The following is a 144,179-nucleotide window of genomic DNA, read 5'->3' as shown; positions in this document are numbered from 1 at the left end:
GATCATGATCTTCAAATAAAGCAAAGACCTGAGGAGAATTCCATACCTAAATCAGTAGTCAAGCTTGAGGATCTTTATGACATCAAGGATAGGTTTAAACAAGTTACTAATTCAAAACTTCAAAGTTCTACTTTGAGGTTTGAATTAATAAATCTTGGCAGTGAGGCCAAACCGCAAAATATTAATCTAGGATTAGGACTCACCTCAAAAGAAATATTTGTCTTTATCATACTATTGAATAGATACAAAAATGTTTTCGCTTGGAATTATGATGACTTAAAAACATATGATACTTCTATCATACATCACACAATTCCAATGATTTCTGAAGAGAAACCAATGCAGCAAAAATTGAGGAAAATTCATCCAAACCTAGAAAGTCAGATCAAAGCAGAGTTAAACAAACTCTTGAAAGCTAAGATAATTTTCCCTATTAGACATTCGAAATGGGTTTCTAACTTAGTACCTGTTAGAAAGAAGAACAGTGACATTAGAATTTGCATTGATTTCAGAAATCTTAATAAGGCTAGCCAAAAGGATAACTTCCCGCTACCAACAATGGAACAAACTCTTCATTCAGTAGTTGGTTCCAAATTAATGTCTTTTCTGGATGGTTTTTCTGGATATAATCAAATATTGGTGCATCCAGATGATAGATTGAAGACTACTTTCAGAACTAAGTGGGGAACATATGCCTACCAGAAAATGCCTTTCGGTTTGATTAATGTTGGAGCTACCTTCCAGAGAGCAATGGATATAGCATTCAAGGGTTTGATTAATAAGTCAGTTGTTGTCTATTTGGATGACATTATTGTCTTCTCCAAGAAAAGAGCAAATCATTTACATGATTTGAAGCAAATCTTTGAACGTTGTACGAGGTATGGGATTTCATTAAATCCCAAGAAATCATTTTTTGCTCTTGATCAAGGTAAACTCTTGGGGTTTATTGTGTCAAAAGATGGCATTTATATCGATCTAGAAAGGATCAAGGAGATTTCTGATATTCCTCTCCCACACAATAAAAAATCAATGCAATCATTCTTAGGTCAAATAAATTTTGTAAAAATATTTGTTCCATATTTTTCACAGATTGTTTTACCATTACAGACCATGATTAAGAAAAATTCAGTGTTCAAATGGGGGCATAAAGAAAAGGAAGCTTTTGATTCAATCAAACAGGAAATCATTAGTGCTCCTGCATTAAACACTCCAAATTTTTCCAATCATTTTATTTTATATACCTTAGCATCCGATACTTCCTATGCAGCTGTGTTGACACAAATCAATGATCAGCAAGTTGAAGCACCCATATCCTTTTTCAGTTCAAATCTGCAAGGTGCTGAACTTAATTATTCTGAAGTAGAAAAGCAAGCCTTCGCTGTGTTCAAATCTATTAAACACTTTAGGCCATTTCTCCTAAAGACTCATACAAAAGTAATAGTCCCATTCTCAGCAGTGAGACAATTACTAGTCCAAAGGGAAATGGGAGAGAAGAGGGCCAACTGGGTTACAACGTTACAAGAATATGATTTAGATATTAAACCAGCGAAAATTGTGAAAGGCCAAGGTTTTTGCAGGTTGTTAGCAGGAGCTTCTAACATTCAGGAACATGAAGGTTCGAACAGTATTGAGGAAATCAATGAGATAAGTATCATCAACCCTGAATCTCAATATGCGGATTTGTTATATTATTTGAAAAATGGATATGCTCCTTCTAATCTCTCTTACAAAAATAAATGTGCCTTAAGATTGAAAGAAAAACACTTCGAGATTATTGATGATGTGTTGTTTAGAAGGAATTATGATTCAGTTTTGTTAAGATGCCTTGAAAAAACTGAAGCACAAAAGGTCTTGCAAGAATTACATGATGGTCCAGCAGGTGGACATTTTGGAGGTGATACAACAACTCACAAAATTATACATGTTGGTTATTATTGGCCCACGTTATTCAAAGATGCCCATGAATATGTAAGGAAATGCAGAACATGTCAAACTTCCAGTGGAAGACAAAGAAAGCCAGCCTTTCCTTTGCAACCAGTCAACATTGAACAACCATTTGAACAATGGGGACTGGATATCATAGGAGAGATTATTCCACATTCCTCCAAGCAGCACAGATATATCCTTACAACCACGGATTACTTTACGAAGTGGGTAGAAGCAATTCCTTTGAAGGTAGCCAACTCTGAGGCAATTATTGAATTCATAGATCAATTCATCATTACCAGGTTTGGCGTACCTAATGCTCTCATTTTTTATAATGCATCTTATTTTTCTAGAAATACCATACTTGAATTTTCTATTAAGAGAGGATTTAAATTGAAATATTCTGCAAACTACTATCCTCAGGGTAATGGTTTAGCAGAATCAACCAACAAAAATCTTATCAAGATCATTAAGAGAACCGTTGATCAGAATCAAAAGAATTGGCACAAGTCTTTGATATTTGCATTATGGGCTGACCGCATAACACAGAAGGCCTCAATAGGTACTTCTCCATTCAATTTAGTATATGGGAAAGAAGTTGTGATACCAACAAACTTAGCACTCCCATCTCTGGCCCTAGTGCAATTTATTGAAGAAAATCCCTCCTCTTCCATTCAATTAAGATATGATCAAATCCTTAAATTAGAAGAGGAAAGGGAAAAAGCCAGAATTACACATGCAAAACATCAACAGATTATTAAATCTTCTTTTGATACAAATTCTACTGGCCCAAAACTTTTACAAATTGGTGATCTTGTTTTGAAATGGGACAAAGCGCACGAAGATAAAGGCAAACACACTAAATTTCAGAAGATGTGGCTAGGACCATTTCAAATCATCGAGAAGATAGGCCTATCAACGTTCATATTGCAGGATCTAGAGAGATTCTCTTCCTGTCAATGGGCTTATCTTGAAAAAATTCTTTACTTAAGAAGGTAACCCCTTCTTACTTGTAAATATTCAATTTGCAGTTTTGTTTGTTTGAATTTTTATATCTAGGAAATAAGGTTGTAAATAGTCTTCCATTGACCGTTTACTATTTTGAAAGTTATTCAAGAAAATAGTGTAAATACTTACTTTCGATAGATGGAAGCCTTTAAGAAGAAGATTACAGTTCTAGGAAGTTAGATAAAAATAAAACTCTGAAAACCTCTTTTAAATTTGTAAAACCTTTTACAAGCCCTGAAAATACTGTAAATCATTTCAAGTTTTAAAAGCCCAAATGAGGTTATCTGTAAAAATCAAACACTTATCCAAACCTAGCATCTACAACTCTTAAATTGTCGTTCATACACTCTTAAGCAGTAAATCATTCACCCCATCCACAAAGTTTATGATTTTTTCAGAGTGTAATTCTAAAATATATTTGATATAAAACATAAGAGGTCTCATTACGAGCCTGCTTACCATGATCATAGGGAACTAATTAAACTGACATTACCAATATTGCATATCAAAACAGGGTAATGGCTTATAATTATAAGACAAGGGGTCTCATCACGAGCCAGCTTGTTCAGTTCAATTATAACCAGTGAATGGCATTGTCAATAGCTGGCCACCAAACCAGGACAATGGCTTTTTATCTTTTGAAAGAAATAAAGAGGATAAAAATACAAAAAGGAAAAAATATGTGTAAACATATCTTTTTGGATTATCTCTCAAAAGTTATACTCTTAGATGGATGGGACAATGAATGATTAAATGGTTAAAAGGTAACCCTGTCGAGACTATAAACGTTTGCTGGCAGCAGAGGCACTACCTATGACAACAGAGTCATCATAAAAGCTAAGTTGGAGAAGTCCCCCTGTTTTATCTTTATCAACCAATCAAGGCTTAAATAAACTTAGAATGTTTTTATTTTTAAGATTGGAAAGAAATTGCAAAAATATTTTTTCATTATATTCAGAGTTAATGTTTATCTAATTATTCTTAGATTGACTTCTTTTTCCTCAAAGGTTTCCAAATTAAGAAAGTCATAAATATTGCATTACTTTCTCAGAGATAACTGTTTCTTCCAGTGAATCACCAATTGTTGTGCTGTACAACAACCCCCCATTTCAAAAATTTTATCAAAAACTTTAAATAGAAATGGGTCCCTTTTTTAAGACTTAGTTAAATTCAATAATTCAACAATAAATCGCATGCTTGGATTTAGTCACATAGCACATGGAAATCCTTATCAAAAGGTCTGATCCGATAGAAATAATATCCAAAACCTTTTGTTAAAACAAATGTAATATAATATGTCATATATTTTTTAGAAACTCTCATAAGAAAATATCTGATGCAATAATGCAATTGGAGATCGCAAATCGCAAGCTCAATAAACGAAGCATCCTAAAGGTCTATGCCAAACCTCCGATGCGATAATACAATCACAATCGGCCATCACAGATACCACGAGACACATAACGAAGCCCTTTGGAAATCGTCAATGCGATCTTATAAAGGAAAGTGTGTTATGCGATAAAATACTGTTAAACGTATATTGGTGGGTTTTAAACTTTAAATCAATAATAAACGAAAAAGCAATAGATTTGTTGATTATCCTTCTGCCTTATTATACTACTTACCTTTATCGCAATCGAGGCTACCAATGGAAAACGTTAAGCTTGACCGGTGAACCTCCTGATCTGCGATATGCGATTTATCGTTGATCGCTGATCGGGAAAACCAAAAGATTCATTTTAAAGGACCATCACACATATGTGCGATGCGACATATAATTATTACATTTATTTATCACGATCGGAAGTTATGGAGGTCATTAATTTAGCAGTTAAGGTTGAGTCCTTCGAGGATTTCATCCATGGTAATACTTGATTACATTTTGATTATCATGCTTGAATTACCATAACTCTTTTCATTTCACATTGGCTTTGAACAGGTTTATTTCTCTGTTACGTTCTTTCATTGTTTGTGCAGAGAAACTCTGAGTTGATGAATCCAGAGAAAATGACGAAGAAGGTGAAGAAACCAAAGGCTCCTGTCATAGCCAAAGAAGAACCAACAAAGAAGGTTTTGATATCTGATACTACCTGCCTCGGTCTAGGCCAAGCTTCATGGGAGAGTATATACAATTTGCTGGAAGCAGAGGATCCTGAAGAACTCGAGGTGGAAGCAACAGCAGATGGCACGAGTAAATCAAAGAATACTCTTAAGGAATTGGCCTGCTCATATCTTCATAGAATAGCAGCTCGCGCCAAAGTTTTACCCTATAATGACGTGGTCAGGTGGGTTATTGAGAGCATCACAACCACAGATAGAACTTTCTTCACAATTGATGGAAGAATGTTTGGGTCATTCAGAGCAGAAGATATTAGACAAATGTACCATTTGCCTCAACCAGAGAAGCATTATAACAAAGCATTTTTGGAGGCTTTCGCCAAGGAGAATGCCATCGAATCCGACCCTATCAGACAATGGAGGCATTTTCCAACCAAGCACAAGCATGAAACATCGGGTATGTACTCTGTAGATTCGTTGGCCTCTCCTTATTGTTATGCTGGTGCAATGATGTGCACACTCTTCAGAGTCCATGATTCTGCTAAATTTTCTATAGAGATGGTACCATTAATGGAGGCTGCAATTAATGGCTTTATCATGGATTGGGCAACCATCTTGTCTGATAAATTGGCCAACCAGATACTTGACTATAGAAAAAGCAGGGTTGTGTCTACCTGGGTGATACCCCCGTTTTACATGAGTGCCTATATTATGGAAACTATTTGTTTCAATTCCGAATATCCCATTCTAGGATGGAAATGGACTCCTCGGACCCCAACCCCATTCACCTCTATCATAAGGAACTGTGGAAAGCCCATTACAAAAACCACCTGTATAGAATTTGTCATGGTTTTATCCTTCCCGTGTATTATGCCATATTCAATAAGCCTGCTCCTAGGTTATCCGAGGAAGCGTCAGTCGACCTAACTACAATTGGTAGTTGGTTTGGAGAAGAAATATTCACCCACATAAGACTTTTCGACAACCTTGCCAACCCACATGTCCTTCCCCTGTATATCCCTGATAAACTGTTGGCTAGAGAATTAGCACATCAAATAATAGTTGAAGGGATGTCAAGGACTCTTAGGGATTCTAAAAAGCACATGTGGCCGACATTTCCCCTTTGATTTGATGCTTTTACCCTGCCTGATTTCAAACATAGAGAGAAGGAAGCCGAGAAAATAAAGTTGTTAAACCTTGCAACTATCCCGAAAAGGCAGTACGATCCTAGATCGGCTGCCTACAATGTTACTGCTCATGCCAAAATAGCCAAATTTGATCATAAGAAGGATAGCTACGATGATTAATTTATTTCAGCAGAAGTATTTTCTCAAGTCAAACATTTGGCCAAAATCAAATTGGGAGCTGAAAGACTAGAGGAATTCTATAAGCTCAGGGCACAGAGATTGGAAACCCTACCTCTAGACTTATTAAATACAACCTCTACTACAAATTGAAGAAATACCACCACTTGATGTCTTCTACAGTCCAAAGCATAGGGCAGTAGTCAAAAGACAGAGGAAGAAAAGGAAAATTAATCAAAGTCCTCTTTTGACTCCTTAGGCAGAGATGATGAACGTGGTATGGAAAACAGAGTTCAATCATTCCGAAGATTTAACAAAACTATCACAGTATGCGGGAGCTTATAAAGCAGCGACAATGGATAAGGCCTCAGAGGTTAGCCACCTGATGAAGGCAAAAGACCAAGCAATCATCCAACTAGAGGCATAATCGGCAGGACAACAACAAAAAATAGATCAACTTGAGAGGCAGTTGATAGAATAGAGGTAGCTAAATTAACAATTAAAAGAACAATTAAAACTGGAAAACCAAAGGATTGATGAACAAACCCTCCATAAACAACAAGATTTGTCTCAGGAGTTGAGAAGACTACAGCTGTTGAGTGAGCAGGAGAAGAAATCAAATGAAGAACAAATTGCACAAATGAAAGACCAGATAGAACGGTTCAAAGGATATCCACAGGTAAATGAATTCAGAATAGAAGCCCTGGAAATGACCAAGGCTTTGTCTCGACAATTGGATATTCTATGTCATAATATATCATTGGTCACCCCCTTATGTGATATCTCTGCATCTATGATTGAAAAATCAGTGGATGCTAGGCTTGAATTAGATAAGGCAGATGAAAAATTAAACAATTTTCTATCATGGCAAGATTCAAAAGAAGGAAAAGCTACCAATCTGCCAAGGATACAAGAATCACATAAGGAAATCTTGTTTTCCGAATGGGAGTCTCAATTAATGAAAGTTGAAAGAGCCACGTCCAGATGCAGAGCCGCAACAAATAATCTGGTTGAATTGATAAACAACAGTTTGCATATGTCTAATCTGATTACAGATTGCTCTCCAGGTAAACTCCCAAAGGTAAAATTATTGGAACAACATTGGAAACAAGAACTGACACAAAGGGAAACATTCTGGTTTTTCCTTGTCAAACCACACAGTCAGCAGATGGCAATGAAGTGTCTCTCGGATGCAATCAACTACATGGTCTCCGAACTCTCCGATGCCACCTATACAGCTCAGCTACACTCCAGGATGAGTCAGCCACCAGAAATTCAGCCTATGCTTGCCATCTGTCAACTGCAATCACAGGAGAAGAAGCCAATACAGTGAATCCATTTGATCGCCACAGTACTGCTATTTTCAGGATAAATCCCAGATTTATGTGTCTTTAGTTATACCAGCGCATAGCAATTTTCATTCATAGTTTGTTGTCATTATTAGTATTTAAAGACCCTTTCATGTTTTTAGAAAGGGTTCACAATTTTGTATTAAAACTTAACTCGGAAGTTGCACTACTGTACTTCTGATATATATTTTTTTATAAAAGACTGGACCAGAGTTTTGCATTTTGACAAAGAGGCTCTTATGAGATTTGCACTATTGTGTCTTTTGAAGGCATTCCCAAATTAGAAGGTAGAATTTGAATGTTGTTTACATCGGGAGAATCCAAATGCATATGGTACTATTATCTCTGCTTTTGTATTATTTCTTTATGTGAATGAGCATTTATCAACTTTGCTATTATTGATATGTATATATGTTTTTAAAAACAATTCTTTAACTTATCACTTTTGAATGTTTCAGAATTGTTATCTTTTGAATATATATATGTCAGTGATATATTATGATCAATGCGATAATGCTTTTATTATTAGTTTGTTTAATTAATTAAACAAAGTAATCATCATATGAATGCATATTTCTATTTTATGAATAAGTCATCTTTATGGTTATTTGTTAATAGAAACAATCAAGAATCGCGTTGTTAGAAGAACACCCGGGATAGATTAGTTATCTTTGTATATTTTTGCACTATAGAGTAATGCACTTATCACCCTCGTTATATATTACAAACCAATCACCCATCAACTCATATATCACTGGGAAACTGGTCCCATTACATCCAATCGGAGCCACCACACCAAACGGAAAAGGAGCTGCACTAAGGTCCGGACAGGGTGGTTTTCCCCGATGTTGATGCAGCGATCTTAGAGGCATCAACGGACCCCTATAATATAGGGAGAAAATATACATGACTTCAGAAAGACTTCCAACTCGAAATTCCTAAGTTAACTAAGTCAATTCACTCTAGTTAACTATTACAAGTTGCTATGGGAATAGAATTCAATTTTAATTCTTGGTTTAATTCAAGGACAAGTTAAACTAGAATTTCTGGTTTCTATTTTAACATTTCTTGTTGCTTTTTTCAACACTCCCTCTCAACAAGAAAGGAATTCAACTCGATCCTCATCCTACACCTTTGGAATGTTCTGCATGAAACACTTATCTCTAGTGTTGTTGCTCGAGCAACTCCAGAAACAAAAAAACATCAAACCTGAATCGGAATGATGCCTTTGTCATCAAAGTCTCTGACTATTATTGCCTCTGTCAACTGAAAACTCTATGCTTCTGTTGACTCTGCCTTTATGCATTGTTGTCAAGCCTTCTCTACACTTCTTTAGTATCTGACTGATCTAGCCTCTATCACTTTGATCTCTGACTGCATCAATCCCAGTGATTCCTCCCGCTACTATTTACTTTGGGCTCCCGTAGCAAGGTATGATCCATGAGATAAAACCTCTCAAAGGACCCTGCCCAATTGCAGCCCTCTTGGGACTATCACTTCACATCGCCCCATTCACACCTGGAGGTACGGTTGCATGTGATGCCTCTACCCACTTGGCTCGAAATTTCCCCCTACTGGAGGTCTCTGCATGAGTGGATGCCTCCACTCGGTCTCCTCTCAGTTTCTCCAATTTTGGTTGCTTCACAATTATTTGAGACTTCTTCTTCTCTACTTGAGTGGATCTCTCCACTCAGTCTCCTCTCAACTTCTCCAATTGTGGTTGCTCCACAATTTTCTAAAATTTCTTTTTCTAGGACTGCATGTTAAGATGTAAATTACTCTCCCTCTCAACCACGAAGTCTTTAACCTTTTCCTTGCTCCTCAAGGCTTTGTATGCATCTTGTACCTCAAGTGCATATAGGTTCTTGGCTAGCACACCAATCAGTTTCATCTATCCCGTCGTCACAAAATTTTATGGAAAAAGAGTTGATTTTAAATCAGCGATATTTCCCTCATCTAACTCTGTTAGGCCCCTATACTACTAGTGTAACTCCGATTCGGCGGATCTTATTTTTTGAATTTCGGTATTTTTTTGCAAGAATCCAGTTCTGCTAATTTTTTTTTTTTAATTTGCACAAAAAAATTCAGATCTGCTCTGCAAACTCGTGGCCCAAAAATATCTGGCTCTTATACCATGTAGAAAAATTTTAGAAATCTGGCTCTGATACCATGTAGAAATTTCTTGTAGATTGACAAGCTCATGCAATTTACTAAAGCACAGGAAAAGAATCTACTTCTACTTTTAACCAGTGGAAGTCAATAGATCGATGAAAGCAATAATAGCAAGAAAAAGATAAATCAATGGCACATAACACATTAAGTTTATATGGGGAAATCCACTGCTCAAAACCCTACTACCTGTATTGCATTTAATCAGAAATCCAAGATGATAATACAATGCTTGTTCTCACAAGAACAATCCCAGCACTCAGTATGATCAAACTCCCTAATCACAAGCAAGCTCAAGCCTCGTCTGCTGCTCTCCAAACCCCTATTTCCTTGTGCAATTCCTACGGTTGAATAGCCCATATTAATGGGAGTTCAATGCATCCAAAACTGTGCAATCCCTTCAAGGTTCAATTCCTGATTGCATGCACCATCTGTACAACTCAGAAAATTATGCAATTGATAGTACGTTGTCCCTGCACTCTAGTTTCAATTGGGTCTTTCTCAGAATCGACATGCATGAGATTCTGATGAGGGAATCTTCAGTTAACTGGAGTAGCACTAGTTAATGCATTAGTGCACCAACTAACTGTTAACTCACTATTAGTTCCTCAAACAGTTTGGAACTAATTTAACTTAACTTGACTCAGTAAGCTGAGTTATCTAATTACAACTCACAATTAACTCATCCTAGACCCCTATAATATAGGGAGAACATATAAATGACTTCATAAAGACTTCCAACTCGAAATTCCTAAGTTAACTAAGTCAACTCACTCTAGTTAACTATTACAAGTTGCTATGAGAATAGAATTTGATTTTAATTCTCAGTTTAATTCAAGGACAAATTAAACTGCAATTTTTGGATTCTATTTTTAACATTTCTTGTTGTTATTTTCAACATTTATTTCACATAGTTCTCCTTTACTTATTCAAATCCTCTTTGGCATGTAGAGGGCAATCAAGAAAAGTTATTGAGCCATTTTAGAGCATGATTGCATGGTTTACATTTTTCTTTTTTTCCCAAGGAAAAAATCGTAATTTTCATTATATTAATATTGAAAATTACATGTTGTATCAACTGTATAAAGTATTATGCATGTATCAAAGATGGACTGAGCCATCTATCCCAGTATATCAGTTGAAATTCATTCATAATTTACAAAATTAAGAAAAAAAATATATACATGTATGAGCAGTGTATAGATATGTCTAATCCATGAAATAAACTATGAAAAATATATTTGCCAATGATCAGAATGATTGATCAGTCGGAGTTGCTACCCCTATTTGCTCGATAAATGACCTGTGGTAATACTGGTAGTTGTCCTGGTCTCTGTGTTCCAATATTAACCATTGGTCGTTGGGCTGCTGCGCAACTTCTTTGGAAAGACCGTTAGAAATCTAGTCCCTTTCCCTGTAGATGTGGGAGCAAACAATTAGATCAAAATGTGATTTTAAAGAAATAATCTCTTCCAACAAGCCTCTGAGTGTGGGCACGTCACAATGAGTATGTGTGTTGAACCAATCGATCACAATTTTTGAGTCTCCAAAGATCTGTATCCGGGAGTATTTCTTCTCAAGTGCAAAAATGAGTAATATGAGGCTATTTAGTTCAGAATAATTGTTGGTGCCATGACCAAATCCCATCTTAAGTTTGAAATAATGGTTGTCTGTGAGGTATAATATAGCTCCACTGCCACAGCCAATTTCTTGTGCGTATCCATCAAAGTATGCCCATGGAAAGGATTTATCAATGTTTTCAGGTGTAATGATTCGGGTCCGGGACATTGGTTCCTCATCCAGGATTAGTTGGTACAAGGCCTCTATATTGGAGCGAATGTTGTTCCAATGGATGATAGAGTCCTGAAATATGATTTTGTTCCTAGTTAGCCATATGCTCCAACAGACTAGAAGAAGAAGGTTTCATATTTTCGATGATCGTGAGGAGCTCCACCACGATTGTCCTATGATTATGATATTTTCCCCTTGCCATCTATTATTAATATCAAGGGATATATACAACTTATTCCATACCTTTAGGGTTCATCTAGGTGGATATTTGGGGCCACCCACCAATTCCACTTGGACCCCCACCATTGTTTCTTTCAGTATTTCAGTTTCCTTAATTGTAGCACAGTTTACTATTTTTAGCAGTTTTTCGGGTCCTGAACTTCCGAAGCCGTTTTGAGGCCCTAAACGACGTTTTTGGGGAAAAATTGGATCAAAATAGGTCTCTAGATCAATGTTGGTCACTCAACAGTTGTAGTCCTCGAATAGATCTTTCTAATGAGGTATTGTGCGCGTCAAACGGAGATTGTATGCCAAAGTTACGACCCCGGGAAGTTCATGTACCAATTTTACCCAAACGGGGTCCATAATTTGGTGCTTCATCTCCTAGGGTTAGGTTTTTGGATGTTTAGGGTTTTCCATTGCTTCTCAACAATAAATAGGCCTTCAAGCCCCATTCTAAGACATTTCAAAGGCATGTAGCTGCCACATCTCTCCTCAGAGATAAGATACCATCGCCCGAGCTAGTTTATTTCCATTTTTGTTTGTAAGCATATTTTAGTATTTTACATTAATGAAATGAAGTATTATTTTTGCTACATCTCTGTATTTATGGTTATCTCTGTAATTTGTTGCATTCTTGTTTAAATTTAGATCAGTGGTATCAGAGCGGTCTGCTCTTTCTCTATTTTTCTTTGCATGTCCCCAACGAGGTCTGGATATAAACAGTTAGGGATTGAACTAGTTGAACCTTTGCAATACCAACCTCATAAATCCCGACGGCCCTCAAGTGATAAAGGAACACAATGATGGACAACTTTTCCCAGATCCTTCAGCAGCTACCCAGGGGCGACATATCTACTTCCAGCAGCTACTCTGGAAGTGCCACACCCTTTAAGGTACAAGTTAACTTTGACATTCCCATATTTGAGGGTCAGATAGATGCAGACGTTGTAGATAAATGGTTAAATCTGCTAGAAGGGTATTTTTTTGTTCATGATTTTTCCAGCAGGGAAAAGATTACTTTCGCTCTTCTCAAAGCCGCCCCCACGTCAAGGACTGGTGGGAAACCTACTACATGCAGAAGGTGAAAGTACGGCCTAATTGTTTTCAGTCGCACCCACTTGGAATTCATTCGAGAATGCCATCAAGGAGCATTACTACCCTGTCAGAAGCTATGAGGATAAATACATAAAGTGGACCACGTTGCGGCAGGGCAGGGACCAAGACGTGCCGAAGTTTACCAATATTTTTCATAGCCCTCACACAAAGTTGGGTATCAAGGATTCTGAGCTGCATTTGGTACTCAAATACCGCGGCTACCTACGGTAAATCCAGGACAAGATGGAGTTCCTGGACATCTCCTCGCTTGGGACAGTGTACCGATACGCTATCAAGATCGAGCAGAAGTTTAAACAGAAGAAGCGAGACTTTGGATCTGCAAATCCGAAGCAAGGGAAAGGCGCCCCCAAACCGCTGAACAAAGGACAAAGCCAAGGTGGGGTGGCCCAGGACAACCCACCAAAGCCGCAAGCAAAGAACAACACTGCGAAGTCGAAGAAGGACACGGGAAAGTGGTGTGAGTTCCATAAGAGCTCCACTCACAACACAAGTTAGTGTCGAGCAAAGCAGTCACTGGTGGCCGAGCTAAAGTCCTCGAAATCAGATGCATGTTCTGACTCTGAGTCAGAACCCGATAAGGGGAATGACAAAGGGGAGCAGATTATTGATGCGAAGCCCAACACCAACGTTGCCACCACGAAGATCCAAAAGGAGGAACCTGAAGATCCAGAGGAGGAGGAGCGCCTCTTCCACTCCCAAATGTGGGTAAAGGGATCCCTGCTATAGTTCATTGTCGACAGTGGGAGCCAAAAGAACCTCATTTCGGCAGAGGTCATGAAGCGGTTGGGATTAACGGCCACAGCACATCCACAACCATACACCATCAGGTGGCTTCACCAAGGACGAGATCTTCAAGTGAGCCAGCAGTGTCGCCTTCAATACAATATCAAGCCCTTCACGGATAAGGTATTGTGTGACGTTGCTCCCCTTGATGTTTGTGATGTACTATTAGGCAAACCATACTTGTGGAAGCCACATGTTCTGTATGAGTCAAGGCCTCGTGTTGTTATTGTTACTTTGGGAAATAAGTTGTACAAGATATTGGAGGTAGCACCACTTACTGCCATCTCTTTGGTTACTGTAGAACAATGTAGTAATCTCATTTCCAAAACCGGGAAATTTGTTTTCCTGGTGATACACCCTCAAGGAAAGAAGAAGAAAGTGGCCATAACCTCCAGACAAGGCCTCTCCGCACGACAACTACAGATGGACAAGGTCGTGGAGGAGTACGAGGACATATTCACCTCCCCCAAGGTTCCGCTGCACTGTCAAGTCAAGCACTCCATCGATCTGACCCTAGGTACGTTGCTTCCCAATGGACCAATCTATCAGCACTCCATTCTGGAGAATGATGAAATCAAGAGGCAGATTCAGGAGTTGCTGCAGAAAGGTCACATCTAACCAAGTTCATCACCCTGTGGGAGCTCGATCGTGTTGGTACATAAGAAGGATGGGATTTGGAAACTCTGTATTGACTATCGGGCGTTGAACAAGATCATTGTTCGTAATAAGTGCCTGATCCCACAGATTGATGACCTTTTGGACCAACTGAAGGGGGGAAAATATTTCAGCAAGATCAATTTGAAGTCAGGATATCACCAAGTACCAATCGAACCCTCCGATGTGTGGAAGACTACCTTCAAAGCCAAGGAGGGCTGTTTCGAATGGTTGGTTATGCCTTTCAAGTTGACGAATGCTCCTGCAACCTTCATGAGGCTAATGTATGACATCTTGCAGCCATTCACCAACTCACTTGTAGTGGTGTACTTGGATGACATCCTGATCTTCAGCCAAAGTTGGGAAGAGCACCTCCACAACATCCGACAAGTTCTCCAAACACTACGGCAACACATGTTATGTGCCAATTTGGAGAAATGCACTTTTTCCATGACCCAAGTTCAGTATTTGGGATACATTATTGATGAACGGGGGGGGCATGTGGATCCAGCCAAGATCCAATTCATTCAAGATTGACCATCTCCAACCACTCTGACAGAGCTCTGCAGCTTTCTGGGTCTTGCCAACTTCTACCGCAGGTTCGTGTTGGGATTTTCTCATATCACTTGGCCCTTGAGTCAAGTCACCAAGGGAGGAGTCAAAGCAAAATTCTTTTGGTCTGAATCTCAACAGAAGGCATCACAGAGTTGAAACATTGCCTATGCTCGGCACCAGTGCTCGCATTACCAAACTTGCAACCCATTTGAGATCGAGACAAATGCCTCTGACTATGTTATTGGGGAAGTCCTTACTCAACACGGGCATCCAGTGGCATATCACAGTGAGACACTTTTAGACACAGTCCGGAAGTATCCCACTTATGACAAAGAGATGTATTCCATTGTGTAGGCCTTCCAACAATGGAAGCATTACATTTCGGGGAAGGAAACTGTTAGTGTCAGTCTTTGCAGCCTTCCTCCAGTGATCAAACATGCTCTTACAAAGTGATTTTAAGGTGTCAAGGTCAAATTTTGTCATTTCAGTGAGTCTTCAAGTAAAATTTGGTCATTAGGTATTAGGTCTAGGGTTTGCTTTTACTCCTTTCAAAGTTGTCCAAATGTCGGTCCATGTCACGATTCAGCTGAGTGCACCATCATTCAGAGGGTTGTAATCATCATGTCAAGTTCCACTGGGTCATTTTACACCTTGTTCATGCTTCAGTTGCGCCTAGGTAAGGTTCATTTCCCTCTCCCAGGGTTTTGAAGGCAATTTCTCTTGGATGGTCAAATCATCAGCAAAACTTGTATCCTGATGTTCATACACCTTCCCCTATCCTTAATGTACCTTATTAAACACTTCCCATCACTGAGATCCCCCAAATTCCTCATTTTCGCACAAACCCTAGTTTCTTGCTACAACTTGGCAATTTTCTAGGCTAAACCTGTGTTTTGTCCTTTTGGACCCCTTCCCCTCACTCAATCTTTGAAATTCCACTTTCCTCTGCTTCCTAACATCCCTCCCAACTTCAAAAAAATTTCTCAATAATTTAGAAGCCCCTTATCCCCTTCATTTCGCTTCATTTCAACAAGTCCCCTGTTCCACACATCGGGGTAGGTTTTACTCAAACGATGTTTCTGAGCAAGAAAAGATGAATTTTGGAAAACTGAGAGACGTTTTTGTCCACAATAGGCCAAGGAAGAAAAACCTCCTTCACTTTTTGCACAAGTGTCATGGTTTTAGAGAAATGTCAAAAATACAGTTGCCTCAGGAGAATTGATGCACCTCTGTAGTGACCTTGGAAAAATCAAGATTTCTCCTAGCTTGGTTGGCCTAATGACTTGTTTGATGAGCCAAATCATAACTAGACACAAATATATTTCCAATGAGCTATCATGAGCTCAATTTGGAGTTGAGGAAGACCTTCAAAAGTTGACTGCAGCAGCACTCTGCCTTTAGGCAGTCTCATTTTGCACATTTTGACCAGTATTGGGAGATTTGATTTTTGATAGGGCAAATGAACTCCAAATTGAAAAATTCTAGTTGGGTTGGAAAGTAGACAGGTAGACCTTTCCAAAAAGAAAACCTAGAGATCATTTGGACACCGGGAAGGGCTCCAAAAGTGGGTCCAAACAGGCGCGATGCATAGAGAATCACGGGCAACGCATAGAGGAAAAATTGCCAGTTTGACCAAGTTTTGCTCTGTTTTTCACCCAGCTTTGCCTAGTTTGACTTTTTCACTTTCCTAATGGAAAATTTGTGATGTAATTTGATGAAAATTGATGGATCATGATGTAAATATGTTAAATTTTCACTTGTAGAGGTAGATTCATCAGTTTAAAGGTTGTTTAAAACTTAATGAATCAGTTCCCTTGTTTCTAGAGCCATGTTGTTCCATTGCCTGATTTCTAGTTCTCAGTTTAGAATTTGTTGGAACAGCTCCTAAACTTATGAGCTCGACCCCTAGAGGCAAGGATGAGCTATGTTTTTCTATATTATGTTGTTTTTAGTCATTAGCATGGTTGGACTCTTGAGAAAGAAAAGAACTTCATTGTACACTCATATTTTCATTTTGGCTAAGGAATTGAGACCAGGATTTGCAGCACTCTTTGGGATTCATGTGGAAATTTGTCTTGGTACAGTGATTTCTTTTGTAATTGTGAATTTTCTTATGTGTTATGTATGCCATTCTCTATCTTGTTTCTTCTTAACTAAACAAGCAGGAGTGTAAGTAGAATCCATTGAAATTGCAGTGCTCTACTTGAAGTTTGCTTTAGTTTCTTGATGTTTTCAGCTGTTTGGGGAGGATCCATGATTGCTCTTGCCCTCTTCAACACCCCACCTATCTATTCCTTCCATCTCATTCAATTTTAAGTGCCAAAAACCATTGCCTACCTTGCCCCATTGAGATCTCTGCAGGACTGAGCCTCAATCCCCGCACCCAAAAGCCATCTTTCCATATGAGCCAAAAAAACACCATTTTATTAAATCAAACTCTCTTGCACTTATACCTAGCCTAAGATCAGTATTTCTATCAGTCATCTCAAGCCCTCATCGATCATAATTTGCTGAGATTGACCCGGAGAGAGCCCTCTCCTAACCTGGTAGGGCTAGCTAACAGGCTGAGCGTGGTTTGATGTTGGCCCTGGATCCTACCTTTTCAGCCTGAGGTAGATTTAGGCACTAACAGAAATGGTCATCCACACAGACCACCGGCACTTGCAGTTCATACAGATGCAAGTGAAGTTGCAGAATGATCGCCATCAGAAGTGGTCCACATACCTACAACAATTCCATTTGAATATCAAGTATAAGAAGGGTAGCATCAATAATGTTGCATATTACTCCGATCATGGCATTAACCACCGTGCTCAACTCTTGTGGGCATGAGACTTCTGATTGGCCACTTCTCTACAAAAGCGACCCAGAATTCGGCCACACATACCAAACACTCTTGGAGGGTCAGCATCTTCCAGATTTTCACCTCCAGGATGCCCTGTTATGCCACCTGGGTCACCTTTGTGTTCCTTCAAGTGAGCATGTCAAGATGATTTGGGAAGCACACTATAGTCAGGCTACTAGGCATTTCGGGGTCGAGAAAATGGTGGTAGTACTGTAGAAGTATTTATATTGGCCAAATCTTCGACAGGATGTCAGGAAATACATCAGATCCTGCACTGCCTGTGCCATTGCCAAACCGACCATCAAGAAGCAAGGCCTCTATACTCCGTTGCCTACCTCTAGTCGACCTTGGGAATCCATCTCCATGGATTACATGTCAGGCCTTCCTTCTACTAAGCATGGAAACGACTTTGTTTTTGTGGTCGTCGACAGGTTCTCGAAGATGGCCATTATGGCGGCCTACAAGAAGAATATCACAGCAGAAGCCACTACTAAACTCTTCTTTGAATGAGTGTGGGTACACTTTGGCATCCCATAGTCTGTCATCTCAGATCAGGACAACAGTTTCCTCAGTACATTTTGGTTCAGTCTCTGGTCGATGCTGGACACCAAACTCATTAAGTCCACAGCCTTCCATCCCCAAACTGATTGCCAAACAGAGGTTGTCAACAAGATGATTGTACACATTCTGCGCATGTACAACTCATAGCATCCACACACATGGGATGAGAGCCTCCCCTATGTTCAGCACAGCTATAATCGATCTCTCCACAGCTCGATTGGCCACAGCCCTTTTCAGGTAGGCTTGGGATTCCAGCCACTATGTCCCATTGATGTGGCCATGCCATTTGCAGCTACTCAGGCAGATTTGGCTCATGTCGAGTCTGAAACAGATAAGGAAAACGACTTCATTGAGCACATCCAACATATCCACCAGTAGGTCCATGACATTCTGGAGAAATCAAATGCCAAGTACAAGTAACGATATGATCAACATCGGGTGCCACACAAGTTTCAGGTGGGCGACAAAGTTTGGTTTCATTTGCAAAAGGAACGCCTTACTGGAGCCTGTCGGAAACTCAAACCACTTTGATATGATCCTTACACCATTACCAAGGCTGTGGGAGATAATGCATTTGAGCTTAGCATTCCCCCATTCCTTGGCCTGCACCCAGTGTTCAATGTGGACCGCCTTCGGTCATACTTTCCACCATTACTAGACACATCCGACATTGCAGAACAGCTCACACCAACAGAGTTAAATCCGAAATGCATGGAACAAGCTGCAACTGATCGGATCATGGACATGCATATCAAGCACACTCACCAGCAGAAGATCCAACTGTATCGAGTTGTCAAAGCAAGCCAACTCCTTCACCAAGGCAAGTGGCTCACGAGGGACCAAGTTAAGCAAAAGTTTCCTCATCTTATGGAGTAACTCAATGCAATGGGTACCATTGCTTCCTAACGGGGGAGGAATGATCTAGGTGGATATTGGGGGCCACCCACCAATTCCACTTGGACCCCCACCATTGTTTCTTTCAGTTTTTCAGTTTCCTTAATTTTAGCACAGTTTACTATTTTTAGCAGTTTTTCGGGTCCTGAACTTCTGGAGCCGTTTTGAGGCCCTAAATGACATTTTTTGGGAAAACTAGGAGTAACATGGGTCCATGGATGCATGTTTTTCTCTTAAAAGTTGTAGTCCTCGGATAGATCTTTCTAACGAGGTATTTTGTGCGTCAAACGGAGATCGTATGCCAAAGTTACGACCCCGAGAAGTTGATGTACTAATTTACCCAAACGGGGTCCATAGTTTGGTGCTCCATCTCCTAGGGTTAGGTTTTTGGATGTTTAGGGTTTTCCATTGTTTCTCAACAATAAATAGGCCTTAGAGCCTCATTGTGAGACAGTTCAGAGGCATGTAACCGCCACATCTCTCCTCAGAGATAAGCTACCATCGCCCGAGCTAGTTTATTTCCATTTATGTTTGTAAGCATATTTTAGTATTTTACATTAATGAAATGAAGTATTATTTCTGTTGCATCTTTGTATTTATGGTTATCTCTATAATTTGTTGCGTTCCTATTTAAATTCAAATCAAGGGTCATAGGACACCATAGGAAGAGGTGATTAATTGATTCGGATTGTTCCTTGCAAAGGTAGCAGCGAGAGGGGCCATGAAAAGATCTATTGTGTAAGTCATCATCCGTAGGGGCTTTGTTGGTTAAAAGGCACCACATGAATAGTCGAGTTTTGGGTTGTGCCTTTAACTTCTAGATGGGTCGCCACCACTACTCGGCCACCTCTGGTTCATGCTCAGATACAATGAAGGAGTATCCTTGCTTGGCGGTGTATCATCCGTAAGGAGAAGCAACCCCTATTAATTCATCCTCACGATCTAAAATTTTGACATGGGATTCTTCCAGTGTTCTAATATATCCATTCCAATCATTTATCTAATTTTTAGGGATCGTGAGATCATGTGTCAATTTCCAAGCCTGTGAAAGCCAAGTTGTGTTTTCTTCATCATCAACCTGGGATAGATATTTTATGCTTGTTGATTCTAGGAATTGCCTAAGTTCGATCGGTAGCAGATGGGCATTCCCGCTACCCAACCAAGCATCTTGGCCGATACAAACTTGTTCGCCAAAGCTAATGCGCCATGCCAACCCATTTTTAATGACTGGTATGGAATGTGTGATTTCTCTCTAGATAGTGGAGACCCCTGGTCTGTTCCTGATTAGGCTTCAGATCTATTCAATAGTCGATTGTGGATGGATGTGCTTATGATATACCACCTCTTTCCATAAACTGGTGGTGGTGAGTATTTTCCAACCCATTTTAGCCGCGAGTTATTTTGAGAAACAATTTAAGTCCTTTAATCCCCAACCACCCCACTTTTTGGGTTTTGCAATACGGTCCCATTTGACCCAAGCAAAAGTCTTGCCATCGTGATTTCCTCTCCATAAGAATCTACGACAAATTTGTTGTATTATGCCAGTGATACCTTTAGGGATCCAAGCCAGTGCCATCCAGTAAACTGGTATGGCTTATAATACAGATTTTATGAGCACTAATCTGCCTGCTCGAGATAGCCATCTCTGCTGCCATATATTGATGCGGCGTTCAATTTTGGCTATGAGCCAAGTCCAATCAGCTATACGATAATTATTCGGCTTCAAATGGTATCCCAGATACTTGATTCCATCCTCCAGGTCCAAATGTCTGTATTGTAATTGTTGTATAGCATATCTTCTTTCATTGAGGGAGCAATTGACTGTCATAATGGAGGATTTGTTTTGATTCGCAGTCATCCCGGTGGCTTTACATAATAGGGTTAGTATTTGCAGGAATTTGGTGGTTTCTCTGATCGATCCATCAAGAAATATGAGTACATCATCAACAAATAATAGATGCGATATATAGATAGCATCAATCAATTTTACTCCATGTATATCCCCGACAGATCTAGCAGAGGAAATAAGCCTACTTAATCCTTCCATGATCAAAAGAAAAAGCAGGGGAGATAAAGGGCATCCTTGTCTTAGTCCCCTCTCAGCATGAAAGAAATTTGAAGCAGCTCCATTGATGAGAATGTTGTAGGAAGCAGATGTGATACAACACATGATCCAGTTTATGAATGAGTGGGGAAGCCAATGTGAGTGAGGATAATTTGTAAGTGGGTCCAGTTGGTACGGTCAAAGGCTTTTGATAGGTCAATATTGAGGATGATGCTTTTGAAGTTTTTGAGTGTGATGGAGTGGAGCCCTTCTTAAGCAGTACCTATGGCTTCATGAATCTGTTTGTGGTTGAGGAAAGCAGATTTCTCTTTTGAGATATGATGGGATAAAATAGGTTTTATGCGATTAGCAATGATTTTAGAGATGATTTTGTATATGCAATTTCATAGGGAGATAGGTCAATAATCGTCAAAAGTTTGAGGGTTGTCTGATTTGGGAATAAGAGCAATAAAATTGGAGTTAAAACCTTCATGCATCCTTCCAGTTAGTTTGCAATATTCAATCATCAAGAGAAGGTCCTTGCCAATTAACTCAAATAAAGTAAGAAAGAATTCGATGGGCCAACCATCCAGGCCTGGGCTTTTATCTTTTTTGAACCATTTTAGCACCGCTTCTATTTCTCCCATAGTGACCGGATTGTTCAAGATCTCCAAGTCCTCATCTTCCACAAATCGAGGCATTGTTCTGGCAATGCTAAGAATCTCATATATTGTTGCTTCTCTAGGGGCTCTGAATAGATAACTGAAGTGTCTGTTACCCATGTCTTCCAGTTGACTGAAGGATGAGGCCTCCCTTCCTGATTGATCTCTTAATTTCCATATTGTATTGGTTATCTTTCTCCCCCTCGCACATTGCTGAAAAACTTTGTATTTTCATCCCTTGCTTGGAGCCAAATGGCTCTGCTTTTTAGTCTCCACTCTTCCTCTCTTTGTCTTAATAGCCTGATCTTCTCAGTTTCCAGTCTTGTTAAATGTTCTTTTTGTTCCACAAATTGGAATCCAAAGTTGTCTGATTCCATTATTGCAGCGAGTTTAGCTTCAATCCTCAATAATGTGGCTTCATCCCTTTTCTTCTTGTCCTTGGCCCACTCCCTCGTTCTGTGTTTAAGGCGAGACAGGTTATTTGCAATGACAGTTGTAGGTGGGGAGTGGTTATCCTAACTGCAGTGAATCCATGTCTCCTTTAAAATTTTTTGGAAGGCCTCCTCTTTGAGCCAGGCAGAATTGAATTTAAATTGAGATTTGGGTTTGTCAAAAGAGGATAGAAGTTCCAAATAAATGGGGGAGTGGTCGGATATACCCTTAAAGCCAACCCACTGCCTAATTTTATCTAGAAAATCGACCAATTGTGCCTTTACGAGAAAGCAATCTAGTCTCCTGGCAAGAGAATCTTCCTTAATCTGCCTGTTGCGCCAGGTGGGTTGAATCTTGGACATGTTTATATTCAAGAAGTTATGATGATCCAGAAGATGTTAAAAAAAATCTTGAGGGGGTCAGTATGTGCATGGTTGCCCCAGGATTCAGCATGACCTAGGGAGAAGTTCAAATAACCACTAATGATAATGTGATCAATATTCATCAAGGAGGAAGACATCAAGTTTTCCCAAAAAGCTTTGTGATTATGGCAAGGGTCGTATATATTTATCATATGCAAGGGTAAACTGATATCTACAGATATGACATCTGCTCCCAGGACTCCTTCCCTCCCCCAATAATTTTCCAATTTTATAGTTCTGTTGTTAAAACCAATAGCACATCCTCTAAACCTCCCTCTCACATCCAGATATTGAAAGGTCCAGCCAGGGAAGATAGTTTTAAGGAAGTTGTTGATAGAATCACCATCTCTCAGAGTCTCTTGTAGAAATATAACATCCAATCTCTCAACTTCAAATAGCCTCCTAAGTGCCATTTTTTGGCAGGGATGGCCAGGCCCCTATAGTTGAAAGATAGGCACTTCATGAGGTAACCAGGTCAGGGTCGCCTTTTGCTCTAAGGACCCGGTCAATGGGGATTTGTTTCCTAGAAGCCACCTCAATTCCAGCCTGGTGAATGGCTTTTGATATGTTGGAGTGTCTGCCTCTAGAAGGTCTCAGGGGTTTTGGGGGAGAGTGTTCACCTATGCCAAAGGGAGGGAAATTTTTAGGGTGAACATGGGATTGAAGGTTGTATCTATGGCTAGAGCTAATGTTCGAGGAATCAGATCCTACAAGAGATTGCGGCATGGAAACCCCCTCCAGTGTAAATGGGACAGGGGCAGAGATGCAAGGGGGAGTCGAGGCCACAGGACAAGAGATCAGGTTCAAGTTGATAGAGGGTAATACAAAGCTGGATAAGGAGATATATGTATAGGTACATTCAGAAATATATGCAAATATGTTAAAGGGGGGAAGGTAGAGAGGGTCATACTCGGAGGCGGACCAAATGTAGAAGATTGTGATCAAGTAACCCTTGCTGATGGAGTCCGAGCAGCTGGTTGTTGAGAATCCTTGCCCATGTTCTTATGCCTCCTCGGTGGACTGGTGGTCGTGTATGTTTGAGCGACCTCATCTCCATCATCTAGAGTTTGTGTTCCAGTCGTCTCATGTCTTTTTGGTGATTCCCTGTTCATTATATTATTCAGCGGGTAATCCTTGTAGAGATGAACCACCTCATGGCATCGTTTGCATCCGAAGGGGACCCCTTCATAGTCTAGGATCTGCCATCTAATGTGTCTGCAGAATTGGAGATGAAGGCTTTCCACCAGACCTTCCCTGGTGTCCAAGTGAACTAGTATTCTAGCAATGGCAACATTCCCCGTTTCCACAAAGGAATTGTCATGGTCCAAACAAATTCCCAGATTGTCTCATATAAATTTGAACACATCCTTAGACCAGAAGTGGAGAGGTAATCCTGGTAGTCTGACCCATATAGGACCTGCCCCCAATTTTTCTTTGTCAAGGTCAAAAAGAGGCGTCCAACGCTTTAACAATACCAAGGTCATCTCTATATGCCATAATTTGGAAAGTATCAAGTTCGCCTGTTCAAGTCGAGCGAAAATGAAGGAAAACCACCATCTTATCATTATGAGAATAGTTGGTAACTAATCAAGGGTATTGCCCCAGATTTCCAACACCCATCTCTTAAGTCTAGTGGTGGAGTAGTTTCGACCTCTGACCCTCCCTACCATCAGCTGCATATGCCATGCTAATGCCTTCTCCAAATACTAGTATTTGACCGCGTTCCTTGACCTTTGTGCATTTAAATTCCCCCCCTCCTCCCGATTTTTTTATGTCGTCTAAATTTTCTTGCCCTAATTCCTCATTGTGGGCTTCATCAAAGTCGGAAACCCTAGTTGCTTATTATTCTAGCTACTATTGAGGGATGCCTTCAAAACACCCAGAGGTCTTTATGTTGTGCAATGAATGTGGAGTTTCGTTGTTAGGGCTTGCATCCACTGTAATATTGAGTCCCAATCGCTTAAGACCTAATGTGCCCGGTTCAGTTCTGGGAAAATCAATAAGTGTCGAAGATGTCTAACCTAGTCCGGAGGGCAAGTTGTATAGTTGTTCAAGCTCCCATATCTGAAGTTTTGATGGTGATGGGATCGATAGTGTCGGCAGGGGGTGATAGTCTAGAAGTATAAGGTCGATACCTGCTCCAATTGAAGTGATAGGGTGACAAAACCCTAGGGTATTAATGGAGGTCACGGTGTCTTCTATATTTGTAATATAGGGCTCGACCTCGTCAGTTGATATCTGGGAGATTGTTGGTGAATGCATAGAGAGTTGTTGAGGTGGATACTCGGACCAGATCGACGCGTGATCCATTGAGTCTGTGGAGTAGTCAACTAGTTCCTCATCCATCGCAACGGGGTTTCCACAAACGGTCTCGAGAGAATTTCGATATTGTGGAGCTATCACCTACCGTCAGAGTCACTGGCCCGAATATATGCCTCGTCCTTCTCCTTCCCCGATAAATCTTTGCTTTCCCCACCACATGTTGCCTCTGCCCGCCGCTATCGGGGGCCTAGACCCTAACAGTGTCCTAATTCATCGCAATCCCTCACTGAGTTCGGATGTTTTAGAGCCCTAATCGTCCTCCCAACCACAGACCTCGACTGCGTCCGTAGACCTTAGACCGCAAACCACCATCTTGGCCTATTCATATGTAGACCGCAGGCCCTATAACTCACATGGTTTAAAATTTTCATAAATGTGACAAAATGAGTAAACCATATCAAAAATTCAATTAAGGCCATAAAGGCAAGTATGCGTATGTATGTATGTATAAAATGTTAGTTAATTCTTCCCAAGGAATTAAAAACCAAATACCATTTTTAGGATGCATGGAATTTCCATAACTTTCTTTAGTGATTGGGATGTTGCCCAAAATTACTCGACTAAGCCCCCAAAAATCACCAATTTAGCATTCAAGAAGTTTATCCATCACATCTCATGTCAATCCACATTACTTTGCTCCAAATTGACATCTAATGGCATCCATGAGCATTGCCTTACTTTAGTTCATGATGTCACCAAAATTTCAAGCCAAATGCGAGTTTTAGTTCCAATTCTTTGATGGTACAATGAGACAAAAGAATGGGTGCACCCCTAATTGCAATCAGCTCTTTGGTACCCCAATGCAAGAGTGTACACTTAATTTTGAGGCTGCAAGGCCCTTCCCTCATTGTGTCCAAACCCACACAAGGTCCACTTGTGATCGATCATTGTCCTAGTTCATCATAACAAGGGTTATACATGATCCATGAATTATGGAGCAATTACCTACAAACCTCCCCCCCTCCCCCCCCACAAACACACATATACATGTGGATGTATGTGTGTATAAAACGTTCATATCATTTTTACATATATCATTAAACCCTCTTTAATCCACATTCGTCATTGGGTTAGTGACCACCATGATGTAATGAGTATATACATGTAGTTATAAAACGTTCATATAATTATGTACATATATCATTGAACCCCTCCCTAGCCCACACTCCACATTGGATTAGTGATCACCATGATGCTCCAAGGATACACATTCCCCATAAACTTATATAATGATGCATGCCCACATGTTATCATGCTATCATCCTTGCACATCACATGAGATTACATGATGATGATTTAATTGAGGTTGATCGAATATTTTGGGTATTGGGAATGGGCAGGAGATAATTCTTCTCAAGGCTTCAAAAATAAGATATCATTGTTGGGACGCGTGGCATTTCCATAGTTTTCTTGGTCTATTAGCATGTTCTCCAAAACCACTCAATTAAACCGCAAAAAATACCAAATTGGCATCCAAGTGGTTTATCTATCACATATCACATTGATCCACTTCCTAAGCTTCAATTTGACATCCAATTGGTGTATACAATCTTCACTTAAATTCAATATTTTACTAACATTCCAAGACAAACATGGGTTTAAGTGTTGATACTTTGATTGGCACAATGAGACAGAGTAATGGGTGCATCCTAAGTGTAATCAACCTTCTGATATGTTAATGCAGGAGTGTACGCTTATTTTTGAGGTTGCAAGGGCCTTTCCTCGATGTATACAAACTCACACAAGGTCCACATTCAATCTATCATTGGCTTAATTCATTATCACGAGGGGTTATATATAGTCCATGGATAATGGAGTGTTTCACTCCATGTACAAGTGCTTGATGGTTTGTGGGGAGCGATTGCTTGTATGTAACATATCATGGCATTGTCCAACAACCACTCCAACAAAGTTACCAACTTAACGACAACTACACCAAGTTCTCACTTTTTTAGAGCTTGCATCAAATCATGATTTTCATGTCGATTTTGAAAATGTTAATGCATCATCAACCTTTCTTTTGGAAAAGCATATTTTTGACTATTTAGATTTTCTTATGTATTAAGAACATTTTTTTTTAAATGTTGGTGATCATTATACCAACTTTGAAAAGTGTTGGTGTAGCATCGAGAGGCATAAGAAGCATAATTTTTACACTTTAAATTTTCTTTTGTATTAAGTATGGATCTTTTTTTTAAATGTTGGTGATTTTAATGCCAATTTTGAAAAATCTTGATGCAACATCGACCTTTTTTTGGGAGAAACATATTTCTGATAGTTTAAATTAGCGTAGTATAACTTATAGATGAAATAGCCTTTTTCATCATAATATGTCAATGCAATTTCAAGCAAGATTGTGAATTTTTTGTTGTTTAAAATAAAAAAAATTATTGCATAAATGGATTTAACACGTTGAAAAATCCCTAGGGCACTCGAATTCTATAAATTAAACCATTCAAACTCAAGTTTTTAAAAATATCTTCCAGATTTTGGTTAAAATTAATCAGAAATTGTCCACAGGGTCTTGGATAAACAGTGATTGGGTGCTCTATTAAGGCACTCCTTGATGTGAAGTCACTGGTTCAATTCCCTGGCCCGGTTGGGGTGATATATTGGACATAATGAAGATGTAGTCCTGTCAAGATTACAAAAAAACAATAATCAGAAAAAATGCACTGAAAAAAAGTTATTTCATAAGTTAGACGACGTCATTTAAATTTTCTTATGTATTAAGTATGGACATTTTTAAAATGTTAGTGATTTTAATGCTAATTGAAAAGTGTTGATGTAGCATCAATCATTTTTTTGGGGATGTTATTTTGACACTTCAAATTTTCTTAAGGCTTAAAAAAATGTTTTTAAAAAGTGTTGATTATTTAACCAATTTTAAAGTTGTTGTCGTCTTCTTATTTTTCTTCTTAAGATGTTTGTTTTTTAAGTGTTTTCAAGTTTGTGTTTTTTGTTTTCCTTTGTAGTGTCTTTTTGTAATGAAAAATTCATTTTTTTTGTAAAATAATAAAATTAATATTTTGAAGTTAGGATTTTTTACATATTTATGTATCGTTAATTAATATTTTAATGCACATAAAATAATTGACTAAAAACAATAATTTTAAACACAAAAAAAGACACATTTTGCATATAGATATAATTAAAAAAAATACACATTTAGAGATTTGTTTTGCTAAAAATGACATGTCAAATAAAGGAATTTTGTGGAAAATCTTGAAAAAATAACAATTTTTGTGAATTTTATGTCCAAAGCTTATCATATTTAAAGTTTCTTTACCAAAAGTAATGATTCACATAAAATTTTCACTTATATATGTGTAGTCTAATGTATAGACAAAATAAACTTTTTCACCAGAATCAGGTAAAATAATTTCAAGAAAGAATTTGATTTTTTGTTATTTAAAATGCAATTTTGAATGCCTAAATGGATTCAGCACCCCGAAAAACCCGTGGGGCACTCGAATTCTACAAATTAAACAACTTAAACTCAAGTTTTTAAAAATATTGGCCGAATTTTGATTAAAATTAACCAAAAAAATATCGTGAAAAAGGTCATTTCGTCTATAAATTAGACTATAGACGAAAAGGAAACCCTAACGCATGTCCTCTGGAGGTCGCAATCTCCCGACGAAAAATCTCACAGCGATTTCGCCTCCTGAAAATTTTGTTTTATATTTTATTTTAAAGTTTTTATTTTTTTTGGTTAATTTTGTTTATATATATATACATATTATTAACCAATAATAATAATAATATGTATATATATATATATGTATATATATATATATATATATATATATGTATATATATATATACATATATATATATATACATATATATATATATATATATACATATATATATATATACATATATATATATATATATATATATATATATATATATATATATATATATATATATATATATATATATGTATATATATATATGTATATATATATATATATATATACATATATATATATATATATATATATACATATATATATATAATATATGTATATATATATATATATATATACATATATACATATATATATATATACATATTATTATTATTATTGGTTAATAATATGTATATATATATAAACAAAATTAACCAAAAAAAATAAAAACTTTAAAATAAAATATAAAACAAAATTTCAGGAGGCGAAATCGCTGTGAGATTTTTCGTCGGGAGATTGCGACCTCCAGAGGACATGCATTAGGGTTTCTTTTTCGCCTGTCCCTCTCTTTATTTTTTTTGTCGTGACGGTTTCGAGCTTCAGCACTTTGGTTAGCCCGCCGCTTCTACCCCTTCTTCCCTGCCCGATAGGTCTTTGTTGACAGTTTCGCATTCTATAGAGGGTTTTAACCTACTTGTCTCCTTTGCATAGTGCAGCATGTGGTTGTACATTTCTCCTATTCACTGACAGAAAGCGATCTCCTGTCTATTGCCTCCATTATCCTGTTCCTTTATGTTTTATATGAGTCTGTCAGGGTGGAAAATCGTGATGGATGAAGAATTGGTGGACTTCTCAGTTGATTCTTCCCTAGAAAAATCTATATAGGCAAGCCCACCACATCAATTTCTCGGGATGGGGATGGATTCGACTCTTGGTAACCCATTGCCTGAAATATTTGATCTGCTATCTCCTTTATTGGATGGTAACCTCGATGCCTCCTCTATTTCTTCAGTTTTCTCCCCTCATCCTAGTTCTCTGTCGTTATTAGACTCTTTTGTCGGTTTTGCATCCTTTGGTTGGCCTACCCCACTTGCCCCTCTTGACCCCTTGACGTGCTCAACCCCTAATTCTTTTCAGTTTTATATATCCTGATTGAACCTCTGAAGCACCTCGCTTCCTGTAGATATCCCTTTACCAGAGGCATGTCAAACTATACAATTTGGTTCGCAACATGTTTCACTACCTCAGGCTTTATCTCATATTGATGCCCCTTTCAACCCTCTTGGAACATATGTCCCCTTTGAGGCTCCATTTGACCCTACTGCGGCTAGGGTTTCTCCATCTACACAACCCCCACTCGGCCATGACTCTGGATCTGGATCACGCTCCCCTCTAACAAAGGAGTCAGAGGTATCAGCTCGGGTTGACAAGTCCTCACTGCCTAAGGAGGTCATTATGCCAGATCAAGATGGCAACCATAAAAAAGGACCCAAGAAGACTAAATGCCCTAAAGTAAAGGATAAAAATTGGGCGCTGGTTGTTGGTGATGGCATCAGATTGGATGATATCATGGATACATCAGGTAGGGTTTTGGTTGGCAGGGTCCGAGGTCGAAACTACTCAGTCGCTCAGCCCCGCAAATGGGCTCAGGAAATCTAGGGGCATGCACTTGATGCCCTTCCCTCGGTAAACATTATACAGAAGGGATGGTTCGCACTCCATTTCACATGGGACAAACACACCAGTCGGGTCCTTACACACTTCTGGAACATTGAAATGGCCCCTATATTACTAAAGTGTTGGTCTCCATTGTTCGACCCATGAACAAATGGGTGTTGGCCCTATATGGGTTCATCTGTCGGGATTGTTGTAACACCCCCTCCTAGGTCTACCCAAAGTAACCATGCCAACCAAGGTAAACATGAGGAGATGCTACTACGATCAGATTCAACCTCCTTTCTCACCTTGAGGAAGTGGAATCGACGAAATATCACATATAGTCATCCAACATCAACAATAGAACCCTCATGAGACAAGACAGCCACTCAAATAGCATGTCCCTGGGTCCCATTGTTATTCTGCAGCTCTTAAGCCATAGCCACTCTCATACTATGGACCAAAATTGCTAGTTTTGTGCCAGCGACCCCAGGATCTAAGCCGCTTTTCTAGCCCAAAATCCTCACCTCTACCCAGAACTTCTTGTAAATTCCAAAATTCATTAAAATCATAATAAAAATGTTGAACAATAAAAAATCACCCTTAGGACTAGGCCTGAGCATCCTCAACCGGGATTGACATTCTATCAAACACTTGGCATCAATGCAACTTACAGGTCTAGGATACAAGACAGAGCATCAAGGACTGAAAGAACTTATGAAACATAACCAGAAGGATCACCTACTTCTCCATTGAACTACTACATCATCAATTAGGTCTTGCATCCATCCATTTAACAGTTATAAGTAAATACATGAAATAACCATGACATGAACTAGTCATTCAACCATTCTTATAACCAGCATCAAACCATATAAATATCATAGATATGAAAACTATTAAATTCACATATAAATCAGTGCAAAAGTAAGAGAACTTAGCTTTTATTAATAATAGGCAAATCAGACTAGGTTCGGGACTTCCACGTACCACCCGACCATAAACATGGTTGAACCAAATCTCTCTTTCAGCTAGTCACCCCCGTGCCATATTCCAAGCATGAATGTGGGATCTCATAGAAAAAAGAATCCAAGAACAACCAAGGGAATCCAAAGGTTAAACCACCTCCGACCTCATCAAATTGTGATCACACCAAAACCGGTGCTCCAATCACAACTGAAAAGATCTTGGAATGCCATCCAGAATCCATCACTATCCTTGAGGAATTTTATGTGTCCTTGTCTCTCAGGCTTTACCACAATCCCAACTCGGATCACTAGACCCTAAACTGAGACTGCTCCCTCATGCTTTACTATGTATCCCACCAAAACCAGTCAAGGGAATCTTAGGCCTTTGGGAATGAACCTTGAGACCACATCCGCCCCGGATTCCTAAATCCATTCGGCAATTCCAAAGCTCAAAAACCGAAATAACATCCCATCATACCATGGCATCCGGAAAAAGGCAAGGCTAGGCTAAAAACCATTGTCATAACCCGGCATGACCATGCCACCGACAACAAGAGAACCATACACCAACATGCAAAGCCATGCATGTCCAAACTAGCTAGGAAATCACACATGCAAAAGATGACCTACAAGTTTCCTGTTGAAGCTGCTTGAGTCCTACTTTCCTTTCCTTGAGCCTTGCTCGTTTTCCTTTTCTTTGCTTGCTTTTCTTTCCTTGCTCCAAAATAGAGTGCTCCAAGAATACTCTAAGTGACCAAGAGTGAGAGAGAGAGAATAATAAGAGAGCTCCAAAAGGTTGAACTGAAAAAGCCATGAACTGATTCTCATAAGCCTTTTTATGCATGAGGCCTATAATTTCTTCATTTTCCATTATTTTCCTTCATTTTCCTCCTCACATGCAACCTTTCACCTTTCACCCCCTTTTTCTCCTAATTTCCATTATTTTCACAAATAAATGTGCCAAAATGCCTTTTTTCCTTTTAATGTGTTTGCCTTAGCCTTTGCCAATTTTCCTTAGCCAAAACACACATCTAGTGATGCCCACTAGGATATCTTTGCCCAACATTCAACTTGGAATAAGTGTCCCTTAACCGTGGTCTTATTTTGCCTTTATTAATTTTTATTACATGAACTTTTCACCAGGGACTTCCATGTACCACTCGACCATAGACATGGTTGAACCAAATCTTTCTTTCATCCAATCACCCCCTATCCCATATTCCAATCATGAATGTGGGATCTCATAGAACAACCAAGGGAATCGAGAGGTTAAACCACCTACAACCTCATCAAACCGTGATCACACCAAAACCGGTGCTCCGATCACAACCAAATAGAACTTGGAATGCCATCCAGAATCCATTGCTATCCTTGAGTATTTTGTTGTCTCCTTGTCTCTCATCCTTTACCGCAATCCAAACTTGGATCACTAGGCCCTAAACTAAGACTGCTCCCTGAGGCTTTACCATGTAACGCGCCAAAACCGGTCAAGGTATTCCTAGGCCTTTGGGAATGAACCTTGAGACCACCTCCGCCCCAGATTCCAAAATCCATCTGGCAATTCCAAAGCTCAAAAACCGAAATAACATCCCAACATACCATGGCATCCAGAAAAAGGATAGGATAGGCTGAAAACGATTGTCATAACCCAGCAAGACCATGCCAACGACAACAAGAGAACCATACACCAACATGCAAAGCCATGCATGTCCAAACCAGCTAGAAAATCACACATGCAAAAGGTTACCTGCAAATATCCATGCTGAAGTTGCTTGAGTCCCGCTTTCCTTTCCTTGATCCTTGCTCGCTTTTCCTTTTCTTTGCTTGTTTTTCCTTTCCTTGCTCCAAACTAGAGTGCTCCAAGAAAACTCTAAGTGACCAAGAGTGAGAGAGAGGAAATAATAAGAGAGCTCCAAAAGGTTGAACTGACAAAAGCCATGAACTGATCCTCATAAAACTTTTTATGCATGAGGCCTCTAACTTCTTCATTTTCCATAATTTTCCTTCATTTTCCTCCTCACATGCAACATGTGACCTTTCACCTCATTTTTCTCCTAATTTGCATTATTTTCATAAATAAATGTGCCAAAATGCCTTTTTTCCTTTTAATGTGTTTGCCTTAGCCTTTGCAATTTTCCTTAGCCAAAACACACATCCAATGATGCCCACTAGGATATCTTTGCCCAACATTCAGCTTGGAATAAGTATCCCTTAACCATGGTCTTATTTTGCCTTTATTAACTTTTATTACATGAACTTTTCTTCAGGGTTGTTACAATTGCCTCTAAAACTGTGGATTGAGGATGTATTTCAATTGATAGGGGATGAGCTTGGACAATATTTGGAACATGACATAACTTACCTGGAATCTGGTCGGATGACCTGTGCGTGCATTTTAGTCTTCATGGACACCAGGGAGGGTCTGGTGGAGACCCTAATTCTACACTACAGGGGTTTTATCAAAAATTAAATTATGGATTATGAGGGAGTTCCCTTTCGATGTCGTCGGTGTCATCAGGTTGGACATGTATACAAATATTTCCCGCTTCTTCAGAGGCAGCAAGAAGCAAGTGATCCACCTCCTTCATCAGCCCCCGCATCGGAACCTCACATACTGGTTCATCAGACCCCTACTACACATGTAGGCTCGACAACCAGGGAGGCCACTCACTCTACCATGGATGTGAGGAAAATATCAGGGGTGCCATCGAGACCCCATCATCCAACTTCTTCAGCTTCTTCGAGTATTTATTTCCTTGCTCCTCCTCATACTTCTTTCTTTATTTCAAATTCAATTGTTCCAACTGTAGCCTATGACTCTTGTTTGGCACCCTCTCATCGGTGATACATATGATGAAATTAACATGTCCAGCGATATCCCTCCCTGTGTGTTGCCTGATTCCCTCCCCAACCCTTCTATCATAGGGTGATTCCTCCTCCACTTATAGTATGGGACATTGTTACTTTCTCCGATCCTCGACTCATTCATCCACCAGGCCTTTTTCCATCTCCAACCACGGCGCTGTACTGGGCCCTCTATCCCCATCAAAGCTACCCAAAATCACCCGTGGACAAAAGTCTCATATATCAAAGGCTATGAACCAAGCTAGTCTGGACATTGTTGTTGGTCATCAACTATCTCTTGAAGGGGTCCTTAGAGCAGCCCATGCCCCATCCACGGTTCCCCCATGAAGTGTTTATCTTTCAATTTTTGAGGGTTAGCTAGCCCCTCTAAAAAGCTAGCCCTAAAACAACTGATTCTATCAGACTGTCTTGACATCATTTTTCTACAAGAAACATTGGGATCCTACCCAAAGGTTGAACACCTATTGTCTGCATTATTTAAGGGTTGGATCTTTCATGCCATTAGTGTGCAGGGCCGTTATGTGGGTATCGCTCTTAGATTCAACACCGGGACTGTGAAATTATCCAATACATGGGGTCATCTCAACTACCGTTCTCTGAGGAATGTGAGATACCACTCAGGATTGTTATAATATATGGGTCATGTCACAACCGTTCTAGCTTTTGGAATACCCTGACGAATCAGGCTTTCATGACCTCAGACATCCTCATCATTGGAGGTGATTTGAACTTCTCCATGGGCAAAGCGAATGTTGGGGCCATCATGCACAAGAGGACTCCCTATCACATTTTTTCCTGTGGCTTATTGACTCGCATAATCTCATCGACATTGACATGGAAAAACTCCTTCCAACTTGGAGAAACCGATGCGTTGGAGAGGACACCATTGCTCGAAGAATAGATCGTTTTCTGATTAAGGAATCCCTCCTGGAACACCTCTCACAATTCAAGCAATGGGTCGGCTTGGGAGGCCAATCTGACCACCATCCCATATACCTCCAGATAGTTGGACAATTCGACAAACCCAGAGCCCCGTTCAAATTCAATTCAACATGGCTCAAGGAGGAGGAATTTCGAAGTATAGTGAATGAAAACTAGAGGAAGTGTGATATTACAGAACAAAAATCAGTGGCCACACAATTCAATGAGAACCTGTGAAATATTAAAAGGAAAACCCTCGCATGGCTCAAAGGGAAATAACAGAGAGACGAGGAAGCCCTAAAATCGATTGAATCTGAACTTGAAAAGTTGGAACAACCTGCGGGGGATATCATACACATGAATCTAAACTCCACCTTATCCAACTTGAAAAAGGAAAGAGGCACACCTCTCCAGGGGAAATCATGCAAACAGCGCAGGCCTTCCCCGATTTTGCCTCGAAAGAAGACAATGCATACCTACAATTACTTGTAACAACTACGGAATTGGAATAAATTCTACACTAGTTTAAAAAGGATAAGAGTCCAGGACCTGATGGATGGACTATAAAATTCTTCCTCAATTTTTATGAACTTATCGGACATGATATTCTAAGCGTTGTTGAGGAATGTCACACTTCAGGCTAGATGTACCATGCCTTCAACGCTTCCTTCATAGCGTTGATACCAAAAATTGATCCCCAGTCCTATTTTGATGACTTTTGGTTGATCTCCCTTTACAACGTCATCTATAGGGTCATTGCCAAAATAATCGCCAATCGTCTTCATCCTATGATCTCTCGCCATATATCCCTGGAGAAATTTTCTTTCCTTGAAGATCGACAGACCCACAAAGCCACTGGCATTGCTCAAGAAAGGCTTCACAACATCAAAACCATGATATTAAAGGGCATGATCCTCAAAATTGATCTTTTTTGACAGAGTTAGTTGGCTCTATATCAGATTGATTCTCACCCATATGGACTTTCACAACTCCTTTATCAAGTGGATCATGTGTTGTATCACATCTGCCTATTTTGCAGTATTAATCAATGGTGCTACATCATCTTACTTCCACGCTAAAAGATGACTCAGACAAGGTTGTTCACTGTCTCCCCTACTATTCTTGTTGATTGTTGAAGGATTGAGCATACTAATCCACATATCGATCTCTCATGGCACTCTCAAAGGCATTCGCATTGGCAACACTACAATCCTCTCACACCTTCTGTTCATTGATGATGTTCTGATCTTCTTGGATGGAACATGTAGCGACATCAACCAACTCCAATCGATCCTCCAAATCTTTTGCGCTGCTACAGGTATGTCCCCAAATCAACATAAATCTACTATTACATGTTGTAACTATTCGGAATTGGAAATTACACATGCTCATCATTTCTTTCCTTTCCAAGTTGTGCCCCTTGAGGAGGGGATAAGATATTTGGGTTTTCAGTTGAAGCCAAATGACTACCTGAAGGAAGATTGGATGTGGTTGGTAGCCAAAATAGAAAAGAAAATCAAATCTTGGTGTCATAAGGTTTTTTCCAGAGCTGGCAGGCTTGTACTGATAAAATCTTTCATTGAAGCCACTCTAGTCTTCTGGATCGAACTCTCATGGATCCCTAAAGGAATTCACAATCTTATCCAGAGATCTTGTTGTGGATACCTCTGGCACGGGGGACAAGAAGGGCGTACCTTTGCATGGGTCAGATGGGACAAAATTGCCCTCCCTAAATCTTAGGGAGGTTGGGGCTTAAAAGATCTTTACTCTTTCTCCCAAGCTCTGGCAGCCAAAGTTGGATGGCGACTACTTACTACTCACAGTTTGTGGACCAACGTGATTCAGTAGAAATATATATAACCTCTAACAATTTCGGACTGGATTCAACTACCAAATAAACAACGTTTAAATATATCTACCAGTTGGAAATTTGTCCTAAAGTCCTTTCCTATCATCGCATATGGTCTCGCTTAGCACATTAGATATGGGCAACCAAGTCAAGATAGGCATCGACCCTTGGTCTGGTTGTGGAGACAATCACATTCTTCCACCGGAGCTGGTATCCCATCTCACATCTCTCAAGATTAAATACTTATATCAAATTGGGGATCCAAAGAAATCTGAAATTTGGGGACAATATTGGCTCATTGTTGCGGAGCTACAACTCCCTTTACATTGGCACGATAATTTGGCCAACTATATTAGGGATTTATCATCCACCAACATTCAATTAACATACCGTGAGGATGAATTAGTATGGACCCCCTCTAAACTGGGATTGTATACTCCTAAAGCTGGTTACCTGTATAAAATTGCATTAAAGGAACTGCATGATATCTGTTAGTGGTGAAAACACATTTGTAAATTAAAAGGGCCAACAAAATCCAGATTGTTGTTTTGGTGCATACTGGAAATCAAACTTCCCAATAGAGAAAATTTGAAACATCGATCCTATCATGGACCCACCTAGTGTGCCTTATGCAGAGAATAAGAGGAATCTACAAAACACCTTTTCCTCCACTATCAGATCACAAAGAAAGTTTGGACTGCCATAAAATAGGGAATAAACATGTCTACAACTTGGCAAGGCAGAAATATCTCTCTAGCCTGGGAATCCTGGTGGAATGGGTCCACCTCACACAAAAAACAGAATATCTCATTGCTTGCATGCTGGGGAGTATGGATCGATAGAAATTGTCGGATTTTTCAAGACATTCCTTTCTCCCCAGTTCGATCAGCCGCACAGATTACACAACAATCTACTCCCTCCTTCCTGAAGATCCAAATCCACCTGCCCCTCGTTCTATTGCCATGGAAGAAAATGACTATTCCACACCTTGAGCATATTTTGACAGTTCTTCACAACAAGGTCACTGCAGTGGAGGCATGGTCCTCTATCTCCCACAAACTCATCACTTTAGAATAATAGATGGTCTGGGACAGGAGACAAATAACTATGCAGAGTTACATAGCCTAAAGTTACTATTGTTATTTGCTCTTGAGAAAAATTGCAATCATCTACAAGTATTTGGTGACTCCAAAGTGGTGGTCGATTGGTTCACTCTAAAATCCACATGCCACACACACACTCTCAGAAGTTTGTTGGATGAGGTGCTATTGCTCAAATCACATTTTGATGTTATATCTTGTCTCCACATTTACAGGGAGTGGAACCACGTGACAAATCAATTATCCAAAGAAGGTGCGCAACAAGCATTTAGCACTTGGCAGGTATCAGAGGTGAACAACTCAGAGCACTTTCAATATTATCATAGACCTTTCATCGATGATTAGCAAGCAGTTGTTCACAGACATGAATGAATTTTGATACCTGTGGTTTTTTGGCTCATCAAGGACATTGGCAAACTATTTGCCCACACATCTCTAGCATACTTTTTGGATGACTTTAAGAATTATAATAGTTTTGTATGTACATGTATATATATCATATGATGAACCTGCACTGTAGTGGATGACATTGTCACAACAGTGTATCTGATTTTGTTATTTATGAACCATACAACATGAAATTTTCATCAATTTATTAATGAAAATTTTCCTGGAGGGGAAAAAATAAAACAAAATTTCAAAACGATTTAAAACAAAATTTTGAAAAGAAAAAAAATGCAAAAATAAATAAATAAACAAACAAACAAAAATAAAAAATAAAACACTATAAATTATTTAAAATCAAAATTTATTTTTAAAAAATCCAAAATAAATTAAAATAAATAAATAAAACAAAACATTTCAAAATCGAATATATATATATATTAAAACAATACTACAAAAAAATTGTTTAAAAAAAAATTGAGTCCTGGGGGGGCAACTCAATTAGTGATCAAAGTAATGTGAAATCTGTGAAAACTAAGAGATCTAAGGTTCAAATCCTCCCAATTGTGACCCAGTTTACAAAGAAGAGTCGTAGACCCCCAAAGTTTACTACTAGTTATGTGTTAGATGGGTTGTTGGGTTCCTTTGGGATACCAAAAAAAAAATGAGGGGCAAGAGGTTCATTCCCAAAATCGATCTCGCCCTCAGAGCACAGAGCTAAGGGCAGGGTGGTTTCCAGGAATCAACAGCCCGCCTAACCAAGGCTAAAGGGTTGCTGGCGTGCAACCGGGAATATTTAGCGAGATATTTTTTTGTTTTTCGTTCATTTATTTATTTAGCTATTTGTTTATTTTTAAATTTGTTTTTCGTTTTTTGTTTTTTAAGTTTTTTTTTCATGTTTGAATTTTTCTCTTTATGAGTTATTTTTTTGTGTAAGCTTGGCAGTACTTCCTTTTTCTATTAATCATATATAGGCAGGTAACAAAAAATATGTTTGGTGGCCTCAACCTGCCCAAGGGAAACCAAGTCTGTTGGCCACCGATTAGCATCATATGTCGTCCAAAATTTAAACAGTTTGAGAATATCCATCCATGCTAAATATGTTACTGTATCTACTATATGTTTAATCCTTCTACTATCAAAGTAAATGTTATCTGACCAGATCATTATAGAAACAAAAAACATTACTTTTATCTAATCTACTTTCAGTCATCTGATGATTCAATAGGAGTCGGGTCCTTAGCACTCAACCTGGGCACTTCATTCTGCAACAAGCTTTGAATTTGTTTCTCCATTTGGCCAAAATGAACATTTTGATGATATTGTTGCACCTGCACATCCCGAATCTCTCTTTTAATGTCCTTTAAACTTGGCCCCTTTTAGCATGCTTACGGTGGTTCTTCCAGGTCCCTATTTGTTGTCATGGCCTCGACCAGCAGGTTTTTCATCACCCCGTAAATCTGGATTGTTTGTCTAAATAGCGTTTGCCGACCGCAAGTGTGTCCCAGATCTATGAGCAAGGGATCCCATTCCTCCGTTGGAAGTGGTTTTCTTGCTGCCTTGGCGTTGAGCTCTGCCTCCCATGTTGAAATTATGGCCTTAACCTATGCTAGAGTTCCTCCATGGTATGCATGCATGAGGTTCTGCATGTTTTCCTCTCCAGTTTTCCTGCCCCTCTTCCGCTGGGTCTTGCTGGTCGAGGCCATCGACAATTTCTTTTTCTTGTTTGTTTGTTTGCAGGCACAGCGACCCCCTTTTCTTCCCAGCCCCGATTCCACCTTCACCATTTTGCTTTCACTCTGAATTTCTTCCAGCCACCACCCTGGTCTAATTATTTCCTGCTCCCGGTGTAGGAGTGTCAAAGTCAGAAGGGGATGAAAATTACATAAACTCGTATGTTATGAAACCAGCTCACAAGAAGATAGAAAAGAGAGATCCACGCCTTAGAATTCAGCCTCTTCGAGGGGGCAACCTCCTTTACATTACATAAATGAACAATTCTTGGATGATATAAATGACAAAACCTCCTTTCTATATATAGGAGTCTATGGAGTCACAATATAATCCAGCCGACCTAACAATAATAATATAAAGCCACAAAAATAACAATAGAGGGATTTTATGGGCACATTAATAACAATATGGGGGTTATGGGGCACAACAATATAAATAAGGGGTATAACTACAATAGTAATGTGGTGATCACTAGTATTATAGGGACCCAACATGCCCCTCTCCTTCAAAAAAGTGTTGTCCTCAACGCTTGAGTAGTTCTGGATACTTCTGCATAAAATTCTCATCCTCCCATGTGGAATCTTTAGCGGATAAGTTCTTCCACTTGATAAGGTACTCTGAAATTGATCGATTTCGTAGCTGTCGAGTTCTTGTTTCTATAACTGCTTCCGGTTCCAATATAATTTTTCCTTCCTCGTCAAGTTCTGGCAATATTGTTTGAACTGGGAGCTTGTCACCTATAACCTTCTTTAAGCATGAAACATGGAAAATTGGGTGCAATCGAGAAGCTGCAGGAAGCTCCAATTTGTATGCCATAGTACCAATCTTTTGCAACACCTTGTACGGACCATAATACTTTGGTGATAATTTATTGTCCTTCTTAGCTTGCTTGAGGGACATTTGCTTATATGGTTGTAGCCGTAGGAATACCCAATCACCTACATCAAAACTTCTTTCACTGCGATGTTGATCTGCCTGTTGTTTCATTCTATTCTGTGCCAACACGAGGTTATCCTTTAAGAGTTGGAGGACTTGTTGTTGATGTTCGATGTGATGTTCCACTGCCTGAACCTTAGAATTTTCTCTTAAATATGATGTGATGGATGGTGGTTGATACCCATAAAGTGCCATAAATGGGGTCATTTTTGTTGCTGTATGAAAGGAAGTGTTATACCACCATTCAGCCAGAGGCAACCATTTGACCCATTGTGTTTGTTTATCAGATACAAAGCAACGAAGATATCCTTACAAACATTTGTTTACTATCTCAGTTTTCCCATCAGATTGAGGATGATAAGATGAGCTATGAGCTAACTGAGTACCAAGACAAGAAAATAATTGTGTCCAAAAATTTCCAGTGAAAATGGGATCTCTGTCACTTACAATAATCTTTGTACCATAACGAATCATTTTTCCAGCTAAATGTATCAGACGTACTGGAATCTTGTTGTAGCTTTCGAATAAGTGCCCACACTTCTTCGTCATTCTTCCATTCCTCCCTTGCTTCATTTATCCAATCTGGTTGGATGATAGAAATAGCACACAAAAATGCTTCCACATCCTCATCTTTCCTTGAGAGTGCATCTGCCACCACATTTTGCTTCCCTTTTTTGTAGATGATTTCAAAGTCATAACCCAACATCTTTGTGACCCACTTTTGTTGCTCTTCAGAGGATAATCTTTGTTCTAAAAAGTATTTAAGGCTATCATGATCTGTTTTTACCTTGAAGTGTCTTCCCATTAGGTAGGGTCGCCATTTCTTAAGTGCATGGAGTATTGCCAACATTTCCTTCTCATAAATAGCTTTGCTTAGAAACTTTCCCTTGATTGGAAGACTTTCAAAAGCAATGGGTCTTTCATCTTGCATTAGAACAGCACCAATTCCATTTCCTGAAGCATCACATTCCACAATAAAGGTTTTTGTGAAGTCCGGTGTAGCTAAGACCGGTGCTTGGCACATTGCCTCTTTAAGATGTTCAAAGGCCTTTGTTGCTTCCGGAGTCCATGAAAATGCATCTTTCTTCAATAATTTCGTTAGAGGTGCTGCTATTCTCCCATAATTCTTAACAAACTTGCGATAATACCCTGTCAACCCAAGAAATCCGCGCAAATGCTTTATGGATGTGGGGATTTTCCATTCCTTAATGGCTTTAATTTTGGTAGGGTCTACCTTAACTCCTTCATGAGATACAATATGACCCAAATATTCCACCTCCTGGACTCCAAAGAAACATTTGGATCTTTTGGCATATAATTGTTTCTCTTCCAATAGTTGTAGCACCCTGTCAACATGTTCAACATGATCCTTCCAAGACTTGCTGTAGATAAGTATATCATCAAAAAATACTAACACAAATTTTCTAAGGAATGGTTTGAAAATTGAATTCATCAAACCTTGAAATGTTGAAGGTGCATTGGTAAGGCCAAAAGGCATTACCAAAAATTCATAATGACCCTCATGAGTTCTAAATGCCGTTTTCGGAATGTCTTCAATCTTCATTCTGATTTGATGATATCCTGAACGAAGATCCAACTTGGTGAAGTAAATTGATCCATGCAATTCATCCAGTAATTCATCAATGACAGGAATGGGGAACTTATCTTTAATAGTGAGCTTGTTGAGCTCCCTATAATCCGGACACATGCGCCATGATCCATCCTTCTTGTGCACCAATACTACTGGAGCAGAGAAAGAACTTTGACTCGGTTGAATTATACCAGCCTCTAGCATTTCTGCAACCATACGTTCAATTTCACTTTTTTGGACATAGGGATATCTGTACGGCCTGACGTTTGGAGGAACACTTCCTGGAATCAGATGAATAGCATGATCATGATCATGCATAGGTGGGAGACCTTTGGGAGTCTCAAATACCTTGGAATGATTGTCCAGGACTTTTTGGAGATCTGGAGAAATAGATGATTCTAATGTGGAAACATCTAGCAAACATAATTGTGCAATTACACCCCTTTGCTCCTTTTTTAGAAGCTTTGTCATACCATTAGAGCTGATTATCTTTCCTGGTTTCCCTGCAATGCCCCTTAATTCAACTTCCTTTCCTTCCACAGAAAATTTGATGAAAAGTTCTTGAAAATTAAAAGCTATTGTACCCAAGGATTGTAGCCATTGGACTCCTAGTACAACATCAGCACCTCCCATTGGAATGGAAAGCATTGGGCTAGTCAATACATATTCTCCCATGGATAGCTTGATATTATGGCACTTTCCAGAGCAATTTATTGTTCCTCCATTTGCAATCATCACTTGACACTCTGGTGCTGGATATAGGAAGCAATTCAATTCTTTTGCTACCCTACAATGAATAAAATTGTGGGTGCTTCCTGAATCAATCAACACTATCACCTTTTTCTTCTTGATTTGTCCTTCTATCTTGATGGTTTGAGGAGTGGTAATTCCCGCTAATGCATTACAAGATATGGTCGGATTTATTTGTTCTTCATCTAGGCTTTGTTCCTGGAACATATCCTGTTCTTTTGACCTTTCTTGCTCCTTTTCTTCTTCCTCTTCACAATCTATGTAGAATAATTTCTTCTCAGCACACTTATGACCTTTAGTGTATTTGCTATCACAACTATAACAAAGCCCTTTTGCTCTTTTTTCTTCCAATTGTTGTGGTGTCAATCTTATAGGTTGTGGAAGACTAGGGGCAACTGCACTTCCGTCTTTATAGTTGTGAGTGGTATGCTTCCTGGTTGCCATAATTTTGCTTTCCATTTTTCTTGCTAACCTGAATGCCTTCTCTAATGAATCAGGTTCCCAAAGTCGAATATCATGTTGGATATTATCCTTTAAAGACCCTATGAACACATCAATCCTATGCTTCTCTGGAATATCTTTTACCCTTATGTTCAATTTTTGGAACTCCTCAGTGTACTCCATTATTGAACCCTTTTGTTTGAGACTTATCAATTGGCTAAAAAAAGTGTTGCTTTTTGTATCATCATAATGTGCTATCAATTCTTCCGTAAAAATTGCCCAAGTGATAAATTGTTTACGAGAGCAAAGCCATTGATACCATACAAATTGATTTGGTTCCAAATATAAAGTTTCCATACGTACCTTTTGTGTGTTTTTCACATTATTGAGATCGAAGAACTACTCCATCTGTAATATCCATGTGGCGGGATCCTTGCCATCAAACTTCCTCATATCGATTTTTGGAATATGGTGATTCTTCAACCCAACATTAGCGTCTATGGAATCATGATTAACATTTATTTTGTTCTCATCAAGAGTTTCCTTTAGTACCCTTTCACCCTTAGGGACGATTTCTTGTAGCAACTTATTCATATTTATCTTCAATTTGTCCATGTCTGTCTTCAAATCTATCTTCAAATCATCCATCTTAGCTTCTACGCCTTTCTTTAAACAGTCCATCTTAGTTTCTACACCTTTCTTTAAACCATCCATCTTAGCTTCTACATCTTTCTTTAAACCATCCATCTTAGATTATGTTCCCTTTTGTGCAAGGGACAGTTGTTGCACTTGGTCTTGTAATTTTGATATATCATGTTGCATTTCTTCCTCTTCTTCATGAGTCATGCTAGAGCTTTCAGGTTCCTTACTAGGTGTTTGCATTTTCTTTCCTCGGGGCATCAGTTACCGATAATAATGCTTTACTATGCCCTTTGAATTCCTTCAAACCAAGCATATGCAAAAATAAAAAATAAAAACTACACACCTTTTTTTTCTTTGTAGAAGCCTGATATTGAATCTGATGTATCTCTGTAATTTCGAATCATCCAGTTCTGAAATTGTGACCTGTAGTAGCCTTCTATGTCCTCTTTCCAATGCCACTAGTCTAAACCAAATTGGATTCTCCAAGAAAGAGTTATGCCCAATCTCCCGCAGTGACCTGATTATAGACTAGTTCAGTAGAGCGAACTTGTATGAAGTGCCACGTGTCACTGTTTCAACCTTTGACTCTGAAAAATATATAAAAGAAAACTACAGTCCGTCCTCTTTCTGTACCTTCTTATGAAATTTCAATCTGATGCTCAGAAAGAAAGTTATGATGATTTTCCCTAGGTCACCTGTTTTGAGTGTAATTCAGGAGTCTACAAAAAGACCAACTTCCTGAGATCATATCTCCGAAAATATCGCGCGAACAGCTCTGAAATTCGGACCCAAGGTTCAGCGCGATTTCTTCTCAAATGGGTTTTTTTTTGCGACTTCTGAAACGTCACAGAAAAAAAGTTATAGCGAAAATTCCACGATGACCTGTTTGGAGCAGCGAAACCCTAGAATCCAAAGCTCTGATACCAAAAGTTATGAAACCAGCTCACAAGAAGATAGAAAAGAGAGATCCACGCCTTAGAATTCAGCCTCTTCGAGGGGGCAACCTCCTTTACATTACATAAATGAACAATTCTTGGATGATATAAATGACAAAACCTCCTTTCTATATATAGGAGTCTATGGAGTCACAATATAATCCAGCCGACCTAACAATAATAATATAAAGCCACAAAAATAACAATAGAGGGATTCTATGGGCACATTAATAACAATATGGGGGTAATGGGGGCACAACAATATAAATAAGGGGTATAACTACAATAGTAATGGGGTGATCACTAGTATTATAGGGACCCAACACCGTAAGAGCAGCAAAAGCACAAACATTATTACTAGACCATATTTCAATATTGGCCTTCAGTCATTCCATGTGAAGCACCCTTATAGAATCTCGAATTCGGGTTTGAGGGAGATGACCCGAGTTCCCCCCAGTCCCTTCCCGTCTTTCCTTCATCCTCATTGTGCTCACTGTGCGCAACGGTAAGTGATACTCTACCCTCAACCACTTAATTCCCCCCTTGGAGCAGTCGACCCACTGGGTTCCAGGCTTAGGCCCAACGACACCCAGGTTGACGAACAAGCAGGGTTTGGGTAATTCAAGAAAATAAATGCAAGAGGTTGACTCTGTTCTAACTGAAATTGCAAACCCACCGAGGTCTGGAGCCCCTAGTTCCTCCCTCCTACCCCTCTGGTCATTGAAGCTACCCTGCGGCTTGACTTTAACTGGATTGGCTGAGAGAATGGTGAAGAACATACCCAGAACCCCCCAGTCAGTCATACAACCCTCTACCCTGCCATATCTCCAGTGCCAACGAGTTGCACTCATAATGGCAGAATTACCAACCGCACCGGGGTTCAAGTCCCCCAACTCCCAATTATTTCCCCTCTACTCCACAAGATTACCAGGAAGCCAAGTTGCGGCTGGTTGGTCGAGCTTTCCAAATTTGTGGTGCCCCAACACCCCTTTCCTAACCCCCTGGGTCTGGAGGTCTCCCAAGAACCAGACTGGACAGACATGTATACATTGTGAATCCCATACCCCCTCTCATTCTTCTCTGGCTCTATAGATTGCCAGACGACTGCACGCCCTCAGGGGAGCCTCGGCCCCTTCTTCGTCCCAGTCTTCTGGTTTCAATGAGGGTCATAGAAAATTTCGCTACCTAGGAGCCAAAAGTCACTCCTAACCCTCCATGGATCCCCTTATTCCCCAACAGGCTACCATACATTGTAGAAAGTAAAAAACCAGACATCAACAACAGAGAACTAAGCCAAATTTCTTCTGAAACATTCAAAACCACCACCATTCGTTGCCAAACCAACCTCCATTCTTGCAGCATTAACTCCATTTCAAGGCTAAGGCGGGCCTGAATTACATACCAGTTTCCTTCTAAGATGTTGAAGGCATTTTCCAGGTGGAGGCGGCAATCCCTTCTCCCATAGGCAAGGTTCTCCCCCCAGCTTCTAGTCTCGTCGCCTGTTGCCCGTTTCCTCCTCCAACCTTGCATGCATGCATTGACTTCCTTCACCACCTTTCCTCCTTGATTACCTTCTGACCTGCCCTTTTGTTTTCCCAAGGTGATCAACACCTGCCTTTCTCTCCCGGTACCTCCTGTTGCGCGTGTGGGGTTCTTGGGTGGGCTGCCCACTAACCCTGGCCACTTGTCCTTTAAGCATGTCCAAGATCCATCTCCGGATCTCCTTTCCCATCAAACCCAGATCAAGGGTCTTTATGAGTTATTTTAAAAATATATATATGGTTGAATTTATTTATTTTTTATTTTTTTTGTTTTTTTTATTAATTTTTATGTTTGATTTTTTTTTCTCTTATTTTTTATGTTATTTTTTTTTACTTTTTACTATTTTATTTTTTTATTTTTTAATCTATTTTTCTTTTCTTTTCTTTTTCTTTTTTATGCAAGGGTTGTGTCGATGCTCGACTAGCAACCAGGCCCCACTATGTGTTTTGATTTTTAAGTTTTTGATATAATGGATTAAATTTGTTGCTACTATGCGCTAATTTGACAATTGATTTGTAAGTTTTCATTACAATGGGTCAAATCCACCACCACTGTGTGTCAACTGGATGGTTAATTTTTAAGTTTTCGTTACAATGTGTCAAGTTGTCTTAGGCTAAGATTTGAAAATCATTATACTTTTAACATTTTAAAAAAATACTCTTGGTATAATGACTATTTCATTTAGGTATTTGTTTTTAACTTTTTTAGTAATGATATTTCGTCTATAATGCCATGATTGAAGTATGTTGAAAATTTAAGGTTATTTATACTCATGATATTTGGTTTTAATTACATGGCTAAAAAATGTCGAATTTTTTAGGTTTTGGAATATTATGTGATCTTCTTGGACAGTGCAACAAAATCATATTGTATCCTAGAAACTCTCAACATCATATTATTAACTCTGAAAATCTACATGCTAAAATTTTAAGGTTTTTCAAGGTCGTGGTATTTTCTCTTTAATGTCATGGTTGAAAAATGTCAAAATTTTAAGGTTTTCCCGAGTCGTGATATTTATCTTTTAACGCCATAGTTGAAAATTGTTGGAAATTTTAGATTTTTTAAAGTCATGATATTTTATCTTTAACGCTATTGTCAACAAATATTAGAATTTAATGATTTTTCAAAGTCATTATATATATATATATATGTATATATATATATATATATATATATATATATATATATATATGTATATATATGTATATGTATATGTATATGTATATGTATATGTATATATATATGTAGATATATATATACATATATATATACATATATATATATATATATATATATATATATATATATATATATATATATATATATATATATATGTTATTGCTAAAAGATGTTGGAATTTTAACAAAACAAAAAACATTAATGTAGCTTCATCACTTTTCAATTTTGGGGGTGGTTTTTTTATGTTTATTGCACACAAATTTTAGTTTTTAATGTCATTGTTTAAAAAAAAACTGAATTTTAACCAAAAAAAATGCTTGATGCAACATTAACACTTTTTTTAAGGGTGTTTGTGTAACGGCCAAAAGTTGTATACACAGCAAAAAACTTTAAAATACTTCAAAGACGTAAATATTCATTGTAAGACATGTAATTGTATATTGAATATTGTATAAGAATTGATATGAGATATAAGATTATTACAAATGAGAATCAAGGTCTGCTTATATACCCTAGGCAGGTGCCCTTTCATAAATGGTCATGTATCTAAGACATGCCTCTTCATTACTAACTCACTGACCATGTCTCTCTCTTCAAAGCTTACTGAAAATATCTTCTCGTCTCTGAACTTTCATCTTTGTTAATACAAATGATGCTGTAAGTAATAGACAAAATTGTCATACTGAGAACATATCAGACCATCCTACATTAATCTTATGTGGAACCTTCTGATCTCTGGAAATTTGTGATGAATAGTTATCGTGGGACTGGATTCTCCAAACTTCAATATTCTTGGGAACATAAAATCGTCGTTTATGTTCTGAGTAATATTGGTACGTAGATTGATTGGAAAGTGTGCTCTTGTGATTCATATGTCGATAAATAGTTCTTATGGTTGGAATTTCCCTTGTCATGTTAGTGGTTGTTTCATGATTTCCTTCACGCGTTGTTGTTGTTGAGTTGGCTAATGAATCATCATTTGGAATGTCCATCGTTTGAAATACAACTTCTGCATGTGTCTTCACTTCAGTAAGTTTATCCTCTGCTTGAGTTACGATTTTGACTGGATCGGTATTTGTTTATTTATCTCCAACTTGGATTAAAATTACTGGAGGCTTGAATACTACTTCTTTAAGTTGCTCTAACTTGTCATTTAGTGATTCCTTGTCACGTTTAAGCTTCTTTATTTGCATAAGTAAGGTTTGGTTATGATTCCTTAGACATAAAAGTTCGTTAGTTTCTGAATCGTTGACTCTGTCCTTAATATATTTCTCTTTATCTTTTAAACTTTTTATGCGCTGTAAAAAAAAATTATTAAAATTTTTTAGGCACACATTTTCTTTTTCATTTTTCTAATAGATTCTCCTTTAGTTCTGTATCAAAAATTTCATTTTCTTGTTTTATTATTTGTTTCTTAACTTTGGACCTTTTTTATCTATGAAAGTAATTTCCCATTGTGGTCCCTTAGATGCCAAATTTCTTCGTTGCTTTCTGTTGCTTTTTCATGAAACCAATCGTTGAGATCTTTATAATTATTCTCTGGTGCTTCGTTCTTTTGTTGAAGTCTTGTGATTTCTTCCTTTAATCGTATTATTTACATCTTCTTGTTGTCTTGATGTTCTTCTATACCAAATAATTTTCCACACCTTGGACAACGTAAATTGCACTATATATATATATATATATATATATATATATAATTTCGTCTAGACAACTTGGACATTTATTCCAAAATAGTGATTATTGTGTGAGACTCATCTTGAATACTTCATTATTTTCGAATTAGGCTCCATTTTTCTTGACTTGATAACCTTCTTTGGTAATTTAATTTAATTTTTTTGTTTTGTATATATATATATATATTCTCAACAATTGTTTTTTTTTCTTCTTAAACTCTCTTTTTTTCTATAACTTTTTTTTGTTTTTTTTTTATCAAAAAAAAATTCTATATATATTTATAATTTTTTTTTTCTTTTTGAAAAGTTACTACCCTAACTAAACGTGGCTATTCACCTCTTTGGGGTGTAATATAAAATATATGTCCACTTATGTGGCTTTGACTCTGTTAATTGTCTCCACGTAAAAAGTAAAACCATTCACATAAAGAGGTTTTGTGTTCCTTTTGTTCTTCTTTTACCTTTAAAATACCATGCGCAATTACCATGGGGTGCTAAAACCACGAGCTTGTAAACCACTTAATGAAGAATCAAGATAATCTTACTACTCTTCATTTTCTTACGTTTAGTTTTAATTTGGAAAGATTCCTTTTTGACTTTATCATGCACTTTTTATCTTTGATCAAGTAAGAGTAGTACCTTATATTAAACATAACCAAATGTACATATTTTACAAAGGGATACACCTGCTCTGTGAGAATTTAACAGTCCGCGAGGCAGGCCAAACCAAACCCATCACCCAAAACTGAGAAAAACCCGGGGAGAACCTCCAATCAAGTCAGCTAGCAGACCGTTAGAGCAGCTACATAAAAAAAGATAAAACGATCTTGGAGGGCAAGTCCTTGAATCATCATAAAACCCTAAGCCAAACAAAAACTATCTAACGGACCCGAAGGAGTTAAAAGCAAAATAATCCGAAATAATTTTTGGATCCGCCCAAAGTGCACAAACAATCCCCACCGTAGATCCAAAAACTGAGATCCAACGGTCATCAAGAATATCAGAAGGACAAGAAGCATGAGAGTTAGCCGCCTGATAAGGGCGGTTTTCTCTCTCCTCGCCCCGTGATGTGTCACTTAAAGAGTGGGATCGGAGCCAAACACGAAAAAACCAGAAACCATGCGGCCTCCGTCCGACATACTGCCAGTGGTTTTGGAGTGGTAGACGCACGAGAAAACCTACATTCCCTTTTGCCATGTGTTGTACCATGATTTCTTGCAATGTACAGTCCTTGAGCCAATCCCATTGCAACACTAGTCGAACAGAAAACTGACAAACGGACCCGAAAGAAATTAAAAGCTTTTTCCGAGTCCGGACAAAACAAACCAACAATCACCACCGTTGATCCAAAACCTAAGATCCAATGATCATCGGGAATATCGCAAGGACGAGAAGTGCGAGAGTTAACCACCTAATGAGGGCGGTTTTCTCTCTCCTCGCACCACGACGTGTCGCTGAACAAGTGGAATCGGAGACCACCATGGAAAAACCATAAACTGTTCAGACCCCGCCCGATATACCACTTGTGGTTTTGGTGCGGTTGACTCACGGGAAGACCGACAATACCTTTCGCCATGTCTCATTCCTTGATTCCATCCAGCAGGCATTCCATGAGCGAATTCCACTCCCGTGGAATCTTCTTCAACCACCAACTTCGTTGAATTACACTGGCTACTCCATCCTGTGAAGCTGTCCGAGTCAAGCCTTGCGTCATTAAATCATGAGGAGCTCGGACTGTATAATTCATCACCCTCCCTCTGGTCTTCAAGATTTCTATGTTTTAGCCTGTTATTCCACGGGTCCATATCCTGGGTAGCTTGACAGAGACAGTCCCCTCGCAGTTTACCTGGGGGAAGTGAATCCCAAGCATATCTAGAATCCCTGTCCCTGTTTGTGACTCCCTCATTTGCCAAACGATCCGCTAACATGTTAGCCTTCCTTTTCACATGAACAAAACTGATGGTTTTAAGGGTTTGCAGGTGAGATTGGATATAGTAAAAAACTTGCAAGAGCTTCCAATGTTTTGACACTTTATCTGGAGAGGTTCCATTGCTGATTTTCTTAGTCGCTCTAATAATTAATTCTGAATCCGCTTCAATTATGACATTGTGTGAGCTTGAATGCACTAGGATTTCCAAGCATTTCTCTAATGCCATGAGCTCTGCCATGTTGTTTGTGGCCTTCCCCAAGTGACCATGGAAGATCATCTGAATTTGACCCTGTTCATCTCTTATGGCACCCCCAAAGCCCGCTAATCCTGGGTTGTCCTTGGCTACTCCATCAATATTCACTTTTAAGAAACCATAGGGAGGAGGTTTCCATATGGTAGCACACTTGTTTATAAGGCTTCCTATCTTCACTATTCCTAAGGGACCAATAGTCTGGAGACCCAAGTGAAGTAAAATTCTCACCTCATGAGGTAGGGGAGGATCTTTAGGGAGAGCTCTCAGCAAGCCTCTTACTGTGTCTTTGATCTGCCTTAGAATTTGCTCCATAATATGTTGAGGCCTGCTAGTTTTGTTTTTGAAGATGCGATAGTTGCGTTCTTTCCACACATTCCAGATGACAAAACCTGGAATCAGAATCCAAGCTTTGTTAACGATCTCATTTCTTGAGAAATCATTTCTCCAGTTCTTTAGAGTATTAGATATGTTGAGCCTATCCCTATCGGTTTGTCTAAGAATAGTAGCCACCCAGTCCCACACTATTGAAGTGAAAGGACATAGGTTGAGAAGGTGTTCAACCGTCTCCTCAAGTGCACCGCAAAGGTAACACCTGGAAGGACCAATGAAGCCTTTCTTGAGGAGATTCTCCCAATTTAGGATTTTCTTTTGATGCACTAGCCAAATGAAAAGCTTTATTTTCATCCAATGCGGACTTTGCCAAAGTTTCTTCCAGATCTGATCAGGATTCACAAAGTTAAATCCTGTAACTTCCTGTTTGGCCTCTTTGAGGTTAAAGTTGCCTTCAGTGTTCTTTCCCCATCTTAAAAGATCCATTGAGTAAGAGACAAGAATCCTTTTGTGCTCAAGCTCCTGGGTGAGGGCTTCTGCCTTGGTGTTCAACTGGTTTTCGTCACTGTATCCTAACTCCTTCCATTCCCTCCATTTACCATTGTTCCTTCCTTGATCCCAGATGTCCTTTACCAGAACCATGCCTTTACTGTTTGTGTCATTTTTGAGATCTGCAAATTCATCCTTGTAAAGGTTGGGTTCCTGTTTCTAGTTATCCTCCCAAAATCGAGCAAGATCCCCTGCTCGAATTTCCCAAAAACAATGTTGTTGTACAATTTTTTTATTATCCCAGGCAAGGTTCCAAATATGGGAGCCCCTGATTTGCCTTGACATTCTAATATGATCTTTTTCCTGCCAGAGCTTGGCATATTTTTGTTTCCATAGCTTAGCCCAAGGTGCATATGGTTCCTTAATCCATCTCCACCAAAGCTTGGCTCCCGAGACTTTGCTGAGGGTCTCAGGATCATAAAGCCCCAAACCACCATGACTTTTGGGTTTACAAAGTTTGTCCCAGACCACTAAAGCCCACTTCTTTTTCTCTTCCCCTCTACCCCATAGAAAGTCCCTTTGAATGTTTCTTATTAGCTGCTTAATACCTTAAGGAGAAAGAACAACTGAAAACATAAAAATGGGAATGGCCTACAAGACCGCCTGTGTGAGCACAAGGCGTCCTACCAGATTTAGTGATCTGCTTATCCATTTTCTGATCTTGTCCTGAAGTTTATTTAAAATGGGTTCCCATATTTTCTTTCTTAGCAATTTGTCAATAAGAGGAATACCAAGATATTTGGAAGGTAGTTGTTCTCTTTGAAAACCAAGAATTCTGGTAATATTTCTTTGAATAGCAATATCAATATTAAAGAAAAAGACTTTGTACTTGTTAAGGCTTACCTTAGTGCCTGCTACCATAGCAAAGTCATTTAAGATATTTTTGATTGCTCTGGCCTCCCTGACGGTAGGTATTCCCTGCAGCATAGTGTCATCTACAAATTGTTGATGAGTGTTTGCCTCTCCATCCGCGGTAAGTTTGATACCCTGAATTCTTCCTTCAGCATTTGCCATTTTGATCGCCCTACCTAGCCCTTCCATCATGAGGACAAAGAGGAATGGTGAAATCGGATCTCCTTGTCTGAGCCCTCTGGAGGGAGTGAAAGTCCTAGAAGGAGCTCCATTAAGCAATATGGAAAAACTGGTTGAGGTAACTAATGCCATGACCCATCTTATCCAATTTCGATCAAAACCACAGGCTTTTAGAATTGCTCTTATGTAAGCCCAGCTCAATTTGTCATAGGCTTTCGCAAGGTCCAACTGAATGATCATGCCAGCTTGTTTGTTGCTTTTTAGAGAATGTACCACCTCATGAGCTTGGATGATATTGTTGAGGATTTGTCTTCCCTCCACATAGCATGTTTGTTCCTCCGAGATGACAGAGGGTAGAAGTGGTTTGAGTTGACTGGCTATTACTTTGGAGATAATTTTATACACCACATTACATAAGGCTATGGGCCTAAAACCATCCGGAGTCATGGCCTTTTCCTGCTTTGGAATCAGAGCTATGAAGGATGCATTCAGAGCCTTTAGTATCTTTTTGGATCTTCTTGCTTCTTCCACCACCTCGAGGATATCATGTTTGACAGTTTCCCAACAGGCATTGAAGAAGTCTACATTGAAACCATCCGGGCCCGGTGCTTTTCCACTCTACATTTCATTAATCACTTCACTGACCTCCTCTTCCGACACTGGCCTGTTGAGATTGTGGTTGTCCTCTCTAGTAACCAGATGAGGGATATATTGAGTGAAATGTTCAATGAAACTATATCTGTCCTCCAGAGGCTCCTTTGCAATGTTGCTGAAGTGCTGAACAAGGACCGATTCCATATCATTATGAGAAACTAGCTCAATACCTTGAGAATCTTTGATCTTTGTGATTCTGTTGTGTGCACTATGAACTATGGTAGTTTTGTGGAACTTTTAGAATTTTGTATTTCTTTCTCCCTCTTTAATCCATTATATTCTTGATTTCTGCCTAGAGAAAATTTCTTCTTGTAAGCATCGATTCTCCCATTCTTCCTGCAGGGAGTTAGTTAATTCTTGCCTCTCTTCGGTGAAGCCATCTGTGATGATGATCTGATTGATTTCCTGGAGCTTCAGTTCTGTTTCTCTTTTGGCCTTGAAGATATCTCCAAATTCACTTTTTTTCCAAACTTTAAGACGGGATTTATATGTTTAAGCTTCTGCTGGAGCATATACATTTTTGAACCCTGAATATTCAACTCCTCTCTCCACCATGTCTCAACGTTATTAGTGAAATTAGGATGTGACAGCCAGGCATTTTCAAACCTGAAAGGTCTATTTCTCGGAGTGCCCATAAAGGTGGCCTCCAGCTGTATAGGCCAATGATCTGATCCACCAAAGGGCAGAATGGAGGTTGTTATGGCAGGTCCTGAGAGAAAGAGGTCCTCTGAAATCATGAATCTATCAAGTTTGGAAGCAACTTGATGGGCCCCTCCCCTTTTGTTGTTCAAAGTGAAGGTTCCATTTATTGTTTCAGTATCCACTAGCCTCATGTTCCTAATGAAGTTCTGGAAGGCCATGGAGTCTCTGCCTAGCTATCTAGTGCCTCCTTTTTTTCCGAAAGATATCTTCTCATATTGAAATCTCCTGCAACTATCCAGGGCAGAGTGGGATGTCTTTCTCTAAGTTCATCCAAGGAAGTGAGAAGCTTGAGCTTATCTACTAGCTTTTGAGGTCCATAAACATTCGTAATCATGTATATCTCCTTGTCCCCTACAGGTTGGCATAACAAGGAAAGGTAGCTCCTGGATGCTTTCGCATCCAGAATTCCCAGTTTTTGTGGGTCCCACAAAGTGAGAATCCCTCCCCCCCCCCGCCGAATGATCTGCCTTGACCTCTAAATGCTCATAATTGAATAACCACTTATTATGAATATCTCTTATCTTTTCCATCGATCATTTTGTCTCCTGAATAAAAACCATGTCTGGTTTTTCTTCTTTCATTTTGTTGCTAAGATTTCTTTGTTTCCTTCTATTACCTATTCCTCTAATGTTCCAGGTTGTGAACTTCATTAAGAAAGATTAGAAAAGGAATAACTGGTAAGATCTTTCATCTTACCTGAGTTGATCAACAGTTTTCCACATTCGTTCAGCAGTTCATTCTGCCTCTTTCTTCCTCTTTTCCTGCTTAAGTTCTTTGGAGATTGTGCCTGAGGATTCTCCATCATTTTGACCCCACTTGGCTCCTGGCTTTCATGATTTCTTTTGACTCCCACTCCCTTAGCTTGTGACCTCTAGAGAAAGAGTTGTTGTACTCTATCATAGTCCTCTTTTGGCAGGGAGTCCACCCCTTTTTTTTTCCTTGTTCCAGAAATTTCTCTAGATCTAGATTTTCCTTATCCAAAATCTCTTGTAGTTCATGGTCCTCTGTTCCTGCTTCACTTGGTGTCATCTCCTGGTCCCTACTGATCTCCATTAGGCTTGGTAGATCTTCCTTTTGCTGGTTGTCTACTGTGATATCCTCCATGTCAGCTACCCTGTCCTATTCTTTTGTTGCATTCTCCATGTCCTGGATTGTCTCCTTATTCCCCTCTTCTTCCTCTAGGATCTTGAAGCTGTTTTGTCTTGTGTGTTTGTCCTCATTTTCCTTCTTGTGTGGACGTTTTCCTCCTTTTCCTTTACTCCCAACTTTGGTGAAACCCTCGTGGTCTCTCTCGACAGTGGTTTTTTTATTATCTTCCTTGTCGATAGTAGGGTGGTATCTATATAGATGCCCATGTTCATGGCATTTGCGGCATCTGAAAGGTATGTGTTCATAGTCCACCATCTGCACCCATTCTTCATCATATACTTCTAAAATGATTGCCTCTGGGAGGGCTCCATATAGATCCATTTCCACACATATCCGGGAAAAGGAGGTGTATCTCCCCTTCAAACACTCTATCTTTGTCTTCTAAGCTTGTGAACACTACTGTGAAAAAACCTTTAGAACCCAGATGTAAATGTATTTCCCCCTTTGGCTTCCAATGGCTCCTTATCTAGACATGTAAAGCCCTTTCCGTCGGCCATAACCCCATGAACTTGCACATAGTTGCATGCTCCGTCATATGTTCTCTGTGAGCTTGTATCGATGGGTCGCTTAGTACAACCCGAGGAATAGTGCCTGACTTGGGCTTGTAGACTCTAGTAGTCTTTCTGGAAGCCAGTTTTTCGCTACTGCCTCCAATATCCTTTTCTTTTCTCGTTTCTTGTTGATCCCCTTCCTAATCTTGATCTCTGCTTCTTCCAGATGTCCCCTGACTTCTAGTTTCTAAGATCTTGTCTGGAGGTTTTTTGAAATGCTTCTTTCCCGCGTTCTGACTTCCTCCTGTGACTGCCTGGCTGTAGGAGGGAGCAGCACTCCCCCCTGCACTCCCCGCCATGGTACCCTGAATCCAAACCCTGTCTTCAACTCCAACCCTAGCTTCTCCGTTGTCTCTTCGCCGCCTTCAACCACTTCCTATCATGCAATTTTTATCAATAATGTAGAACATTTATATATATATGAATGTTCTCCTTCAAAATTTACATTGGACTATTTTTTTTTTACTGGAATTATTGAAATGTCAATAGCCAAAGGCCTTATTATTATTATTTTTAATTAATTATTTTTTTGTTAACTCTTTTCTTTTATAATCTTTTTTTCCATTTTTTTTTAAGTGGCCAAGGGCCTAACTGAAAATGGAGAAACTCCAACTCATGTAGCGAAACGCTTTAGTTGTGACGACAAGTTGATGGCCAAAGGTCGGGATCTGCCAACCTGGCTCTAATACTAATGTAATGAACAAAGTTTGTATACTTAGTGGAATGCTCCAATACCAATATAACGACCAAAAGTCGTATACGCGACGGAAATCTTTAAAATACTTCAAAGACGTATATGTCCATTGTAAGATATGTAACTGTATATTGAATATTGTATAATAATTGATATGAGATGTGAGATGATTACAAATGAGAATGAGGGTCTGCTTATATACCCTAGGCAAGTGCCCTTTCATGAATGGTCATGTCTCTAAGACATGTCTCTTCATTACTAACTAACTAACCATTAGTTAATTAATTATCGTTTGTTATTATTATATTTATATTTATATTTATTATTTTTATATGAATTATATTCATAACAGTTTGTTCATGTTTTTTGCGCCAAAAAAATTGGATTTTACAGTCATTGCTAAAAAAAATGTTGAAATTTTACCCCTAAAAATGTTGGTGCAACATCAACACATTTCGTTTTTGGAGCATTTTTTCATGTTTTTTGCGCAAAAATAAGAGTCTTTTGGGCTAGACTTCTCGTTTTGAGGTTATTGTTCTCATCAAGATGGTAACTTTGTTCTCCATGCTACTCTAATGTTGTGTTCATGCATTATCACCTAGACTTAAAACCCATGAGATTTTGGAGGGTGTTTGCAAGTGTATGACACACATACACACATGTTGGAATCTTGCCATAAACATAATTGTCCCATAGTATAACCTCACGGGGAATACATATATGGCAACCAACCCTCACAATACTAGTTTGATAGCTCAAAAATTGGACTTGTTCCTCCATCCTCATGACAAAAAAATTACTCATAAAATCTGATGATATATTAATGTGAACATGAATATGATATATAAACTTTGTTTAAGGAAGAGTAACTGGTAAGATCTTTCATCTTACCTGAATTAATCAGGAATTTCCCACATTCTGATAGCCAAAAGAGAAGTGGAAAGGAAATTACAAGAAACTAATCAAATTCACATCAAGGAAGGATTCGCAGAGGAAAGGAAGGTACTGGTGGACTCTCTACAGCAAGAATGGGACAATAGATGTCAGCAGGAGGAGATCTTCTGGAAACAGAAATCTAGAGTAAAGTGTATTAAATAAGGGGAGAGAAATACCAAATTCTTCCATAAATCTATTATGAAACACGGGGCTCATAACAAAATCACAAAACTCCTGGATCCACATGGGAAGGAGTTGAACACTCACAAGGAAATGGAATCGGTGTTGGTTCAACACTTCAAAAGCATAGCGGTGGAAACCTTGGCTGACAGATCTCAATCCACTAAGAACTTCACTAAGAATATTCCCAAATTGGTGACCATGGAAGATAACTATAATCTCAATAGGCCAGATACGGAGGAAGAGGTCAATGTAGTGATCAAAGAGATGCACAACGGGAAATATCTGGGCCCAGATGGTTTCAATGTAGACTTCTTCAAAACATGCTGGGAAATAGTCAAATACGACATTCTTGATGTGGTGGAGGACTCGAGAAAATCAAGAAAAGTTCTCAGAGCAATTAATGAATCTTTCATAGCATTAATCCCTAAACAGGGAAAGGCCACGACACCAGAGAGATTTATACCAATAGCTCTATGCAATGTGGTGTACAAAATCATTTCCAAAGTTATTGCTAACAGACTCAAACCTCTACTTCCATCGCTAGTATCAGAGGAGCAGACTGGATATGTGGAAGGTAGACAAATTCTCAATAACATCATCCAAGTGCATGAAGTGGTCCATTCCCTCAAGACCAATAAGCAAGCAGGAATGATAATACAGCTGGACATAGTGAAGGCCTATGATAAACTAAGCTAGCAATATATAAAGGAAATCCTTAAAGCTTATGGCTTTGACTTCAACTGGATAAAGTCGGTCATGGCACTGGTAACCATAGCAAGTTGCTCTATCCTTCTCAACAGCTCACCCTCCAGTACCTTTAGGCCTTCAAGAGGCCTTAGGCAAGGCGATCCTCTTTCTCCCTTCCTCTTCATTCTCATGATGGAAGGATTAGGCAAAATGATCGATGCAGCCAAGAAGGAAGGAAGAATCAAGGGGCTAAAACTAACTCAGAAAGGGGAAGCATTGACTCATCAACAATTTGTGGATGACACTATGCTGCAAGGCATACCCACTGTCAAGGAAGCCAAATCCTTCAAAAAAATCCTAAATGATTTTGCTAATGTTGTTGGCACAGAGGTAAGCCTTACAAAATCCAAAGTTTTCTTTCTCAACACAAACATTTCAATCCAGAGACATCTCTCCAGAATCCTTGGTTTTCAATGAGAGAATCTTCCCTCTAAATATCTGGGTATGCCTCTCACTGACAAACCATTGAGTAAGAAAGTATGGGAGTCAGTTAGAAATAAGTTGAAGGAAAAAGTCAACAACTGGACTAATAGAGCTTTGAATTTAGCAGGAAGCCTAGTTCTTACAAAGGCTATCCTTCAAACCATTCCAATTTACATGTTCTCGGCCCTTCCAGTCCCTAAAGGAGTTTTACAGAAGATTAGGAACATACAAAGAAACTTCCTTTGGGGTAAAGGGGAAGAGAAAAAGAAATGGGCCCTGGTAGCATGGGACAAGCTCTGTAAACCCAAAACCCATGGTGGTTTAGGTCTCCACGACCCGGACACCCTAAGCAAGGTCTTGGGGGTAAAACTTTGGTGGAGATCGCTAAAGGAATCCAACAATCCTTGGACCAAGTTATGCAAACAAAAGTATGCAACAAATTGGCAGGAAAAGGACCACATTCGGATGTCGCGGCACATCAGGGGTTCTCATATTTGGAACAAGGCATGGGAGAACAGAACATTAGTTCAGAATCACAGTTTCTGGGAGATCAGAAATGGGAATTTGGCCTTGTTCTAGGAGGACAACTGGCAGCGGGAACAGAATCTATGCAGAGAAAGTCAAGACATCATCAAAAATGACACCCTTAATAAAGGTCTCAAAAGGGTAAGTGACTTTTGGGATCAGTCAATAGGGGAAGGGAAATGGAGATTCTGGAAGGTACCAAATTACAATGCAGAGACCCCTTTGAGAACCCAAGCTTAAATTCTTGAAGAGATCTTGGAAAAGAGACAGATTTTAACATCAACTTCGGATGATCTTCTCAGATGGGGCAGAAATAACGAAGGCAATTTCAACCTCAAAGAAGCCAAAAGAATAATCACAGGATTTGACTATTCAAATCTTGACAAGACTTGGAAAAACATTTGGAGCAATCCTCACTGGATGAAAATCAAAATGTTCATATGGCTAGTTCAACATAAAAAGATTCTGACCTGGGAAAATCTTAGAAAAAGAGGTTTTTCAGGGCCTTCTAAGTGCCATTTATGTGGTCTACTAGAGGAGACCATGGATCACCTTCTCAGCATGTGCGAGTTCACCTCCTCCATCTGGAACTGGGTAGCCTCTATCTTCAACCAAACAGACAGAAAGGAAAATGACATTATGGAAACTTTAAAGAATTGGAGGAAAGACTTCTCGGAAAATGAAATAGTCAATGTAGCTTGGACACTGATCCCAGGCTTCTTGATCTAGGATGTGTGATAGAATCTTCAAAAACAAATCAGGCCCAACTCAAGGAATTGTGGCTCAGATTCTAAATCAGCTCAAAGAAACAGTTAAAGTCTTTATGAAGCAACCTCCTGGGAAACCCGTTGTTCAAAGAGACATCCACATCCTTGAATAGTTGGGACTTCAGTCCTATGGTCCTATAGACACCAATAAGAAAGCAAGGCACAGATCAGATACCAAAGCCTTCTGGCAGCCCCCCCCTCTTGGCTTCTTGAAACTCAACATTGATGTAGCTTCAAAAGGGAACCCAGGAGATGCTGGTTACGGAGGAGCCATAAGAGATGCAGAGGGAAATATCCAAGTCATTTTTCACAGTCATTTGGGGAGGGCTACCAACAATATGGCAGAACTCATGGCCATTGAGCAAGGCTTAGAAATCCTGAAAGACTACAATCTACACAATACAATCATAGAGGCAGACTCAGAATTAATGATTAATTCGGTTAAAAGAATAAGCACTGGCTCAGCACTAGATAAAGTTTCAAGGCACTGGCGACTTTCGCAGGTGTTTCATAGAGTTCAATCTCACCTCAGAACACTTAGAACTCTGAGCTTTGTTCATGTGCGCAGAGAAGCCAACAGAGTGGCGGACAGGCTAGCCAATGAAGGAGTGATTTACACAAGAGAAAACAAGTGCCTCTTATGGGAGTCTGTTTAGACAGGACAGCTTCGTGAGGACTGCAGCACTCTGGCACGTGAAGACAAGGAGCATTACCGAAACTCCAAGGGGAAACAACCAACAGAAATCTCAGATGACGGAAGTTAAAGGCTTAAATAACGGGCAGACTAAGTTCTGGGCCTTGCAAAGGAATGGAAGGCAGAGAAGGAAGAGCGTAAATCTAGAAAGTGGCCCCAGAGCTTCTCCTCAGAAAAGGATGGTTTTGCAACCATTACCAAAGTTATCGGAAGCCCGATGGTGCCAGAAGTGGTTTCACCGGAAAGCCTCTGATGCCACAAAAGGAGTTACACATGGCTCTCGGCAGGTTGAGAATACCACCTTCATTAGACAGGTATCTCCTGTGCATCTCTTCAACCTGATATCCTTTACAGCCATCAGATTGGACAGAAGCAAATCTAGGGTTGAGGATGGTCGTGCTTGTTGGCGGTGGGACCATGGCGGTTTTACTACAGTTGCCCGGGTTATCGGGCGTCCCCATTACCATAAGCAGTTTTTTGGAATTGCCTCCGATGCCATTGTTCATGCAACACGTGGCTCCAGACAAATAAGGAATACTGCCTTCATCGGGCGGGTAATTATCATGCATTTGGTCCGGCCAATTTCCCTCACCGCCGTCGGATTTGGTGGCAACAGATTGAGGGTAGAGGTTGAACAAGCTGGTTGGTGGTGGGACCGTGATGGTTATGCCACAGTTTCCCGCGTAATCGGGCGTCCGCTCAACCACGAGTGGATTTGCGGTAAAGCCTCTGATGCCATTGACCAAGTGACACATGGCTCCAGGTATAATGTGAATACCGCCCACAACGGGCAGGTAATCCTAATGCATATAGGTCGGACGATATCCCTCACAGTCGTTGATTTCCATGGTCAGGGATCGACGGCTCAGATTTGCAGTGCATGTTTTATCCGTATTTCCAAGGGAGCCACTCCTTGGCTTTATTGATTGTAAAATGTGTTGGGCCCGTAGACGGGTGAGTGCGCATGTGGCATACGCCATCATGTATATTATGTACCCTCTTTGTTGATTTAGTTGAATAGAAGGTCTGATTCTTGCCTGAGCAAAAAAAATAAACTTTATTGGAGGAAGAATGAATTCAAAGACATTAAACCAACATTCAACAACAAAATCATAAACCATGAAACATAATAAACATGCTTTTTACCCTGGGAAAACCCCAACTTTGGGGAAAAACCTAGCCAATGTAATTCCATTAGTCCATGGCCAAAACCCTGGCAAAGTGAGCCTTCACCACTCACTTCCTTGGTACCATTACAATGAAGCCTTCCAAACCTTTTAAAGGCTTCATTACATGCAATCCATGGGTAAATTACCATAGGAAACCAAAAAATATAGGGCCCAAAACCATTAACATTGACCCAATCAACTTTGACTCTTTCCCTAAGTCATGTTTACCTAACAATCCCCCCTTAAACCTTGACTTAGGGTTTCCTTGACTAAATCCAACCAAACCATCCAAGTCAGGCAACTCTGCTCACTCTAGCCCTTACCCCCCTCAAATTTTATACCTAGGGTATTTATTAACCCGACATGCTCCCTATCACCTAGGTCTAACACAAGACTTTACCAGCAATTTCACATGAGTATGCATGTCTTACTAGCTCTTGCAGTAGTATGCCCATTTACATGCAAAAAAATTGACTTCATTATAATGTTTTTTTCTTTGTTATTATCATAGCACATCCTCGTGCCTTCACACATTGCCCATTTTTCTTCATGCTCTCTTAGATCTACCAAAACCCTTGATTATAGACCACTCCAATTTTCACTATTACTAGGCTTCTCCATATCCTCGATGTTGATCTGCCAATGATGCTCTACATATCACTCCAACCATCCATGGATGTCGACCCATGCACAACACTAGATTTGGGAATGCTAGCTATTGCTGCCACAAAAAAAAAAAAAAAAAAATCAACTTTATCAGCATCCACGTGGATCCAATCCTTATAGGAACAAAGAAGACAGGGCCATTCCCTATTGGTCATCACCCTCTTCCAAAAGAGACATCAGTGAGATTTGAAATGTCAACCTTTGACCTATTCACGTACAGATGGACTTGAAGCTTTTATAAAGACAACGGTCGCGATGGCTCTGTTGGATCCATGGTGCACGGGAAGCTCATACCATTGGAGATGCAGCACAGAGTATACCCAAGATATATGCATTCGTGGACAAAAAACAGGTCGACCATCAAGATTCCATCATTGAGATGGAAGGTAATATTTGTAATCAAATTATTTCCATTTTAATTGACCCTAGCTGTAATTATAACTATATCAGTGTTGAACTTGTGGAACATTGTTGTCTAGATAAAGAAATGCATGTAGAAGAATGGCTGGTTCAACTAGCTACAGGGAAAAAAACAAGAGTAAGCCAATGGGTTAAATCATGCACATTTGAACTTAATGGCATGCCAATAGTAGCAAACCTTAATTTGCTTCCTGTGGGTGTGTATAACATGTTGTTGGGCATGGATTGGTTGTATTCCCATCGGACAAAAGTAGATTGCTACGAGAAGGATATTGAATGCCTAGACGAGGTTGGGGAAAGAAGAATGTTATAAGGCAAAATAAAACCTACTTCAGTAAGAATGATCACAACTATGCAAGCTAAGCATAGCCACTGAAAAGGGTGTATCTAATTTGTCGTACACATTTCTGATGATGCAGAAGCTAACAACAATACAGGGAAAGAGGACAATGAGGTTTTGAATATATATCAAGCTCTACAACAATACTAGGATGTATTTCCTCCAAACATCTTTGGTTTTCCCCCTCATAAGTAGATATACTTTTCTATCAAGTTGATGCCACGAGCAGCACCAACATCCAAGGCACCATATACAATGAGTGCTCCTTAGTTGGTAGAACTAAAATTACAATTAAAGTAGATGCTCGATAAGGAATACATAATACCAAGTGTGTCTTTGTGGGGAGCACCAGTATTATTTGTAAAGAAAAAGGATGTCATGCTCATATTATGAATTGATTACAAGAAATTGAATAAAGTCACCTTAAAAAACTGATACCCATTGTTGTGGATTGATGATTTATTCGTTCAATTGAGAGGAGCGATGGTCTTCTCCAAAATTTATCTAAGATCAGGATATCATCAAGTGTGCATCAAGGAGGAAGGTATCCATAAGACAACCTTTCAAACAAGGCATGGATATTACGAGTTTGTAGTGGTCCCCTTTAGACTTACAAATGCCCCTGCCACTTTTATGTGCCTAATTGTAACACCCCACCCCACATTTACCCACTTTTACAAGCTCTCCAAGTTAAACATGAGCTAAGAGTTAATATGCATGACCCAACAACCAAGTTCCAACTATGGAAGTAGGGCTTACTATCTTTAAACTTTAATGCAACCTCTCAGGGACACCTGATCACCCAGATGTCAGACAACACCCACTAGTGATCCTTCCCTGAGCGGGAACTTTCCTTTTTCTTGAGTTTACAGCCCATCCGCATGCACAAGGCACCTTTCATGCACTATAGCCGAATATACTAAGTTTTGTGCTTGTGGCCACAGATTAAGTTCCTGAATTTTAGGGCCTAGCCAATGTAATTCCATTAATCCATGGCCAAAACCCTGGCAAAGTAAGCCTTCACTGCTCACTTCCGTGGTACCATTACAATGAAGCCTTCCAAACCTTTTAAAGGCTTCATTGCATGCAATCCATGGGTAAATTACCATGGGCAACCAAAAAATCTAGGGCCCAAAACCATTAATATTGACCCAATCAACTTTGACTCTTTCCCTAAGTCATGTTTACCTAACAATCCGCCCTTAAACCTTGACTTAGGGTTTCCTTGACTAAATCCAACCAAACCATCCAAAGTCAGGCAACTCTACTCACTCTAGCTCTTACCCCCCTCAAATTTTATATCTAGGGTATTTGTTAACCTGACATGCCCCCTATCACCTAGGTCTAACACAAGACTTTACCAGCAATTTCACAGGGGTATGCATGTCTTACCAGCACTTACAGTAGTATGCCCATTTACATGAAAAAAAAAATGACTTCATTATAATGTTTTTTTTTCTTTATTATTATCTTAGCACATCATCATGCCTTCACACATTTCCCATTTTTCTTCATGCTCTCTTAGATCTACCAAAATCCTTGATTATAGACCACTCCAGTTTTCACCATTATTAGGCTTCTCCATATCCTCGATGTTGATTTGCCAATGGTGCTCTACATATCACTCCAACCATCAATGGATGTCGACCCATGCACAACACTAGCTTTCAAAACTCTAGCTATTGCTGCCACACACCAAAAAAAAATAAAAAATCGACTTTATCAACATCCACGTGGATCCCATCCTTCTAGGAACAAAGAAAACAAGGCCATTCCCTATTGGATATATTCCTCTTCCAAAAGAGACATCAGTGAGATTCGAAATGTCAACCTTTGACATATTAACTTACATATGGACTTGAAGCTTCTATAATGACAACGACCGCGATGGCTCTGTTAGAGCCATGGTGCATAGGAAGCTCGTACTGTTGGAGATGTAGCATAGAGTATACCCAATATATATGCATTCGTGGACAACAAACAGGTCGACCATCAAGCTTCCATCATTGAGATGGAAGGTAATATTTGTAATCAAATTATCTCCATTTTAATTGACCCTAGTTGTAATTATAGCTATATCAATGTTGAACTTGTGGAACATTGTCGTCTAGATAAAGAAATGCATGTAGAAGAATGGGTGGTTCCACTAGCTACAGGGGAAAAAACAAGAGTAAGCCAGTCAGTTAAATCATGCACAATTGAACTTAATGGCATGCCAATAATATCAAACCTTAATTTGCTTCTTGTTAAGAAATTTACGGCAGAGAGATAAATTATTACTAAGATTTACAGAGAGGAATAATAAAATAACAAGCAACAATACACACAAATATTATACACATAATATTTATCTAGGAAAACCCAAAATCGGGGAAAAACCCAACCTAATGAGATCTCATTATCATTGGCCAAAACCCTAGATAATCTGTCCAAGTGAGCCTTCACCACTCACCTCTAGGCTTGTCTTACAATGAAGTATTCCCAACCTTTTATAGGCTCCATTTCATGCAATACCATGGACCATAAAATGGGTACAATATACCATGTGCCCAAAACCACTACTATTTAACCAGGTCAACCTTGACTCAAACCCCAAGTCAATTTTACATAATAATTCCCCCTTTAAACTTGACTTGGGGTGCTTTGACTAAATCCAGCCAAAACCTGCTAAGTGAGATAATCTTGCTCACTCTAGCCCTTACCACCTTCAAAGTTTTTTACCGGGATTTGCTAATCTGACATCCCCCTGTTACCTAGGTCTAACCCAGACTTTACCGGTAATTACCCAGGGGTACGCATGCCTTACCAGGTCTTACAACAATATGCCCATTTACATGCAAATTAAAAATTTCACTCCATTAAAATAATAAAAAAATTGTTTACCCTTGTTGCTGTCTTTGTACATATGACATCAATGTCCATATAAAAAGAACCCATCTACAGAATTACATGGGTCACCAGCCGATGTAACCACCAGTTATCTAGGATTTCTTTTCAGGTACATGGTTCATCAACTAATTAATCCACATGCACATATCCTCCTCGTCCACTAAATCTCTTATGACCCAATAGTGTGCAGCTTTGCTTCACAATCTATGTCTTTTGATCCAAATCTGCAAGCAAAACTTAATTATCTCTCTATCTACCACGCCAATACAAACCCTTGGCAACAAAAAACGTCCTTCTGAAGCCAACTTAGCTCTAATACCAGTTGTTAGGAAATTTACGGCAAAGAGATAAATTATTACTGAGATTTACCGAGATTTACAGAGAGGAATAATAAAATAACCAGCAACAATACACATAAATATTATACACATAATATTTATCTAGGAAAACCCCAAATCTGGGGAAAAACCCAACCTAATGAGATCTCATTATCATTGGTCAAAACCCTGGCTAATCTGGCCAAGTGAGCCTTCACCACTCACCTCTAGGCCCGTTTACAATGAAGTATTCCCAACCTTTTATAGGCTCCATTTCATGCAATACCATGGACCATAATACCATGGGTACACTATACCATGTGCCCAAAACCACTACTATTTAACTAGGTCAACCTTGACTCAACCCCAAGTCAATTTTACCTAACGCTTCCTTTGGGTGCATATAACATGTTGTTGGGCATGGATTAGTTGTATTCCCATCGGACAGAAGTAGATTGCTACGAGAAGGATATTGAATGCCTAGACGAGGTTGGGGAAAGAAGAATGTTATAAGGCAAAAGAAAACCTACTTCAGTAAGAATGATCACAACTATGCAAGCTAAGCATAGCCACTAAAAAGGGTGTATCCTATTTGTCGTACACATTTCTAGTGATGCGAAAACTAAAAACAACACAGGGAAAAAGGATAATGAGGTTTTGAATAGATATCATGTCCTACAACAATACTAGGATATATTTCCTCCAAACATCTTTGGTTTTTCCCCCCATAAGGAGATATACTTTTCTATCGAGTTAATGCCACGAGCAGCACCAACATCCAAGGCACCATATACGATGAGTGCTCCTGAGTTGGTGGAACTAAAATTACAATTAAAGTAGATGCTCGATAAGAAATACATAATACCAAGTGTGTCTTTGTGGGGAGCACCTATATTATTTGTAATGAAAAAGGATGGCATGCTCATATTAGAATTAATTACAAGCAATTGAATAAAGTCACCTTAAAAAATAGATATCCATTGTTGTGGATTGATGATTTATTCATTCAATTGAGAGGAGCGACGGTCTTCTCCAAAATTGATATGAGATTAGGATATCATCAAGTGTGCATCAAGGAGGAAGATATCCATAAGACAACCTTTCAAACAAGGCATGGATATTACAAGTTTGTAGTGGTCCCCTTTAGACTTAAAAATTCCCCTGCCACTTTTATGTGCCTAATTGTAACACCCCACCCCACATTTACCCACTTTTACAAGCTCTCCAAGGTAAAACATGAGCTAAGAGTTAATATGCATGACCCAATAACTAAGTTCCAGCTATAGAAGTGGGGCTTCTTTAAACTTTACTGCAACCTCTCAGGGACACCTAATCACCCAGATGTCAAACAACACCCACTAGTGATCCTTCCCTGAGCAAGAAATTTCCTTTTCTTGAGTTTACAGCCCAGTCGCACACACAAGGCACCTTCCATGCGGCTATATCTGAAAATATTAAGTTTTGTGCTTGTGGCCACATATTAAGTTCCTGATTTTCAGGGCTAGCTTATAGGCCACTTCCCAAAACTTTCCAGAATCTAGTCTAAGATAAACACAAGTATGCATAACCTATACTTAAGCTCACATCTTGCCCAAACATGTCAATCACATGATAAACATTTAGACAAACATATGGTAAACATAGTAGTTATAGGTCATGAATGCATATTTGATCATTGTCTCATTAGTTTCACTAGAGAAACATCAAGAAGGCTCGCTACCATCTCAAGCTAGCTACAACAACACTTGTTAGCTCATACATTCATATAATCGTTTAACAACTTATCGAATCATGGACAAGATCCATAACAAGAGCACGTCATTTAACCATGCCTATAACCAACATTTAACTAAGATGGATCCATGACAAACCAGTCATAAAATCTACACAATAACTGATACATGTGCTCATTTATCTCAATAATAAACAACACATAATAGCATATGCATAAAACCAACCAAGTCAAGGACTTTCACATACCACCCGACCATAGATTGGGCTGAACCAAATCTATCTTTCAGTGAATCACCCCCATGCCATATTGATAAAAACTTGACTAAATTGAGAATGGGGATGAATCAATTTAGTACATTCGTGGACATTCATTTACTTTCTTTACAACTCATTAACTAAACTTTTAAATGAGTAGCTTAACACATAATGACCAACAAATTGAATACATGAACAACAAGTAATAAGTAATTCAAAACATCACATTAGCACATAACATCAACACATGGACACCAGATATAAGTGGAAACCCATAAAGGGAGAAAACCATGATTTGTTATTGTTGTGATGCAAAGGCAAGCTTGTATTCCCTTATTACATCTAATTTTTTGTAGGCTCCAACCTACGAGGAGTTGTTACCTCATTTTTTCTGCAAGCTACAACATGCAAGGAGGCTCCAACTCCCTTAAATTTTCTATAGGCTACAACTTGTTCTTTATCAAGCTCCAACTTGAAAGGATACTACAATAACTACAAGGAAAATGCCCTCTAGCGGAGGTTATAACAGAGGGTTTTAGTGTTAGTAAAATTGGAAAAAATTGTCAAAAAAACATCCACTAAAACATATGTTTTTGATAGCAGATGTTTTAGCGGAGATTTTAACAGAACTTCATCACAGCTGGAAAAACTGGGCGATACCGCTTTATGGAACAAGTAGCACTGAAGCACTACATATTTAAATGCATCGGGTTGCATATATAACTAAAAGCACCGAGGTGTTGAATCCAAAGAACATTGGTGCATAATATATACCGCACCGGTGCTAAAAAAAAACAACAACAACCACAATGCGTTCGTGTAAGGAACGACACTAGGGCACACAAAAAAAATTGTTATGCAGGTGCTTTTGTTTAAACTTTCAGCGCCGATGCATATAGTTCGTATAAATGCCCTGGTGTGTTAGTTATATAAAAGGACCTGTGTTGTTACATTTTATAATGTACTTGTGCTAATAAATAAAAAGGCCTGGAGTGTTCGTGTAAAGAATGACACCTGGGCATGCAAAAAATAATTGCAATCCTGGTGTTTTTGTTTAAACTTACAACGCCAATGCGTATCACTTAGATTAACACACCGATGGATTTGTTATATAAAAGGACCGGTGTTGTTAATTTTAATAATGCATCGAGGCTAAAAATAATATTTTGTAAGACCGGGGTGTTAGTTCTATGAAAGCACTAGTGCGTTAAGAATTATAATGCACCAAGGTGTTAATTGCAAGCAATATTGGTGTTTGAAGAAATAAACGCCACAGTGCTATTGTTTTCCAAAAAGGCATCGGTCATGCAAAATGATGTCGTCACGGTACTTTTATATAACATAACGCATCAGTGCATTTTTATATTGTGGATGCACCATTTTTTGTATGAGATTTTCTCCTTTTTGGAAACGCCAACTTGTGACAGTGCAATTATTGTAATTTTTAAAATCTGTTATTCATCGAAAAATCGACTTATATCTTATAACAGTATTCATACAAATTAAAATTTGATTAGTGCGTTTGTATATGATGTTTGGATTAATTTTTTATATTATCAGATTTCACATCTCTTCATTATAATATTTAATCATCCATATATTTAATCAGTGATGTAACATTTCACAACGACATTGGATAACATAATAGAATAAACTAGCATTTGCATCACATGTTGCAAAGGAAACGCCGTAAGGCAATGATATAAAAAACAATAGCATAGAAGAAAGAAGTCAAAATTTTATGCAAATGACATAAGAAACAACAACATAGAAGAAAGAAGTCAAATTTTTATGCAATTTTGTTTCTTTACCGGTGTTTATTTGTTATCATCAACAAATGGCTAGATCATCTATTCATATTACCAAGTGCTTTCAGTTCATAAGGTTTATCCTAAGGTCCTTGATGGATGCCAATACTGTCTTCTGACATTGCTTGATGAACATTTGACAAAGGATGAGAATAATGATGTAATTGAAATTCAAAGATTATGAATAAATAAGGAAGACCTTTATATAAGGGAAATTAACTCAATATGTTCATTTTAAAGATATGCTATCACCAATATTAATATTCATTAGGTTGGGGACAAATAGAAAATTAGCATTAGGTTTCTAACATCCAAATGGTCTCACTATTGTTTGAATTAAGCACTCCTAGTGATAAAAAGAGTGAAAATATGTTAAAAATTGGATTCTATGAGCTTCTAGAGGCCATTATGTTGTCAAAGATTGCCCGAGGTGAGAATTAATCAAGTGTCGGATACCCAAAAAACTAGCCATTGGATTTAGTAAACTACAAGTAAAGCCTGTTCAAGGTGTAAGATCGAATTTACCATAATGAGCATAGACAAACTAACTAGTGGACAGGTAGTCAAACAAACTATGTGCTTCTAAAGGCATTATGTCGTCAAATATTGCAGATGCCCCAACATGAGAATTAAACAGGTGGATGATACTAGAATTAGGTGGATGATACTAGAATTTGAATGTGTAACATCAAAGTTCCAAATGGCTAGTTTATAAAGAGAAAATTAGTAAGAAAGGAGCAGGGTCATCTTATATTATTTCATTGGCTTCACATTTGAACATTATGTTGTTCTGAACCATGATACCCTTAACTCATATATTAATTCAATGGAGTTGCTCTCTGTCAGGCTTGCTTGGGCATGTATTTATTTATGTGAGGTTGTGGCTAGTATCACAGTCACATGTCTCTGCCTTTCGTTTGCATGGATCTATGCTGGGCCCTGGTCGACCAGTAGTCTGCTCTACTTTCCATTGGTGCAACAGTGAGACAGAGCCTTGAACAAAAGTTCAATCTGGTAACGTAATAGAAAAGGCATATGTTCTTGACTTAAAGGGATGACCGGCTAGTGATCTCATATGTTGTTTTCCCATTTTCTGAGCATTCACATCCACCACTTCTTTAAGTATCACTTGTGTTACAAGCGAAAGTTAGATTGCTTCTCTGTGTTGAATGATCCACTCAGGAGATTAATTTGGGTGTTAGGATGTTTAGCCAGTTTATAATTGAAATCGCGTAGAAAATTATGAGAATTTGAAATCACTATTTTATTTCTGAAACGAAAAAATGATTTAAACACATTAATTTTTTTCACCATATTCCGATGAGAACTGGGTCGTCAGGGAAAAATTGTAGTTTCAATAGATAATGCATCTCCTCAATCGTGTAGTCTAAACAGATCACAATTTTGCTCGAAAAAAAAAATAGAAATTCTAAAATGATTTTGAGAAAATCTCACAGAATTTTTTGAGAATCTCGGATACCACTGTCAAGCTTCAGGATTTTGGGGTGCCCTCCTCTGTTTTCAAAGTCTTAATTTATATTGGAGAAGGGAATGACCAATGTCTTTTTATTTGCATTTTTGTTATACACTAAAAGAACTACTAGTACCCTTTTATCCACAATTTCTCTATACAAGGAGCATAGATTTAAATTTCCCAAAAAAAATAACCTGTTACAATTTGACAAAATGTTAAAAGACACAACAGCATGAATACAGGGTATGCCAGCTTCCTTTTAAAAGCTTTGCACATGAAATCGAGCTCGAAACCAGATCTGCATAATCTTATATAATGTGACCATGATCTTGCAACTGATGCATGAACTCCCTCTCCTCGGTAACAAATCTGGCTAAAGCAAACTTCCCAACACTTTTATAGGCATCTATAACTGCCTTGAACATGAATTCGTTTGGCTGAAAACCCTTCTGTTTCATTTTGTAAAACATTCTCCTAACACCGTCTACCAACCCTAGCTTCACATAGCTAATTGTCATACTTGCATAAGTAATTGTATCTGGTTCAAGACCTTTGGCTTGCATGATCATGAACATGTTGTAAGCTTCATTAATCCTCCCAGCACTACCAAGTGCATATATAACAGCATTGTAAGAAGACACATCAAAATCCAACCCAGAAGCTCTCAGTTCATCACAAGCTTCCAAAGCTTCAGCATGCATCCCCACTGTAGAAAAGATTGTCATTCTCAAGGCCTGAATACCATGTGGAAGCTATACAAGGAGCATAGATTTAAATTTCCCAAAAAATAAATAAACTGTTACAATTTTACAAACCAGCTTCCCTTTAAAAGTTGTGCACATGAAATCGAGCTCGAAACCAGATCTGCATAATCTTATATAATGTGACCATGATCTTGCAACTGATGCATGAACTCCCTCTCCTGGGTAACAAATCTGGCTAAAGCAAACTTCCCAGCACTTTTATAGGCATCTATAACTGCCTTGAACATGAATTCGTTTGGCTGAAAACCCTTCTGTTTCATTTTGTAAAACATTCTCCTAACACCGTCTACCAACCCTAGCTTCCCATAGCTAATTGTCATACTTGCATAAGTAATTGTATCTGGTTCAAGACCTTTGGCTTGCATGATCATGAACATGTTGTAAGCTTCATTAATCCTCCCAGCACTACCAAGTGCATATATAACAACATTGTAAGAAGACACATCAAAATCCAACCCAGAAGCTCTCAGTTCATCACAAGCTTCCAAAACTTCAGCATGCATCCCCACTGCAGAAAATATTGTCATTCGCAAGGCCTGAATACCATGTGGAAGCCCACTTTTACGTGCAACATCGAGCTGCTCTACTGTATCCCTTGGAATGCCTCCTCTCTTCAGAAGAATGCCCAGTGTTTTGTATGTATTCTCATTGGGTGAAGCCTTTAGTTTTAACATTTGATGAAAAACTTCAGCAGCCTCTCTCAATCTTCCATCTGCAATGAACAGGCTAATGACGCTATTAAAAGAAAGAACGTTAGTAAGAAATCCTGATTCTAACATTTCCTTTGCAATTTCAGTGGCTTCATTAAGCCTTCCATTCTTTTTTTATAAGGACAAAATCATGGAAAAAGAAAATTCATTTGCCTGCTGCTTTTCCTTCAAGACTTTGAATACTTCTTGTGCTTCAGTCACCATATCAGTGCGAGCATAAAGGTCAAGCATACAGCCTGATAAAAAGGCATCTGGTTCAACACCCAATTTCTGTATGCGTTTGTACGTTTCTTGTGCTTCCTTCAAAAAACCACGTTTACTATAAACCTTAATCAAAGAACTATACACCACAGAGTTCCCTGCAAAACCAGCATTTTGCATTATTTGAAAGTAACGTACAGCTTCTTCCACACATCCAGCTTTAGCAAATGCATTTATCAAGGCACCATAAACAAAAACATCTAGCTCCACACCTGCATTAACCATCTTTTCAAACATCTTCTCTGCCTCTGCAGCTCGACCCAATCTTCCATAGGCGGAAATAACAGCACAAAATGATGAACCCTGGAGGTTGGGAGTGGATCATAAGCTCCCGGAAGAAACTTGGAAACTGAGGAGGCCAGGCTATAATGACACTGGGTAGCAGACCCCGCAATTAAAAAGGAAAAGAACATACAGTAGGTAATGTTAAACGTATGTAACTGGTAAACAAGCTGCAATTATTAAACGGAGATCAGGTTGGCCGATACCACATATCCAAATCGAAGATTTATAACTCTTTATAACGTAGACAACTCCTTGAAATATGTAAACGATATAACATACGGGCAAACACGAGTAAGCAAGGAATTGAGTATACATCACATTATTTTCTGAAGATATAACCGAAGACGCAAACCCCGAACTGGGTATACATATTTAGCAAAGATTCAAAAACAAATTTAAGCAAATGGTGCCGTCGACTGCTGGCCATGGTAGCCATATCAAACCGCAAAATAATTAACCGGCACAACTCTATAAACCTTCATCGTCACAAAAGAGAATAACAGGAAACTACATAATTTCAGAGCAGAATAAGCTCTGGGTAATATCTGAAATGATAATCACATCGTCATAGCAAAATTTATTTACATTTGGGAAAAAACCCATTAAAAGCTCTAACCCTCTTCTAAATTGAGCTTTTTGGCTACGAAACAGGCATCCCATAGATGCAGAGAGCCATAGCCACGCTTTAAGTTTCCCCTCCAACCAGGGCAAGTTCTTACCCATAACTGGAAACTCCGCCACTGTAGACACGTCGCCCTACCAAGCAGGTTGAGCCAGCTCCGGGTCCCAACGTCCTGCGTTGCATTTCAAATACAAGAAAACTGATTAGGGTATCTGATAGGGCTTGAACGCCTACAGTCACGAAGAACAAGGAAATAAGAGCAGAACAAGGAAATAAGAGCAGAGAACCAGCTGAAAGATAAAACCAAAGCTTTTTACCTGTAAACATTTCTGATCCACCGACAGACCATCAAACGGGACCCAAACAGAGTTACCGACCACCGAAACAGCACTGCGAAAATGGCCGCATCAGAGCAACCTTCGCGGGTGGAATGGAAAACAAATGAAGTCATTCTCTCCACAGTTGGAGATGAGGAAACTCTGGCAAAAGCTCCACCATTGGGTCGCATTGGAGCCACGCTTTAAATTTCCCCTCAAACTATGGCAAGTTCTTACCCGTAAGGAAACTCCGCCACTGTAGACACGTCGCCCTACCAAGCAGGTTGAGCCAGCTCGGGGTCCCAACGTCCTGCGTTGCATTTCAAATACAGGAAAACTGATTAGGGTTTATGATAGGGCTTGAATGCCTACAGTCACGAAGAACAAAGAAATAAGAGCGGAGAACCAGCTGAAAGATAAAACTAAAGCTTTTTACCTGTAAACATTTCTGATCCACCGCCAGACCATCAAACAGGACCCAAACAAAGTTACTGACTACTGAAACAGCACTGCGGAAAATGGCCGCATCCGAGCAAACTTCGCGGGTGGAATGCAAAACAAATGAATTCATTCTCTCCACAGTTGGAGGATCTGAATCTGGCATTTTCGTTCATAATCCAGTCCGTCCTCTGTCTGTAAGGGGATTTTCCTTCATAAAACGCAGGAAATTTCTTCTGATCGATGCAGGATTTCTCTTCCGATGGAGGAAATTTGAAGCCCTGAAGATCCATTGAGAACTTTGCCTGCAAAACCCTCACTGGAGATAAAAGCTCATCAAGCTCCAAGCTCCTAGAGTCGGATGCCCAGAGACGCTGCCTGCTCAGGGAGATTTGAAGCAGCGAGAAAAACTGTGCGGCGATTTGAAGCAGTGAGAAAAACTGTGCCGAAAAAATATAAAAAACTAACCTAAACTACATCCAACGGTCTGGAACGTTTCAATCGTCTAACATCTAATCTGATGGCTCAAACAAGGACATGGTGGCAATTGGGGGAGTTGATTTCAGAGGGAAACGCCTTACGGCGTAAAAATGTTAGGTAGTAGCGGATCCTTTTTGTGAGAAATAATTTAAGCAAGTCACTTGCAACCATAATAATTGTTTTGCATATGTAAAAATCTCTCTCCATCATAAATTAATATTCTGATTGTTGGTTGTCGGGGAAAACAAGGCAATATATTTATGATGATAATGCTGGGATATTACAAAATGACAACACAAGATCGTTAGCTGGATTCTAATTATTGTAACCTTATAATATGCTGATTACAATTTTAATAGCTTTCTTGTTTATGACGTACTAAACCATACATAAGGAAAACTAGAGACATAGTTTTACTCTGATCTTGTTTGCCCCAGTGCCCCATCTAACCTGATGATTTATCGAAAACCAGAGATACAGTTTTACTCTCATTTTGTTAGTTCCTAAGCTAACATGATGATGGGCCTTATGGTATCAATCCCACTGGCCTTATGGCATCTCATGTGCCATTGCCTTTGTTTACCCCCCTCGGAACATTTTGAATAGAGACTCAACTCATAACAGCTTGAAAATGACCAAATCAACTGAGCTCCCCATGAATGACCAGAGCTACATGGTTGATTGCTCTTGACACCCTCCATATTTGGTGCTGTACACCAGCCCACCCATCACCACTATGATTGGCCTCATCACCTGCTACAAGCGCAAGCAAGTCACTTATACCAGGAAACGCTGTTGTCCCATACTTGTTGATTTTAGACGGCCCATATACCTGCATGCGAGCCAAACATATGTGCAACTCTGTTTTAATAACCTTGCATTTAAGAAACATCACAAACACAGCAATCATATATTTTGAACATATGTCCTTTACCAAGTGCTTATACCAAGGCGAACCAGGCAGCCCATCTGCGTCTGTAAATGCACGCTCTGCCATTACAAGATGGTCATTCAAGCTCCTCAGCTCTGCACTTTCATCCTCAAGAGCCTCCAGTTCCTGAATTTAGAGCATTATAAAGTTGTACCTAATCAATTACCATCCAAAAATTTAAAGGCCTTTATATCTCTTGCAGGGGTTTTGAAGAAGAAACCAAACCTGTGCTTTTTTCTTAATCTGCAACGCAGCTTTTCTGAGCTCAGCAATGGACTTATGCAATGGATTTGTAGACACGAAGCAAGGTGCATCGGCAGAGCTTAACTGTGATTCTAATGTATCCACATACAACTGTCTGAATTACAGGCCAAATATGTCAAAGAATTTTCAATGGATTTTCAAAATTTGCATCTTCTGATACTAATTTGCCAAGTATAAGCAGTTGATTTATAGCATATGGTATCAATTAGAATTAGACTGAACAAAACTTCCTACTATCAATTAGAAAAGAGTTAACAAACACTTTGCTGCCATTTATGTTCAGAACAGCAGATGAATTTATGTTAGGTTTAGATTTTATTTATTTAAAATGAAAAACTTAACATGAATTTTTGCTGGTTTTTTAATATATTTGTTTATAAAAAAGACAAAGTCTTCATTTAAACTAATCCAACATCTTTCCTACCTGCAGATTGTCGGCATACGTTGTATAGTTGAAAGGGAGAACCTTTGCATCCGCTAGCTTGAGCGCTGTTAGACCCCACATTGCTCCCACTGGACAATAGGTAGAAAATCAAATGTTTGATTATAATCATTAAATTTAACTCTCCGACCATCTTCAAAGGGGCCAGGGATGTCTGCCATGAACAAATTGCACAGATACTAAGACTTTACAGGTTGTGCTGTGGGATGTATGTTACTGCAACCTGTAAGCCTTTGGATCCACACAACTTGTGCATGGCTGATATTCCTTGCCAGAGGGCAATGTATGGAACGTTGACAATGTACTTACGTGCAACATGCCTATGAAAATGCGGGTTGCCATATTTTGCCATCCACATGTAATCATCATACAAAGAATGATATGCCGGAAAGTTTATCATCAATACATTGTAGAAATAAGTACAATAACTTGTTGATCTCTCTATTTGTATTTAATTTCAATTTCCTGTATTCTATGACTGTGATTTCTTTACCTTCTCCAAAGGTGAAGTCAGTGCCTGGAATTCCGGCATGCTGCACAAATGGGGCATAATCGGATCCCCCTCCACCTAACCTTTTAATCTGAGATGGAAATTTAGTAAGCTCTTTACAGCAATACCCAATTTTTATTGGCAATTTACCGCAATACCCGATTTTTATGGGCAAATATTAAGCACCATGCAGTCAAATCCGATGAGAATAATGTGATATTCAATTTGACCAGATGAAAAGAGAGTAAACCAAAACTAATCATTGACTTACTGTGTGGTACTTAATATTTGCCAAATTTCCTTCTGATAGGGAATCAGATTAATCATATTGATTTAAAACCAATGAGATGTAATCTTACTTATCCTTATCGTTAATTGAAGCATAAAGTCATGAAACAAAACATGAGGACTTACAGAACGATGGGAATCTTGGGTGGAAGAAGCCAAGATTAATCAGAATCAGATTAATCATATTAATTTAAAACCAGTGAGATGTAATCTTACTTATCATATCATTAATTGAAGGATAAGGTAATGAAACAAAACATGAACACTTACAGGAGGACGGGAATCTTGGCTGGAAGAAGCCCATGATTCATAGATTGTCTTTCCAGGATTGTCTGGATCTTCCACCTTTGCAAATCAGAGTATAATAATCAATTCAAAGTATAACGATCAGTATTTTACTGACAGTGGAAAGTAGAATAGACCCACTTGAATAAAATATCCAACTGACCTCTTTAGCTATATCCTGAATAAAATCGTCAAGTTGGGGTGTTGATTGAAGTTTAAACCCCGGGCCCTTGACAGCCTCATCAACATTGAGATATGCCACGGCTGATGAGAACAGTAAATCATAGTTCTGCTCCACCCATTCCGTGGATCCAATCTGCAATTTTTATTGGTTGATAAATAGCATATATCTCAGAAAAGTAGTAAAATTTTCAGAACTTTTTTGGATTAATCTGGAGATAGTAAAATTTTCAGAACTTTTTTGGATTAATCTGGAGATAGTAAAATTTTCAGAACTTTTTGGATTAATCTGGATATATATATATATATTTCAAAGTGAACTTTGTGGGGAATTTAAAAGAGTAAAGGGAACAGGACACCTACAGCTAATCCATAATTAAACAAATATTTAGTAGTAGTAATATTACTATTACTAGAGACTAGTTAAACTTACCCATCGATATAGACTCTTCTCTTGGTACAATGAGTAGCTATAATTATATTTTTGGAATCCCAAATGGATATCCTTGACACATACCTCCTCTATCTTAATCTAAACTACCATATTTATTCATGGATGAGATAACCGTAAAAAACAGAGCCCCAGAACATAATTGGGATGAAATACTGATTGCCAGAACATCATATTCCTCCACTCTTCATAAAGTAAATACAAGTTCTTACCAATGCGTATTCCCCTGCATCCAGTTACACAATAGTATACTTCTCTTTGGCTGCCAACCCTGTTTTAGCAACTTCCCTAGAGTGGTTAACTTGGATATCTTTACGAATAGAAATAGGTTAGAAAAAAAGGGGGATTAAGCTAGCAATGATTCAGACTTCCAGAAGGGTTGCAGTTCCGCTATTCGGGTCACAGGCACCAAAAGTCCATGCATCGCGGTGGTTACCCAGCAAAACATACCTGCTTATCACCAAAGATATCTTTTTCTTATATCAATAGCTACAGTATTTCAAGCTGTAATATATTTAGTGAAGACTTGCAACAGGAGTTAGATGATATTAACCATTGTTTCAGCGTTAAAATACGCTCCATGAATGGACATGCATTGATACACTCATGAAGTTAAAGTCCCAGAAGGTGATCCATACCTGTTAGGCTCCTCCGAACCTTTTATGAGTCCAAATACATCTCGAATTGGGGCAATGTTATGATTGACTGAAATTACAATCAAACATCAATATGTAAGGATCTCTGCCTTGTATCAGAACTACAAAAGATATTCAGATTAATTGCAACAAACATTACATGAGAGGAAAGACAGCTGTTATACAGTGTGAATTTGATCTAAAATCACCAGAATGTAAGGTTTCCATTAAAGAAAAATAAGTATAGATTTCATAGCTTCTCACCCAAATATAAAATGTACTGTAAGGAGAGTGCTAAACACCATGCTTCTAACTGGTTATGAAATATGCACATATCACTACATATGTCCTAAACTAATGGTTCCGTTGAGGGGGCCTAAGTTCTAAATCTTGTTTGGAGAAGGCAGTCTCATGGAAGCAAATAGCCGAGCCTTTCATGAGTAATGGAATTTATATCTCATGAAAATTCTAATCTCCTCCTACTTCGGAGATTCTGATAATCTCACTGTCTTTTCTCTTATTCCGGTCATCGAATTTTGCTGGCCTTGTGCGGTTTTCTGCTTCTTCATATCGCCAAAGTAATGTCTTTTGCAGCCTTGCTACTCCGAAATCTTTCTCAGAAGACACTTTTCAGAATAATACGAAGCCCCTCTGTATAAGCATAGCCTAATATTATGCTTTGTGTGTAACAGAAAGCTAACTATCCACACCAGTTTTTAGAAAAATAGGAAGCTCCTCAATGAAACTATAGCGTAATAGTGTACTTTCAGTGTTACAGGACGCTAGCTATCCACACCTTTAAATTAGATGAATTGTTAAAAGAAATGATGAAAGGGGCATATAAGTCAGTGATAGAGTAAGAGCAAGTACTATGTTTAATTCTTAGTTTATCCACTTTTCAACATGGTATTGATTTCAATAGGCTCCTCCAGGATGTTAGCAGTTCTCAGCAAGGGCGTTGGAAATCATGGAAAAATTGACAGAAACATACTTATTTTCCTGTATCTTCCTGGGGATCATACATTTTAATCTTACCGCTGTATAATGAACTAGAAGGATCCAACGCATACAAGTTACCATCCACCACAACGCTTAATTTTGTCCCTGCCTGCCTTGCAGGCCAACCATCTCCCATACCGTTTGGCATCTCCAGCCAAGAATCAGTAGCAGGATCATGTAAGGACCTTTGACGCTTTGAATCATGTAAGGTCTCAACCAATGATTTAAAGTTTGTGCTGGTTCCGTTACACTGCCCACTCAATCCGCTGGTTGAAATTCAATCTTTATTTCCTTCAACGGCCATAACGCTCCACCTTCACCTCGACACCTTCACCTCGATCTCTGACATGTTTCTGCAGTTGCCGAAGATGAGAGAGAAACAATGGTGCATTGAGTATGGCAAGCGCTGGGTAGTTTGATCCAACGGTAGCCATTATTCGAATCGTCTAACATCAAATCAGACGGACGATAACGATGACAGCAAAGACCAGAGGAAAGTTCATCCCAGAGGGAACGCCTTACGGCGTAATTAAAATGTATTTTATTCCATATCAATAAGAGGTTGTTTGTCATACAAAATGAGATTGTTATTGGTAACCCCTTGTCTTTCAACTGGAACAATATGTCCATTACATTAAACAAAATGTTTGATTTTCACAGACATTTATTTCAAAAATACAACATGTTGCATTGATACCCAAATAGATCATCATTCTTCATTAGAATTGTTGTCAGTGCTCAAGATACTTCCATGACTTGGATTATTTGGAGAAATGTTTTGTTGATTGCATCGATTGTTTTCGTCTTCTTCGAGTTCCATCTGCAAACATAAAAATAAAGTGTAATGAGTGTATCTACATTGGTGAGAATAATGAAAAATGAAATAAATAATATACATCGATGTAAATTGAATAGCAGTGTACCGTAGCAAGAAGTCAATCAAACTGTGCACATGGTTTCAAAACCAAGTCTCATGCATTATTGCAACAAGTCTTTTGCTAGCGTAGTTTCATACTTTGTTTCCTGCATGCTTTAAACCCAATTATAAATCATATATTTAATATAAAGGATTTTTTTGTTCTATTAATTATAAACTTAGAAAAGTAAAACAACATGGATACATGCAAATTCCACAGTTAATTTTTCATATGCCAACATATACTCACAATCCTTATTTAACGCAATGTAAATCAGTTCTTCTTATGGCTCTCCTTTGTATGTTAGCACCTATTTGAAGACATTCAAGGATGGTTGTTGTAAAACAACTTAAAATATACAAAAATAAAACCTTGAGTTGCTATAATGAAATATTAACAATTACTCACAAACTTTGAAATCAACCATTTTATTCCTTGTCGTCTTGTTTTATGTGTTGAATGAGTTCCATTTTGTTTTCTTTTCTGTAATGAAATACTTGAAAATTTATATTTAATGCTAAATTATTTTTTTATATGTACAAATTCAATCATGATTACATACATTTGAAGCATGTTCTTATTGAGATGGCTCCTCCTATGATGCAATTATGTCCATTTCCTTGACCGTATCCTTGTACAGTTTTATGGACATTCCTACTGACATGTTTTGCATATCAGCTCGTCGATCATTTGGGATTTTCATAATCTTCCTACAAAAAAAATAAAAAAATAAAAATAAAACAAACAAACAAAAGAAAAAGTAATAAACTATATTTATATTGATGTATGAAAACTAAATATAACAAAATCAATATTAAGAATTGAATGTTTTGTAGTAATATATACATATAATTCTAGAAAAGTATTTTAATGAGGAATATTACCTTTTGAATGATTCTTTTTTGTTGTTATATGTTTTTTCTATTACAAGTATGGTATGTCTCATTGACCATTGCTCTGGAAACGCTTTCTGTAGTTTAGATGTAATTTGCTTCTTAGAATCGTTAGATTGAGTTTTGTATTGTAAGTGGAAAGTACGTTTATATGTTCGTTTCACTAGATCCCTCATAGTTTTGTAAAAAAAAAACTCCCTTTCATTAACTTCCAACACCACTCCATGTGAGCTAAGGACCAATCCATCGTCATTTACATGTTCTATAATTTTTCTTTTCTTATAACGACATTGATTTATTTATTTGTTGTTGCTCCCTATAGAACATTAAACATATATGAATTAACAAATTATTTCAAACATGCTATCTAATATTATTAAGTATATTAATAAAAGTCAAAAACAAAAAAAAAAACAAAACAAAACAAAACTCATATTGAATAGTATTTTTTCATTCACGTGATTCATCCTTTTGTAATTTTCTATGAGGCTTTTACATTCTTCTACACTTAAATTAGAAATAATCTCATAGACCTTCTTCATTTTGTGGCTCTGCATAACACACACCAACCAATACATATTAATTAAACTTACATATATTTCAAACATATTAATTTTGTAAAGAATTTACAAAGAACTTGTCTTCTCTGCTTTTTTTGATCTACTATCATTGTGTCGGTCAGTATTTTTGTAACTTGACACATCCTGAGACATTTTTTATCAATATACAACCTGTACCTTTAATTACAAAAGCCATTAAATATATTTTACAAATAAATCAAATAATTTTAAGCCAAAAAAGGCTCTAGTAACCGATGCGCTTATCTATAAACACATCGGTGTGTTTATCCCATTAAACACACCAAACATTTAATTGTTCAAAAAACGTCATGGAAAATTATTATTTTTTAAATAATTTTATATTATGGCGATGCAATTTGTAAGACTAAACACACCGCAATGATTTAACGATGTTATTTGGAAGAGGTGTGTTGGTGTGTTATATTCCACCAAATGCAACGATGAACAGGCTAGACAAAATCGACATTGTTATAATGTATCGATGCGTTGTATCACACAGGGCGCACTGATGCATTATATTATAGAGGTAGCACCGCAAAACATATAACCAATTTAAAAAAAAAAAAAAAAAAACAGAGAGGGTCGACATGGTTTAAATCTAATTCAATAAGTGATTCTCCTACTTTACATGTCAAGTTCCCTATATATAGTAAGTACACAAACACATTAAGTCTAAAATGCCTAAAATGAATAACCCAAATTATGAAGTGGTAGAGGAAGTTAAACCCTAAGGTGAAATTTTGCAAGAAGAAGCAAGGGATTGAGATAAGTATTGAATTTTTATTTTATGTTTCTTCTGAATTTTAATTAAATTTAAATAGGAACAAAGATTGTAAATTGTTTTACTAGTAAAATCTATAGTAAATTTTTCATTATACAGGTTTTTTTTTTTGAATTGTGAATAAATCTAACAGAAATTGTAAAAAAAAACAATAAAATTTAAAATTTTTGCTATCTAAGGTTTTGAGTGAATCACCATACCTTCAAAATTCTGATCTTTCTGCGGTTCCAATATATTTTACTACTTCACAGTGCTCCTAGTATGTCTTTCTTGCAAATGATCCCTCTTTTAATAAAACCCTAACAAAAATTGTAAATTTTTTTATTAGTAAAATAAACAATAAATTTAAAATTTTTACTATGCAAGGTTTTTAGTGAATCACCATACCATTGAGCTTTTGATCTTTTGAATAGTTTTGTTGCTCCAAAGTATTATGTTGCTACATAGTGTTCCTAATATGTCTCTCTTGCAAATCACTCACTTGAAATTTTGGATAAAATAATGAAATAGTGAATTAACTTTTTACTATTTAAGACTTTATGAAATTAGATTTTGAAAATAAATTGTCACTCATTTTTGAATTTAAAAAAATATATGTGTGTGTGTGTGTGTGTGTGTGTGTGCCCCACATTGTTTTGTTTGATAGTCAAGTGCACCGATGAGTTTAGGAAAATTGTTTCGTTTGATAGTCAAGTGCACCGATGAGTTTAGGAAAAACACACTGAGCCAAATTTTACAACGCACCGACATGATACAATTTTTTATTATTTTCTTTGAAATCTCAAAATGGTGCAATTAATTTTTTAATGCAACGGTGCAGTTTCTATTTAAAAGTATCGGTGCTCTAATTTTTATAAGAGCACCGAGTTGGTTGAATTCGTTTTTATTTTCTAAAATCTAGAAACAAGTGCGTAACTTTGTTGTTTTTTTTAACGCGTTGGTGCGTTTTTGTACAAGAGCATCGATATGATAACATATTTTTTTTCCAAAATGTCGGAAACTTGTGCGGGTATTATTTGAACGCCCCGGTGTCAGTGTTTTTAAACGCATATGTGCATTTCGTTCTAATAGCACACCAATAGGGTTTAAAATCTATGAATTACAGTGGTTTATAGCATACATTGTAAAAACACCGACTTGGTTGAACTTGTTTTTAGCTTTTAATATTTAGAAACATGGGCGTACCGATGTTGTTTTTTTTAACACATCTATGCATTTTTGTACAAGAGCACCGGTATGATAACATTTTTTTTCAAAATGTTGAAAATCGGTGCAGGTATAATTTAAACGCCCTAATGTTGGTATTATTTAAACGCATCTGTGCACTTTGTTCTGATAAGCGCACCAGTCTGGTTCAAAAACTATCTGAAATTTTATTTTCACATCAAATGACACATTAATCTCAAATTATCATTTATGATGCATCCATGTGAATTAAAGTAGTTCATAATATACTTTTTCCGCTTAAAGTCAACTTATTCTTGAAAAATAGTTTAAAAACTATATTGAAATTCAGATTGTGGTTATATGGTTCTCGATATTAATTTTAGATATGCACACAAAATTTTATTTCTGATTTTTCTCAAATGCAGGGACAAAATATCAATAATATCAAATGGCAAATTCTTCAAATTCCAGCTCGTTCCATATTGTTGATCAAAGTCCTTCATGAAGTTCTCCCTTTCCATATCCAATAAGTTCAGATTTTATTTATATTTTGATTATCTAATTGATTTTATTTTTCTAATCCATGTCAATTTGAATAAAATTGTATCCAAATTTGCAGGATCCTGATTCATAATCCAGTTCAGATGCAGAAAATATTCCTCGATTTCAAAAACGTCGGAAGCACTTATCACGAGTAGCATATCACAAGCAGTTGGCAGATGAAAATGAACAACCTCTTCACCCTACCAATTGGAACATGGCATCTTCCAGTCACAATCCTGGATCAACAATGGTAATAGTTATTTGGTATAATGTAATTTCAACAAACTAATTGCATTAACATGCTTACTAATATCATTGATATTTTACTATTGACGTTCAATATTTTTTGAAATTAGGATTCTAGTGATGATGAGCGACCCACCTACAATCTTCCAGTGCACCCCACTACAATTTCAACTTGGGAGAAGGTTGTATTAAGAGCAAGACTCAGAGAGGAAGCATACAAAGAATGGTTGAATCAACCACCTATTCAATTCCCACTATGTATAGATTCGCCAATAAGGAATGACTACAACAATAGTAGTTCTTCATCACAAGTTGGCAATGGAGGCAATCAAATAAAGGTTGGTATGGATGATTACTTACAAGATACGACTACCATGGAGACAATGTTGTTAGATACATTTCATAACGATGAGTTAAGGGATGATGCGCATATCACTGATACCTTATTCGAAAGCTTGAAATCTACTTCCACCAACCCTCTCTTTGGACTTGGAAGCAAGTCAAAGTCTACTTAGTTGGGGACAACGATGTTGTTGTACAACTTGAAATAAAATGTTAGGTCCCTATACTACTAGTGTAACCCCTTATTGTTATTAGTGCAGCCCCCTTATTATATTCTTGTTCCCATGTAGTCCCCACATTGTTACTATTGTGCCTCATAGAAGCCCACTATTGTTATCGTTGTGCCCTTACGTTATTATTGTTATGTCGGCTCTGATTATATTATGACCCCTTAGACTCCTATATATAGAAAGGAGGTATTGTCATTTGTATCATCCAAGAATTGTTCATTTGTGTAATGTAAAGGAGGTTTCCCCCTTGAAGAGGTTGATTTCTAAGGCGTTGATCTATCTTTTCTATCTTTTTGTGAGCTGGTTTCATAACATTTGGTATCAGAGCTTTGGATTATAGGGTTTCGCTGCTCCAAATAGGTCTTCGTGGAATTTTCGCTATAAGTTTCTTTCTGCGACGTTTCAGAAGATAAAAAAAAAACCATTTGAGACTAAATCGTTCTGAACCTCAGGTCCGAATTTCAGATCTTGTCTCGCTATATTTTCGAGGATGTGATCTGAGGAAGTTAAGGTTTTTGCAAGTTCCAAAATTCCATCTCAGACAGGTCATCGTGGAATTTTCGCTATAATTTACTTTCTACGAAGTTTTAGATTCTGCAATTAAAACCCATTTGAGTCGCAATATTGGTGAAGCTTGGGCTCAAATTTTAGATTTTTCTTCGCTATATTTTAGAAGATACAGTCCAAGACATTTAGGGTTTCTGCAGGCCCCTGAATTACATCCCAAATAGGTGACCTTGGGAAAATCATCATAACTCTCTCTATAAGCATCTGATTCAAATTTCGTAAAAAGTGATAGAAATAAGACAGACTATAGTTTGTTGGGTATCAGTTTTAGAACCTAAGATCGAAACAATGACCCATGGCACATCGTACGAGTTCTCTCTACTGAACAAGTCTATAATTAGGTCATCGCGGGAGATTGGTCATAACTCTTTCTTCGGGAATCCAATTGTGATCAGACTTATGGGGTTAGAAAGAGGACTCAAAGAGCTATCACGGGCCGATATTTTAGAACTTAAAGATTTGAAATTGCAGAGTTACAGTCGTTTCAAGATCGAGCTCCTAAAATCAAGAAAAAACAATATGAGGAAGTTTGATGGCAAAGATCCGGTAAATTGGATACTACAGATGGAGCAATATTTTGATCTACATGAGGTGCAACTGTTACAAAAGGTATGTATTGCATCTTTATATTTAGAACCAAATCAATTTTTATGGTATAAATGGCTTTGTTCTCATAAACCACTTATCACGTGGTCAATTTTCACGGAGGAAATGATAGCACATGATGAGGATACAAAGGGCAACACATTCTTTAGCCAATTGATAAATCTCAAACAAAAGGGTTCAATGGCAGAGCACATTGAGGACTTTCAAAAATTGAATATAAGGGTAAATGATATTCCAAAGAAGTAGAGGATTGATGTCTTCATAGGGACTTTAAAAGATAACATCCAACATGAGGTTTGCCTTTCGGAACCTAATTCATTGGAGAAGGCATACAGGTTGGCAAGAAAAGTGGAAAGCAAAATTATGGCAACAAGGAAGTCTACCCCTCACAACTATAAAGATGGAAGTGTTGTTTCTCCTAGCCTTCCACAACCTACAAGGTTGACACCACAACAATTGGAAGAAAAAAAAAAAAGAAAAACGGATTTGTTACAATTGTGATAGCAAATACATTAAAGGTCATAAGTGTGCTAAGAAGAAAATATTTACATAGATTGTGAAGAGGAGGAAGAAAAGGATCAAGAAACGTCAAAAGAAGAGGATATACACCGGGAACCAACCCTAGAGAAAGAACAAATGAATCCGACCATATCTTGTACTGCATTGGCAGGAATTACCACTCCTCAAACTCTCAAGATAGAAGGACATATCAAGAAGAAGAAGTTTCAAGCAGTGAAATATCAGGAAGAAAAGGATCAAGAAACGTCAAAATAAAAGGATACTCACTAGGAACCAACCCCAGAGAAAGAGGAAATGAATTCAACCATATTTTGTAATGCATTGGCCGAAATTACCACTCCTCAAACTATAAATATAGAAGGACATATCAAGAAGAAAAAGGTAATAGTGTTGATTGATTCAAGTAGTACCCATAATTTTATTCATTGTAAGATAGCCAAGGAATTGAATTGCTTCCTATATCCAGCACCAAAGTGTCAAGTGACGGTTGCAAGTGGAGGAACCATAAATTGCTCTATAAAGTGCCATAATATCAAGCTATCCATGGGAGAACATGTATTGAATAGCCCAATGTTTTCCATTCCAATGGGTGGTGTTGATGTTGTATTAGGAGTCCAATGGATACAATCCTTGGGTACAATAGCTTTTAATTTTCAAGAACTTTTCATGAAATTTTTTTCAGAAGGAAAGGAAATTGAATTAAAGGGTATCTCACGGAAACAAGAAAGATAATCAGCTCTAACGGAATGACAAAACTTCTAAAGAAAGAACAACGAGGCATAACTGCACAATTATGTTCACTAGAGGTTCCCACGTCGAAATTATCTATTTCTTCAGATCTGTGAAAAGTCTTGGACAATAATTCCAAGGTATTTGAGACTCCCAAAGGCCTCCCACCTATTCATGATCATGATTATGCTATTCATTTGATTCCAAGAAGTGTTCCTCCAAACATCAGACCTTACCTAATGGGAAGACACTTAAAGGTAAAAACGGATCATGATAGTCTTTAATACTTTTTATAACAAAGATTATCTTTAGAAGAACAACAAAAATGGATCACAAAGATGTTGGGTTATGACTTTAAATCATCTACAAAAAAGGGGAGAAAAATGGTGTTGCAAATGCACTCTCAATAAAGGATGAGGATTTGGAAGAATTTTTTGTGCCATTTCTATTATCCAACTAGATAGGATAAACGAAGCAAAGGATGAATAGAATAATGATGAATAAGTGTGGGCACTCATTCAAAAGTTGGAGAAGATCCCAGTTCAAAAAATATTTCTAGAACTTGACGAAGAAAAAATCATATTGCAACCCGAAGCAGTCACAGAAACAAGAAATCAATAGCTACGAAATTGATCAATTTCAAAGTATCTCATAAAGTGGAAGAACTTACCCACTAAAGATTCCACATGGGAGGAAGAGAATTTTATACAGAAGCATCCAGAACAACTCAAGCGTTTAGGACAACACTTTTTGAAGGAGAGGGGAATGTTAGGTCCCTATACTACTAGTGTAAGTCCTTATTGTTATTAGTGCAACCCCCTTATTATATTGTTGTGCCCATGTAGTCCCCATATTATTGTGCCCCATAGAAGCCCACTATTGTTATTGTTGTGCCCTTACATTATTATTGTTATGTCGGCTTTGATTATATTATGACCCCTTAGACTCCTATATATAGAAAGAAGGTATTGTCATTTGTATCATCCAAGAATTGTTCATTTGTGTAATGTAAAGGAGGTTTCCCCCTCGAAGAGGCTGATTTCTAAGGCGTTGATCTATCTTTTCTATCTTTCTGTGAGCTGGTTTCATAAAATAAAAGTTTGGCATGTCGAATGCATGTTTCTCGGCAATATTGAGGTAATTTAGCTACATGATCAATCAAGTTCCTTATATTTTGTCACACAATCAAAATTAAAAATGGTTGATTTTATGAATGTTAAATATTGACATTGTACAATTATATTCCCCACCAACTGTAGGTTATTCAAAGATAAGGTTCTTCCGAGTGATAATGTCTTTTTGGGTAGCTACGAAGAGGAAAAGCAGTTGTTGAAAATGTTGGGTGTTGAGTACATATCATATCATGCATGCATGAATGATTGTATTCTATATAGAGGAGAATATGTAAACAAAGAGATATGTTTGAAATGTGGGCATGACAGGTACCATAATTCAAAAAAAATGGGTAAATCGCATGGTCCTCCTCATAAGATATTGAGGCACAAGCCTATAATCATAAGTATTTAAAGACTCTTTCATTGCAAATAATTAGTTATGGTGCAGGGATGGCATGCCTCACATAAAAGTGAGTGAGGAGTTATGTGAATGCCAACAAATTCAATAGTCATGAAGCATATAGAGGATACATGGCTTGAAAAATTCAAGGATTAAGTATGAAGTCTACAACTCATCATAGCCATGAATGGTGTCAACCCATATTCCCTCCAAAACACCAACTATTTTGTTTGGCCTATAGTAGTGATCAATATCAATATCCCTCCATGGTTGTCCATGAAGAATGAACATCTTATGTTGGTTCTCATAGTCTCTAGTAGAAGGCAAGTGAAGAATATGGATGTCTACTTACAACCATTGGTAGATGATTGAAGAAATTATGGGAAGGGATACATGTTTACGATGTATCGAGCCATTGCAATAGAGAGGAGTTTTACATTGTATGGCATATGTGCTTACACCATACATGATTATCTAGGGTTAGGAGTTTTCTCTGGTAAATTAATTTTTTATTGATTTGTTTATATACATAACAATATTATTTCGCATATTAATTTAATTCACTGCAATTATTCATATCTTCATGGTCACTAACATGTCGGCATGTATACAAAAATTTTGCAGCTCTTGTAAAAAAAGGGTATAATGGACGTAAACATTGTGGACCTTCTCTGAGGGCTAGGTGGTTTGAACACTTACAAAAGTGATCCGAATTTAAACAGGAACGCAAGAAATTACAGATATAACCATAAATACAAAGATGCAGTAGAATAGCTCTTCATTTCATTAATATCAAATACTAAAATATGCTTACAAACACAATGGAAATAAGACTAGCTCGGGCGATGGTAGCTTATCTCTGAGAAGAGACGTGGCGGCTACATGCCTCTGAATTGTGTTACAATTAGGCTTGAGGGCCTATTTATTATTGAGAAGCAATGGAAAACCCTAAACATCCAAAAACCTAACCCTAGGAGATGAAACACCAAACTATGGGCCTCGTTGGGGTAAATTAGTACTTCAACTTACCGATGTCGTAACTTTGGCATATGATCTCCATTTTCTACATATGATACATCATTAGAAATATTTATTTGAGGAATACAATTGATGACATTGAATACCAAGTTATAAAAAACTTATTTGTCACTGGTGATTTTCCCAAAAAAACGTCGTTTAGGGCCTCAAAACAGCTCCGGAAGTTCAGGACTCGAATAACTTCCAAAATAGTAAATTGTGCTACAATTAAGGAAAAACTGAAAGAAACAATGGTGGGGGTCCAAGTGGAATAGGCGAGTGGCCACCAATATCCACCTGGATCATTCCTCCCCCCTTAGGAAGAAATGGTCCCCATTGTGTTGAGTTCCTCCATGAGATGATGAAACTTCTGTTGAACTTGGTCCTGGTAAGCCACTTGCCCTGTTGAAGGAGTTGGCTTGCTTTGACAACTCGATATCATTGGATTCTTTGTTGTCAATTGTTCTTGATCTGTGTGTCCATGATCTGATCAGTTATGGCTTGTTCCATGCAGTCTGGATTTAACTATGTAGATGTGAGTTGTTCTGTAATGTCTAATGTGTCTAGCAATGGTGGGAAGTATGGTTGAAGATAGTCCACATTGAACACTAGGTGCAGGCCAAGGAATGGGGGAATGTTGAGCTCAAATGCATTGTCTCCCGTAGCCTTGGTAATGGTGCATCTTGGAGGTGAAAATATGAAACTTATTGACCCTCCAAGAGCGTCTGGTATGTGTGACCGAATTCTGGGTCGCTTTTGTAGAGAAATGGCCAATCAGAAGTCTCGTGCCCATAAGAGTTGAGCATAGTGGTTAACACCATGATCGGTGGTCGGTTGAGGCAGTCTGCAACATTATTGGTGCTGCCCTTCTTATACTTGATATTTAAATGGAATTGTTGCAGGTATGTGGACCACTTCTGATGGTGATCATTCTGTAACTTCCCTTGCATTTGTATGAAGTGCAAGGGTCGGTGGTCTATATGGATGACAATTTCCTTCCCCAAAGTGTAATGCTTCCATTGTTGGAAGGCCTGCACAATGAAATACATCTCTTTATCATAAGTGGGATACTTTCGGACTGTGTCTGAAAGTGTCTCACTATGATATGCCATTGGATGCCCCTGTTGAGTAAGCACTGCCCCAATAGCATAGTCAGAGGCATCTGTCTCGATCTCAAATGGTTGTTGCAAGTCTGGTAATGTGAACACTAGTGCAGAGTAGAGGCGATGTTTCAACTCTGTGAATGATATTACACTGGACAAATCCCTCTTATGGACAAGAGCGATCTCCCTAGATCCTTAACGGAAACTAGAAACAAGCAAGGCAATTGAACCGACCCTTTCCCTAAGTTGAACTTATTTGAATTATAAGAATTGTAGCTAATTGATGAGCCTCTTACCTATTTCACAAAATTCTCGATGAATATCCCTTGTTGTGATTCAATGCATCTCCTCAATGCTTGATAAGACCTACAAACATCGACCATAAAAGGATCAAAAGCACATGTGATATAATAATCCAAACAACTTAACCTAATGATCAAGGAAATTAGGAATTGAATTTTGCTTTAATAAACATTATAAACAATTGTAAGCCATTCATTATTCCAACATGACAAATCAGTGGGAGAAAGTGTTCACTTGTATTAATTAAAGATTGAGAGGAGCCTTCAATATCCTCCTTAGATTACAAGCTTTCCAATCTCAAACCAACAACATAAGTTTATCTTCTATGAGTTCTAACCTCCTCAATCCCTCTACCCTCTAGTCATTTTATAGGCCAATAGGAAGAGGTTTCAGATCCAAAAGAGAAGGATGAGACTCCTTCATTGAGGGATTAGGCTACCATGAGAAAAGGGATGAAGATGAATCAGTTGAGGGCTATAGTTCAAATAGTCATCGTCTGGAAGCTTTCAATTGGGAAATATTCGACCAACTATGTTTCTAGAATGCACTTTTTATTTTTACTTTCTTGAATTCACCTGCGCGGGTTTATAGTGGTAGACAGAGCGCAACTCTGCGTTGTTCTCAGATTTAATTCAAGCGAATGCACGGGAAACTCTAGAAAAATCAGCGCATGTGGAACTTAACAAGGTGTGACAGCAACTTTCCCCAAATTTCTCATCTACTTCAAAATATTTTGGGTTGTTAACTTTTGAGGGAGTTGGTTCAAACATGTTCACGGATGGTGAAAAGACCCATAAATTGATCAAGTGTCACAGCGACAAATTTACATGGAACGGAATTCCCCCTAAAGTGTGAAGTCTAGAAAACAAGTTCAAAAGATTGAAGCAATTTATCATTCCAAGGATCGGATCAGAGGCAATGGTCAGAAACTTGCAAGGAACATTCAAGGATTACAATGCAAATATATATCAAAAATCATCTTTGAGGTAGGAATTCCCATACTCAGAGTAAAGCGAACTCAATGAATGAGCATGGAAAACCTAAAGTCATATAGGTGATAGACACAATATGGACGCAACCATCTGTCTACATAATCATGGATATAAAATCTCCTCGCAACCTGGATTGATGAAACCAGATCCAGGATATTGATCTCCATCTCTCAATCCACAGTACTAATCTAACCATGTGAATGAATGTTTCGAAACATCGCAGAAACCACTTGATTACCAGTAAACGATGTGAATCATTAACAAGCGCGAGAGGAACCACCAATAATGACAATGGTTCTCAAGGTACTTCTAGTACAATCTATGAAGTGTGAATAGGTGATCTGAAGTAGAACACTTATAGAATCGTTCGATCAAAGGCCAATTATGAGAATCCGTCTTCGAAAGCGAGAAACCTGCCATTAAGGAATGCAGGCTTCAAGGTACTGAAGGTTTCTAAATTAACTTCCTAGATAATGAGCTGAAGTCGATAGGAAGTGATCCGTCGTAGGAAAACCTACGACATGAAACATAATGTCAAGTTTTGAAAATAGTTTGCAAGGAATGACTCAAGGATGGTCGACGCGATTGAATGCATAGAATTTTCAAAGGGGTTTTGAACTGAGGTTGAATTTCTCTTGAACACATAACGACATGACAATGACTTGGCAACATTTAACTTAACAATAACACCAAAAACCATGAAGACTTTCAATGAGGTTTGATTAACTATAAGACAAATGAATTTCCCAACGCGGACATGAGTGTGACAGAGTGCCATGTTCAAGAGTGACTTGCTACCTTTTAAAAATTATAATGTAAGAAGGACACCTTTTCCCCATTTCCCCCACCATTACTGGTAAGCACCTCTTTATTTTTTTACAAGCTTGAGGAGGATAACATATGCTTGGACTATAAGCTTATCATCGAATGAGTCCATCGAAGTATTTTTAACGAACCCTGAGAAGGAATGGTTCAGTCTCGTTGTGCTTAATGGGTCCTATATTGTTTAGTTTTTTACGAGTCTAGTAAAGGAGTAACTCAATGTCGTTTTCTTTTAAGAGTTTGAAAAAGACACAAAAAGGAAACTCATTTAGTTCTTTTACTGTAAAATTTTAACGAGCCTAGAGAAAGTAAAGCTCGACGTTTTTCAATTTTACAGAGTCGAAAGAAAAACATAAGTAAACTCCATCAGATGCTTTTTCGTCAGTTTTAGTCTCTCAGGTCCAAAAAAGGATAAAATAATACAAGAGAGAACTCTATTGACCATGTTTAGTCAACGTTTACCTTTTTCGTAAATAGTCCTGACTCAGTCCGTAAAAGGGGTAAACTTATACTAAGTGGACGGTTGTTCATTTACTTTTACGAGTTCGAACAAGCAAGTACTCGACAATCTTTTTGTTTTGAAAGTTTGAAAAGGGATTAAAAGAGGACTCCATGATTTTCGCTTTTCGTAATGTTTTAAGAGCATGAAAAGTGATAAGAGTCTACTAAAAAGTCAAAATGATTCATTTTCGCTCCGAAACCTATCCTGCACATTTAAACTCAATAACTCGTCATAACTGCTCAAAAAATGTCATTTTCCCTCCTAAAAGGTTTTAAATGTGTATATATATATATATATATATTTAGCTCCAAAATACATATAAAAGTGGGAAAGGTAAATTATTTTCACCATTTGCATTTTTATCATTTGAAGGGAGAGGGAGGAGTTTTTACCACCAAACTTCCAGGACTGATTCTGAGCTAACCGGTGGACGAAATCGTGCAACGTTTATTCCAGATAGAAGATATCTCCTCAACTTAGCTTTTCGTTAGTTTAAAATTTCATTTTAAGCTTTCATTTATTTTTTTGGGGCAAAACTATGTTAAAAAATGCACCCTTGGCCCAGCGCTAGTTCTTTTCAGTAGGCCCCACGCATGCTAATAAAATTTTCCATACGGAAAATCACGGCTTGTGCGGAATTTTATTGGAAAAATCTGCGCAACTGCGCCTTGTCCGTAAAACGGCGACTGCACAAGAGCCGGGGGTTTATTTTTAAACAAGTTTTGGGCCAAAAAAACATGAGATGAGTTTCTAAAATGATTCTAATCCTTTTAAAATGGTCATTTCAGGTCATTTGATTGCTCAAAATGGAGTGGAGGGAAAGAGAGAATGAGGCCAATGATTTGGCAGCTTTGGAATATCTAACCATCATGCAGATTCTTAAGACTTGTGGCCTCCTAAAATACTAGGTTATTCCTAGGATGAAAGCTCAGGCAGATCTAATGACGTGGTTGGTAAGGACCTGGAATGTCTAGGAAAAGTGTTTTGTGATTTTCGATCATCGCATTACCATTGACGTCGATGACATCTATTTCTTGACTGGGTTGTCTCATCGGGGAGCTGATATTTCATTATTCGGACAGAGGACGGGAGGAGATATTACTGATGGGTATCTACAGCGCTTTTGCAGGGGTGCACCACCCAAGGATGGGAGAATTGATATTCAAACCATCGAGCTCTTGCCCTTGAGGACCATTACTTTCACTGTTTGCAAACTGTGTGGTAGTGCTTCCCTTCATTTAGCCACACGGGCACAGATGCAGACGACCGTGGAATGCTGGGAATCCACGGTGTACAACTGGTGCGAGGCAGTGGTGGTGAACATGAAGGGCCAGTTGACTAGGTGCAAGAATGGAAAACTGAAGAATTTTGGTTATGGTGCCATTCTTGTTGCTTTTTCCCTAGAGAGGATTCCTATCCTCCAGCCACAACAGATTCTAGCAGATGAGGGGGGTTCCAGGGATCCACGCATGATGAGGTGGGTTGCACTGATGGCACACCATGGAGGTGATGGACCAGTAGTGAGGTATACTATAGAGTTCTTTGACTGGTTAGGCTAGTAGATTGTTCTGATTGAGGACTTTCCGTATGTCGGGATGGATTACAAAGGTGATCCTGATATCCCACTTCCAACCAGAACTCAGTGGGGTGATCTAGGTGAGAATTTTTTGCATTTTGACATATTTCCATTTTTTTAAATTTTTATGTGTTTTTTGTCTTCAAAGGATAATTATCTGAAATGCATGTGCATATGTGGGCCCAACCTGACTAGCCAGGCTGAGACGATTTGATAGATGAGGCAAGCAGCCTATAGCAGCTGCGGCATCGAACCTAGAGGCAGAGGATATCTTGACAGAGCTGGAACACAACCTTGAGAGGTTGACTTCGAACATCCCAGAGACTGGACTGATGACATTCCTCGTGCCTATGAGAGACATGTAGTTGGGGTTCCAAGGTCCCTTAGACGTTTATTGTGTCGAGTTGCTCGTGATATCGTTTGTTATCATGAGCATCACCATGCTTAGTTGTTCTAATTTCTAGGACCACATTTTGATTTTTGGTGTCATCATATTCAGAAAATAAAAGGCCATGGGGCCTTATGTCCTTGGATGAAATATTTTGTAGACACACACTTTTATACAAACTCTATTTTAATGAAAAATCTACTACTTTTGCTTATTGTTTATCTTGATCAATGTATGAATGAATATTTCTTTTAATTTACAAATGTTGCAAATGTCTATTTAACACATGATTTGTCAATGCATCTATCAATGTGTTTAAATATCTCATAATGTGTTGATATTCGATATAATCAAATTGCCTTTCCAAAAGACGAACTCGTAAAAATACTCTTAACATTGTTGGACTCCTTACTGTATAGACACCGTTTAAATGTAATACCACGAGCTGCGAATCTAACCTAACGATCAAACGTCGGATACCAAATGCGATGGCATCAGCTAATAGCTCAATAACTGCGCTATATTCTCTATGTTATTTGTTGTTTGACCGAGATATATTCCATGAATAGAGATTATCTCATCACTGGGTGAATAGATAACCCAAGTTGCGGAAGATAAATTCCGAGTACTACGACTAGCGCCATCAGCAAAGCTAATGTAAATCTGAGAGAACGTCGACATCTGCAAATCAAGTGTGAAAACGAGATAAACAAGAGAAGTAGTAGAAAATGTGAAAAACATTAACTGTCACACATACCTAGGAAAAAAAAACAATAAATAATGTATAGATCTTCACACACACACAAAAAATTATGCATAATATTTCTTTAGGTAAAGACCATTTATGGGCCTTCCCAAAGGAATATCATTGTAATCAACCAACTCATAGGAGCCTTTAGCTAATACGTGTTTTATGATGTAAGGGCCATGCCGCATGGGTGCGAACTTTCCTGCACCTAACTTGTCATGAGCTTGATCATAAACCAAGACTAGGTCACTTTCTGAATATGAACGAGGATTAACGTTTTGATCAAACTGAGATTTGACATGCTTTTTTGTGTGCCTCGCTAACTAGTGCGGCATCAAGGTGATTTTCATCTAATTGTGCTAAATGTACAAAGCATTCTTCGTATGCAGAGGTAGCAGGTAATAATTCGATAGCTAGTTTTAGGGATGGGATTTCACATTTAATGGGTAATATTGCTTCCAAACCATAAACAAGTTGGAAAGGAGTAAAACCAGTCGATGTTTTTGCAGTAGTATGGTAAGCCCACAGTGCTGAAAATAGCATAGAATGTCAGTTTCCTTTATGAATACCAACTATCCATTTAATCATATTGGTTAAAACTTTATTGACAGCTTCGACCTTACCATTATCTTGCGGATAATATGGAGTAGAGCTATCATGGCATAGGCAGAGTTGTGTGGATAATTCAACCATCATAAAGTTACGAAAATGACTACCATGGTTTGTAAGAATAGCTTGTGGGACACCAAACCGAGCAATCACATGATTGAAAATGATAATCGCTGCAGTTTCATCGTCCTCTCTATATGTAGGCATTGCCTCGGTCCATTTCGTAAAGTAATCGACTACAAGGATAATATACCCATGCCCACCGACAGAGTGAGGGTTACAGGTGAGGAATTCGATGCCCCATTTGGCAAAAGGACCAACAACTATGATAGGGAAAAGAGGAGTTGGAGGTGCTCGCATTTTGCGATCATAGATTTGGCAATTATGGCATTTGTGAAATGTAGTAATGCAATCTTTAAACATTGATGGCCAAAAATAGCCAACATGTAATATCTTTTGGGCAATAGCATACCTAGACATATGACTGCCACATGCTCCAGAGTCGGCCTCTTGGAGAGTCAAACAACGTCGAAATATAGAATCAACACCACGACGGTAAAGAGTGTCTCCAATAATATTATATTGTTGGGATTGGTATTAGATTCGACGACGAACAGTTTTGGATAAATTGGGCCTAAAAGTTTGTGTTTGGAGATATATAGTGATATCTCCATACCACATATCTGGCATAGTAATAAGAAAGAGAGATTCGTCAACAAAAGAATCTTTTTCTATAGTTTCTATATCAGTATGACGAAAGTCACACAATAGTTCGGCGAAAACCAAAGATTTCTTTGATTTGGATTTTTCAAATTCCAAATCAAACTCCTGTAAGATAGCTATCCACTTAGACTATTTGTCCCCTAGCAATTGTTTAGTAAGAATGTACATCATAGGGTTGCAATCTGAAATGACAGTTGTTTTTCAGAGAAGTATATAATGACGGAATCGTTGAACAACTTGTACAGCTGCCAAGGCTAGCTTTTCCACATGTGCATATTTAATCTCGATTTTAGTGAGACTTCTACTCAAATAGTAAATCACATGTTTGCTGCTAGAATCATCCTCTTAGACTAAGACCATGCCAATGGTGGCATCGGACGCAACTAAGTACAGAAATTAATCTCGATGATAATCGGGTGGATGCAGTAATGGCGCATTGGTCAGTGTATGTTTTAATGCATCAAAAGCTTTATCAACAAGCTCATCCTAGAGAAATGGAATGCCCTTTTTCAACATTCGAGTAAAACCCTAGGTTAGTTCAGCATAATTGTGGATGAATCTACGCAAAGTTTGCTTTCCCTTGCAAAATTTGGAGTTGAGTAAGGCTAGAAGGAGCAGACAAATTCAAAATTGCCTCTACCTTGAGGGGCTCGACACGAATACCTTCATTCGAAACGATGAAACCTAGAAGCTGACCTGATTACACACAAAAAACACATTTGTGCGGATTCAAGCGAATATTGTAGTGCCTACACCTAATGAAAATTGCTTTTAAGTGCAATGGGTGATCCTGCCTTTTCATTGAATGAGTCGGTAGGTCATCTAAATAAGGTTGAACAATATGCTTGATATCATGGAATGCATAAGACATTGCTCGCTGAAAAGTCGCACCAACATTTTTTAGGCCAAATGGGAGTTTGCGATAAGCAAAAGTTCCCCATGGGCATATAAATGTGGTTTTATATTGATTGACAAGGAGTATGTTTATCTGATTGTAGCCAGAAAATCCATCCATGAAGTAAAAAAATTTCATTCCCGTTACAGTCATCGACAATTTGGTCGATATACGAAGTTGGATAATTGTCCTTGGGACAAGCTTTATTAATATCTCGGTAATCAACACATACTCGAATAGTTCCTTGTTTTTATTAATGGGGACAATATTTGATACCCAATCAGTTAAAGGAATGGGGTAGATGAATCTTGCTTTCAACAATTTTTCAACCTCGGTCTTGATAATGGCAGCTTTTCGTGGATGTATAGGACATAATCATTGTCTAACGAGCTTAACATTCGGATAAGTTTTTATTTCATGTACAACTATGCTAGTGTCGATTCCTGGCATTTCTTTGTATGGCCAGGCAAAGATGTCGTGGAATTCCTGAAATAGGGCTTTGTAAGTTTGAATTTATTCTAAAGAACAAGAAGCCCCTATATGAATATTTTCAGTTATCCCAAGTTTCACTGAGATATCTATGGGCATCATTGCCGATATGTTCCCTAAATTATGTTCAGAACTGGAAGAAAGGGTGGATATTGGACATTGAGGATCACTAAGGTTATGAGATGAAAACATAGATGAGAAAATATTCTCAATTTTGTCAAAGGATGGAAAGAAGGTTGAACAATGATGAGTATCATTCCATGGCATTTCGTCCAAGGTCATAATTTCCATAATCCCTTCATAAGTTAAAAAAATATGTGTTAAAAGGATCAGGCATAGAGATTGGTTCCAAGCATGACAAATGAGAATATTCATCAATAATCATATTCATTCGATTGTCTTCAGATGTTGATGAGTTGGAAAAGGACTGAATTGCCTCATAGGCTAACTCAAAAGGGCTACGAGGCATTTCATTTCCATATAAGATCATTTCTAATTCTGAAGGTACTTTCCACGGATCTCCTGATTCGAAAGTACTTGATGTAATCATGTTAATCTGGGTATCATTATGAGGGAAATTGGGTGGAGGGAACGCGAAAGTTCCCATCAAAGATGAGTCTTTGAGAAGACCAACACCAACTTCTTCATATGGAGTCATTGATTTTCCAACAAAAGGCACACTACCAGTGGAATTAGGGTCTGAGGTATAGTAGGATAATTGGTCTACTTTCACAATTTTTCCTTTGTGAAGAAACTTTATCATCCTAAAATATGACGAGACTATTTTCGCCATGTCACAAGTCCAGCTCTAACCAAGCAAAAGGTTATAGTCAAGCTGAGCATCAATAACCTCAATGTCTATTGCAACCGTTTTTCCCTCTAATTCGATTGGTAAATCATTTAAAAGTCCATACAGACGAAAACCTCTTCCATCAAAGGCTTTCAAAGTCGTGGGAGATTGATTGATTGTTGGAGAACCCAAAGCTTTCCAACAAGAAATGGACATAATACATGTTGATGCTCCTTCGTCAATCACTATTCAAAAAACTCGTCGAGTTTTGACATGAACTGGTATCTGAAAAGCCAATTGGTGCGGGAGACGTGGGACATGATTTTCGAGATCGAAAACAATCAAATTGGAGTCATGAGGATCTACTGCTCCTATGGATGATAATAATAACTTCCTTTGTGTTGGACAAGTTTGTAGCACTTCAAGAGCTGACATTGTTGAAGGTGACATAGCCAAATCTTCGATGTTATAGTTCTGAGCAGCCCTAGCATGAGGATTAAAGTATGAATTTCGAAGCATAACCTTAGGAGGTGGACAATTATCATATCAGGGTTTGGTTTTTCAATATGCAACGGTTCAGAAGGAGGAGTAGATGTGGAAGTTTGACCAGCTAGACTGGAGTCATCTCCATCTTCAACAGGACTCTTTGACATGTAAACTTTGGATCTCGTTGCTACCATAACTTTGGAGGATTGTTCATGAGAAACCATTTTACTATCTTGGGGAGGAAAAGGATCCTTCAAAACAATGGGTGTAGGTGAAATTTTGATGAATTTGGAAACTTCGTCACAATGTAGGCACTCCCTTGTGTAATGATCTTCATCACAAATTAGGCAAGGATATCGAGGTTTCTTATTTTCATCAGGCGATTCATTCTTGTTTGATTTCTCCTTAGAACAAGTGTCTTTTTTAACTTTTCCTTTTCCCTTTTTCTTATTTTTGGATTGCTTACCCTTGTTGGTAGATGACTCTACGGCATTAATTTCCGAAGTAAGCCCTGGAGAAGGATCTTCTTCAGGTGAATCAGATAGAACTGAAATCTAAGTTTTCTTAGAATTTTTATTTTTGTTCTTCGATTTTTGGCTCACATAACCAATCATGCCATCTGCGGCATGTGATACTGTAAGGGCTGAATTAGTTTGACTAGGTCGGGGTAAATATGGGATCTTTTCATACAAAGTACCAAACTGAGTATAAACAAGATCGAGGTATTAAGCACGAGCAATAACCCGCTCTTCAGTTACAACACCCCCTTTGGCCACATCTTTATTTATTATTGGTAAAAGAGATTTTATGAACCATTCGACCAAAATCTAGTATGGAATGTAAACTTTAACCACGCGACATCTTCATCTCCATTCATGAATGTGATCTGAGATATGGGTTGACGTTGACTGCTTCAAAGAAGTTAAAAGTTTGGTTCCATTATCATATCGAATGGGTAACTGAAAATGGGTCAAAAAAGTTGTAGCAAGGGCATTAAATGTGTTGAAGGAAGTGCGCGGCAATTCTACATACCATTTGGCTGTCAAACTAGTTAAGGTTCATTGAAAAAGTCATAATCTAATAGAATCGTCAATTAATGAGTTGGACGTGAACCAAAGATGATAGGTCATAACATGGTTGGATGGATCTTCGCCCGACTTACCTTCAAACTTAGGAATAGCATTGGACAACTTAGTAGGAATGGATGGCCAACAAGGTAATAAAGAAGTGGATCATTAGTTAACCGAGAGAGGTCAGGCAAATCCAAAGTTGCAATGAAGGGAAACTGGCGATTAGGATCTTGAGATGGATATTGATAACCCTAAGGGACAAGTCCCATACCAGGAGGAGGATACCTAGGATAGCCTAGCAGTTGGAATCTGCATACCTCCTAGATATCTAGGATGAGCCATACCGTATTGCGGTTGTTGAAACATATGACCTAGGTATCGTTGATTCTTAAAAGGGAGACTTTGACCCATTTGACCTTGAACGAACTGTCCTTGAAAGGGTTGATTTTGCAAAGGTTGACCTTGGAGAAATTGAGTTTGAAAAGGTGGACCTTGAACAAACTGACTCTGGGGTAGACCTTGGAAAGGTGGCCCTTGAAATGGTACTTGCATATATGGTACGTTAGGTTGTACAACAGATATTTGGGGTAATGACGGAATTGTAGGAATGGATTGAACACCAGATACCTGAGGTAAAATGAACAAGGGGTTCTACCGTAACTTGTGATATAAGTGGGACAATTACTTGCGATACCCCTGGAATGGGAGTTTGAGGTGAACCTGAACCTGGGTTCTGAACAATCATTGGTATAAAAAGTTGTACCAAGGTTTGAGGAGTACTCGGGACGGGATGCTGAAGTGGTTGTTGGGTAGTTGTTGATGGATTAACTTGGACAGTTGGTTGCACTTGAAAAGGCATACCTTGAAAATGTATTTGTTGTATAGGTTGTCCAAGAGGTTGAACAGGTTGATACAAAGGAACTTGAGAAGCAACTGGAATTGACTGTTGATTTAACGAAGGGTTCCAGATGGTATTCATTGTAGGGTAAGGCATTCCAATAGTGGGTTGAGGCATAACACGCTAACCAAAACCAGTTTGAGGCATTTGAGCATAATTAAGGTAATTTCTGGTAGGGGGTTGCCCCCCAACTATAGGGTAAGATCCAACAAAAGGTTTTCCTCTGGGTGGAGGATATGACAGTTGAACCCCAGGCGGATAATAACCACCTATTGGTTGGTTTGTGGATTGCCAATATTACCAGAAATGATATTAATAAATTGTTCAAATGTCAAACCTTCATTGGTAGGGTTAATTACACCAGTTGACATGTTTGAAGATGAGTTCGAGGAAGAAGCTCCTGAATAAGCTCCTACAAGAGAGTGATATCTAGGTGGTAGAAAACCACCATACAATGTTGACTCCGAAGAAGTAGAAAACATAGATGTGTCTGATGAGGTACTTCTAGAAGCCATCATAGACCAATCAAAACCTGGTATGGTAGAATAAGGAGTCGTGTATCGCGGAATCCCTTGTCCTAAAAAGTTCAAGGGTGTGAAATACCAAGGGTTAGGGTGAAGAGATCTAAACAAAAGCTCTGAGATATTTGTAGGTTCACTGGTAGAAACTATGGGTTCTTCCTCTTCGTCTGAAACAAGTTCTTCAATGGCAATGAGACCAGGAGGGAGACTATCAATAATAATGAGTTTCACATGTGGTGAAAGTGGAGGATATGGAATATGCATTGTAGCATATGTATAAGTCTCAACCTCAGAAATATCAGACTCAGGTCCGTCAATATTTGGTTCAGAAAAGGGATTTGTATATGAAATGTCTCCAATATCTGATTCAGTTTGAACGAGTTCAGTAATTTTTAAATCAGTTCCTTCTGAGTGTGATGTTAATCTTTGAGTTTGATCAAATTCAGTTTCTGTTACTTCAATGTCTAAAATAGTAGATGTTATCAGTTGATTAACTTCAATTCCTCTTACATCGAAGTCTACAATAGTAGAAGTTTTAGTTTCTGTTGCAGTTTTGGATCCTAGTGATTTAGATTTTTCAATTTTAATCTCTTCTAACTGACTCGGTGTATACTCAGGGGGATCCCCGAGTATTCTACGTGATTGTCTTGGTAATTCTGCCACAATGAAAAATTTCAATTGATTAATTACACAATATCTAAATTACACCTAAAGTCTCTAAAAAGTAAAAACAACACAAAAAGTAACACGCACTAAAAATCCAGGAGTTCAAACCACACAATGACTCTTCACAGAGATCAATAATTACTAGTTGGTGATGAAATCCAACATCGCAATGATCAAGGTGAAAAGCTTTATAGAAATGAGCGTTTGGAACCAGTTACCCTGACAACCTGCTTAATGAAACAGTCTGGTGCAAGTAACTCTGCTATAAACCATCTCGAGCAAAGATTACCCTCCAAAAAGTCCAAGTGAGTCTAGTCAACATCTGTTCCAGGTACATCAAGACCTTCCCTCTATCATCACCTTAGTTAGAGCCTTAGGATTATAGTCACTAAGTTTACCAAATACAACAATTTTACCTAGGGGGATAGTCACAAAACAGACGTACATGCAAGGGCAGAGTAAAAAGCTCAATCCCCTTGAAGGCTTCTCCACATGATCTATTGGAGGTTTACTTTCAAGTGACCACAAGTACCTTTCAGTACCGTTGTATACGTGCAAATCACTATATTTAGGCTAATGAAGTGGGTATGATCACTTCACCAAATTCAACACGGTCTCGTGCTTAACTCATGTACAATAAGAGTTTCCTAGAGCAAAAGGAAAATAATTGGATTTACTCTCCCTAACTCAAGATTCTATTATTCGTTTGTAGTTTTGGAAATTTTACTTCCTTTCCTATTCCAAATCCCTACACTTAAGCTATTGTAGGTGACAAGAGCCCTAAAAAAATGTAAAATTCTAGATGAATTTTAATTAATGTCGTATTATTAAGATGTTCTTTACTCAATGGGTGATGAAGGTGAAACTTATGATGTTATGACATGACTAGAAATCTTTATGCACTCTAAAATGCAATAGCAACTTTCAAATTCGATGAAATCCTATTTAGAGAAAAGAAAGAGTTTCTTTGATTTGTTTAGAAATGAAATGCAAGAACTCACAACTTTTCGAATTTTCTAAAGCAACCAATTTCACTATAATGTAATGTAAATGCAGTCAACAAACTAAATTCCAGATTTCCCTAAACATAAAATAAGCCAAAATACTCTTTATCTCTAACCGCTCAAAACTTTCAAGCACACATAAATCAATGTAGAGAGTTGGAAAAAACTCATTTTCCCCTATGAATGCTTTGATTTAATGATAATAACAATGTAATTACGAAAAAATTCCAAGATGAAAGCAACAATTTCCTTTATCAAGTAAAAATGACTACAATTCCTTCACCAAAGCACTAGGTCTCAAGAAACCCCAATTTGCAATTCAAAATGAATTTGACTACACATAAGCAACAACTAAGGCTTAAACGGTGTATTTGACAGAACAAAATAAGAATATCATAAGAAAAAGGACAATCTATCTTGTTTTGATCAATCAACAAATCAACCAGGGAAAACCCTAAGTAATTCTCTCAAAAAGACCTAATTCTAAAAAATCATTAACAAAGCAATCATTTGAGTTCATAAGTGACACAACGCAGTCCAAACAAAGATAATGACAATTATAGAAAAACAAACTCAGGTCTTGGTTGAAGCAAAAGCTATATTTTCAAAAATTCTCAAGCCTTGTGCGGGTTTATAGTGGCAAACATAACACATGCACTCTGTTGCTAAGGAAAAATGGGCGCAAAATTGCGCTCTGTTAGAAAACAGGAACAACATAGGGGTAAAAAACTTTAAGGAAAAAAAAATCAAAAAATCACAAATCTAAAAGGTCATTAATTTATAAAGGCTCGAGTCTGGATAAATTAGAAGAATCAAAAAGCAAAACTAAGGAAAAAGATGAGAACAAAGACGTCCCCAGTGGAGTCGCCAATTTGTTACACCAGACAAATCCCTCTTGCGGACAAGAGCGATCTCCCTAGATCCTTAACAGAAACTAGAAACAAACAAGACAATTGAACTGACCCTTTCCCTAAGTTGAAGTTGTTTGAATTATAAGAATTGTAGCTAATGGATGAGCCCCTTACCTATTTCACAAAATGCTCAATGAAGATCCCTTGTTGTGATTCGATGCAGCTCTTCAATGCTTGATAAGACCTGCAAACATCGACCATAAAAGGATCAAAAGCACATGTGATATAATAATCCAAACAACTTAACCTAATGATCAAGGAAATTCGTAATTGAATTTTGCCTTAATAAACGTTATAAACAATTGTAAACCATTCATTGTTCCAATAAGACAAATCAATGGGAGAAAGTGTTCATTTGTATTAATCAAATATTAAGAGGAGCCTTACAACCTTCACATTGATGTTGTCATGTCCCGCCCAAATGCCTTCAATCTCCTCCTTAGATGACAAGCTTTCAAATATCAAACCAACAACATAATTTTGTCTTCTCTGAGTGCTAACCTCCTCAATCCCTCTACCCTCTAGTCATTTTATAGGCCAAGAGGAAGGAGTTTTAGATCCAAAAGAGGAGGATGAGACTCCTTCGTTGAGGGATTAGATTACCATGAGAAAAGGGATGAAGATGCATCATCTAAGGGTTATAGTTCGAATAGTCATCACCTGGAAGCTTTCAGTTGGGAAATATTCGACCAACTATGTTTCTAGAATGTACTTTTTATTTTTACTTTCTTGAATTCACCTACGCGGGTTTATAGTGGCAGATAGAGCGCAGCTCTGCGCTATTCTCAGAGTTAATTCCAGCGAATGTGCGGGAAACTCTAGAAAAATCAGCGCAGGTGGAACTTAACAAGGTGTGACAACTATTTTTCCCAAATTTCTCATCTACTTCAAAATATTTTGGGTTGTTTGACTTCTGAGGGAGTTGGTTCAAACATGTTCACGGATGGTAAAAAGACCCATAAACTGATCAAGTGTCATGGTGACAAATTGACATGTAACAAATGCCTTCTATTGAGATTCAGACCAAAAGAATTTTGCTTTCACTCCTCCCTTGGTGACTTGACTCAAGGGCCAAGTGATATGAGAGAACCCCAACACGAACATGCGGTAAAAATTGGCAAGACCCAGAAAGCTGCAGAGCTCAGTCAGAGTGGTTGGGGCTGACCAATCCTGAATGACTTGGATCTTGGCTGGATCCACATGCACCCCCTGTTGATTAATAATATATCCCAGATATTGAACCTGGGTAATGCCAAAAGTGCATTTCTCCAAATTGGCACATAGCTTGTATTGCCACAATTTTTAGAGAACTTGTTGGATGTGGTGGAGGTGCTCTTCCCAACTCTAGCTAAAGATCAATATTTCATCCGAGTATACCACTACAAATGAGTTGGTGAATGACCGCAAGATGTCATCCATCAGCCTCATGAATGTTGCAGGAGCATTTGTCAACTTGAAACGCATAACCAGCCATTCGAAAAGGCCCTCCTTGGCTTTGAAGGCAATCTTCCACACATCAGAGGGTTCGATCGGTACCTAGTGATATATGGACTTCAAGTCGATCTTGTTAAAATATTTGGCCCCCTTAAGTTGGTCCAGAAGATCATCAATCCATGGGATCGGGTACCTATTCCAGACAGTGATCTTGTTCAACGCCAGATAGTCAATACAAAGTCTCCAAGTCCCATCCTTCTTCTGTACCAACATGATTGGGCTCCCACATGGTGATGAACTCGGCCGGATGTGACCTTTCTATAGCAGCTCCTAAATCTGCCTCTTGATTTCGTCGTTCTCCATAACAGAGCGCTGATAGATTGGTCCATTAGGAAACGACGCACCTGGGGTCAGATCAATGGAGTGCTTGCCCTGACAGTGCAAAGGCACCCCTGTAAGGGAGGTGAAGATGTCCCCGTACTCCCCCATGACCTTGTCCATATGTTGTTGTTGTGCGAAGGGGCATTGTCTAGAGGTCGTGGTCATTGTCTTCTTCTTTCCCTGAAGGCGTATCATTGGGAAAACAAATTTCCCGGTTATGGAAATGAGCTTACTGCATTGTTTTGCAATAACCAAAGAGATGACAGTAGGCGGTGCTACCTCCAGTATCTTGTACAACTTATTTCCCAAGGTAACAATAATAGTGTGAGGCCTTGACTCATACACAACATGTCGCTTCCACAAGTACGGTTGGCCTAATAATACATCACAAACATCAAGAGGAGCAACGTCACATAACATTCGTGAAGGGCTTGATGTTGTATGGAAGCCAACACTGCTGGCTGATGTGAAGGTCCCATCTTTGGTGAAGCCACCTGATGGTGTATGGTTGTGGGTGTGTTGTGGTCGATAAGCCCAGTCGCTTCACGACCTTTGCTGAAATGAAGTTCTTTTGGCTCCCGCTGTCATCAATGAACTGTAGTGGGGAGCCCTTTACCCACATCTGGGAGTGGAAGAGGCGCTCCTCCTCCTCTGGATCCTCGAGTTCCTCCTTCTGAATCTTCATGGTGGCAATGGTGGCGTTGGGCTCTGCATCGATAATCTGCTTCCCTTTGTCATTCCCCCTGTCGAGTTCTGAATCAGAGTCATAACATGCATCTGATTCAAAATCCTTCATCTTGGCCACCAATGACTGTTTGGCCCGACACTCACTTGTGTTGTGAGTGGAGCTCTTATGGAACTCACACCACTTTCTTGTGTCCTTATTCAGCCTCGCGATGTTGTTATTTGCTTGCAGCTTTGGCAGTTTGTCCTAGGTTGCCCCGCCTTGGCTTTGTCCTTTGTTCTGCGGTTTGGGGGCACCTTTCCCTTACTTCGTATTCACAGATCCAAAGTCTCACTTTTTCTATTTAAGCTTCTGCTCGATCTTGACAGCTTATTGGTACATCGTGCTAAGCGAGAATATGTCCAAGAACTCCATCTCATCCTGGATGTACCTGTGTAGGCAACTGTGGTACTTGAGTACCAAATGTTTCTCAAAATCCTTGATACCCAACTTCGTGCGAAGGGTATGAAAAACATTGGTAAACTTTGGCACGTCTTGGTCCCTTCCCTGCCGCAACGTGGTCCACTTTATGTATTTATCCTCATAGCTTCTGACAGGGTAGTACTTCTCCTTGATGGCGTCCCGGAACGAATTCCAAGTGGGTGCAGCTGAAAATAGTGAGGGCATACTTTCATCCTTTTGCTCACAGTAGGTTTCCCACAAGTCCTTGACGTGGGGGGCAACTTTGAGAAGAGCAAAAGTAATATTTTCCTGGTTGGAAAAATCATGAATAGAAAAAATATCCTTCTAGTAGATTTAACCATTTATCTACGGCGTCTGCATCTATTTTGCCTTCAAATATGGGAATGTCAAAGTTTACTTGTACCTTAAAAGGAGTGGCACCTCCAGAGTGGCTACTGGATGTGGATGCGCCGCCAATGGGCAACCTTTGAAGGATCTGGGCAAAGTTATCCATCATCGCGTTCCTTTGTTTCTCGAGGGCCTCCTCAAACAATATTTTGATAGGATATCTTGCTCCCTCGTCTTTATTTTCTTCCCCCATGGGATGTAATCGAGATTTGTGAGGCTAGTCTTGCAAAGGTTCGACTAGTTCAAGCCCTAACTCCTTATATCCTGACCTCGTTGGGGACATGCAAAGAAAAACAGAGAAAGAGCAAACCGCTTTGATACCACTAATCCGAATTTAAATAAGAACACAACAAATTACAGATATACCTATAAATACAAATATGCAGCAGAAATAACACTTCATTTCATTAATATCAAATACTGAAATATGCTTACAAACATAATGGAAATAAGACTAGCTCGGGTGATGGTAACTTATCTCTTAGAAGAGATGTGGTGGCTACATGCCTCTGAATTGTGTTATAATGAGGCTTGAGGGCCTATTTATTATTGAGAAGCAATGGAAAACCCCAAACATCCAAAAACCTAACCCTTGGAGATGAAACGCCAAACTATAGGCCCCATTGGGGTAAATTGGTACATCAACTTTGCGGGGTCATAACTTTGGCATACGATCTTTGTTTGACGCGTATGATACATTGTTAGAAAGATCTATCTGATGACTACAGCTGCTGACAATGAATATCAAGTTAAAAACTCATATTAGCCACCAATTATTTTCCCAAAAAACGTCGTTTAGGGCCTCAAAACGACTCTAGGTGTTCAGGACCCAAAAAACTGCCAAAAATATTAAACTATGCTATAATTAAGGAAACTGAAAAACTAAAAGAAACAATGGTGGGGGTCCAAGTGGAATAGGCAGGTGGCCACCATTATCCACCTGGATCAGAAAGCCAACGTATGACTACTCCGAGGTTTTCCTCCCAGAAGAACATCCTTAGAAAAGAGCAACATCCGCTTTCAATGGTAAACCAGAGAGAACCCAGAGGTTTGCAATAATGACACCATCTGAATGGCTTAGAGCATATGAGAGAGAGAGAAGGAGAATGAGTTTGCAGAAATGTTCGATTCAAATGGGGAGCTGTCGTTTTATGATCCAGAATTCTTCGACACCTATGTTAAGAAATTTCCCACTGGGATGAAAAGGAAATTTGTCTTTTATGAGCTCCCATATTAGGAGCATCTTAAGATTGCCCACTTACTAGATCCCATGCATATATTTAAAAACATTTCATCTTCTTTATGGAGGCACATATCATCGAAATAAAGTGACACATTGGTTGTTAGGAGAGATCTTATTTCTTCAAAAACTAAAAAGAAACATTGACCAAGATAAGAAACTAGAGGATAGGTTCGTCCCTCTTGGTCTTTCAAAGAAGGTGATGTCCTGTGGATTTTAACGAAAGATGATCTTTATTTGGCTAAGGAAGTTATAATGAGTGTGAGGGTGCCTTCTTTATATGGGTCTTCATTACAACACTGCTTCACTGTGGAAGACCGTTTGTCAGGGTTGAAATTGCATGACCATTTGAACCTTCTGAGAGTACATATGTCAAAAATATGTTTTTATTTTTTTTTTTTTTTTTTATGTAATGGGATATTTTATAATAATTTTTTTTTTAATGTATTATTAACCTGTGTAGCGTCATTATCCTCTGCTCATGTGTGGGTGTGTGAATCATGACTTCCCCTAAGACCTACGACGTGCCATATCTAAATTATGTGGTTTTGTATGTTGGATCACATCAAAGGAGATTCATATGGATAACATTCCATGATGGCGTCAAGATATAGCTGAGACTGTTTGTATGTTTGAGAAGTAACTGTCGACGAGTTTCATGGCCTTGCAGGTTCATCTTCTAATTCACCTAGTAGATGAAGTTGAATCAGTTGGGGTGGTTTATTATCGTTGGATGTTCTTCTCAGAGAGGTACATGAATAAATTGAAAGGTCTTGTTCTACAAAGGGCAAAACTCGAGGGGTCTATGGTAGAGGGGTATATAGCGTATGAGTCTTTCTATTATGCTAGTGAGTACATCAAGCATATCAACAACACACCAAAGGCATCAATTTGGGACGACGAAAGGGATGAAGACAAAAGAGAAGGGGAGCTTCTTGAAAATTTTGGAAAGAGTTGCATGGTAAAGAGTAGGTGCAAGCTTATCATTAGACACATGACACTATGATTCTTTCACTTTTTTATAGGTGCATTTGTTCCCATCTATGTGGGCATATGGACATCATTTTCACACGGAGGATGTTAATGATGGATGCATGACACAAGACTGTGGAGTGGAAGTCAAGTTCAACCAATCAAGTTGTGCTAGCCACCACAATAAAAACCTAATGCAGGGGATGTTAGGTTACGTTGGAAAGATATAAGATATCATTAAAGTGGATTTCTCTTTGTTCCAATGTGTTATTTTTAGGTGCAAGTGGTGGGACACCTTTGATCGGAATAATGTAAAGGAAGATCGTGATAATGGGATGATATCTATCAACTCTAGAAAGATGTGGCATGAAGCTAGGGAACCTTATGTTTTCCCAAAACACTGTAACCAAGTGTTTTTTTACCCAGATGTGTTGGATAGGGATTGGTGGTTCGTATTAAGACACGACCCTAGATCAAAACATATTTTTGAGAACAACAGTGTTATCATGCCAAGCAAGGAAGATAATAAGGGTGATGACAATGGAGAATGATATGTACTTATGTTATTTCATCATTTATACTGTTGTTGTATGTTTTTGTTTCCTTTATTTCGCTAATTATATTGTTTTTTTATTCGTTTTGTTGGCATTTTATAATATAATTGGTAAGATTCACAAAAAAAAATTACACGTTTCTTTGCAGTGGAAACATTTTTACACTTAAAACTAAGTGTTTCCAATTGTGTACAATACCTATGATAATAAGGATTCAAGGTCACCACCCTTCTCAAATAGGAAAATGAGAACAAAATAGTGAATTTATAAATAACATTGAAGATTTAGTCTCAATTTAGATACTTATTGGTAAATTAATCAGTTCACTAAAAAGAGGTCTTATGCATGTATAAAAATTTGATTACATCTTTTTATGGACCATAAGAGAAACAAATGGGCTTACATGGATGCATCAGAGGTTTTGATTTTTTCTTCATGGATAATGGAACAGTTTTAACTTTTCTTTTCAATGGTACTTATAAATAAAAAGTTGAATTAATGAATATTTTATGGCTACGAATTAAATGATAAATAATGTGATGGTGATTAAGAGGCATTTGTTTGACTTTCAAATAGACTTGGGGATGATTTTTTCTTTCTTATTTAGATTATGTAAAATAACTATCTATTTTTATGTATTTATAAGTAAATTATCTAAAGTAGACATGTCTTTATAAGTTTAATAATAATAAGTGATGAGGCTACATAATAAGGTGTTGTGTGTGATATATTATTAAAATATATCCTACCCAGAATGATCATTGAAGGTCATGAGCCCAAGCCATATACATCATGTCATTGAAAGTCACAAGCCTAAGCCATATACATCATGTCGCTGATTTGAAGGACATCAATTGTACGATACGACAATGGCGTGAAAGACACACCTGCAAGTTTTCATGGTGTTTGGTGTGTGACTGATAAGACCCATGAAACCCTAATATGATATCTTTTCTTCATACCATTGTCTTCTCATTTCACTCTTATTTTACCATTTGAACCGGCAACGTTTAACAAAGTATAAACTTTTCACAGTTCCATTTCTGAAATCCATGGCGCCATGGCAGTTTGTAGCAGGGACCTCTGAGATCCAGGTAAGACACCTAGAGTGTGTATTGTAGGACAACAATTAGGTGTTCTCCCTCTCTCTGGCCTCCCATGGTCGGACCATATTATATGGGTCTGCTATTTGCTCCTGCTCCCTCTATTGATGTCTCTGCTACATGATTGACATATAAAATACTTCAGCTTCATACATAAAATACAATTTTTTTATTAAATGAAAAATGTATTTATTAATATGGAAACATAACTTTCATTTAAAAAAAATCACCGGTGCACCCACAACACAGTCATGTGTCGACTCTGGTGCGTTGTAGAACACATACTTACTCCACTAACTTCCTCCTTCCCCAACCAATTCCCAAGACTCTCAAAATAATAAAGGCAAGACCGAGAAGCAAACAAGAAGAAAACCATGACAACCAATAACAATACGACACCACAAACAAAGTGGCATGGCTATGCACAAGATGCAAGCAAAACTGCAATCAAGCACAACAAATCACCAAAAAACCAAATGCACAATATTGACAACAGACACCATGACTCAATCCCCATGGTTCCCAGTGCTTACAAGGGAAAGTTCAAACTGAGCCTTCTTCGAGATTTCATGGCAATCTCTTTTGCCATGCAATGTCTTGCATCATACTGCCATAAACACATAACTGTCAGTGTATAAATAAATATAACAACATACCAGTTAGCTTACCTTGTTATGCCAAGTACGTTTCCTTGTAGCTGAACACATATGTGCCATGTCTCAAGGGACCCCAATTTCCTATACAGATCTAGCTATAACTAGACATCAGTTGTTATACCTGTCGAATACATGTCTATGAATATAGCGTATACCCACATAATGTCAGATGAAATCAAGGTTAAGAAGACTTCTGGTAGGCAAAGCACTCATTCGTTTGGAATTTGAGTTTCCAAACATAGCCAAAGAAATTCTTGCCCAATTCCTTTATTTTACCTTGTTGCAACTGAGTCTTACTATATACTGTCACATCACCCCACTGTTAGTTATATAAACACATCAATTATTACATTGTCATACTAATACCAAGCATGTTTCCCACGACTACTCACACATGTCGATCACATGTTTCAAAGATCAACGCAACATATCTATTAATTTGAAATCAACCTTTACCAGGCCTACCAATCATGTCATAATCCATAGTCAACTCATAATCATTAGACATAATGCTACAATTATCACCTACTTACACTCAAGTACATATTAACTGTCTCAACACATATGTGTTAGTACAATCATCTTAAAACAATATCATTTGAAGACATACTCATATTATGCAATTCATCAAACATCCAACCAACTTGCAAACATACCATGTTAAATTAATTAACTAGACGACATAATCAAACAATCAAGCATCAAATATACGACATAAGCAAACTCATACCTTAATGTATCACAGGGGAGGCTATCTTATCTGCACAATCAATCTAGTTAGCACAATATGACCTCACAACATATCAACTCAAACATAAATAAGGTCATGATATCCATAATAGTCACTAGCTAACATGTTCACATCGTAAACTCATAAACATTTGTCATTCATGCATAACAATCACATATGCGCTCTCAATCTAGATTAGTATGACATAATATCACAACATATTAAATCATACATGAATGTCATAACCGTAACCATTTGTATAGACCAATCCAAATTAGTACAATACATATAACATCAAGATCTTAATGTAATAATCCTAATCATAAAGTTACTAGCATATAACAACAATAAGTTATATATCATGCTCATCATCAAAATATAACCTAATTATCAAGCTAACTATCAAATAACAATCAACAAGTTAACCTATAACATACCCATCAACAACATATAACCTAATCATCAAGTTATCTAACATAAACCAACAATAGTAATGCATACAACCACAAGTTACTATCATTCATGAATATCTGACACATGTGCATATGAATACACTAATCAACTAGCATCTATCATGAATGCAACCATAACATCAATATAATGAAAGACATACACATAACCATAATGCATATAACAATCCTTAACCTACATACCTACATGCAAAACATACAAACGTATATGACGACGTGCTCTTGCCTCGAGGTCCAATGTTGCAACTTCACTTTGATGATCTGCATCTCCTGCTCTATCTCAGCCAACACATTAGCATCATAACATACCAATATCATCATGATGACCTAGAATGCATACAATGACCTCACAATGCATGTTTGATCTACTATACATACATAACTATAACCATGACAATGTATGTGTAACAACATATAGCCACCAACATGCATGACAAATGCATATACAACCATACACTCATGACAATGCATCCCACAACAACACCATCAACTTTCACATGGCGAAATCACTACAACCATGATCAACAACATGCAAACGCAACAAGCACATGGGCTACAAACATAAGAAACACATATGAAACCAACATGAATGCATGACCAACACACTGCCCATCCAGTCTAAGGGGTGAACCATGCTCTAATACCACTTTGCAACACCCTCCTCCCACATCTACCCAAGTAACCAGCAAACCGAGGTAAACATGTGACGAGAGGCTACTATGATATGATTCAATCTCCTAGGTGACCTTAAGGAAGTGGAATCGACAGAAACACGTCAAACATAACTTCCACATCAACAACAACACTCCCATGAGCCATCCCGACCACTCAGGTATCATGCCCTTGGGTCCCACTAAGTTTTAAAGCTATTAAACCTCTAGACGCTCCCATGCAATGGGCATGCCAGTGTCCAGAGAGCTTTGGATGCTCCCACAAGCCTACATGCCAGAGTCCACGAGATTTAAGGCACTTTTCAAGGCCAAAATTATGGCCACTACCTAGAACTTGCAGTAACTTTCGGAATCCATTAAACACATTATGACAAAGACTAATAAACCAAAAACTAACTCCAGGACTTGGCCTGACCAACCCCAACTGGGACTGACATTCTGTCAAACACTTAGCATCAATGCAATCTACAGGTCTAGGATACAAGACAGAACATGAATGACTGAAAAATCGTATGAGACATGATAAGGAGGATCACCACCTTCTCCCTTGAACTGTTATGACATCAATTAGGTCTTGCATCCATCATTTTAACAATTAGAAGTAAATACATGAAATAATCATGACATGAACTAGTTAATTAACCATGCTTATAACCAGCATAAAACCATGAAAACAATAGTGAGATAACAACCATTAAATTCACATATACATAAGTACAAAAGCAATAGAACTTAGTTTTTATTAAACATAGGAAAATCCGACCAGGTTCAAGACTTCCACATACCACCCGACCGTAGACGTGGCTTAACCAAATCTTTCTTTCAACTAGTCACCCCCATGCCATATTCCAAGCATGATTGTGGGATCTCATAAAACACATCAATCCAAAACCATATAGGGCTTCTATAGGCCATCCACCTCAACCCCTCAAACAGTGATTCCACCTCACGATCGAACATCATAAAACCATCATCAGATTGGTCTCTACCCAAGCCTTCTAGGGCTCTAGAGCATTTGTTCCAACCTGACTTCCAGGACTAATAACTTAACCCACGGTTGTTGCCGGGCTCCAGAGCATTTGTCCAACCAAGGCTCCAGGACTAGTAACTCAACCCACAACTTATACTGGGCTCTAGAGCGTTTATCCAACCAAGGCTCCAAGACTAGTAACTCAACCCAAGTTGTTACAGGGTTTCCAAAGCGTTTTTCCAACCAAGGCTCCTGGACTAATAACTCAACCCAAGTTGTTACAGGGCTTCCAGAGCATTTGTCCAACCAAGGCTCCAGGAACTATTAACTCAACCCGAGCTAAAGGAAACATGAGAACCAACCAAAAAACAAGAAATGAACCCGCAACACCATGACTATCCAGGAAATGGCAAGGCTAGGAAAATCCAATGTCAATACAGGCAATCCTCCATGCCAGTGATAGATCATAACCAAGAAACCACATGCATGTGCCATGCATGCCAAAACTAGTGAGGAAAACATACATGTAACTCGATACCTACAAGCAAAACCCGTTGTAGCTGCTGATCCCGATGTCCTCTTGCGCTTTCCTACTCTTCCTTTACCTTCTTGCTCCAAAACTCCAAGTATGCCACACTCTCCAAGAGTGCTCCAAGAAACTCTAAGTATCCAATATTATGAGAGAGAGAGAGAATAGAAGAGAGCTCCACCAAAACTTAAATGGCGAAGCTTGCCCACTGATCCTCATAAGCCTTTTTATCAAGGAGGCCTCTATTTTCTTCAACTTCCATTATCTTCCTTCATTTTCCTCCTCCATGCAACTTGTGACCTTTCACCTTCCTTTTCTCCTAATTTCCTTTATTTTCATAAATAAATGTGCCAAAATGTCATTTTGCCTTTTCCAAAGCATTTATCGTTGCCTTTGCCAATTTCCTTAGCCATAATAAACCGAAGTGACACCCCACACTAGGTGTAGAATTTTTTGTAGATTCAAACTACAATTTGTGATATGCTAAAACTATTGACTTGAATCTACTCTACTCATTAGTGGAAACAAAAATTGATCGATGAAATCACGAAGTAGAAAAGGAAGAATTTCAATCACACATAACACAATAATTTACTTGGGGAAAGCCTCACTAAAAAACCCGCTATCTGTATATTGCATTAACTAGAAGATCTGAGAAGAAAATACAATGCTTGTTCAACCCGAACAATCTCTGCATAAGTACAATCTCACTCATTGTTTCACAAACTAGCTCAAGCCAATACTTAGCCAAAACTATTGCCTGCCAAGCCCCTACTTCCTTATGTTGTTCCCTTGGGAATTAACCCATATGTATTTGGGAAATTCCTCACTAGTAATTGCGCAATCCATCCATAGGCCTTCCTTTGATTGCATGCATCATCAGTTTAATTTAGATGATTTTACAACTGATAGTACATTGTCCCTAAACTCTAATCTCAGCTAGGTCTTCCTCTGAATTGACATGCATGCATTATTTAGGAGTGAATTATCAGTTATATGATTTATCATTGCATGTGAATTAAAGCCAATTTAATTCACTTGACCACTCACTAGTTCCTCCAATAGTTAGAACTAGTTTAACTGAATTTAACTCAGTTAAACTAAATTAAATAATTACAACTCAATAAGAACTCAACCTGGGCCCCTAAAATTTAGGGATCACTCTACATGACTCTAGATAAACTTCCAAATCGAATTTACTAAGCCAACTAACTCAACTTAACTTAGTTAACTGTTACAAGTTGCTATGAGAATATAATTACAATTTAATTCAGGGACAAATTAAATTAGGATTTTCTTGTTGCAATTTTTAACACTCCCTCTCAACAAGAAAGGGATTATCTGCTACCCTGATCTTGCCTCTGTGAAACTCGAATTTTCATTTTGACAATGCCTTTGTCAAAATATCTGCATCCTGCTCCTCTATAGGAATGTACTCCAACAACATGATTCTCCTATGCACACAATCTCATAGATGGTGATACCGGATGTCAATATGCTTGGATCGATCATGAAAAACTGGATTCTCAAAGAGTTTGATATAACTCTTATTGTCATAGTAAACCAATGTTGGATCCATTTGTTGACCAAACAACCCAACAAGTATCTTCCTCATCCAAATAGCCTCACAAGTTGCTTGACTAACAACCATGTACTTTGCTTCTGTTGAATTGAGTGCAACTGATCTCTGCTTCCTGCTGTACCAAGAAACTGCTATTGACCCAATACTGAAGATAACCCCTGATGTGCTCTTCCTATCGGATGAACTCCCTGCCCAATCTGCATTTGTGAATCCTTGAAGCTTCACTCCCTCTATCTGTCTGTACCAAAGACCAAACTGAGTGGTGCCTCTGAGGTATCTCAACACATGTTTAGCTACCTTCCAATACAATTTGGTTGGCTTAACCATGGCTTGACTAAGTTGGTTAACTGCATAACACAAGTCCAATTATGTGTTCACTAAATACATAAGTGAACCCAAAAGTTGTCTATAAATAGTAGCCTCCACTACTTCACCTGAAGTAGCATCCTCCTTCCTCTAGTTACCAACTAGAGGAGTCTAAATGGGTTTGTTGTTCTCCATGTGGAACTTCTTCAGTATCCCGTTGACATACTTGCCCTGAGAGACAAACAGTTCCTCATCTCCTTGCCATACTTCCATATCAAGAAAGTAATGCATGAGCCCTAGGTCCTTCATCTCAAACTCTCTTGCAAGTTCCTCTTTGTAATACTTAATCAACTTCTCATCACCTGTCAGAATCAAATCATCGACATATAATACAATTATCAACAATTTACCTTCAACCACAATATGGTAAAGGTTTGCATTTGCTTCACCCCAACCAGGTGAAATAGTTATCAATCCCGGTGTACCAAGCACAGGGAGCTTGTTTCAGTCCATACAATGCTCGCTTGAGTCTGCATACATGCGACTCTCTGTTGAAGGTCTCAAATCCTTCCGCTGCTCAATATACACCTCTTCCTCAATCATGTTGTTGAGGAATGCTATCTTTACATCCATATGATGTATCTGACATCCCATCTGCGCTGACAATGCTAGAATATATATGATTGGTGAGTACCTTGCTAAATGAGAAAAAGTCTCATCGTAATCAATTCCCTCCACCTGAGAGAACCCTCTGGCCATAAATCTGGTGTTGTGTTTCTCCACACTCCCATCTGCTACTTGCTTTACCTTGTAAATCCATCTAGAACTCACCACTAACTTGTCTATTGGTCTTGGGACCACTTCCCAAACACTGTTTTTGATAATGGAGTCATACTCCTCAACCATGGCATCAACCCACACTGGTTGCTGCATTGCTTCCTCGAATGAGGATGGCTCAATCTATACACTCTCGCTCATAAGAGCCATGTAGCCAGTGTACCACTCTAGTGACCTCCTCTGCCTGTGCTATGATGTGGGTGCTCCCACATTCTCTCGAGCATCATGCAACAATTTTTAGCCTCTCTGGTGTGCTTTCTCCCATCTTTGGAAGTCTCTGCATGAGTGGGTGTTTCCATTCCCTGCTCCTCTTCATGTGCCTACTCCACATCATCCTGAGGTTCCTCCTTTGGAACTAAAACCTCCTCAATTGCATGTAGTTGAAGCTCCCTCTCAAAGGAACATCTCATGGCTTTCTCTTCATCAAACTTCACATCTCTGCAAACCACTGTCATCCTGTTGGTTGACAGGTACACCCAATAGTTGTGAGGTGTATCACTGTACCCCACAAATATGCCCAACTCAACTGTTGGCTCTAACTTTTTCCGTGCATCCTTAGTAACATGGTAGTGGACTGGTACAGTGATGTGTGGTTTGACGGTAAGTCACATGGGCGAAGCCCGGGCAGACCGAAGTTCAAATCTCATTGAGTACAATGACCTGCTGTGGTGGCAGCTAGAGGGGCGGATTCCCCTTTCCCGTGAGTCTGCTCTTGCTAAAATCATAGGAACTTAGTATACCCGACTTGCAGGTGGTTGGTTATGCTCTTGGTGTTATAGTGGCAGCTATGAGGTTTGATCCTTGGTCTCCCATGGATTAGGCCTGGCAGTTACCGATTCACCATGTGGTTAAAAAAACATGGTAGTGGACTGATGAACCAAAGATCCTGAAGTGTGCCACATCTGGTTTCTTCCTGAAAAAACCTGTTCTGGTGTACTCATCCCAAGAATTTGATGAGGGCTTATGTTATGCAAATAAACAGTTGTGTTGCATGCTTCAGCCCATAAGTGCAATGGTAGGCCCTGATAATGTAACATTGCTTGTGCCACTCCACAATACTTTTGTTCTTTCATTCGGCCACCCCATTATGTTGTGGGTTATGAGGTGCTATCAACTCCCGTTGAATGCCTTCTAAAGCACATAAGTTCTTGAATTCACTTGACACATATTCTCCATCGTTATCACTTCTGAGAGCTTTAACTTTCCTTCTAGTATCTTTCTTGACAAGTGCTTTAAATTCACAAAACTTAGTGAACGTTTGATCTTTCTTCTGCATGAAGAAAATCCAACACTTACGAGAAAAATCATCAACAAATATTACATAATACCTGTGCTTGGTCGTGGATGCTGTCGAGAACGGTCCACACACATCTAAGTGAACTCAATCAAGGATCGGTTGCACTTGATTGTGTTTGTCATGAAAGGAATCTTTGGTGTACTTCCCCAATGTACGCCCTTTGCATGTATCTCTCTGCTCTAGTGTACCCTTGTGAAGTCCTGTGGAAATTTTTTGCATGATCTTCAAAGCTCCGTGTTGCAAGTGACCAAATCTTTTATGCCACAACTCACCGATGTCTCGACTCTACACTTTCTCCACTTTAGTGCTCAAAGCAACGCAATCTTGTACCTTCAATTTGTAGAGGTTCTTCACTCAAACCGTGATCCGCTTCACCTATCCTATGGATATGTGACGAAGGAAAGCCTTTCCCTTACTAAATATCACATCATAGCCTCACGCCTCCAACATGGCAACAAAAACCAAGTTCTTCTTCAAACCCGGAACATACATGACATCTCTCAATGTGAGAGGAGAACCATACTCCCTTTGAAAGGTAACAATATCGATGTCAATCGCGTTATAACTCCCATCATCTCCCATCTCAATGTGCATCTGGAGGTCCTTCTCCTCCAAGTTACTGAAGAGCTCTTTGTTACCATCATATGGAATGAAGCTCCACTATCCAGGTACTACACACTACCCATCACCGATGACAGCATGCGAGTGATGAGGGTGAAATCCAGTTCAAATTGTGACGCAAGAGCTTCACCTGTCGCTCCTCATGAGGGCTTCTTACCAACTTTCTTGTGCAGACACTTTGTGGCATAATGTCCCAGCTCGTGACAGTGAAAACACTTGATTTTTGACATGTCCTTCTTCTTCTCGCCCTAACTGGAATCTGATTTGGAATGGGATGACTTCTCCTTCCCTTTCTTCACCTTTCCAGCTAAGGCACAATTCTCCTCCTCATCATGCTTTGATGAGGATCCGTCTCTAGTGTTCCACATAATCTCTTCCTATACTAAGTCAGACCACAATCGCTCCCTTTGGTAGCTTCTCCCTCCCATTAACTGAGTCCTAGTAGCTATGCCAGCTCTTAAGAAGTCCTATAAGTGATAGGCTCACCAAATCATCTTCTGCAACAATAACCTCGACACTTCCAAGCTCATCTCGACATTAGGTGAACTTGGTCAAGTAATTCAGAATTGAGTCACCCTTCTCCATCTTGATCTTTCTGAGTTTATCCTTCAGTGCCAGCTTCCTGTGGTCACTGTTGTTTTGAAATAGGTTTGTCAATGCCTTTCACATTGCAAATGGAGTTTCCTTCTGTGGATATTCGAGACAATATGATCTCAAACTCCTTCTAGGATAATCCTTCTTGCCTTTGCCACACATTTTCTCCATTCAGCCAGATCTTTAGCATTAGATGTTGGAGGCTTCGGGATATCATGATCTATGAATTGCTTCAGCCCGTTGTCTTCTAATGCTACCTCCATCCTGTCCTTCTAAGTTATGTAATTCGAGCTACTCTTCAGGGCATACTCAAGTCTCAAACTGTAGGACGACATCCTGCTGACTCTAAAGTATGAAACTGCAAATTCGATTTCACCTGCACAACAAACTCGTATTCTCCTCTTCTATAGCGATTTCAACTCCGATGCCATGTATATTTTTTATTGTGGATTCAAACTGCAGATTGTGATATGCTAAAACAACTGACTTTAATCCACTCTACTCATTAGTGGAAATAAAATTTGATCGATGAAATCACGAAGCAGAAAAGGAAGAATTTCAATCACACATAACACAATAATTTATCTGGGGAAAGCCTCATCTAAAAACCCTGCTATTTGTATATTGCATTAACCAGAAGATTTGAGAAGAAAATACAATGCTTGTTCAACCTGAACAATCTCTGCACAAGTACAATCTCACTCATTGCTTCACAAACCAGCTCAAGCCAATACTTAGCCAAATCTGCTGCCTACCAAGCCCCTACTTCCTTGTGTTGTTCCCTTGGGAATTAGTCCATATTTAATTGGGAAATTCCTCACCAGTGACTGCGAAATCCATCCATAGGCCTTCCTCTGATTGTATGCATCATCGGTTTAATTTAGATGATTTTACAATTGATAGTACACTGTCCCTGAACTCTCATCTCAACCGGGTCTTCCTCTGAACTGACATGCATGAGTTATTTATGAGTGAAATATCATTTATCTGATTGATCACTACATGTGAATTAAATCCAATTTAATTCACTTGACCCCTCAATAGTTCCTCCAATAGTTAGAACTAGTTTAACTGAATTAAACTCAGTTTAACTAAATTAAATAATTACAACTCAATAAGAACTCAACTTGGGCCCCTAAAATTTAGGGATCACTCTACGTGACTCTAGATAGACTTCCAACTCGAATTTACTGAGCCAACTAAGTCAACTTAACTTAGTTAATTGTAATCCATCCATAGGCCTTCCTATGAATGCAAGCATCATTGGTTTAATTTATATGATTTTACAACTGATAGTACATTGTCCCTGAACTCTAATCTGAAGTGGGTCTTCCTCTAAACTGACATGCATGAGTTATTTATGAGTGAATTATCAGTTATCCGATTGATCACTACATGTGAATTAAATTCAATTTATTTCACTTGACCACTCACTAGTTCCTCCAACAATTAGAACTAGTTTAACTGAATTTAACTCAGTTAAACTGAATTAAATAATTACAACTCAATAAGAACTCAACTTGGGCCCCTAAAATTTAGGGATCACTCTACATGACTCTAGATAGACTTCCAACTCGAATTTATTGAGCCAACTAAGTCAACTTAACTTAGTTATTTGTAATCCATCCATAGGCCTTCCTTTGATTGCATGCATCATCGGTTTAATTTAGATGATTTTACAACTGATAGTACACTGTCCCTGAACTCTAATCTCAACTGGGTCTTCCTCTGAACTGACATGCATGAGTTATTTATGAGTGAATTATCAGTTATCTGATTGATCACTACATGTGAATTAAATCCAATTTAATTCACTTGACCACTCACTAGTTCCTCCAATAGTTAGAACTAGTTTAACTGAATTTAACTCAATTAAACTGAATTAAATAATTACAACTCAATAAGAACTCAACTTGGGCCCCTAAAATTTAGGGATCACTCTACATGACTCTAGATAGACTTCCAACTCGAATTTATTGAGCCAACTAGGTCAACTTAACTTAGTTAATTGTAATCCATCCATAGGCCTTCCTCTGATTGCATGCATCATCAGTTTAATTTAGATGATTTTACAACTGATACTACAATTTCCCTGAACTCTAATCTCAACTGGGTCTTCCTCTGAATTGACATGCATGAGTTATTTATGAGTGAACTATTAGTTATCCGATTGATCACTACATGTGAATTAAATCCAATTTAATTCAATTGACCACTCACTAGTTCCTCCAACAGTTAGAACTAGTTTGACTGAATTTAACTTAGTTAAACATAATTAAATAATTACAACTCAATAAGAACTCAACTAGGGCCCCTAAAATTTAGGGATCACTCTACATGACTCTAGATAGACTTCCAACTCGAATTTACTGAGCCAACTAACGCAACTTAACTTAGTTAATTGCTACAAGTTGTTATGAGAATATAGTTACAATTTAATTCCCAATTTAATTCAAGGACAAATTAAATTAGGATTTTCTTGTTGCTATTTTTAACATATGTGTCCCATGACCGTGGCCTTATATATTTTTACATGAATTTTTAACCAGGGCTGTTACATCACTTGCCATAAACTGTCAACCACTTATACATGTGGTGAAACGCTCCATAATCCATGGATTATGTATAACCATGCACAATAATGAACTATGACAATGATTGATCGAAGGTGGACCTTATGTAGGTTTGGATACAATGAGGAAAGGGCCTTGTGGCCTTGGAAATAAGTGCACAATCCTATGCTAAGGTATCAAAGGGTTGATTGAACTTGGGGATGCACCCATTCCTTTATCTCATTATGCCATCAAAGAAACAAGACTTAAATCCACGTCCGGCTTGGAATGTTGGTGAAATCTTGAACTGGATCAAGCCAATGCTCATGGACATCGATTGGATGTCAAGTTGGAGCATACAAATGGTTAATCATTGTAAGATGTGATGGATAAACCACTTGGATGCCAATTTGGCCACTTTTGGGGGTTTAGTCAAGTGGTTTTGGACAACATACCAATTGCCCAGGAAAGCTATGGAAATGCCACCCATCCCAACAATGGGATCTATTTTTCGGGCCTTTGGGAAGAATTATCTCCTTCCACTCCTAACTTCCAAAATCCCTCCAATCAACCTCAATTAAATCACCATAGCTCAATCTCGTGTAATGTGCAAGGATGATAACATGATAACGTGTGGGTATGTGTCATTATATAAGGTTATGGGGTATGTGTACCCTCATCATATCATGGTGATCGTTGACCCCATGAGGAGTGTGGGCCAAAGTGGGAGTTCAATGATACACATACATAATATATGAATGTATTATACATACATATACACACTTGTTAAGTCATGGTGATCACTGAACCCATGAGGAGCGTGGGCCAAGGAGGGTTTCAACGATATACCTACATATTTATATAAACATTTTACACACACACACACACAAATAGTTAAATAATAATTGAATCAAATATAATCTCCCTTGGTATAAGTAAACATAAAAAAATAATAACAGCTAATGGGTGACATGGTTGGCTGAGGGGGCCAAGAGCTGATTGGTCATGTGGACCCTAGGTTCCACATCTCCTACCACGTGGATCCTATATGGAATGACACTTGGCTAAAAAGGAGAGAATCTTAAGTAGGCCATATCTTTGTGCCTCCATCAGTTCTCTTGATTAAAAAAAAATATCTTTGTGCCTCAAACTCAGAATGAGATGAATTCAAACTGAGGGAATGCTCTTGGCTAGTAGAAGGCAATGATGATCTTAGACCTTTGTTTTGAGCAAAGTGAAAGAAGCAAAATTTTTATAACCCTCCATCTCCTTAAGGCGACCTAGGAGGTTGGCTGTGTTACACAAAGGAAGCACTGTTAAACAATAGCATATCATATATAAAAGACAACATAATTGTATTTGAAAATGAAGAGCGTGGATCACGATGTCAATGAGACAAATTAGCCCATCCATTCCATAGACTTGACTAATTTAAAGATGCTAAAGAAGACAACAAATGCACTATATCAACCCATAAAGGGAGACACATAAGAAAATCTCGGGGAGAATAAGAGTTTAGGACAACCGAAAGCGATTAACAAACCACCCCGAAAAAGGAAAACATAGGTTTAATAGAACAAGGTAGTGCCTTAGAATGAAGCCAATACCCACTAAAGCTCAATAGAACAATGTATCAAAGAAAGAGGCACAACATTCTATGAACATTGAAAAATCAAATTCACTTCACCTTCTTCCGAAAATTGAGCAACTACCACAATGTGGGGGTGCCATAAACCCAAATGTTCCTTTCAAATCATGTTGCCAACACCTCTCCACATCACGAAGTGGTACAAATTAAAAAAATCATTTACTCTCTCATTTGATTGGTATGAAAAATGTTCAATATGTGATAAAAATATAACAAAGTAACTAATCTCAAACACCACAACACAATAAGCCCTCTAAAAAAAACAGTAGCATCAAAGCAACTAGCCTCCAATGCCAAAACACAATAGACCCTCTAAATGTTTTTGAAAAGCATGTTTACAAATAATAACTAAAACAGGTTAAGATGAGGTGTTAACACAACATGCCAACAAGAAACATATCCATTAGAAACCCCCAAAAACCCTTTCATTTCTCACCTTGTAATGTGGTATAACCTTAACCTTACTTTTATTGCATTTTGTTTTGTATACCTAAACTAACTAACTAACTATATATATATCTTCAAGGAAACCCTCATTAAAAAAAACCTTTATGAATACTTATTTGGCATGATTCATAGATGGTAAATAAAGTAAACCGTAAATGATCAAGTCAAATTTATAGCCTCCTCCCCACTTTTAAAGAGAAATAATTTTTTTTTATTTTTATTTTTTATATTTAACTAGTGACCAATTAAACTAACCCTGATTACTATGAAAATATTTGCTTTATAAATATACCCTAATTTAAAATAAAAAATTAATAATAAAGCACATGGGGACAAATAAAACCTAGGTAAAACAATTCCAACAATATATACGAGTACACAATCTCATATTGTGGAATACATACTAAGAGCGTTAATGTACAACCTCCTTTCTACCATACGTACATATATTTAGGGTAGGGTGAGGTGTGAGGGGTGAGGGTCACGTCCATTTCAGTTATTTCCAAAGTTGAAAAGACCATAGTCATAAATAAAATTTTGATATAATTAATTGTGTAATTAATTCCGAGAATGGTTAGGGCAAGAGAGAGATCCCCGGAGTTAAGGCGAGTTGACAGGCCGGGAAGTAAGGAGAGTACAATCCCTTTCAACCCTTGATCCCCGAGCCAGGGTGTACCCGAGGCTGGCAGGACCGTCGGATCATCAAGAACTTATGAGGCCGTGCGATCTAAATCTTGGGAGATCAGAGCCGTTCGTTGATTCCATCCACGGGGTTTTTAAGAAGATCGGGGATAGAGGTTGAGTGTTATGTATTAGGGCAGGAGAGGCGTCGAGAGGGTTTGGAGACGAGGGTTTTTGGTTCTGTGTTGGTTGTTCTTTGAGGGATTCGAACCATGTCTGAGGGGAAGAGATCTGGAAAGGTTAAGTGGTTCGATTCGACTAAGGGTTATGGTTTCATAACCCCTGATGATGGCAGCGAGGACCTGTTTGTGCATCAGACTTCGATTCACTCCAATGGGTTTCGATCGCTGGCCGAGGGAGAGGCCGTCGAGTACACGGTCGAGCATGAGAATGGCGGAAGAACCAAGGCCCTAGATGTTACAGGGCCTGATGGAGCCTTCGTCCAGGGTAACAGTGGAGGAGGCGGCGGTGGAGGCCGAGGAGGCGGTAGAGGCGGAGGTGGTGGTGGCTACGGCGGTGGTGGTTATGGCGGCGGTGGATATGGCGGTGGCGGTGGGTGGAACGGAGGTGGCGGTGGAGGCCGAGGTGGTGGTCGTGGAGGAGGTAGAGGGGGTGGCGGCGGCGGCGGCGGCGGCGGTGGAAGCTGTTACAAGTGCGGAGAGTCTGGCCACTTTGCTAGAGACTGCACCAACGGTGGCGGTGCTGGTGCTGGTGGCGGCGGCGGCGGTGGCGGGGGCAGCTGTTATCAGTGCGGTGACTTCGGTCATTTTGCCCGGGATTGCCCTAACCGTGAAGGTTAGGCATATCGGAAGCCTGCTCTTCCTATCTTCTCGTTCTACTTCAGCGTTTTGAATGTTGTGCCCGCTGCCGCTACTCACGCCTTCCCCAAGATTTCGTGGTTTGTGGCTTTTGTTGTTGTAAGCCTGCTCCGGTTTTGGGTATGTCTGGCTTAAATATTTTACGTTGTTTTCAAATTTGCAGGCTTAGTTATGTTTGTATGGTTCTCTACTGTAATGTAAGGTACTGAATGAACTATTTATCCGTAGACTCTCTAGGAGTGGAGCCGGGCCATAATTTGGCGGTAGAAGATCTATTTTTGCTACTATTGGCTAGGGATATACACTCTTCTTTTAATTGTGAGGCGGGAACTAAAGTTATAGCATGTGTAACAGCCTTCCCGCTGTGAATGGTTTTTGTCCACAGATGGTATCTATTGGAAGTTTCGTTAATGAATATGGATCTTAATGCGCAGTTGGATCAATCTCGAGTGTTTTTACAGTTATATGATGATTTTGCTTATTACTGTTATTGTAGTACCTTGGCTATTTCTATCGAGATCTTAATTTATTCTACTGTGTGGTAAGTTTTGTTGTCGTTATGTGCTGGTTTTGATGTTACTCTGTGCATGCCGATTTCCCAAATTATAAGAAATGGGCATTTTAGACTCTGTTAGGGTTTCACTATTTATTCTATTAGTCTTTTTCTGGAATGTATCCTCGCCCTAGTGATAACTTTCTGGATATATTAAAATGTGTATTTTTGTCTGGTTATTGTTTTATCTGGACAGAGGATTTTATAAAGACCTTAATTTATGGTGAAGTAGAAGTTTCAGATGTATATATTGCGCACTTTATTTTCCTCGTGCGTTCTCTGGTTTGTTTTTATTTTTCTCGTGCCGTTTTCGGAGTGATTGGTCTAACATTTGTGGTGTTGCGATTATAGCATGTCAAATTCTAACAGAAAATGCCTTTTTTAGGGGGAAATGCAAATGGTCGCTGTTTTGTAAGAGTCCCTTGTCCCTGATAAGAAGGGTTGAATGTGTTAGGTGGTTTTTCTGGATTGTCGCATCGTTGACCTAGTTTAATAGGAACAGCTCACATCTTATATTTAAGACCAAGGATTAAGTAATTATATGTTGCATTTAAGTTTTTTCTCCTTTTCATTGCCAATGACTCTTTTGTAAATCTTGTGCATCATAAATATATTGATATTCGATTAACAGAGGTTGCTAGTCTTTTTAAGAGGCGTGCACAAATATGTCTGGTGGTCGTTCTTTTTGGCCTCCTCTTCTGCTGCGGGCTGCTGATTGGGTATAGGGTTAAATAACTGGTTTTTGTTTAAAATCGCGCGGTCGTGGCATGCTGTTCTCTCAGTCTGCTGATTGGTATTGGGTATTGGGTCAATTGACTGGTTTCGGGTCAAACGATATTTTATTTTATGGTTAAATGATCTGTTAAGTAGTTGTATTTTCCTAGATTACTTGTGGGTTGGATTATGGGTTTTTAGATATAGTCTGACGTGCCTGCAACGTTGGTTGATGTAAATATGCCGGATTGTTCATTGTTTTTGGTATGTTCTGCGGTTTGTCTAATGTAGATTGGTTTGTAACTAAATAAAATGTCTGTGGCATGAAAAATAGCATGCATGTTTGCTTGTTCCCAATTTGGTGAGTTAGGTAAAAAATTTGTTTTGCAAATTCCATCGAAATTTAGGGTTTCAAAATGAAAGTTTAGTGGTTGGTTTTAGTGACTTTCTATATGACGCCTATTAGATATATTTGTGTAATCAAGGTTTGGCTTTTATGTGAAGCTCAGATATATACGTGTCATCTGAGTAGGTGTTGGTGCGATGTTTGGCTTCTATTTGGTGTCCACTAGGTATATTTCTGGGTAAGGGGTGGAAATTATTATAAGATGCCAAAAAATCCAATTAACCTAAATACCTTTGCATTGGTGCAAGTTAGTTACATTTTTGGTAGAAGATTGATAGTTACTTGTTCGTCGTTACTTAAATTTTCCAACTTGATCAGAAATTTATTGTCGTCTTTTAGAGTTACTTTTTTTTGTTGGGTTATACTTTTTTTTGTTGGGTTATGCATAGTTATACTGGCACCATGTTGTTAGACTGGTGATACTGACGAGTGGCTTGATGTTTATGACATAATTGTGTGATGCTTTATTTTTTTGTGGGTTTCGATGGCTGATGAATTTTGCCTGAAAAAATGTTTTTATGGTGAAAATGGAATTTTGCCTGAAAAAATGTTTTTATGGTGAAAATGGATTTAATTTTCAATGGTTGAAATGGATTTTTATTTCTCTGGAGTTTTAATTGGGAAAATGGATTTAATTTCTCTAGTTGAAATGGATTATTCCTCTGAAGTTGTTTTAATTGTGAAATTGTTTTAAATGGTGAAAATGGATTTAATTTTCAATGGTTGAAATGGATTTTATTGTTTAAATTTGTTTTTTGATATTCGATGAAATGGATTATTCCTCTGAAGTTGTTTTAATTGTGAAATTGTTTTTTAAATGGTGAAAATGGATTTAATTTTCAATGGTTGAAATGGATTTTATTGTTTAAATTTGTTTTTTGATATTCGATGTTGGAAATGGATTTTATTGTTTAAATTTGTTTTTTGATATTCGATGGTGGAAATGGATTTAATTTTCAGTCGTGGAAATGGGTTTAGTGCTTTAGGTTTGTTTTTTAACAATTTAATATCTCGTCCCCATTGTCTCTAATAAGACATGTGAAGGGTGTGAAGAAGGTTAAGTATCTGGTAATTGGTTATTGTCTCCAATTTCCACTATTTTGCTGGTAAAAATTGGTTAATGTATGGCCTTGGTTAATAGACTACTCTATTATTGCTATTATTGCTTGTAATTGGTTAATGTCTAGAATTTCCACTATTTTCCCGCTAAAATGTAGGTCTCATTTGACTACTGCTCTGTTCCTTGCCTGATAATACAGAAGATCACGATATGCGTAAGGGTGTGAAGAGGTTATTGTTCTGTTCCCTGCCCGATAATACATAGATCACGATATGCGTAAGGGTGTGAAGAGGTTATTGTTCTGTTCCCTGCCCGATAATACATAGATCACGATATGCAAGGGTGTGAAGAGGGTTGTCGTTGTTCTGTAACCTGCCGGATAATACATAGGCTCACGATATGCAAGGACTGATTAGTGTCTAGAATTTCCACTTTTTTCTTGGTAAAATTCTGTCTCATTTGACTATATTGCTCTGTTCCCTGCCTGATAATACATAGATCACGATATGCGTAAGGATGTGAAGAGGGTGGTTATTCTTCTGCTCACTGCGTGATAGCGTGAGAGTGTGAAGAGGGTTGTTATTGTTCTGTTCGCTGCCTGATATAATACATGGATCACGATATGCAAGGGTGTGAAGAGGGTTGGTTAGTGTCTAGAATTTCCACTATTTTCCTGTTAAAATTCTGGCCTCGTTAGACAACTCTATTGCTCTGTTCCCTGACTGATAATACATAGATCACGATTTGGAAAAGGGCGTGAAGAGGGTTGTTATTGTTCTGTTCCCTGCCTGATAATACACAGATCACGATGTGCAAGGGTGTGAAGAGGGTTGTTTAGTATCTGTACTTGATGTAATTGGTTAATGTCCAGAATTAATTGGTTAATTGGCGATGCTTAGAATTTGCCTGTGGGGCATTATATAAGTGTGATGGTTGCCCATATGGAAATGCTTGCCAACCCATGAAATTAATAGTCTCCGAGCGGCAGGTTTTTTTAATCATGAATGTACGGATCTCATGTTTTTACGATAAATTTGTTACAATACGCTATTAAGATGTTTCTCCCAACACTCTAGTACGCTGGTTGGATCACATTATTGTCTTGGTATGTCATTACAATTAGGTTAAAAATGGAAAAGGGGTCGGTGAAGTGCTTGATGTGACTAAATTATGAAAGATAAAATAAATGCTTGCCAACCCATGAAATTAATAGTCTCCGAGCGGCAGGTTTTTTTAATCATGAATGTACGGATCTCATGTTTTTACGATAAATTTGTTACAATACGCTATTAAGATGTTTCTCCCAACACTCTAGTACGCTGGTTGGATCACATTATTGTTTTGGTATGTCATTACAATTAGGTTAAAAATGGAAAAGGGGTCGGTGAAGTGCTTGATGTGACTAAATTATGAAAGATAAAATAAAAATGATTTTGATTTTGAATTTTCATTTAGATATAAAAATACGAACATGTAAATATTTTTAAAATGGTCCTTTCGTTATAGGATGTACTATTCATTGGACATGTATACAAAATTTCTCAAGTTTCTTGGATAATGATTTATCTGTTAATGTTAATGTTGTTGATGGGATAAGTTATTTATTTCATGTCCATGTATTGAAGACAATCGACAAATGTCATAGTAATTTGCATTAGGATTGGCAGAGTACTGTCATTCGAAATTTTAAAATCATGTGAAATGTCATGGATATCGCATGAGGTGTCTGCTCCATGATGTTCAGGTCCGGTTTCTTGGTTATGGGATTATATAAATTAATTATATATAATTAAGAGAATTGTTACTTGTTAAATAAGCGTAGGATAATTTGTAGCGTCTTGAATCCTAAGGAGTGTGCACTTGTTATAAAATTGTACCTAAGTTAGCTCGGTCAGCCCAATGAACGTATTCCAAATTTTCGTTCTTAATTATTATCTCGGCCCAGGTCCACTGAGTTTGCAGAGTTGTGCTAAGCTAGTTTTACAAATAAAAAGGGAATCCATCAAGGTGATTGGTCGCGTTAGTAGGGGTACAATGAAGTGGTTTAGTAAACAGCTACTATTTTATTGTTGTTGTATGGTTATTTTGGGATAGGCAGTGAATATCCTGCAATGTGCCATGGTTTAGAATTTGTATTGTATAAGCTGTTTTAGATTGACCTTGTTACTGTTATGACTATCGATGCAGTTGCTAAATTTTTTAAATGAAAGATTAATTTTCAGAGTAACGAATTTAAGATTTGTGCCAGTGGTATTTATTTTTGCAGTCACGAAAGTCTCTTCATCGCCATTTCCAAGTTGTTTTGGAAATGGTTTGGGCTGATGATCAATGTTGTGATTCTGTAGATGTCCTTCATTACCTGTTTCAAGTTGTTTTGGAAATGGTTTGGGCTGATTATCAATGTTGTGATTCTATACTCTAAAATTTTATGGGGAGTTTTGAATTTATTGCGACCGATATAATTTCGTAACGTTTTGTGACAAGATGTGTCGATCACCTGTTTCAAGTTCTTGTGGAAATGGTTTGGGCTGATGATCAATGATGTGATTCTGTGCTTTCATGTTTTCAATTTCTTCTTAGTAGCGGAGTTGATCTGTATTTTTCTTTTATTTTTTTGAGTTGGGTTTTTAACGAAGATTAAAGTGCCCACCAAAGCATTTTAACGAGTGTTTTTTCATGTTTATTGTTGATTTTTGGTTTATGTATTTATTATAATCCGGTTTTTTATTTATTTTCTTCTTTCTATTTATTAAATCTCTTAAGCTCCTTTCGAGATTCAAGGTCTTCCACCGCCTGGTTAGTTCGATTCATTGGTTTCACGACTTTTTTAAATCTCTTAAGCTCCTCGAGATGCATGTTCTTCCACCAGCTGGCTAGTTCGATTCATTGGTAGCCTTCGAGGGTATAGGTAACTAACAGCATGATGCATTCCAAGTTTTTTGATGGCTTTTGTTTTCTTGGCAAACTCAATTTTGATAAACAAATGCGCACGATCATTTAGCTACTTGAGAGGCCATCTTGTCATCTTAAATATTCCATCGTGTATGGGGCCAGTTATGGGGTCAGAAGACATTACTCATCGGTGGCAAGAAACTGGATTTTATCTGTAATGAAATAGAACCCTTTCATATAGTTTCCCTATGTCAAGTGTTTCTGAGCTAGCCCCTCCATGCCGTGTGTCAATGCCAGATGGTTTCTATGCACTAAAGAACGCAAGTTCTATATGTGTTCTAGGCCTTGTTGTCGGTGATAAAACAGTGTTCAAAGCAGTTAGGGGTATTGGATATTCTTTGGGATTATCTCTTTTCCGAATGCTTTCAGAGCATAATGCGGGTCGTGTGATTGATATGAATTTTTGGTTATTACTCGAATTACAGTGTTTATATAAACAAATTTAATCAGGCCTGGCTAGACCGAACTCTCACTTGCTTTTATGTCATTGCGATTCGCATGGGGGAAATGTTTAGAATCTCTTTTGTATCATGTTCGTCATAATATCTCAAGACGGGTAATTGCGGGTCAACTGACTTTTTAGGGGTAGATTGGAATATAATATTTTCCAGAGGTTACTGGAGCCGTATGATGGAATTCGGATTTTTTCATATTCTGAATAATGGGTTGTGATATTGGAACACGTTCATTGTAACACATTTGGTCCGGTGAGACCCCAAAGTCTTGATCTGCCTTTGTGGTGAGATCCCAAAGTCCGGTGAGAGCCCATAAAGCTCTGTTTAGATTGAAAAATAAATAAATAATAAATGAATATTTATTTTTATTGGTCGTTTGAGTTCCCCAAGAGTGGGGTTGTAATCTTCTTGAATGCCGTACTTATTGGCCCCCGTGGCTTGTGTTCAACTTTTGTTGATATCCAATTATTGCTGGTCCTCTCAAACTGATGTTGGTCGTTTCAGAATAATGGGTTGGATTTTTTCATATTCTGAATAATGAGTTGTGATATTGGAACACGTTCATCGGAACACATTTGGTCCGGTGAGACCTCAAAGTCTTGATCTGCCTTTGTGGTGAGATCCCAAAGTCCGGTGAGACCCAACACATTTGGTCCGGTGAGACCTCAAAGTCTTGATCTGCCTTTGTGGTGAGATCCCAAAGTCCGGTGAGAGCCCATAAAGCTCTGTTTAGATTGAAAAATAAATAAATAATAAAAAATAAATAAATAATAAATGAATATTTATTTTTATTGGTCGTTTCCCCAAGAGTGTGGTTGTAATCTTCTTGAATGCCGTACTTATTGGCCCCCGTGGCTTGTGTTCAACTTTTGTTGATATCCAATTATTGCTGGTCCTCTCAAACAATAGTGGGGTTGTAATCTTCTTGGATGCGTTTCTGATTGGCACCCGTGGCTTGTGTTTCCTTTGGTGGTGCGTGTCTACATGAAAATCTTATTTTTACAATGCAAGGTGGATACTAGGCTTCACGTTTTTTTTTGTTTGGATATGCACGATTGAGTCATTTTCTTTTCATTGTTTAATGTTCAGCTTGGGTTGATTGGGGTGTTTGTCATTTCAATATGAAAAACGTCCAACTGGTGGTCTCGGTTGTGGTCTTTTTTGCAGCAAGAATTTGGTACAGCACAACCTGTCGTAAATGGTGTGCCGATATCTGTTTTTCTCCCCGTCGAAGATTTTGCTCTTTTTGGGGAGAGAGGATGTCAGGTTAGGTAAATTACTGTGGTTGAGCGCATATTTGGATTTTTTTTTAGGCATTTCTGGTATTAAGTGGAAACAAAAACATTTCATTTCAAAATGTGAGGCCTGTGAGGCCTTTAAAGACAACAGGGAAAATTATGCAGATATTTTGGTAACTAGTTCTTGGGATTATCTATTTAGTGAAGGGTCTTTTTGAGATGCTGTTAGCGTTTATTGTGAGTTCATTAAAAGGGCTGAAAACATCCCAATCCTATGAAGAAGTAATATGTCTCATAAGCTAATTTGAGCCTTTTCAACTAGATGAAGAAGCAATTTATTTCCTAAGCTATATTAGCTTAATTGACATTTTTTTTTTACTCTTCTTAAGATAACATTAGGCCATCTACTTACTATTTGCTTAATTTTTTATAGATATCTTTTTTTCCGGGAAAAAAAATCATAATTTCCTTAAATAGAAGAAGTTACACGCTGTCGATGCCGAAAGGCATATGTTGTAAATGTGGCTATGAAGTCCATTGTCAAAAAACAAAAAATATATACAGGATACCCAGAGGGTGTACTGTTCTGATGCATATATCCGCTATGTATAAAGAACCAAAAATAATCCATGCAGGGGTTGTCAATCATAAGCTGTTCGTTTTGTACAAAGCAAAGACTAAAAAGTTCAGATTCATATAGCTGTAAATTAGAGGCTATTGCCCCTCAGAGTCCCTCTTTTATGTATATGGTCTATGGAAATAATGATAGATCCCTGGGGTGAATGTTTTGCGATCATCCACCCCCTTAGAGGACGATGCGTCGCTTTTTTTGATAGCCTGTGAGCAGTGTCATTTCTTTCCTTGTAGATGTGAGAAATATAAATCTGATCAAAGAAAGTTTTGAAAAAAACAATTTCTTCCAATATAGATCTCAGAGAGTATGCAGTGCAAATAGTTGTATTGTTAAACCAATCAGTCATTGTCTTTGAATTGCCAAAAATTTGTATGTTTCTGCATTGTTTCAGGAGAAAAGTATAGCAGGGGTGAAGAGTAATCAATTCAGCATGGTTGTTAGTGCCAGGTCCCAGTCCCAAGCTTATCTGGTAGAAATGTGTTTCAGAAAGGTAGAGGTAGATGCTGCCCCACAGCCGTGTTGTTGGGCAGCTCTGTCATAGGAGGCCCACGGGACAGCGGCTCTGTCATAGGAGGCCCACGGGACAGCGTTGTTGATCTGTTCCTGATGTATAATCCCCCTTGGTCTCTTTTGGCTATTATCTTTAGGAAGCTCTTGGTATGTTTGCACAAATCTGTGGGGGGGGAGGAGATTCCAGTTTACCTGAGTATCATCAAATATCTTTTTTCTTTTTTTTTCTTTTGAGCCAAATATACCATGATACGAGAAGGGGCAGGTTTCTTGATTTGGTAACAGCTCATGTACTCCACTAGTTCTCCCAAGCCGAAATTATATCAACCCCCTGCCAGCCTCTAGTCATATTAAGAGATAAAAGGACTAGAGTCCATATGTTTTTGGTAGTAGTGCAGGGGAGAAAAAGATGCTGGGTTGTTTCTTCTTCTTGGAGGCAGAGTAAACATCGGGTAGGCCCCATGAAAGCTTGCCTTTTTAGATAAGAGCTCGTGGGAATCTTATCGTCTAAAATATTCCATATCAACAGTTTAGAGCGTGGAGGAGCTCGTAATTTCCATAGGCAAATCCACCAACGCCTTATGAACTTTGGCTTCTTGTCTGTGATGATTATGTTATATCCCAGTTTTGGTGTGTATTGCCCTGTTTTTGAGTAAGCCCAGATGAGTTCATCTTTAGCGTTCTGTAATCTAACATGAGTTTCTGTGAGAGCTTGTAGATAGAGATGCCAAATTCTTCTCCATTCATCTGGAATGTGTCGGTGCGGATCAGTCAGCGTTGCTAGAGTATGGAAAGTGGTATTACGCTGATCCCCAATCTGTCCCATATACTTGATACCTCTGTTGTTTAGGAGTTGGATTAGTCCATTAGGTAGTAAATGTGAGTTGCCACATCCAATCCAAGGATCTATGCCAATACAGACAGAAGCTCCATTGCCAATCTTCCATATTAGGCCATCTTTAATGATAGATATTGAATTAAGAATAGCTCTCCAAATCACCGATATGTCTTTCTTGTGCCAAGATGGGCTTTTGATCTAGTGTATGATAGACAACGGCCAGATGTATTTATGTTGGATAACCTCAGCCTAGAGGTTGTTTTGTTTGAGGAGGAGCCAACTTTGTTTGGATGCGAAGGGTTGGCAAAAGTCGGAAGAAGTTGTCCCCAGCGTCCCCATTGCTTCGGTGTAGCAATTCTTGTCCATTTTACCCAGGAAAACGACCTGACCTCCTTACTACCATTCCAGAGGAATCTACAGCAGATTTGTTGAACTCTGTGAAGTATTCTTTTAGGGATCTAGGCGAGTGACATCCAGTACACTGGGGTGGCTTCAAGGACTCTTTTGATAAGGACAAGTCTGCTTGCCCTAGACAGGGAATTGTGACACCAAGAGCGAATTCTCTTCTCCACTTTTGTAATGAGCCAGGTCCAATTTGCAACCATTTGGTTTTTAGTCTGAAGCCCAGATATTTTAATCCCCCCATCAAATCATTAGCCTGAAAGGGAAAATATTGTGAGGCCAACTGAGATTCCTGTAGGGTGCAATTAGATAGAGAGATGGTGGATTTTCCTCTGTTGATCTCCATTCTCGTGGCTTTGTAGAAAAGGTTTAGAATCTCATTCAATGTAGTTGAGTCCCGAACACCGCCATTCAGGAAGATCAATATGTCATCTACAAAAAGTAGATGTGTCAGGAAGAATTGTTCCATGTTTTTTAGCCCTTGAAGGCTAAGTCTGCTCAATTCTTCCATGACTAGTAAGAAAAGAAGTGATAAGGGGCATCCTTGCTTGATCCCCCTATCAATATTGAAGGAGGGCGATACTGAACCATTTATGAGAATAGCAAAAGAGAGAGGAGATGCATCCCATGATCCGGCTGATGAGTGCTGGGGGAAATCCCAAATGAGTAATAATCATCTTGATGTATAACCAATTTACTTTGTCAAAGGCTTTTGCCAGATCAATTTTAAGAGTGTCCCTTGAGATTTTTGAGTTTGATGGAGTGGAGGGCTTTCTAGGTAGTACCAATGGAATCTTGAATATGTCTATGGTGGAGAAAGGCAAATTGCTCCTGAGAGATGATTGGATAGTATGGGCTTGATGTGGTTGGCGATGATTTTAGAGATGATTTTGTACAGACAGTTGCAAAGGGAAATAGGCCTGAAGTCATTAAAAGAGGTAGGTGAATCAGTGTTTAGGGATCAAAGCCAAGTGTGGTTAATGAAAGGATGGATGTGTCTTGATGTTCTGCTTTGTTCGATCACTGCAAGAAGATCCCCTCCCAGAAGCTCCAGAAATGCCAAATAGAACTCCACTAGCCAGCGATCAGGGCCAAGACTCTTATCCTTTTTGAACCACTTGAGAGTTCCTTTCAATTCTTCCAGAGTGACCGGTTGATTCAAGTCTTTTGCCTCTACCTGATCCACAAACCTTGGAAAGTGGCCAGCTAAATTGATGATATCCGGGAGGTTGATGATTGCCGGCGCAGTGAATTGCCTCTTGAAATGTGTAATCCCCAATCTGGGTAATTGTGGGTGAGTAGAGGCCCAACCCCCAGACTTACAGGGCATCTACCAGATAGTATTAGTTGCCATTCTTCCATTTGCATAGTTGTGGAAGAATTTCATATTACCGTCACCCGCTTGGAGCCAGGTGGCTCTACTTTTCAATCTCCATTGTTCTTCTTTTTCCAGTAGCATCTTATTTTTATGGTTCTCCAACGTGACAAGATTCATTTTAGTCTCCTCTGTTAAGAAACCTAGCCCCCGATCATCCAATAACTGTGCAATATGTAATTCAATATCCGCAAGTTTCTGATCATCTCTCGTCTTCTTCCTCTTAGACCACTCCTCTGTCATTGACTTGAGTTTATTAAGCCAAAAATAGAGGTCAGGTTGATATCAGTGTTGACCGCTCTGAGACACTGGCCCCTTTTTAGTTATTTCGAGTGCCGTCTCGTTGGGTATTCTTTTAGAAGGTTCCTGCACGGTTCTGAAGAGCCGTGGTGCGCTGAAATAGAGGGTCTAGGGTTATGGATAGGTGTGCTGAAACAACCAAATCGAATCGGGGAGAGGGGATTGAGACTGCACTCACTCGGGTGAGAAAAAGCATGCGCTGGTTGCGGGAGGTTTGAAGGGCCAGCCTGTGCCAGGGAGATGGAGGGAGGGTACATAGGCAGTGGGCGCTGTGGGGGAGGAGGGGGATGCTGCGGATGGTAAGTCAAGGGGGAGTTGAAAGTAGGGGAGCCCTGTAAGTAGGAGCCAAGGAGGTTTAGAGTCGCCGGGGAAAGGGGGGGACATTCCAAGCCCGGGAGGTCCGCTACATTGACCGCAGGGTGCTGGCGGTTCCCAGAGATAGGCGAGTGTGTTTGATTTTTTGGCAGCGGTCGACCGATCCAACTTATCCTGGAAGGGGCCCTCGACCGATGTGGAGTTGTGCGCCCATATTTCCTGTTCTGGCATGGGGTCCTCTTCGTAGTCCACAAGGTCCTCTTCCACCATTTTAGCCGGTTGTGAGCCTGTCTGCTGTGTGACCCTTTTATAGATATCTTATGAGCCACACCATAACAATTTGCTTTGACGAGAGTTGTACCTGCCTCACTCAACATTATCTCACAAGGTATTGAAGATTTTATTTTGAATTTGCTAAGGATCAAACGTTGGTGTTTTTTGGATTTTCTCAATTTGTTTCCATTTTGAGATGTGCTGCTACCAGCCCACAATTCACACCCATAATGCATCATTGAACAAACTAGGAGTCCAAAAGGCACTTTATTGTTTTTCATTCCCCATAATTCTATTGTTTACACCCGGTTTTGAAGAGCATATAATGCTTTCCACCTTCCTAAATTTTTGTTGTTGTTGTTGTTTATTTTTGTTTTTTAATTTTCTGCTTAAGTTTGTTGAAATCAATCCCAAGATGCTTGTACTAATTTATTTCTTTAAGAATGTTGCCTTCAAAGAAAAACATATGCGGACTTTGCTTATTTCTGTTTGGAGAAAATCATTATTTTGGTCTAGCTAGTATTGACTTGCATCCCCATTGCTCTACAAAAGTGTTCAAAGGCATTTGCAATCCATGGGCCGATTTAGAAATCAATACAATATCATCAACATATAAAAAGGAGTTTTATCACAAACTCCCAATTGAACACCATCTCCACTTTACAGATTTAGCCAGTCTTCTAGTTTTTCAATATAAACCAAAAATAGTAAGGGATAGAGGGAAAACTCGCTAGACTCCAATGTCACTTTAGGTTTTACTTTTGATTTTAACCTTTTCATAAAGTCTATGGACAATGGTTTTATAAAAAGAATTTCAAGTTTTTCCATTCTACGCCACAACGTTATATCTAAGGATTGTGTCAAATGTTTTGTTTAAGTCAACAAAGAAGTATAACACTTCTTTGACCTCCCAAACCTTTTCAATAATGTTTCTCAAAAAAGGTTTGGGTTATTCTTACTTGTTAACTCTTCTCGCCTTGTTTGCATGAACTCGTCTTTCTTCTTTTCGAATATTTGCTTATATAACTTTACATTCAACTTTTCTTTCCCTGATATTTTCAAGGTTCTTCTTGCCATTTTGCATTCTTCATCAATCCAAGCATTTATAAGAACACAATTTGATTATGATTTCCTATTTTTTTGCTATTCTGCACTTTTCAAATGCACCTTGAATTATATCTATTAACTCACGACTCTTGAAGCTTTTGAAACCAATTTTCTCTTTTTGAATTAATCTCTCTAAATTGCTTTGAAGATAAAACATTTTTTTTTTTGTGTTAATTTAGTTTACCCCTTGATAATAATTACTTTTAACCCAATATTATCTTTCTTCTAACCATGATACTTTTATATCACTGTGA

The 144,179-nt window shown here is 38.5% G+C and overlaps 1 protein-coding gene and 2 pseudogenes across 1 annotated transcript; 1 reads left to right on the top strand and 2 right to left on the bottom strand.

Annotated features, from left to right (window-relative positions):
* Nucleotides 1–51,702: 51,702 nt before the first annotated feature.
* Nucleotides 51,703–54,060, bottom strand: LOC149218133 (uncharacterized). Its single transcript, XM_089386486.1, has 2 exons — nucleotides 53,890–54,060; nucleotides 51,703–52,365 (listed from the first exon to the last, which is right to left on the bottom strand). Exons 1-2 carry the CDS (start codon nucleotides 54,058–54,060, stop codon nucleotides 51,703–51,705), a joined length of 834 nt encoding a protein of 277 aa, XP_089242612.1.
* Nucleotides 54,061–77,677: 23,617 nt separating this feature from the next.
* LOC149218132 (putative glutamate carboxypeptidase LAMP1) lies at nucleotides 77,678–111,621 on the bottom strand (annotated as a pseudogene).
* Nucleotides 111,622–130,090: 18,469 nt separating this feature from the next.
* On the top strand, nucleotides 130,091–131,236 carry LOC149218131 (cold shock protein 2 pseudogene; annotated as a pseudogene).
* Nucleotides 131,237–144,179: the final 12,943 nt, after the last annotated feature.

Source organism: Pinus tabuliformis, chromosome Q (genome assembly GCF_031772625.1).
Source record: "Pinus tabuliformis cultivar Carrire ecotype Pingquan chromosome Q, CPIR1, whole genome shotgun sequence".
NCBI classification, from domain to species: Eukaryota; Viridiplantae; Streptophyta; class Pinopsida; order Pinales; family Pinaceae; genus Pinus; species Pinus tabuliformis.
This window is presented reverse-complemented; position numbering and strand designations above follow the sequence as displayed.

Coding starts and splice junctions, on each gene's coding strand:
- LOC149218133 (XM_089386486.1), bottom strand. CDS start 54,060: ATGGCAAATGCTGAAGGAAGAATTCAGGGTATCAAACTTACCGCGGAT. Junction 52,366..53,889: donor CTATGGTAGCAGGCACTAAG/GTAAGCCTTAAC, acceptor TTGGGTCTCCAG/ACTATTGGTCCCTTAGGAAT.